The following is a 144179-nucleotide window of genomic DNA, read 5'->3' as shown; positions in this document are numbered from 1 at the left end:
TCAACTGAGAGGGATCCTTAATTTTGATATCCACTCACAAATACTGTGTGTTTTCAGAGTTAAATGCAAATGTATCATGTTGTAGATATGAAGTGTGATTAAAATATACAGTGAATACTGCTGCCAAGTGCCGTCCAATGGAAAGGCAGGGATTTTCAATATGGAAAGCAGTGTGTCGAACCCTAGTGACAGTGTGTGACAAGTTTCAACTTGTTCTATGCAGTCAGTTGGGTGTGAGCCATGGTTGAAAGAAGGTATGTTTTAAAGTGTGCTGTAAACCATCCTCCGTCATGACAATGCTCTGCGTCACACATCACTTCTGGTATACAGCAATTTCTGTCAAATAAAAACATTACAGTATGTCCTCATTCACCTTATTCACTGGATCTGACACCGAGCGACTTCTGGCTCTTCCCCAAAGTCAAAATGATTCAGGACATCAAGAAGGCAGCCACAAGAGAGCAGCTAAAGACACTCATGAAAGAGGACTTCCAGAACTGCTTCAGAACGTGGCAAGAATGATGGGATAAGCATGTTCGAAGCAAAGGGGGGTATTTTGAGGAGAATTAATGTCAATGTGTCTTTTACTGTAATACATTTTTTTTAATTTAAACATTCACCATATTGTTTGATCACCCCTCATATTTCTAGACTCATGGCTTCGGCATCAGTTTTGAAAGATACTCATTCAACAAAAGTTAGTTGAACACCTTCTATATTCCAGGCAGACACATAAAATTCTTTGGTTTAACTTAAATCCTGTTGTTATTATTATGATACCGCAGAATGCAGCTTACAGGCCCTGTTAGGCAAGCCTCTCCAACCCTCGTCTTAGTTTCTGCTGAAGATAGTCAACAAAAGCATCTGGGTATGTCGTTGTGCTGGACTTTGTATCAGATGATCTAGTCAAGAGTATTGTTTTCCATCCCTTTGATAAAATGCAGGTTTCGCATTTAAAAAGCAAATTCTTCACTTAAAAAAAAAAAAACGAAAACGTTTAATAGAATGGAACTTCTTTCCAGCTGGTTAAATTTAGAACACTGGAAAATTTTTCATGCAAGACTCTTCTCCAAGTCTGGACTAGAGCATTTTCATTTGAGAGTGAATTGGATGCATTGGTATTTAACACATATCCATTAAAACATTTGTCTACAGACACTTACACACACACAGTCAGAAGGCAAGCCCTCACTCATAGTTCTCGTTTGCACAACAGTGGGTGAAGGCTGCTGCTGCTGACATCCCCTCCCTCTGAGTGCTGACAGATTTCAGGGAAGGGCCGTGCCACAACGGTTAGTATTTTCCTTTTTAAATCTCAAACTGAGACATTCCTATTCCCCTTGCAGGGCCACCCTTTCTGTTCTTTGAAATGATTTGGAAGTTTACAGTCTATAACTGGCAAGAATGCTGGAGACAGATAGTAAATGCATCCAGCTGCAAAAGGAGTCAATGCATCACATCAAATAGATATTTATCTCCTGAGCATCAGTACTGCAAGAACCCTGAATCAGGAACAAACATGAACTGTGGTCCTTACCTTCAAGGAGCATATATAATTAGGTTACCTTCAAGGAGCATATATAATCTTAGACATATAGGTTACCTTCAAGGAGCATATATAATCTTAGACAGGCTTTTTGGTGTCGAGGAGGAGAAGGCCACTTGGGCTGGTTGATGTAAAGCGAAGTACTTATTATAAGCAAAGGAAGGAAAACAGCTGGGTGTCAATAAGAGACTAAAAGCAAGAAATGGGTGCCAAGAAGAACCAGTGTGGCTGTGGGGACAGAGTCCCAGAGAGCAGTTTCCAGGCTCTCGGCCTCACATGAAAAGGTGCTGGCTCGGTTATTAGATGGCCATCAGCTATAATCAGATGGCCATCAGCTGTAACCAATTAGCCATTGGCCACTGATATAACTGCCATGGCTACACTGGCAGGGGGCTTAGCTGGCAGAGAAGCGGACAGCAGATTGCGACTCCTGCTTCCTGTGTCTCCAACACAGCCGCCAACGAGAATATAATGGTATGACTCCTATGTGTGGCTCCGTTGGTATTCCTTTTTGACCTCACCATATCCTGCGTTCTGGTGCGGGGAGCGGGACCAGAGATGCTGCATGACAGTTGTTCTCCTGTCTTGGAGTTTTTAAGTCTCTCACCTCTGTGTTCTCTCTGAGCCTCTACTTCATGCTGACTCCCTGCTGACTAGCTGTGTGAGCTTGAGACTGGCTAAGACTGCTTGTACCCGCTAGCAGCCCTCCCCTTCTTCTATGAGAACAGAGGTTTAACTGGATATAAGGTTATTCATCTAAAGTCTACCCTTCCAAATCTCCCTTGCTGCTAATGATAGCTACTTATTAGGCGCTGGCTAATGCAATACAGACAAAAGTAATATGCACAACTTCCAGATAATGCCCTTCAACAGAAAAGAGTGAGCTCCTCTTTTCCTTTTCCCTCCTTGCTGCCTAGGTGTGGAAAAAGGTAGCAGGAGCTGAAGCCATCATCTTCAACCTAGAGATAGAAGCTGCGGGCAGAGGATGGCAGAGCCACAAGCCAGGAGGAGCCTGGGTCTCCAGCCCTGTGGAGACATCATATTAGCCCAGGAGTGACGAGGTTCAGACTTTCATAGGAAAAGGAATTAGTCTTCTATGTTGTTTATGCTGGGTCTTGTTTATATTGGGGTTAATTAAAGAAGCCAGAAACTGTAACTTAACTAATATACCTACTTTCTTTGCTTTTCTACATATAACATGGAAAATGACCACCTTATCGCCTCTAAATTTAGAAGACCTCAGTTGAAGTGACCAACCAAGCATCAAATACCCAGGAAAGAGGACTGACTGCCCCATCTTGGTCTTCTAGTCAGCTAAACTGAGAGGGGTGAGTCAAAGAGTATGAGCCCAGCTTCTGGGGCTCACCCTTTGGGGGAATGAAATGGGAAGGGTTCTCAGCTGAGGGCCATCTACTGTATGGAACCAGGCTTCTGGACTGAGACTAACAAGTCCTAGAGGCATATATCTGTGTGGGGACAGAGCCAGGAGTGCAGTTTCCAGGCTCTCGCCCTCACGTGGAAAAGTGCTCACTCGGGTAGTAAATGGCCATCAACTGTGATTGAATGGCCATCAGCTGTGGCTAGTTGGCCGTCAGCTGTAACCAGTGAGCCATTGGTCACTAATATAACTGCCATGGCTACGCTAGCAGAAAATGGGGGCTGCCAAGAAGATGGTGGCTGAGCTAGCAAGAGCAGATTGCAGTTTGCATAGAGGGTTGCAGCTAGCAAGTGAGGTGGATTGGCAGAGAGAAGTGGACGGCAGGTTGCGGATAGTGTGGCTCCTGCTTCCTGTGTCTCCAACCCAGCTGCCAGCGAGAATATAGTGGTGTGATTCCCCTATCTATGGCTCCGTGGGTGTTCCTTTTTGGCCTCACCATGTCCTGTGTTCTTATGCGGGGAGCAGGAAACGAGACCCTGCATGACACCCTGCATGACAATCTGTTATTTTAGAAATAATTGATAACACGTAAAAGCAAAGCACATGCATTAAGTGGATTAGTGAGTGAGAAGGAGGTCTCAGAAATTTGAAAGGAAACCAACATCTCTCTCACAGTTAATCAGGTCTCCTGTGAATGTGAGGGTGGGCTGGCTAGCTTTGTCCCCCATGCAGATCTCCCAAAGCTGCTCGTTCTGCCAAAGAGGATGACATCTCAAATAGAGAAGAAAGACTCTTCAGTCAAGCATATTCAAGGATCTGTGTTCTTCTGTTAGATCCTTGAATCAGATATAATTAATATGAGATGTTTTTTGTAGGTAGGGGAGTTTTAGATGAAAGAAAAAAAAATGTCAGACTGAAGATTAGCACTTTTGGGATATTGTAGGGTCATCCCCAGGAAATGAAATATACTAACTGTGGTGAAGAATGTTTTTCATGTTGAGGGCAGATGATTCTTCACATTCATCAACTCTCCCCTGCTTTTCCCGTGCATCCTGCTCCCAGCAGTAGAGTGGAATTGTTAGTAGAATGGACTCTGGAGATCCCTGAATAACCCTCTCTGGGCCACAGTTTCTTCACTTCCATCTGTAGAAGGAATATAATAGTACCCACCTCACAGAGCTATGAGAAAAGTGCTCAAAACAGTGCCTAGCACAGAGTAAGTTCTATGGATGTTAGCTATCATTATCAATTAGCCTTCTAATAATCAGTATTCTTTCAGTAAGCAAATATATGCTTATTAAGCCCCTGCTGAGCACCAGGAATAAAAGACTCAGCTGAGTTAAGTAACTTGCCTGAAGTCTTACAACTGAGAATTATTAATGCTAGGTTTGGACCAATGGGTCTGAATCCCCTTCTTGACAAAAAAGGGAGGGCTGTGAGAGGAACTCTTGTCAATTTCACCACACACCCTCCCTTTGTTCTTTCTTTCTTTTTCTTTTAATATGATCATTACAGATGTGAAAGAATTCATCTCTAGATTTGAGGAGCACACAGTCTAGCAAAAGAGAACTAGACAATTATAACATAGTACAATAATTTCTATGACAGAGGTTATAAACTAAAAGTCATGGGAGCACAGAGTGGATACTTAACCAGAGGCGGGGAGCGGGAGAAGGGTAGCAGGGAAGGCTTCCTAAAGGAGATGACTAAAGAACCTAGTGACAGAGAGCCAGGTAAAGCAGAATCAGACATATGGGAAAAGGCTTTCTGTTTTACTAAATTACGAAAAGCAGGTCATTACTTAGAACATAGAATGTGAAGATGAAATATACAAGGCTCAGAGAGCTTTTTTTCCTGTCTTTTTGTTTCCCAAGCTAGTTATGTGAGACATTCTTTGTGAAGAGGGCTTTGTAAACTTGAGATGTTTAGAGTTCACCCTGGAAGCACAGGTAGGTCCCACAATAGACGGACAAGACTGGGTATGCTGCTATCCCTGGACACATGTGTTTTCGGTTAAATCAAAGATATAACAGCAAACCTCTTGGCTTTTCTGAATTAGTTTATATAGTAAAACCGAAGCAGGGGAAGCCATGACTTTGAAGGCACAGACTTTTGTCTTGCTCACTGCTATGTTTTTGTAGAGTCTAGGACAGAACCTGGCACACATTGAATGCTCAATAGTTATTTGCTAACTCAATAAAGTAGTTGGATGAAAAGATGTGTATATTTTAAGAGCACCATTCGCCAGCCTTCATTTATCCTTTGTGGATTAATGCTGACTAGAACAGTATTTTTGGCTTACACCTAAAGGAGCTGAGAAGTTATCAAGTTATATATTAACCAATCTTCTGGATGGTTATATAAATGAGAAATGACTCAGCATTCCTCAGGAGGTGATACTGCATTTTAACTCATAAATAATAAGTGGGTTCCTGCTTTGTACTCAGAACTCAAATAGAATCCAGTAAGGAACTGATATAAAACATGACTTCTATCCCATGAATTTAAGATATAATAGAAAGATGGCAATAACACGTGAAGAAGATCAGAATATGCCACTCAAAATATTGCTTTGGCATAAGGATTATTTTGAAGTGAAGGCAATTAAGAAACAGTAGGTACAGGAGGAACCTTTTGGCCTCTCCTTTTCTGACTAAAATCAGGGCATAAATACCCTTTTATGTAGGTGTCGCCCTCCCCTCTCCTGTACCAGGAAGAAGAGGATTCTTAATCACTGGAGACTCTCATCACTGGAGTTTGCTAAACCCTATATCCATTAGTTTCCCCCCATATATCTACTTTCCCACAATTTACCACCACTAGAAGCCCAAATCTCCTTTCTTTGTCTTGTCACCTCTCCACAATTTATTGCCTTATGTTAAAATGGCATATAAGTTCTGAAACCTAACAACTTCTTTGGGTTTTCACTTCTATTGTGTGATGCTCCCAAGTGCATACATAATAAATCTTTTCTCCTGTTAATCTATCTTTTGTCAGTTTAATTTGCAGACACCAGTTACAGAACTAAGATGGTAGAAGAAAAGATTTTTTCCTCCTATACACATGTGTGAAAGAAAGTCATCATTACCAAGGCTAATTGTGTGACAATGATTAGTAGTTTAATTCATACATGCAAAAATAAGAACACATGAGTAAATATAGTGCAAGATAAATAATAATTGAGGGTTAGTTTTCTTTTTTAATTAAAATTTATTAGGGTGACAATGGTTGGTAAAATTACATAGGTTTCAAGTGTACAATACTGTAATACATCATCTATATATCACATTGTGTGTTCACCACCCAGAGTCAGTTCTACTTCCATCACCATATATTTGACCCCCTTTATCCTCTTCTACCACCCTCCTCCCCCTTGCCCTCTGGTAACCACTAACCTATTGTCTGTGTCTATGAGATTTTGTTTAGTTGTTTGTCTTATTCCTTTGTTGCTTTCAGTTTTGTATTCCACATAACTGTGAAGTCATATGGTTCTTGACTGTTTCTGTCTGACTTATTTTGCATAGCATAATAATCTCAAGATCCATCCATGTCACAAATGGCACTATCTCATCTTTTCTTATGGCAGAGTAGTATTCCATTGTATATATACCATATACCACATTGTATTTATCCAATCATCTATCGAAGGAGACTTTGGTTATTTCCATGTCCTGGCCACTTTAAATAAAGCTGCAGTGAGCATTGGAGCACGTATATCTTTACAAATAACTATTTTCAGTTTTTTTGGAGGGTATATACACAGGAGAGGGATTGCTGGGTCACATGGTAATTCTATTCTTAATTTTTTGAGGAACCTTCACACTACCTTCCAAAGCGGCTGCATCAATCTACATTTCCACAAACAATGTATGAGAGTTCCTTTTTCAACACAGCCTCTCCAACACTTATTATTTGTCTTGTTGATGATAGTCATTCTATCAGGTGTTAGGTGATATCTCATTGTGGTTTTGGTTTGCATTTCTCTGATGATTAGTGATGTTAAGCATCTTTTTATATGTCTATTGGCCATCTGTATGTCCTCTTTATTTATTTATTTATTTTTTAATTTATTTTTAATTTATTGGGGTGACAATTGTTAGTAAAATTACATAGATTTCAGGTGTGCAATTCTGTATCACATCATCCATAAATCACACTGTGTGTTCACCACCCAGAGTCAGCTCCCCTTCCATCACCATACATTTGATCCCCCTCACCCTCATCCCCCACCCCCCAACCCCTTTATCTTCTGGTAACCACCAAATTACGTTCCCCAGATTAATTTTCAAACCCGTGGCCATCCTGTAGTCACCGACTGCCCTCCAATCCCCTCACCCTCCCCCCCACCCCCCACCCCTCCCGCCCATCTAGCAACCCTCAAATGTCCTCTTTAAAGAAATGTCTATTCAGGTCCTCCATCCATTTTTTAATTGGATTGTTTGTTTTTTTTATTGTTGAGTTGTATGAGTTCCTTATATATTTTGGATATTAGCCCCTTAGCAGAGAGTTGTTTGCAAATATCTTCTTTCATTAGGTTAGTTGCCTCTTTGTTTTGTCGATGGCTTCTTTTGCTTTGCAGAAGTTTTTTAGTTTGATATAGTCCAATTCATTTATTTTAGCTTTTACTTCCTTTGCCTTTGAGGTCAAATTCATAAAATCTCCTTTGAACCCAAGGTCCATAAGTTTAGTACCTATGTTTTCTTCTATGCAGTTCATTGTTTCAGGTCTTATGTTTAGGTCTTTAATCCATTTTGAGTTAATTTTGGTACATGTTGACAGATAGCAGTCTAGTTTCATTCTTTTGCACATGGCTTTCCAATTCTCCCAGCACCACTTATTGAAGAGGCTTTCTTTTCTCCATTGTGTGTTTTGGCTCCTTTGTTGAATATTATCTGTCATTATTTTTGTGGGTTTATTTCTGGGATTTCAATTCTACTCCATTGGTCTGTGTGTCTGTTTTTCTGCCAATACAATGCTGTTTTGATTATTGTTGCTCTGTAGTACAAGCTGAAGTCAGGGAGTGTGATACCTCCAGCATTATTCTTTTTTTCTTAGGATTGCTTTTGCTATTCAGGGTCTTTTGTGGTTCAATATAAATCTGATTTTTTTTGTTCTATTTCTTTTAAAACTGCCATTGGGATTTTGATGGAGATTGCATTAAATCTCTATATTGCTTTGGGTAATATGGCCATTTTAACTATGTTGATTCTTCCAATCCATGAATGTAGGGTGTCTTTCCATTTCTTTGTGTCTGCTTCAATTTCTTTTAAAAATGTCTTATAGTTTTCAGTGTATTGGTACTTCACATCCTTTGTTCAGTTTATTCCTAGGTATTTTATTCTTTCTATTGCAATTGCAAAAGGAATTCTTTTCTTTGCCTCTTTTTCTGAGATTTCATTGTTTGTATATGGGAATGCAATGGATTTTTGTACATTGATTTTGTAGCCAGCAACTTTACTGTATTTGTTTATTGTTTCTAATCTATTAAGCTTTTTGGTGGAGTATTTAGGGTTTTCTATGTATAGCATCATGTCATCTGCAAAAAGTGACAATTTAATTTCTTCATTCCCAATTCAGATACCTTTTATTTCTTTCTCTTGCCTGATTGCTCTGGCTAGGACTTCCAATACTATGTTGAAGAGAGGTGGTGACAGGTGAAAACCCTGTCTTGTTCCTGAATGTAGAACAAAAGACTTCAGTTTTTCACCATTAATTATGAGATTAGCTGAGGTTTTGTCATATATGGCCTTTATTATGCAAGGGTATTTTCCTTCTATACCCATTTTATTAAGTGTTTTATTCATAAATGTCAAATGCTTTTTCTGCATCTATTGATATAATCATATGATTTTTGTCCTTTATTTTGTTTATGTGGTGTATCACATTGATCAGTTTGCATATGTTGAACCATCCTTGTGTCCCTGGGATGAACGAACCCTATTTGATCACGATGTATAATCTTTTAAATGTATTGTTGTAGTCAGTTTGCTAGAATTTTGTTTAGGATTTTTGTATCTGTATTCATCACATATGTTGGTCTATAATTTTCTTTTTTTGTGTTATCCTTATCAGGTTTTGGTATCAGAGTAATGAGGCCTCATAAAATGAGTTAGGGAGTATTGTCTGTTCTTCAATTTTTGGAAGAGTTTGAGTAGAATTGGTATTAGATCCTCTTTGAAGGTTTGGTAGAGTTCACTAGTGAAGCCATCTGGTCCTGGACTTTTGCTGTTGGGAAGGTTTTGGATGACTGATTCAATTTCCTTACTGTTGATCAGTCTATTTAGATTTTCTAGTTCTTCATGATTCAGCCGAGGAAGGCTAAATGTTTCTAAGAACTTGTTCATTTCTTCTACGTTATTGAATTTGGTGGCATATAGTCCTTCGTAGTATATTTGGATGGTCCTTTGTATTTCTGTGGTCCCGTGGTAACTTTTCCTCTTTCATTTCTGATTTTATTTGTGTCTTTTCTCTTTTTATCTTAGTCTAGCCAAAGGTTTGTCAATTTTATTTATTTTTTCAAAGAACCAGCTCTTTGTCACACTAATTTTTTCTATTGTCTTTTTGTTATCTATTTCATTTAGTTCTGCTCTGATTTTTATTATTTTCTTCCTTCTGCTGACTTTAGGTTTCATTTGTTCTTCTTTTTCTAGTTCTTTAAGGTGTGATGTGAGGTTGTTTATCTGGCATTTTTCTTCTTTATTGAGATAGGCCTGTAATTATACAAATTTCCCTCTTATGACTTCTTTTGCTGCATTGCAATAATTTTGATAGGATGTATTTTCATTCTCATTTGTTTCTATGTAGCTTTTGATCTCTCCTCTTATTTCTTCTTTGACCCAGTTACTCTTTAAAAGCATGTTGTTTAATGTCCACGTATTTGTGGATTTTCCTGCTTTCTTTTTGCAGTTGATATCCCATTTCAAAGCCTTGTGATCAAAGAATATGTTTGGTATGATTTCAATCTTCTTAAATTTGTTGAGGCTAGTTTTATGTCCCAATATATGGTCTATCCTTGAGAATATTCCATGTACACTAGAAAAGAATGTATAGTCAGATGTTCTAGGATGAAGTGCTCTATAAATGTCAATTATGTCCATTTTGTCTAATGTGTCATTTAGGGCTATTTCCTTATTTTCTGTTTGGATGATCTATCCATAACTGTCAATGATGTATTTAGGTCCCCTACTATAATTATGTTTTGGTCAATTTCTCCCTTTAGTTCTGTTAGTAGTTGCTTTGTCAATTTCAGTTCTTCCTGATTGGGGGCATGGGAGGTCTGACAATTAAGATCGGAAACTCATCCTAGAAATTGTGCCTGAATACTTCATTGCTGAATATCACTATGGTCACCTTCAAAGTACTCCCCTTGGGAAACTATGCACCAATGCCAGCACCTAGTCCACCCTTCAAAGCAATATTGGAACTTTTCCTGGAATGGCTATCATAGCTGTTGCCGTATTATCCTTGATGTACTGAATGTAATCAAAATGTCTTCCTTTCAATATTTCCTTTATCTTTGGGTATAGAAAGAAGTCATTGGGGGCCAGATCAGGTGAGTAGGGAGGGTGTTCCAATACAGTTATTTGTTGACTGGCTAAAAACTCCCTCACAGACAGTGCCTCACAGGGAGCTGGTGTATTGTCATAATGCAAGAGCCATGAATTGTTGGGGAAAAGTTCAGGTCATTTTTGTCTAACTATTTCACACAGCCTTTTCAGCACTTCCAAAGAGTAAACTTGGTTAACTGTTTGTCCAGTTGTGTACCAACTTCAATTCATAACGAATAATCCCTTTGATATCAAAAAAAGTTAGCAGCATCGTTTTGACTCTTGATTTGCACTTAAGGAACTTTTTTGGTTGTGGAGAATTGGCTGACTTCCATTCTGCACTTTGACGCTTTGTTTCAGGTTCGTATTAGTACACCCATGTTTTATAACTAGTGATAACACAGCCCAAAACATTGTCTTGCCTCTCCAAATGGCCTTGGCAAACTTCGACTCTCTTTTGCTTTTGTTCATTGGTGAGCTCCTTTGGGAGCAGTTTTGCATACACCTTTCTCATGCCAAGATTTTCAGTTAAGATTTTCCTTACTTTTCTCTATTAATGTTTACTTGGTCTGCTATGCTTCTCACAGTCAGCCAATGATTTTGATGCACAATTCAATGAATTTTTGCAGTGTTTTCATCAGTGCTGCTTGTTACCGGCCATCCTGACCTCTCTTCATCAGTGACATATTCTCTCTCCTCAGAAAAACATTTAATCCATTTGTTCACTGCCATTTTCTTCATGGCATTATCTGCATAAACTTGGACTAACATGTCCCTGCTTTCACTTCCACTCTTGCCAAGTTTAACAAGAAATTTAATATTTGTTTGTTGCTCTAATTCAAGGTCAGACATTCTTGCGACGGCACACAAAAACATGCAACAACAATAATGAACACCACTCAGCGAGACACTGCCACACGTCGAGATGAACACAGCTGTGAGATACTAATATACCAAGGTTATAAAACCTTACCAAGCTATTTGTACAGTGCTGCCAATGTAAGTAGATGGTGGCAAGTTCGCAAACCTAATCGTTAGACCTCGTATGTTGCTCTTTCTGATGAAGTCAGAAAATTCTTGTAGAGTTCTTTCATTTCTTTTAAATCTCAAGTCTCTCTCTTCTTCCATCTGTGTCATCTCCAGATTTCTGTCTTTGACGTCACTGATTCTTTCCTCCATCTGGTCAGCCCTATTACCTAAGCTGGCTATTTCATTCTTCATTTCTTTTAGTAAGCTCTTAATCTCCAGAATTTCTACTTGGTTCTTTTTTAAAATTTCAATCTCTTTGGTAAAATGTCCATTTTGTTCTTTGATTGTGTTTCTGAGTTCAATAAAGTGCCTGTCTGTGTTTTCTTGCATCTCGTTGAGTTCTTTCAGAACTGAAATGTTGAATTTGCTGTAATTTAAGTCACATATTTCCATGTCTTTAAGTTCATTTGCTGGAGAGTTTTCATTTTTTTCTGAGCTGCCTTGTTACCTTAGTTATTCATGGCAATTAATGAATTATTTCTCATCCTGGGCATCTACAGGAGTGGGTTCTGCAACAGGTTGATAGGAAGAGGTCTTTCTTTTGCTTTCCAGTAGGTTTTGGTGGAATGTTTTATTTTCTTTCCTGCTGCAGCCTTTTATTCTCTCTCACGCTGTAGTGTTATATTTTCTCTTGTACTGTTCCAGCTTCTCACATGATGGGGGTGTTCCCTGGAAGGTGGGCTTCTCCTCTGTGTTCAGGTCACCTGGGTCTCAGGGTACAATCTCCATGGGGGATATGGAAAGCAATAGATTCTGAGCTTTGGAAGTCCCAATGCTCCCCCGGCCCCCAATGCAGAGGCTGTGTGTCTCAGTGGCTCTGGTTGCCCCTGCAGGGATCTACACACATAGGTGGTGGTGGGGGCAGGGTAGGTTGTGAGAGGTGGCTCTGAGCAATAGCAACTACCAGCTCACAGTTGTCTTACCCTTACAGTTCTTTCCCTTTCACCAGAATTATTTGTGCTGTGAGTCTGTGGCTGCGGGGCTGCAGTTCTCAGAGCTGTAAATACTCTGTTATTTAATCTGACACTGCTACCATTTCTTCCGGAATCTGCTTCTAGCACTGGGAAGGTGGGGGTGGAGCAAGCTCTGGGAGGGTGTGGGGGGAGTTGGCCAGGCTCTGTGTCTATGTCTTCTGTCCTCTGCTTGGCAGTGAGGGCTTAAACCACCATTCTCACCTTTCCGCACTCAGTCTTTGCTCTGAGTCTCTGCCATGAGCACTGAATTCAGCCGTGTTATATGCTGATCCCTCAGGTGAGACTGTGGATCATCAGGGGAGTTCTAGCAGCCTGAATTCTTCCCTCTCCTAGCACTGAGGTAGCTCTAGAATGCAGGGAGCTGGAAGCTCGGAGGCCCAAGGCCCACGTCTCTGCACTTCCCCCTTCCCTTCTTCCCTGCTCACCCAATTTGCCCATCTTTAGATGATTCAATTTGCGGGTCTCTCAGCCATGCCTGTATGCCACAAAGGGAGCCCTTTGTTGAATTATAGCCGTTCAATTCGTTATAAATTTCCGGGGAGATTTCAAGAAGCACTCCTCACGCTGCCATTTCTGTGACATCAAATGAGAGTTAGTTTTTAATAAAGTAAGTGTAGTTTCATCTTAGGAACATAACTTTAAAATAATATATTATCATTTAAATCTCACAAAACCGTATGAGGTAAGTATCCCTTTTTTTTCCTGTATAAGTTTCAATAAGACAGTAATAAAATCAAGCAATTAAAAGGCAAATTTTAACAGCTGAAATTGATTTTTTATTTGTAATAATGCCTATAAATCATATACACAAAGCAGTTTCCTTGAAAACTTTTTGTAAAAAGACTAAGTAAGACCAAAATATTTTTTTAACCTGTAATCATGATCCAAGCATTTTATAATGCAAAGTTGGAAAAAGAAGTGGACTCTAGTATAGTGGCCAATTCTAAACACAGAAAAGAAGTGGAAAATTTTTTTTGTATTATGTTGACTGTCCCCCAAGTAATAAGCATTTCAGTTGAACAAGCATTATAATATAATAGGTCGTTATTTATCTAGAATGGCTGGAAAATTGGCCCACCTACTTAATTTCAATTTTTTGCATGAATTATCAGATGTATCACTCAATAATTTATATTTTTAAGTCACCTCAACACCTAACTTCTCTAGGCTTATTTTAATCTCTTGTTAATTCAGAAAACAAGCACAGAAGGATTTTTCAGGACCTCAGATCATCACTGTTACTTCTGTAAGGCCAAATTCCTTACAGCCTTTGATACCTTGCTTGACCTGGCCTCTGCCTGGCTGTCCCACTTCCTCCTTCTCTCTCTTGCTCAGTGTCTCCCACTAATTCTCAATACATTTGCTTTGACAACTTTCTTTGCCAAGAATGTATTTCCCTGTTATCTTTTGTACATTCACATCTCTGGTTGAATATCATTTCCTTCCTGACCACCTTCTGTGAAGCAGCACGCACACTCTCCAGCACAATATCCATTTACTGCCTCCATGGTGCTCATGGCTTCCTGAAATTATCTTCCTTATTGTACTACCTTAAGTATGACCTGTGCTCCAACCCCAGTAGATAGAAAGCTCCCAAAGAAAGATCTTAACTGTCCCATTTACCATTGTATCCAGGGCCAACAAGAGCCCCCAGTACAGGGTTGGCATTCAGCAAATAATGAATGAATTGAATGAAATAAGGATTGATCAAATGACATGCCTTCAAAAATGCTTTCTGTAAAGTACGTTCTGTTATCAGCTTGTTGTTTTTCATTCATTAGATAAATATTTATTGAATGTTTACTGTGTATAAAGTGTGGGGGATACAATGTTGAACAGAATAGTTCCTGCTCTCAAGGAATTTATAACCTCCATGAGAAATAAAAGAAAACGAAAAATAAAAAAATGAGAAATAAAAGAAAAAGTCAGCTAGTTTAGTTTTCTGTTTACTATATTAATGCTTTTAATACTATTGCATGAAATGTCTTTTTTCCGGATGTTTTCATTGCCAAAAGATAGACATATTTATTTCAAGAAACACGTGCGAAGCCACTTTTCACATAATCTAGCAGTACTCTCCTTTGTCAGAACAGTGCTATGTGCTGAAATTTAAACCACTGAGAAAATGACTCCTCAAAGAGTGAAAAGGAATTGCATTTCATTAGGGAACTCTGGCCTTTATGTTTTAGAGTAAACAAGTTTACAAAGGAATTAAACTGCATTAGTATTTTGATACCATCTTAAGTTATTTAAAGTTTTTGATAAGCAACAAAGAAGATTGGAATGTGACACTGGAATGTGAGTAATTCTGTACTTCAAAATGAATGCTTAGCTGAGATTCTTGATGTTAACCCTTCGCCTTACCAACAGAAGCTTTTAAACCACATCCTTATAAAATCAAGAACACACATTATTGTAAAGAAGCTACAACTAAGCAACTGTATTTCATAGAGGTGAAAGGCAGTGAGACCCTGAAACTTTTTGACCCTCTTTCCCCTTGAGAATCAATGAAAACAGTGGAATCTTCTCCCCCCAAAATGCAATTGAGCACATTACTCAAAAAAGTTGCTACATAGGGCCGGCCTGGTGGCTCAGGCGGTTAGAGCTCCGTGCTCCTAACTCCGAAGGCTGCCGGTTGGATTCCCACATGGGCCAGTGGGCTCTCAACCACAAGGTTGCCAGTTCGATTTCTCGACTCCCTCAAGGGATGGTGGGCTCCGCCCCCTGCAACTAAGATTGAACATGGCACCTTGAGCTGAGCTGCCACTGAGCTCCCGGATGGCTCAACGGCACCCTCCACAACTAAGATTGAAAGGACAACAACTTGACTTGGAAAAACAGGCCTGGAAGTACACACTGTTCCCCAATAAAGTCCTGTTCCCCTTCCCCAATTAAAAAAAAAAAAGTTGCTACATAAAAATCTTGCAAAAATTATGAACCCCTGATTTGCGGCTTCTCCCCTTTTCCTAAGCTCCTTCTCCAGACTGGTTTTATCTTGAACACCAAACCTCAACAGTCAGCAATTTCTTTGATCCTGAATAGATAGATAAAATTACTGGGATGTTACCCATTCCTTTCAGCAGGAACCAGGCAAGAGAAAGGAGAAGACACAGATAGAAAATGAATGATTAATGAATGAATATGGGAATGAAGAGAGGAAGGAAAGAGATCATGAGAAAGGGAAATAGAGGCAGGAGGTAGGTGGGTGATTGGGGAGAGGTGGCCAGCCCTCCCTCTGGAGTCCAGAAGAAGCACTTTACTCCCTTGCTCCTGCTAGCCCCTCTGACTCTATGAACTCCTCTCTCCAGCTCTCCTGGCCCCTATGGATTCTTCTTTGCTTCTCTCAACCCAGCTGTCTACTTAAGGAGTGTGCCTTAAGTGTACAGTTGCATTAAGTACATTTACATTGTTCTGTAACCACTGCCACTACCCATTTCCAGAACTTTTTCATCAACCCTAAAACTCTGTACCCATTAAACAATAACTCCCATTAAACAAAACTCACGTTTTGTCTGTAAGTTTTTCATGACAAAACTGAATATAATTTTTGAACATTCTGCAAGGAATGACATTTCTGTAGATTAAAATAACTGACCCTATGTTCTCCATCTTCACTGTGGAGTAGCACTCAGTCAGGCTTAGATAGCAGCAGGAGAGCTTTATGTGTGGGACATGTGACAGAACTGTGGTTTGTACTTCAAACCTGGCCATTTCCCACACTCTGTGGTCCCAAAGAAACATGGGTGAGGTCTTGTCATGATGTGTAGCCACTATCACGCTAGCAGAAAAACAGCCCAAACTGCTTGCCACTAACCATGGATTATGTCATTATTGTGTAGGAAGAGTGACCTAATTATCATCACTATCTCCTGACTAAATTAGCAAATCACATAAATAACTTTCCTCCTTATTAGCTTCCTCCACCTTTCCACCCCACAGTCATTCCAAAGTCCTTGAAAAGTTAATAGCAGTTTTATCCATTTTCTTCTAAAGTTGCCTTATTCATTTCTGTTCCAGGATGGCTCAACTATGGTTAGATGTTTGGCTTCTCCTCACAAGCAGGTGGCCACACACCTGGTTCCATGGGATCGTCTCGCACAGTAGCTGGTATTTAGTCAACAAAACCTCATACTAGAATCTCAGGGATTAGAATATGTCCTAGGTGAGCCCCAGGAAGCAATGGCAAGAGGCAAAGCTTTGGATGGGGTCAGACCTAGGCCAGGGAACATAAGTCTCTGATTCAACTTTCTCACCTCCACAACGGATATGGTGTATGCCTACTAGTTGTTTGGGATTATGAGATAATGTTTGGAAGACATCTACCGCTGTGGCAGGCGCTCAGGTGAGTAAAGAAAGTTCTATTCCCTTCCTCCTGTCTATTAAATTACTTCTTTGAGATCAGGGAAGAGTGGTGAGTAGGAAGCTGCTTCTGGCTTTAAGGGTACTAATCTTTATACAAAAGTGTCCTGATTAAAAGACGCCGCCAGATTAAAACTAAAAAAAAGAAAGAAAGAAAGCCGAGCCACCTGGGTTTTGGTCTAGCCGAATTCCTGGTGAAGATGCTTCTAAAAAGCAGTTGGTGCGAATCCAAAAAAGGATTGGAAATCTCCAGCTTTGCCGTAAGCCTCGACTGTTCCCGTGGCGGCAGCAGGGTAGAGATCCGATCAACAGGTGTGGGAGGCCGCGAGGTACCGAGGAGAAAGCAGGTGTCGGAGAAGGGGCCCCCTTTCTCTGGCATCCCGGCTCCAAGGCTGCTCCCCGGGTTTTCCGCAGCGGGTGGAGGGGCCCGGTCCTCCCTCTGGGCTCGCTGGGGACGTGGCAGACGGAGGCTGCAGGTCAACAACCGGCTAGCCCTGGTAGTGCGACCCTTCCCTCCCCTGCCCCGGGCGCGGCGGCGGAGGCCTGGAAGTTGACGGGAATTCCAGGCTACCGGGAAACCCCCAGGCGCTCCCAGTCGGTGCTCCGGCCTGCCCCGCCCGGAGGAGGGGCGCCCGGAGGAGGGGCCACCTCGCCGCAGCCTCGGTGGCGTGAGCGCAGGGCTGGGGCCTGGGCCCCGCGGGGAGGGAGCGCACCGCCCCTAGCCCGCGAGGCGGGAGCAAGCAGCCCTCCATTGGTCGGGCTGGCGGGCCAATCCCCAAAGGCCGCGGGCGGAGGTGGGGGCAGTGCGTGCGGGACTCCGGAGCCGACCCGAGGCTTTGCGGGACCTAGTCGGATCGAGCCTCTTAGGCAACGCCTGCGCTCCTCCGACGCCCAGGGGAGCGACTTTCGAGCCTCTGGCGCTGCGGCCACTCCTCGGGGCCAGGAGCGGGGAAGCCGAGTGGGAGAACCCCCGAGCCAAGCGCAGCCTCTTCCCGCAGCCGATCACCATGACCCACTTCAATAAGGGCCCTTCCTACGGGCTTTCGGCCGAAGTCAAGAATAAGGTGCGCCGGGCTCGGGTGGGGTCCCTACGACTGGGCGGCGCCGGGCCGCGCCACCTCCCGCGCGCCTGGGCTTGCTGGCTTTGCGGAGCGCAGGAGTCGGGGCTGCGGAGAGTGGATGCGCGTCTGTATCCTGTCCTGGGCTGGAGGCGCCGGCCCTGGGCGCTCTCCTGGCTTTGTTCCCGCGCCGGGGGCCGGACGACCTGCGGGCGGGGGGGTTCCCAGCTCCTGGAATCGCGCCGCGCGGGCCTGGGGGCACGGGAGCCGGTCGTGGCTGCAGGACGCGGCCCTCCGGGCAGGGGGCACTCCTGCACTCCTGTACGGTCACTAGCTCTTAGGTGGGGCCGGTCCGAACGGCTGGGGACCCCGAGAGCAGCGCCGGCCGGGGCTACTGCCGACCCAGCGTCCTGTCCCATCCCGATCCCCGAGTCGAATGCAGCCGCAAGCAAAGTTAGGCGGTTACGTGGCCAACGAGGGGGCCCCCATTGTTCCTTGCCTCTTCCCGGGGCCCGTCTCCTCGACCCCGGGGACCCTTCACAGTTTTCCGAATCTCGGTGCCTTGGGGCGAATTGCCGTTTCTGTGGGAAACCGAGACAAAGCCCGAGAGCACCGCTTTGGAGTGATATCATCTAGAGATTAGAGATTTTTTAATTAAACCCTGAGAAATTTGTATACATGAGGCTCTAACGGTATCAAGGGTGCCTTCGTGGATTTCTTTTGTTCAGAGTTAATTTGTGGAGGCGTGTTGTAGTTTAGAGTGATCTGGCTTTGGGTGCGCTCAGTTTTGCCATTTTGCCTAGAAGAATGCGTCGGGTTTATCTTGGGACTTCGGGTCTGGGAAAGAGATGAGAGGCGCCCCCCTCCCCAAATCCTCTCCTTCCTTCCTCCCCCCCCTACATTCCAAGTCCATGACATCAAGGGTTTCTGGGGGGAGAGACCAGCCAATCGGCGCGGAACTGCGCACAGAACGCTCATTGTCTCCTTTCTGCTGTTCTGGTCAAAGCGCCACAAAGGAAGGCCGCTGTGTTTTAATTCCCATTCGCCTCCCGGGAGCCGCTGCCCGTTGGGATGGCCACCGCACTTAGAGTACCCTGGCATTGTGGGAGCTGTAGCATCCCGGTGTTGGGGTGGGGGGGTGCTCGGTCTGTAGTGCCTTATGCAGTGAGGAGGCACACCCTTTTCAAACCCCAAGGGAGAATTGTGGCTCTTCTCATCCCCTGTTACAATCTACGCCTCATATATAATTCAGTTCTTAATAAATTCTGAGCAATCTTTGAAATAAGGAGTTTTAGTCCATATCTCTAAAATTGAAATGTTTAGGTCCTTTATTTTGTCTTGTGCGTGGCCCTTACTCGAAAAGTTTTATGTTGCGTTTTGTTTTTTTATGGTTGACTACAAACCTCACCCACTGAAAAACTTGCAAAATAGTGTTCTTTTCTTTCCAAGATTTACACACGGAGCTTTAAGAATCTTTTCAGAGGAATCTGCATCCCCACACTTTTGAATGTGATACCCTGGCCTGGCTTGTACACATTAATTTTAATTCACTCTTGTGATTCTTGGCTGGCCTCAGTCTACTCTCTACCTTTTGCATTGTAAATGAGGGACTGATAACTTTGGCAGTCCTTCAAGTGACTGGCTTCTCTTAGATGTAAATATCCATATTAATTTCTTTTTGTTGACTAATAAAGCAGCTTCTGCCCTTTTCCTACTTATTTTTGAGCAGACTCTGCCCTTTTCCTACTTATTTTTGAGCAGACTGAAGGGAAGGCATAGACTGAAGCTAGACCACTATTAAGACTTTTTTAAAATAGTAAAACTTCAGTGTTCCGAAACATTGGAAAGTTAGCTATAACTTTGGGTTTATCCCTTTAAGCACCAAACCCCGTTTTTAAATAACCCTTTTCATTTACATGGTCCTTTCAGACAGTGTCCTTTCATAGGAAGTCTTTTGATCTCAACAGCCCTGTGAGGTAAGGAGGACTATCCAATATCATTTACAAATCAGGAAGGGTATGATTTGCCCAAGATTGTAGAAGAAACTTGGAATATTATAAGAATTTTAATTCTAAGAGTGTGTCTTAGATTAGTGAAGTACTCAAGGATCACTATTGTCTGCCACCCACACCCATTTTTGCTGCCCACCTGTCACCTCTTGACATCATGATTACTCCTGTAATTCTGTTTTAATCTGTTCTGGGCTTGGGAATCACATATCCATGCTTGCTGGGCCTTTGTATGAGCTCTTGCATTTCCATTCAGGGCTCAGAACCACCTGATGAGTGAGTGTATGGAACAGGATCCTTGCTTGGTTTGGACACCTTTCAAGTCCTTCCTGCTTTTTCTTTATGTATTACATAACAGATTAAGTCACTTAAATGTAAGAATATTTGTTTTTCCTTGAAACCTCATTTGACAGAGTGGAAAAAGCATAAGTATCCTGAGGAGGCAATGTGGAATGGACCTTGGAGTCAAGCAGACATGGGTTACTGCCCATGGGTTTACTCTGCTACTTACTGCCTTGTATGGTGTTGGGCAAGGTATTTAATATCTCTGTTCTAGTTTCCTAATCAGTAAAATGGGGGGGGGGGGTGGATAATAATTACTACCCCTAAACTCTATGTTGTTGAGATGTGTCTGGCTTGTAGTAAGTCCTCAATGAACTTATGTTGTAGCTTGTTGGTATTTCTTAGACTTGTATATCATTGCCTCTTAAGTAATTCTATTTTCTATTAAATAAACCTTTGGTCTTTCATTTTTGATCTGTGAAAGCAGTTCATCAATGAATTGAGAAAGCCTTTGATCTTAGGTACTTTTAGTAAAATTTCAGGGAAATATCTATAAATGTAAGATACTTGTTTGACAAGATGATAATGCTTGGTAGAATATACTCTTTTTTTTTTTTTTAATGGGCAAGGAAGTATTTGAAACCGCCTTAAAAAGTAGAATCCTTCAGCCTGGAATATGAACGATGTCTCTTTCATAACAAAAGGATCAATAACTTACAATCTACAAAGATCATAATAGAGGAGAGAGTCAGGGAAAATACAGACGCTGATACAGGTTGTTTGGTGAGGAATGGAAACCTAAAGTAATAAAGTCCAACATGTATATACAGAGCCTTGACTGCATCTTGTATGCAGACCCTTGACTGCATTTTGGAGATGAGAATGTAAGGGGAAACATCTCTGTGCCTTATAAGCGGCGAGAAAACGAGAGGTCCTGAGGGGAAGCACGGGCTTTCCTGATACTTGGCTCTGAACACGATACTGGAGACGGGGTAGTTTCCTGTAAAGCTGAGGACGCAGTGAAGCATGTCCTAGAGCAGATGCTTCAGGGAGCTTTTCTTATAGGTCTCTAGGAAACTAGAAGTGCGTTGTTAGGGAGCAGTGGGTGGAGCTGAGATGACCTGACCTTGGTATGTTTTCTGGGAGGGAATACTAAGCATGGAATCGGCATGCACAATCTAACAGTTTTCTGCTCCCGTGGAATGTCTAATTGGAGCAAAGTAGCTCTGAGCTCACAGAATCTGCTTGGTTACAAAATGGTATCACTCAACAACTAAAAACCTTTTTGGGCCCAGTGTCCCATGAGGCCTCGCTGGCCTTCCTGCTCAGTTCCATTTAATCAAGCAGTTGCTCCTAGGGTGCCCCCAATCAGAGTAACCCCAGGATGACTGTGGACTCCAGCTGTAAATCGTACGCTAAGGTGATCTGCCTTGTTTTGCAGCTAGAACACCAGAATCATGGTAAAAATGTATAGATTGGTTTAGCTTATCTTTTTTTTTTTTCACTTTGCAGTTCAGAAATAGGTTTTGAATTCAAAACTTTTTGTTTATTGTCTTTTTGCACCAGGATCAAGCTCTGTTTCACTGATGAGATACATAAGATCTATATTTTGGAATAGAACTTAACACATAGTAGATGCTCAATAAATATTTGTGGATTTAATTAATTGATCCATCAGCAATAGATTTTACTATCTTTAGAAATTAACCCTGTTTGTGCAGTCTATGTAAAGGAATTCTGTAGTGCAAGTGAGATGTTTTTGAAGGATGAGGTGATTTTTTTAGCTTTTTTTTTCCCAGCAGTTTCTCTTATTAGTAATATTACATTGAAAAGTTATTACTAACATGATTCTTTCTTTGTTGCTGAGATTCTTTCTTAGACTCCCAAATTAGGGAGGAACAGTAGAGGTCCCCCCTTGACCAAAAAGGATAGAGAAGATAAAGAAAATACATTTTACTGAATTGAGAAGAGGTGCCATGCTGTTTCTTTAAAATGCTCATATTTATCTACTCTGGAGTATTAGTAAGTATTATTATCAAGCTCTCTATCCTGTGACCTACAGCTACATACTGTTTGTGGAAATTGTACTGTTTGCCTCTATTCATTCTTTCAGATTTCAAAAATAATCTTAACAATGAAGACCTTTCTAAGACTATCCAACCAGAGGTATATTTTTTCCTCCTATGCCTTTTTCCCTTCCAGATGGAATCATGAGGGTTAATGAGTGTTTTTACTTAACAATGTATCGTGAAGCACAATTAATATTATCTGTGACATTAAAACACACACTCAATTGTATGGTTTTGGTTTTTCAGTCGTTATCATTGTATCTAGTGGAGTGAGAGCATGCTTTATTTCCCTTCTCAGTATGACTAGGTCGTGGAAGGGAGCTTGTCCTTCAAACTTTTTGGTGCGTTTCCTTTTATTCTAGGCATTAGGCTCCTACAACATATATACTACGTGCTCTGGTTCTTTTTAACTCTAAATTCATAGCCATCGTGGACTCTTTAACTGTTACTCATATGTACTGTGCTCAGGTTTTTAAGGATTTCTTGAGCCTGGGTAGATCAGCGTTATTTGTAGGCCCTGAAATTTATACAATTTTGGGGTCATCATTACAAAACATACAAAAATGTCTTGCAAATTTTATAAAAACATGACCATGGGAATCATTGTGAACATGAAGATGTTTGGTAGGTCTCCTCCAGGTTCTTCTCAGTGAGAAGGTAGAGCCTAATGGCTAAGAACATGAACCGCGGAGACTGGGTTGGAATTTTGGTTATGGCTCTTAATCTGATTTTGGGCAAGTAACCTGTGTATGTCTCATCTGTAAAATGAGGCTATGGTCATACCCACCATTATAGTGTTGTTGGGAGACGTAAATAAGACAGACAATCCATGTGAAGTGTTTAAAATAATGCCTGAAACTAAGAGTACACACACATTATGTAGTTTTATTTGTTGGCTGGTTCTCTGCTGGTTAGGTTCAGTCCTGTGTTCTCCTAAACTTCCTTTATCTTCTAGATGTTGAGATTATCTCCAGGAATTGGACATTCATGTGTGAATCTGTTTCTATCTGAATGAGGCTTTGGCAGACAAGGAACCATGATGCCCAAGCTGTACCTCTCTATTTCACTTCTGTCAGGGCTGTGATCTGCCCCCAGAGTCCCTATCCACAACTCTTCCCCAGCAGCCTGTGAGGTTTTCCCTCAGTGAAATCCCAGGGTGTTTAACCCTGTTCTCATTCTGCTCCACACTGCCCTCGGGGCCAGGACTTCTGTGTAGAGCTAGAGGCCTTTATTTCTGGTCATGGTATTATTTGGCTTTTTCTTCCTAAAAGATCGATTTCTGTTAAACAAGATACAGCTTTCATTTCTTGGTTTCAGAGAGGGCTCGTATTTCTCCACAGTGACTGATAAACATATTTACCTTCTAGTGCTTAAGCCTTACTTGTTACTGGAGGCTTCTGTGTGAAGCGAGTCCATGAGTTGACAGGACTAATTCCTAGTTTTCCCCATGTGGTAAGAAGGGAACTTCTTCAACATTTTCCTTCTGCCCCCAGGACCAGGAAGCTTCAGGATATGAGGGGACTGACTGTTGGGTGGGTACATCGGCAGTGGGAAGGCCATGGCGTTGGGGATACGACTGTGGGGAAAAGAGGAGGTCCTTTGGGCTTAGAAGTACTCTTCTGGCTAAGTCAAAACCTAAGGATTCATGGTTATTTTCCTTTCTTCCTCATCAAATTTTCCAAGGAATCCTAGATGCTGAGTGGCTAGATGGGGCTGGCTGTGATATAATTGTTGTTTCTTCTCCTCCCCTTCTCAGATGTTTGCATGCTGATCTTTCTTCTTTACCCCAAGCATCTCAGCCTGCTTAGTGCTGCAGAAAGCTCCACAGATGGATAGAGTGTGTGCCTTATTATTGCAGCATTCCCTCCCTCCTTTTGTTTCACGTGGGAGGAAATAGGAGAGGAAATAATCAATACCATGTGTTGTAAGTCTCTTATAATTCAAACATGTGAGTCTACTTTGAATGCAAAAATAGCAACAACAAACATACTTCTAATATAAAGATTATACTTATATTAATCATACTTTGAGCTTGTCAGGCCCTTGGTGCTTCTTAGCAACTGAGCTGGGACCCTAGGGCTGCTTTTCAGAGTCCATAGGTGGACAGATCCTTCCCCTGATGGGCCCATTCTCTGCTTCAAAGACTAACGTGCATTTATCTCTGCTTTTTCCTTACCTTTCTTCAAAGACTTGGATGTTGCATGATTCCCTGCCCATCCACCCCCACCCCAAGGCCACACACACACACACACAGGCATGTGCTTTGCCTGCCAGGCTTTCATGTCCCATTTTCTTCCTCTGGGCTTGATTTTGAAATTTTCTTTTTCTTCTTCAGTGACAGCTCTGCCGTTGACACCCTTTCCTGCCGCCTGTCTTATAGCACCTTCTAAAACATGCATGAGGCAGGCAGCTACTTTTTATAGGGGCGAGTGGAAGAGTTAAAGTGTTTTAATTGAGACATCTCTGCCAAGTGTCTTAGGAACTTCTGAACCATGCTGGTAGTGCCCTTTGAGGCTGCAGATTCCCGGGGGGCTGGATTGAATCCATACTCTTTCCAACTCCACAGCTTACTCACAGTGCATCAGTGATACAGTGATGGTGGTGGTGGTTGCTTCTGTACGCACTGGCACTTCTCCATGAGTTGAAAGGACTTTGTGTTAAGGCAGAGTCTATGCCACCACCCTGCTCTGTTGTTAGTCCTTTTCCTACTCACAGTTCCAAGCATAGTTACCTGTGCCCTAGACTGTGGTCCTCATAGAGTTTCTCTCAGCTGGGTCAGGAGGGCGGGTGTGGGAGAACGTCCAGTGGTGAGGAACACTTAGGCTCTGACGCCAGACCTCGGTCCAAATCCCTGCCGAGCCCTTTGGACAAGTCATCTCTGCATGAAGACAGTACATCTACCTTGGGGTGCCATCTTCCTTACCTCTGAGAACCTCTTCTCTTTTTTATCCTTATTTTGTGAGTGAAATATTTGTTGTGAATATGCATACAGTACCAAGACATAAAAGTAAAGAAGCGAAAATATCCTGTAACCCTTATCTCAACCACTTGTACAACTTTGAACTCCTACATTTTAGAAAATGAATTATAGTCTATTGTATGGATTTCCATTATTTGTTCATTACTGTCCTACTGGTGGATATTTCCTTAAAAAGTACTTGTGTGGAAAAGTGTATAACTTTTGACCTAACATTTACATGTGTTATAGGTATTACCAAATAGCTCTCTAAAAAAATCAGTTTATACTTCCCACCAATGGTACAAAAGAGAAGGAAGATCTCTTGATGTTAAGACAAGACTATATCAGAACAGCCTTGTCAAAATTCAAGTCAATTGCTTTAGCTCTTTATTATCAAGTCTTGAGTCACTGACACATGTGACCCTTCCTCTGTCCGCTCTCCCACCAGACTCCAGTGGGAGTTGCCAGTGAGATAAGGCTAAGGAATGAGAGGGCATCTCTTTTGCAAATTATTTGATAATATAAATCATTTTTTAAATAGAAAGCTTAAATGGCATCAAAATGATCTCTTATCAAAATGGCTATTAAATAGTGTCAAGTAATTGGTTTTTATGATATATTGAATTCAAGAGTATTTAGTATCTGGACAAGAATGGCCAACAAAGCATAGGTAGAAGGACAAGGATTGACATTTGTTGAGCTCTTAAGATTTGTATCAATTAGGTTATTGATTCTTCCAAACAACCCTCTAATGTAAGTGCTATTAATGATCTCTGACTTAAAGGAAACTGAAAGGTGATAGAGATGGGATTCCATTTCCAGAGCCCCTGCTCCTAAACATTTTAATTTGAGGCCAGAACTCAGGAGGATTGGTGTCTTTCAAGAGGAAGTGGAGAAGGCAGACCAAAGAGGAAAGCTCTAGGCTGGTATTGTTGAACAAAAAGCCAGAGGAAGAGAGACTGAAGGGGCCTCCAAGAGTGCTGCAGAGAGGACAGCAGGAGGACTGGGAACAGACCACTGCATTTGGCTATTGAGAAGTTTCTGGTATACTTTGAATGATCATATTCAGAAATTTCCCAGGGGGTGGGGGGTGGTAAGAAGGAGCACTAAGTGAGGAAATGGAGAGGTTTGTCATTGAAATCAAAGAGAAACAGGACAGTGTTTGAGGCTGGCCACATGTTCGATCAATCAAAGATGCCCTTGTTTCAGACAAGACAGGGGTGGTTTGTGCCCATCAATGAACCAAATAAAGGGAAGGTCTTGATATGCATGGTGGGTGGGGGCAAAGTAGCAGGGGGACGAGGGTTCCCAAAGCAAGCTAGAAAGGGGAAAGGAAGAGAGCCAGGATAACACAGAACCTGATGGATAAGACATCTCCTGTTCCATTGCTATTGTTGTATTCCTCTTGCCACGGAGCCACTGGTGTCTGATGGTGTAGGCAGCGGGGACTGGAGGAGATGGTCCAGGCAAGGCCTGCGTGTGGAGCACACGGTTGATTGGCTGCTTCTCTCTGCTGAGTCCCCTCCTCTGCAGCCTGCTTGCTTCTCTGTCCTCACCCCTTGGCACTTGATCTAGAAGGGATGCCAAGTTGCATTTATTTTGCTCCTTTTGCTGGGGGTCTTTAACCAGCCTTCATACCAGTTTCCAGGAGACCTTTGTGTTGGGGTGCAGCACCCTGCTGGAGGACGCAGCGCTCTTTCTCCCTCCTTTTCTGTGCTAGGGTTGCATTACAGTCAGGGAAGTGTTTACTGTCAAGGTGTGGAGGGTGCCATGTGCAGGCTTTTTTTTTTCCTGTTTTAGGACATCTGTCAATCTGTAACTTGATTATTTCCTTCTTTGTCTTGATGTGTAAGAACCTTTGTATAAAGCATGTCTTTGGTGGTATTTGTGTAGGACTTGGTGGATTGCAGGTGTTTGAACCTTACTCCTGACTTTACCTTTTTTCACACTCTCCGTTAAAACCGAATAAACCAAAACTGTTTTTTACCTAATTAAGGTCTCAAAAAGTGAGTATCATATATCTTTGTATGTATATGAGGTAGAATATAATTTTTTTTGAAAAACAGCAAATGGGAAATTACATCTTAATTTAATGGAATGTCATACCTAATTTTCACTGGGGAGTAAAAGTCAGTTGTACCTTGCACAGTGAATATATCTGTGAGACTCCTGTGAAATCTCCGCAGCCAGCATCTGTCCTATGTTTAAAACAATGTGTTTCCACTCTGTGCTTCACTGGTTGTGTAAAGCCACCTCTCAAATGGCAGACTCCACAGTAGTGAGCCGGAAAAGCATTCACGATCTGGATCCAGACCTGGGTCCCCAAGAGGAACTCCCACTTTACTGAAAGCTGACTGAAATGCTGGGATCTGTTTCTCCTTGGCCTCCTCTCTGCCCTTGTCCCATCAGGAGCTCAGAGTAAGGGAGCGGAGTGTGATTTGACTCAGTTTTGGGGTAGGTAGCTGGGAGCACTCAGATGAATGTGGTCAGTGGACGGGTTTCCCAAGTTGATAGAGATGAGCTACAATTTATACTTGGGACAGTGCAGGTGGATTTCATGCCTCAGGTCATAATGGACTGAGACTCATCCTAAGAGGCGAACTTGCTAAACAGTTGACAAAGAGTGAGTGAGTACACATTCCAAAGCTACAGAAAAGTTACTGCCATGATATCCCTTGTAACTATGGGAAAAGACAGAACCCCTTTTTACTATTCATGTGTCCAACTCAAGGTTATTTAGGAGGCACCTAGGGAGCTGCTGAGGAGGTGCAGATGCTTGAACATTTGGAGAACAGCAAAAACTTGATACCTGCAAATACTGTGATGATTAAGGAACAGGCCCTTCAGAATTCTAGAGGTGAGAGCTCTGTTTTCATTCATTTTACCTGGGGCTTCAGTTAAGATCCTCTTTCAGCAAGCTCTCTACAGTGACATAAAGTTCAAGACCCAGCGGACTCCTCTGGAGTAAGAGCATGTTGTCTAGCCAGCCTTCTTGTGGGCCTCTTTCCCAGCTGTGCTTCATTGACACTCACGTGCTGGCTTTCCATTCCTCCATGTCTCTCGTCCATGTCCTCAGAATTTACGGATTTATCTTGGTCTCTCCTTTGACATTCAGAATCAGTCAACTCCCTCGCCTGTATGGCTACATGGAAATAGTTAGATGGTATTTCTCCTGCCCCCAAAGTCCCTTCTAGGTCGTATATAGCCACTACTGGCTAACTGAGTCTCTCCCAGTAGGCTGTCTGATTTTTCTAATCTTTTCCCTACCCAGTTGCTCCTTCTAGAAACTGATTTCAGTGCCCTCTTTCAAAGAGTGGCACCCAGAATTGATCATGGTAATGCCATAGATGTGGTGTAACCTACCAGGGTACAGTGGGGTTATTAACTGCCTCCTGTGTTTGACTACAAAGCCCTAACTCATTGTTTTGATCAACGCAGTCACTTGGTCAGGCAGACAAGGCACCTCCCCATCAAAGGAGGATTCTAAGCATTGTTTTGGCAAGTTGATTTTCCCTGTCTGTAGTAGGGGTGATATTTTATTTAAATAATCCTTTTCTTGGTTACCTCATGAGGCTGTTGCGATCAAACAAATATGACAAGCAATAGTATTTTATAAAGAATTGTACGCCTGTGCAGACCATGGTAGCATTAGCTCTTTTAGGCTCACTGAATAAACAATACAATTTAGCTCTAGAACTTTGGGGCAGGGTTTTGCATGTATGTTGAATAATTTGTTTATTAGGCTGTTGTCTTTCTGAATTCAAATTTTTAAACTATCTGAATTTTACTTTCTGTAAGTTTAAGGAGTATGCCAAGTATTTTCCAAATCGTAAGTTTACCCAAACAGAAGAGAACAGATCTAAATCTCAGCCTTCAGGTACATCACCAGGGGCTCCTCCTGCCTTGACGTCGGTCAGCACAGTGGGCATGGTTGTTCCTTCTGACCAGGCCCCACTTCTAGGGTTACTCAGCTGGACTTAAGGAGGCCCGTGGACATAAGGGACCTTTATCACAAAGTAAAACAAAACGTCCCTAGTGATCCATCTAAGATTACTAGATGGGTAGATCAAGGAGATGTGATGCCTGTGAAAGTCAACAGCATTCAAATGCAGATGCCTCCCTAACAAGGGAGATCTGTAAATCTGGTGTTTTCCTCATCTAGTAATGCTGTCAGTGGATGAAAAATCATTTGAGTCCCCACTGTGTGTCAAGCATGGGCTCTAGGGGTACAAAGACCAATGAAGCCTGTCCTGCCCTCAAGAAGACATAGGCAGGTGTTCTTAGATATGCCCTGCGTACATATGCTGCCTCCTGGTGACGACTGCCCTGCCCCCCCAAGTGCCTGCACACCCTCTAAGGCCCTGTTACTACTGTTTGTCAAGATTTCTCACAGTGAGCTGTTAAATATGCACATCTTTGTTAATCATTATTCTGAGTCTAGATTCTTCTGGGAATTCAGTGTCTATCCTTATTCCCTCCTTGTTTTAAATTAGAACTTTCAAAATCCACTTTTAACTATGTATATCTAAATTTTGTTGTCCGAAGGTCATTTTCTAGGTAGAGAAGACAAAATTGACATTCTGTTGGTTCCACATGTTTCTGTTTGTTAGTTGTACTATTTACTTTGGGCACTGGACCAACTCCTCCTAAGTTATTTTCAAAGCTTTGATTTTTCTGAGTTTCACAGTATTCGTATATTGAGTCATAATGTCTTTGTATTTATTTGAATATATATATATATTTGGAGGGGAAAAAATTGTGCTGGTGCCACATGCTGGTCCCTTGATCGGAAGATCTGCCTGTACCTCTGAAAGAAGGGCTCAACTTGGGCCTAAAATGCTCTTATCTGGCATACCTATTTACCTGAGGCAAATGTGATTTTTCATAGTTTTGAGTGTATCGTGTTGGGGGGGGTCAAGAAACTTTTTCCTTCCACCTTCTAAGTTCTGTCTGGGCTATAAATTAACATGAGACAGAGTAACAGGAGAAAATGCCCAAAATTAATTACATATGTACATATGGGGGTTCCATAAGAATATGAGACCTAAGTAGGCATTGGGCAGTTGAGACTAATATGCCATATTAAGCTAAGGACAAGGGCAGAAGGCAAAGCAAATGTTTGGTAAATGAAGTTTGCTGGGCCAGCTTTAACAGTGGGACACAGAGAGGACTTTGATAAAATGGGCCTTGCTAGGTTCCTCCCTGTCTATCACACTTAGTTCACATTAAACTAGTTATCTAAGATGATAACTCCCCTCCTGGAGAAGGTTCTCTATCTAAATTCTTTTAGGCAGTTAGGGGGAGGGTCAAAGGTTTTTTTCCTGAATCTTGTTTCTTAAAAATAACCAGCTTAAAATATTATGTCAAAAGGCATATTTTGGGGTGGGAAAAGTCTGCTTCCCCTCCGTAGTTATTCCCCATCAAATTTTTAGCAAGTTTATGCCATAGAGGGAGTCTCAGATTCTATAATTATTTTGAGGAAGGCATGCAATCTATGATGACATCGTTGTCACAAATAGAAACTGATTGTTTCTAGAATTCCCATCCCCCTGCCCCCCGTAAGATACAAACCTGCTTTTTCAAAAGTTCTTCATCTTTTTCACTAGCAATAATGTGGGGAGGGGGAAGAATTTGGGGGTGCAAATACAGTCCAAGTAGAGAGAAGAGCAGAGACAGAGTAGGAACAAGTATGGAGATGACGGTGATGGGAGGGACATGTGTCAGGTATTTAGACTGGCCCCTTTGCCTATGGCATGGGTTTCATGTCACAGTGACCCTGGAAGAAAGGAGACTGACTACCTGCGAGAAATGGGGTCACTAGGGTTAAGTTACTTAGGTCACAGTTACTTGAGAACACAGTTTTTGGAAGTTTTTGAAAGTTTGATTTCAAAGCATGTGATCACTAGTCTGTTGTATTCCCAACATGAAAACTTAAACACTTGCAAAGGTATTGACATGCTTGGAGGCTCCATTGTGGGGTTTAAGGTGGGTAAAAAATGCCTGTTCCTTGTCTGGCACAAGGAATCAAAGTGGCAAGTGATAAAGAGAAGGAGGGGAAGAGGCATCTTGATATTTCAGATGGAAATTTCCTATTTTTCTATTTCCTATCTTTCTATTCTCCCTTCATTTTCAATACCCTACTTTATTTTTTTGGCAAATGTCTTAACATAGCTTATTTAATCTTTGTGTCTTTCCACTGGAATGTAAGCTTTCAGGGCAGAGATTTTGCGCTTGAACCCTGCGTGGTACAGAGTAGCCATTTGAAGGACAGAAAGAAGGAGTGATGGAAAAAGCAACTGAAGGAAGAGTCCAGGACACATAGGAACATTTCAGAGAGGGAAGCTGATGTTGAATGTGATTTTACATGGAGAGTAAAATCTCCATGGAGAGACCACCAGAGATTGTCCTGGTGGTCAAAACAGGGAGACTGGTGAGAGTTGAGAGTTCAGGCATGACTGAAATTTGGAGAACACTGTTGTAACCACCAGAGATGGAACCTGGAATTGTCTGCTTGCAGGTTTTATCAAGTGTTGTGATGAGAATATATTGTAAGAAGGAATATATGGGAAAGACATGTCTCCACTGTTTAGTAGATTCTCAAATATCCCTGGGTGTAAGCAGGCCCATGAGACAGTTCTTGGGCACATATATTACCACTCTGCCTCATGTCAGGTACACCCTGTGTTTTTACTAAATTGCACGTTGGCTGATGCTCCCTGCTTATTGCCGAGAAGCCCTGTAAAACAGTGCAGGGGCCGCACTTCAATCAGTTGTTGGGATGGTTTTGGAAGCTTGGTTTCCCTCATTACTCTGTACCCCTTGTAGGGATTGAGAGGGAGACTTCACAGACCTCAGTGCCTGGGAAGGGCTTAGGCCCTGGGACTTGTGTTTTGAAGGGGATTGAATTCTAGTGCTGCTTCAGACATGATTCACTGTTAGCAGGTAGGAGCTTACGTCTTAGAGGGGAATAGGACTTGGGGAGCGCTGTGAAGAGAGACCTGTTCTTTTTACTTTGTCTCAGTGTTTCTCGACTGTTTTCATCATTTTCCCAGAGTCTTTGTAGATGTTTTTCCTAATTACTTCCCAACCTCCATGAAATTAAATACAAAGAGTCAAGTTTGTTGGAGAGGGTCACATATTATTGTAGTATCTAAGGTTGTCCCCTCCTTGGGGGACAGTATCACCCCCATGAGAATGCATGCTCTACATACCATTTACCTTTTTTTTTTTTTTTTTTATTAATAAGTGTTATTTAGAAATCCAAAAGAAGGTCACTAGCTTGAGAGGACTGAGCTGCCTTTGAACCTGAGGGTGACTCCAGACTGGTGCTCTAAGCTGTTCTGCGGAGAGAACTGTAGAAGAGCAGAAGGCTGAAGCCACCCTGGGCATGAGCTCAAGAGAAGGAAGACAGGAGCTTCTAAGGACGCCAGGGATGGGAGCAGAACAGGAGCACAGAAAGGGAGGATGATCAACTGGACTGAATGTCCCAGAGGCTTTTTTTCATCTTTATTTTTATTTGCCCTTTTTATTAATTAAATTTATTAGTTAGTAACATTATGTAAGTTTCAGGTGTATAATTCTATAATATATCATCTGTGTATTGCATTGTATCCTCACCAACCAAAGTCTAGTCTCCTTCCGTTACCATATATTTGACCCCCTTTACCCTGTTCAGCCGCCCCCCTCCCCCTTTCCCCTTTGGTAACCACCATACTGTTTGTGTGTGTCTGAGTTGTTCGTTTATTGCTTTCTGTTTTATATCCCTCATGTGAGTGAAATCATATGGTTCTTGCCCTTTTCCATCTGACTTATTTCACTTAGAATGATATTTTCAAGATCCATCCTTGGTTGTTGCAAATGGCAGTATTCTTTGCCTTTGCTTTTTGATTTTGTATTTGGCAAGGGGGATGCTGGTGAGCTTTAGTGCGAAGCCTCCAGCAGGTGTTCTCCTCTGTACAGAAGTCTTTTGCAAGTGTACCTTGACGTGAGAAGGGTGGAGAGGCACTGCTTTAGGGCATCTGGGTGTTTAGGAAAGGAGGCACGGGCATTGAGGAAAGGGGCTGCTGTGGACTGGAGAGAACAAGGCGGGAACTCTGAAAGTCGCTGGGGAAGGTCAAATAAATCTTGAAGAAGAGTAAAGAAAATGATGTTTATAAACAACTTGGAAGAGTGATTTCTAAACAAATTAGAGTAAAATTTCCATGAGGTATTAATGAGAAGATTAATTTAAGCTAACTTTCTTGTTGCAAGAAAGAAAATGTCAGCATTTTCTGCTTGACATTCAGAAATTAAAGGTTTTTAGATGAAAACAGTGAATAAACTTTGTGTCAAAGCTTACTTTTTATTTTTATATTTAATTGCTCTCAGTCCCTGGATTTTAAGATACATATATCAAACCGTTCAAAAATAACCTCTGTAGTTAGAGATATTATGTATCATATTTGCTTGGGTTGTGTCTGATATATTATACTTTTAAAAGAAACACTTAAGATTTCTGTGTCCTGTGGAACCCAGCTAAGAGGCAATTTGGAATTGATTTTTTTTCCCCTAGACAATTTTTTTTCATTTTAAACTTTTTTAAAAAGAAGTACATATTTGTAAAGCTTGAGTTTTAGTTAGCTGGCTTGACTGCAGAAAGCTCACTTATTTAAAAATATTAGCAGTATTTGGGTAGGAAAACCCTAAGGCAAAACCAACAGTGACATCACGTGGATGCATACCTAGTTTTCATTTTAGTTTACCACTTGGGACCTTGAGCTTTGCATGTGTGTGTTTATGAATTTTTTCTGTCCATGTGCTATTACATTAAATCTCAGAGACAAAGTCAGCTGTGCAGAGCCTCACCCTGTAAACTAACTAGTCAGTGGTAGAGTCATGTTTGAGCCCAGGTTCATCTGACTTCAGTCCTTGATTTTTCTCTCATCACTCCCTTGATGAGAACAGTCAACAGAGAAGATGAAATTTCCTCTCTGGTGTTCCTACTGGGATAGTTCAAGTTTGATCTGTAGCCACTTTGTGGTTCGGGCATGGTGTTGGATCTTTCAGACACTTTTTGAACAAAGGAAACATAAATATGCTTTTATAGTTTTTGTTTAAATACTTGGTCTCATTGGTTAAACAATTATCACCACCACCCCACAAAACACCCAAAAGCCCTCCAACATAACTTCCATCTCTACATTGGAAAAAGTGAAGAGATAGAGTTTTATTACAATTTTTGCTGATTGACTAAATTGTTTAGACAGCTTAGAATGAGAAGAGACTTAGTGTACTCATTGAATTCAGCTTTCCCTTTTTTTTTTTTTTTTTACAATGTCCACTATATTTATTCCATACTTGGTTGTCCGACATCTACACACCATTTTTCACTTTCATTTATTTAAAAATTCCACTTGCCAAACAACAATGTCCACTTAATTAAATCCATATTTACCTCCTACCTACAGAGGCATAATTCTCTGTTCTATTTAGTGCATTGTTGGATGTGTGGATAGTGCTTTTCCCCTCTCGTATAATGACTTTGTCCTCTACTGAGATAAACTCAATGGAAAATTCATATGAACCTCTGTATAAAATGGTGTGGATGAAAATAAAAAAAAGAAAATGTATGCACATGCTTAGATACACATACATACACATTTACTATAAAGATGGGGATATAAGTATAGGCATGGTTTTCGTGTATTTATATACCATCTGAGAATGGTTTTCATGAACTACACTCTGATAACCCACTCCATATTTTCTGTGGTTTTAGCCAGTGTATCAGATGGTTCTGTAGGATCTTCACTTAGTAACAAGGAAGACCCAAACTTTGATTTCAAGGACTTTGTTGTTTCGATCGGTATTGTTTTTGATGGTCTTCCATAACAGTACTGTTGACATGACAGGAGGCACATCAGCAGTCCCTGGGTATAGTCAGGACTCATATGATGCTATCTTGTAGCTTTAACTTTGTTTTTTCTTAAAATACAGAGCCAATAATCCCAAGTTAAAAACCTAACTTATTACCTCTTTACCTAAAAACATTTAGATAATGCTCAGCTTCCACTCAGTGGCCTTATTCATTTTCCCCATGTGCAAATATTGTTATTTGGAGAATATAAATTTCTAACAAAGAACAGGAAACAATTTTTTAGAAGAAATTGAAAACTATTATTAGAGCATAATTAAATCAGCAACATTTCTCATTATGTGCTTATTATATGCTCCAATACCTACGAGTATGTATGCCTCTCATTTTTCTCTACTTTTTTTAACATTTTTAAAACTAGTTTCAAGTATACAAAACAACATAATGATTAGACATTTATACCCCTCAGAAAGTGATAACCCCACTAAATCTGCTACCGATCTGACACTGTACATAGCTATTACATACCATTGACGTATTCCCTATGCTGTACTTCACATCCCATGACTATATATATATATTACATATATATAATTATAGTTAACATTCAATATTTTATATTAGTTTCAGGTGGCTAGGCATTTATATAATTTATGAAGTGATCCCCCCCAGTAAGTCCAGTACCCATCTGGCACCCTACATAGTCTTTACAACATTAATTATATTCCTCATAATGTGTTTCACATCCCTGTAAACTATTTTGTAACTACCACTGTATACTTCCTAATCCCTACACCTTTCTCATCCATCCCCAAACCCCCTCGCATCTAGCAACCATCATTTTTTCTCTGTATCTATCTGTTGTTTGCTCGTTTATTCTGTTCTTTAGATTCCACATATAAGTGAGATCATATCGTATTTGGTCTTTCTCAGTCTGACTTATTTCATGTAGCATAATGTCCTCTACGTCCATCCATGTTGTTGCAGCAGCTTTCTTTTTATATAGACAGTAAATGGATCAGAAGTCAGATGAATTAACAAATGGCCCCATAACGAGATGGGTGGAGCTAGGCTCAGAGCCAAGGCAGACACTACACGCACATACCCTAGCACATCAATTTGTTTTTAGGTTTATTGAAATGCATCTCATAGTTGCAAGTGCTTCACTTTGAAAACAATTCAACTTAGAGGTTGCCTTCCATAGTTCATGCTGAGGGAGTACTAATTTCTCCTTTCTCTTTTTTGCTTGTTCTCTTTCTGTCCATTACCCTCCCCCCCCCAAATTTTTTTTATATAGAATTTCTTCTAGCCACTTATAATAAGACTCAAGTGTGAAAATATAGTCAAGCATTAAATCCTTTTCCACCAACTTATTCCATTTTCTAAAGGTGCCATATGTGAATACATGTGTTTGATATGTTGGGAGATGTATTATCTAAGAATACTTATTGCAGGTGTAATAGGAATAGTAGCTCCTTCTGCTCCAGAGGCCGGTGTGTCCCTGTGGCAAAACCTTCCAGCACCACTATGTCCTCCATCCCTGTTCCCGTGTCCAGATGCCCTTGGAACCCAGGCTGGCAGGAAACCAGAATAGATGTGTGATTTTTAGGGGATGGAGATACCAGGGGCAGAAAATCACCAGACATTAGGTACTAGCTTATTTACATTGTGCCTAAACTTATGTTTTATAAGCTAACCTCCAGGCCAAAATTGGTCTAGGAAACGTTGCACAGTGTTAGTTAATAATATAAGTTCAGTGAATTTCATTTGTAATCCTGGTTAAGTAAATCTACAATGTAAACAAATTATCCTATTCTGTCAAAGGGGTAGAGCCATTTTTCTAACTTGGGAGGAAAATGCCCATGATGAAGAACTGCTGTCTCCCTAAATGACACAGTCATTGGTGAAATCATTCTCCCTCCAGGGGGAGAGGGTTCCTCTGACTGGTGTAGACTAGAACCTGAAGGACTTCTTCATGCATGACAAAAAGGTCATCATCCCATTTTGTTTCTTTTCAGTAATTAAAACTGAATCATGTTTTGTGAAAGTAAACCTTTCTACATTATTTCCATTTCCAAGAGTGTTGTAACTGCCAAGCTCATCATAATCTCCACTGGCTGCGTGATGTTGGCATTTTCACCTGTGCTAATGGGAAGGAAAATGACACACAAACTCCTTTTACCCAGCTGTGTTCTTCTCCTTAATAACTCTGATGGACCTGCCTCTTTAAGGACCCTAGTACAAGAACAAGCTTAAGAACTTGAATACATGATTTTTAACCATCTTTTGTATAAATTTTATTGCCTTTTTTAAAAAACTGAGGTTTATGGTCTTATGAAGGGATCTTTCAAAACCTGTGGTAGTTTTAGCATGTACAGTAATAGTATAGCATCAGTGTCAGTAAATTGCTTTCATTGTAGAATTTGTTGTAAGTAAAGAATTAAATTTTCTTTTAGTTTTATTAAATGTTTGGATGTCAGGTACTAAGGGTCCAAAAGTAACTCTGAGTAGTCTAATTGGATATAGACAACATAAACAGAGTCGTAGAATAATTAGTAGTGAGGGGGAGGAGGAGAGAGGAGAGAGAGAGAGAGAGAGAGAAAAAAGAGAGAGAGGCCCTATAGAAGGCATAGAAACACCAGAGTTTTCCAGACAACAAAAACTGTTGATGATAACGCTTTGGCCACTTGCAATACTATATAAAATGGTTGAATGCGTCAGAACCCTATAATCCTTGGTGTGGTGCCATATTGTAATATGCTATGAACCCTTTTCACTTCCTTTATCTCAATCCATATTATTTTCTCAGTCCCCAGCTTCTCTCCACATGCTGTTCAAATTTTATGTAACACTTGACTTAACCAAAAAACATTTTTATTAGTTACTGAAGCTTTACTAGTGGGTTAGATTAGCTAATGTACTCCAGTGAGTGTAATTTACTGCGTGTCACAGCTGTGGTCTTAATGGATCACAGAGCAAGTCATAAGTCAGCAGTTTCTGATGATTTAGTGAAAATTCTCAAAAGTAACTTGCGTTTCAGATTGCTTCCAAGTATGATCACAAGCAGAAGAAGATCTTCGCAATGGATAGAAGAAGTGACCGGCATGAGCATTGCACCAACTTTCAGCTGGGCTTAAAAGATGGCATAATCCTCTGCGAGTAAGTTTTGACTGATTTGGCCATTTCTGTTCTTCTAGTGCTTTCCATAAGCTGCTTTCTTGCCCTGCTTCCCAGTCCAGGGTGTGAAACCTTGATATTCTACAAATGTACATCCTTTACTGATATTAAAGGAACCGACTTTACATACCAATCCTCTATTGTATGACCAGTAAGTAAGGTGTTACACTTTTCTTTTCAGACTCATAAACAAGCTACAGCCAGGCTCTGTGAAGAAGGTTCAATGAGTCCTCATTAAACTGGCCTCAGGTAACAGCCAAACAAGCAACCTCTTGTTTTAGTTGGTTAATCTTTATGCAGCGAAAACTTGATTACCATTTAAAATAGACAGTTTAGCAGAAATTTGTGCACATGGCTATGTTTTTACCATGTATTCTTAATGTTTCCATAATTACTTAGAATTAGTTCTATGATTATTAGATGTTAACCTAGAATTTTTCTTACATTTAGTGTTTGTCATCTCAGGGGATTTGACAGCTTATACAGAGAAATACAGTCTAGAACATAAGAAGGACAAAAGAAGGAAAAAGCAAGGAATTTAACATAACTAATGGCTAACTGTAGAACACGGTATTAAGCATAGTCTTAGTTTATGAATATGTATAATTAAAGTAAAATTGCATAATTTAGTCTTGAGTATGTATTTTGAGATAGAATAAGCATTTAGTAACCACAAATTTACTTTTAATTAAATTAAACATAATAAATTATTTTTTTAATACTAAAATAAAGCTTTTTTTATTAAGCATTGTGAGTTGCCCTTGCAGCAATTCATTCTTGCACAATCCATGAGTTAGGGCAAACTCCCTATCAATTTACGTAAGATCCTACTCAAATCTTTCAGGGAGGGATTGGGGAATTATATCTCGTTTCTGATTACTATGTGACACAGAATTCTTAAAAGCATGTAAGGAAGAACTTGCCTTTGAGGAAATGAAAAAATTTTACTGCTTAAAAATACTATTAAGACCATTATGTGACCCAATATGAAGTACTCTTTTTACTGTTTTCCTTTTCCAGAGTGAGCTGTACTTAGTATGTATGGTCAAGAGTCCTTGCCCGGTGCCTTTCTGCCTAGAGTCTTGTATTGAACCGTGAGGACGTAGAAGTCTTAGATAATATGAATGTCATTATTTACCTCCAAAAATTATGACTCTTTTTCTTTATAGTTGGAGAACATTGGCAACTTTATTAAAGCTATTCAGGCTTATGGTATGAAGCCACATGACATATTTGAAGCAAATGATCTTTTTGAGAATGGAAACATGACGCAGGTTCAGACTACACTGGTGGCTCTAGCAGGTCTGGTACGTATATGCCTTTAATGGCTCGTTAAAAAATTCCCACCATGTTGATGAATTACCTCTTTGCTCTCCCATGGGAGTTCAGACTAGGCAGGAAGGAGCCCATCTCTTTCATAATTATTAGCTTTGTGGAAAGGCTACTGACATCAGCTGCCTCATACAAGAGAGCTTAATTAGAATACTCACATTTTAGAGGTACAGTGTATTACTGAATGGTCTTAAATAAGTTTTTAACCCCTAGTTTGGATCATATCTACATGCATGGACTATATCATTTCTTTGTTGTTACTTCTGTAAAATTCTGTTGGCAAAATCTTCATTTAATTGTTTCTTTTCAGTAAGTATGCATATTTCTGTCTAGGCTAAAACAAAAGGCTTCCACACAACCATTGACATTGGAGTTAAGTATGCAGAAAAACAAACAAGACGTTTTGATGAAGGAAAATTAAAAGCTGGCCAAAGTGTAATTGGTTTGCAGGTAAATAATGTGGTATTGCTTAATCAGTTATTCTATATCATTAATTCTCACCATGCAAAGTGTCTCTTACAAGTAAGGAATAGATAAGACTATAATGTAGGTTTTTGGAGATAAATATGTGGTTTATACAATGTATGTCCAATTAAAGCTCATGAGACAATGATGATTTTAGGAGAAACTTAGGCATGCCATCTGACTTGACAGTTTTTCTCCAGGAAATGATTTCCCCCCTACTTACATACTTACTTTTTAAGAAAATGCACTTTATAAATTCCTAAATGTTATTGACTAAATGAGGCAGTTTTTACAAAACCTCAATGCCAAAGTCATTTATTTAAACTAAGAAAGCACTATACACGCACTATTAGAATTTGTCCATTTAATTTCTCAGAAATACTTAGTTTAGGTATTTTCTTTCCTTTCACGTTGTTCCCCAGAAAAGTGTCACAAAAACACCATTGCTAAATGCCCAATATGCTATGGGCTTTACTATCTGACACCTGCTTGATACAGTGCCTCTCTGTCTTTGCTGAGTCTGTGTGAGATGGATTTATTTTTATACAGTACAAAATTGTATCAGTGTTAAGAAATTGGAAACTTGAATTTCCAGATAGTAGTCAGTTGGTTAAATTATGATAACTCTGTAAAAAGAACTAGTAATATAAAAATTATAGACAAGAATTCAAAGATTAAGGAAAATAAATCAGGTAATAAAATTCTATGGTCAGTGTTACCACAATTTTATTTAGAAGATGCATGCGCATTTTTTTATGTATATGTATATATTTATATGCATGTGTATTTATAGCTACATACACAGACACATAAGGTAAAACTAGAAGGATACATATAAATGCTTATCATGAATATCTGGGTGGTGGGATTATAGTGATTCCCCCTCGTTTTTTGCCTATATATTTTCTGAATCTTCTCCAATGAACATGTTTTACTTTTAGTAATAAATTTTTCCTGTAGTAAATCTTTTTAAGGAAAAAAGACCAACAGTAGAAACGTGTCCCCAACCTGTAGAACAAAGTGTACTGATTGGTTGGTTCTGAAGCCGTATTACCCTCAGTGAGGAAGGGAAGTTAATTATTGTTCCTCTGAACTTGGTTGAGTTCACATTCTTCATTCTGTGTCTGACTCCGAGTTGGAAGAATAAAATGGGACATGAGTTGGAAGAATAAAATGGGATTCTTTTCCCATGAAAATGTGGATGATTTTGATGAAGCTTAAAGAAGCTCCTGTTAAGTTGCCCGAGAAGACATCTAGCATTTGCTACCATATTTTAAGCAAAACATACCTAGAGTAGAAAAGCATGTTGCCTGGCTTCTGTCCTTTTAAGTGGTTGAAGCAGGTACCCCTTAACTTGGTTGTCTATGCTACGGAGAATAAGGGGGAAGAGTAACAGAGGAAATTAATTATCCATAATTCAGCCACTGTAATAACTTTTTGTGTCTGTCCATCCCTTCCTGTTGTGCATGTTGTTATACTGTTAATTACGAAATTTTTATATCCAATGAATTGTTTGAAATTCTTCTTTTTAAGATGAGCACCTTGAACTTTGTGCAAGCATGAAGGAGACTTTGTATCTAGTTGACCACAGCTTCAGCACAGGAAGGGACTTAATCGTGCCACTTCCATCTTTTGAGAAGAACAAAGTTTTCTATCTCGTATATCTTGCTAACTTCTGGTAATAGTGCTAATTTTATTTTTTAACTTAAAAGATGGGAACCAACAAATGCGCCAGCCAGGCAGGTATGACAGCCTATGGGACCAGGAGGCATCTTTATGATCCTAAAATGCAAACCGACAAACCTTTTGACCAGACCACGATTAGTCTGCAGATGGGCACCAACAAAGGAGCCAGCCAGGTAAGCAATCCCTTTTTATACTTGCAGCAAAACATACAAAAGGGCTATTTCAGTGAGCAATTACGTTACTCTTATTAATTAAGTTCAAAGTAGGTGTATTTTATGTGGTATATTTAGAGTATATTCCTTTAGGAAAGGAGGTTTTGCTGAGAAAGCAAAAGAATGAAAGGATCTTTTCTGTAGCAGCACAAGTATGGTGTGTGTGCATGGCTTTTGTTGGCAGTTAGAACAGCTGGCCTTTCTACCCAACCAGAAGAAAAAAAAGTTTGTTACAGTGTTCTTGCTCCAAATCCAAGTAAATTGTTCATTCTGATGCTTCTGACTTTTATTTTTAAAGGCGCTCTTAATTAACTTGGTAGGTAAAATTATTATCTGGTGTCCTACTAAGAAGTGTTTTTGGATAGCATTCCTATTAAATGTGTGGATGTGAGTACAATAGATGGAAATGCAGGTGGTGAGAATGCCAATATTCGAACACCACACAAGATGGAATTATTTCCTTGTTGACTGACCACCATAAGGGAATCTCATAAGGAGGTTCCCAGACCCATTGGTGAACAGACAGGTCTCATGTCTAACCAGAGTGTGCTTGTTTTTAATGACCCCAAGAGGAGATTTGGTGTTGTTCACCCTTTATGGGACACATCCTGCCACGTGTGGCATTGTATCTCTCATAGCTGCCACTCAAGTTTGCTTTTTTACTGACTTAAATGCGGAAGTGTGTGCCTGACACCAATGGAGAAATGATGTATGAATTACTGTACTCTGAAAAGGAGGTGAATGGCTGTTCTGAAGAAATGGCTCTTCTGTGTCTCAGCCTTTTGAAGTTGGTAACCCAGCTCCTGTATATGATCATAATAGACATTCAAAGGTAACTTTCAGGTGTGCCAGCATGATGCTTTGTTTTTATATTTTTTATGTTTAATCCTCCACTAAATCCAAAGTAGGTGGTATTGCCTCCATTTTACCTATGCAAAAACCTAAAACTAAAAGTAACTTGCTTGAGGCACATAGCAGTTCTATAGCAGAGCAAGGATTTCAAGGCAGGGCGACCTAATTCAAAAGCCAATGAATATTGCTTTGTAAGAGAGATTCACCATCAGGATATTTTGGTAAGCTAGCTTTACGCCTGAACCAAAGGAAAGTTATTATATTAGTATTCACATTCAATGTAATTTCATCATTTATAAAATATTCACAAGAGTAGATTTTAGCTGCTCTTTTCATTTTTATACTCTGATTGTAGGCGGGGATGTTAGCACCCGGTACCAGAAGAGACATCTACGATCAGAAGCTAACCTTACAACCAGTGGACAACTCGACAATTTCTCTACAAATGGGTACCAACAAAGTCGCTTCACAGAAAGGAATGAGTGTGTATGGGCTCGGGCGGCAAGTATATGATCCCAAATACTGTGCTGCTCCAACAGAACCTGTCATTCACAATGGAAGCCAAGGAACAGGAACAAATGGGTCAGAAATCAGTGATAGCGATTATCAGGCAGAATACCCAGATGAGTATCATGGCGAGTACCAAGATGACTACCCCAGAGATTACCAATATGGTGACCAAGGCATTGATTATTAGATTCACAGAGAGGAGCTCAGTATTTAGCCCATTGTTTTTATTCAGTGAGAACCAAGCTAGCCTTGAGTAATTTTTATCTTGTCTTCCTAAAACACTATTATGCTTATTGTACCTAAAACAAATATTGCCTTACATACATTCCTTTTTCCTTTTTCTGCCTCTTCCCTAAATAGTTGCCTTTTAGTGCTGTAATGGTTAATTCCTACAGCATAACCAATAACTCGCATATGAAGTAAAAAGGAATACTGTGAAAGGGGAGTACTCTTGTACAGCCAATTCTTTTATTACAGATCTATGCATTTTTACAATCTTCTACTTAAATTGGTGTTTTCAAATAATAGGAAGCTTTTTTTTTTTTTTTTTACAGTTTAGTGTCTGGTTTCTATGTGGAAGACTAAACTCATGCTTATAGCTAAGGTGGTGTTTGCCAGCTAAATTTAAGATGCAGCATTTTAGAAATTTACATATCAATGTTTCTACAGTATTGTTTGCTTTTTAAATAAAATCATGATCGTGTGCATTTGTGATTATATGTGTACTCATTCTCTCACCTGAGCTGACAGTATCTTTTCAGAGGTGTTTTCTAAAGGAGCGTGTACAAAATCAGCCTTCAAACACATAGGTCTGGGTGGTGCATGTGTTCTTCCTGTTTGTGCCAATGTATCAATGTAGAGTTGCTGTTTTCTTCAACTGTATTTATTGCTGCATTTCTCAGCATAAACTATCTCATTGTATTTTTTATAAATAAATATTTTTTTGAACATTCATATAAGACGGGCTGATTATTTTAAAAAGCACTCTTTCTTAGTTACTGTTATAAATAGGCACTGCAACATTTCTTTATTTAATCCACATAACAGTGTATTCTGCTTGAGACAGAGACCTAGAAGAATGAAGGGACCTGCCTATTGCACACAGTAAATGGGAGCTAGGATTCAAACTATTAGTGGACCCTTATTTATTCTGGTTGTGATTTGGCTGCCCCAAGTTTATCTTAAATCCAGCTTGGGATAATCATCTTCAAGAACATTGGTGGAAATAGGGCAAGGGATGCATTTTATATTCATCTCTTTGGGTGAATAAATGTTAATAAGAAACCCATGGGGTGGAGTCAAGATGGCAAAGTACTCTTGAGTTTGCCTCCTCCCATGACCACATCAAAATTACAAGAAATTATAGAACAACCATCACTGGAAACCACCAGAATACTAGCTAAACAGAATTCCTATAACCAAGGATATAAAGAAGCTGTGTCAAAACTGGTAGGAGGGGTGGAGACAGAACCAGCAGGTCCCACAATTCTTAGTGGCAACTAAGAATTGGGAGGAATGTCTCAGCTTTGGAGGGGACCCCCTGAGGAGCAAGGAATCACAGCCCAATACCAGGCTCCCCAGCCCAATGCACCAGTTCCAGGAAGAGAAGTCCCCACATCTGGCTGTGAAAACCAGTGGGGATTATATCTCAGAGAAAGGGCCGTGGAACAAACTCATTCACTGTCAGGTCCAGCATAGGAGCAGCAGCTTGAGAAGCACCAGGGGCATACATGAGAATCTAAAATGACTAACTTCAGGGTGAGGGCTGGAGGATGGGGTCAGGGGAACTTACCCCAGGGATGGAAGTGCTGGTAGGCACCATTGTTACTTTGTGAGCTCTCCTCCCACCCAGCTGGCCTACTGCAGGCAGGTGCCAAACCTATGCTTTCCATCAACTTGGATAACATGGTTTGCCCTGCCTGGTGACTTCTTGAGACCCAGCCCCAACCAATGCACACACCAGGCCTGAGACTGTTCATCAGCTCCACACAAGTGCCTTTCTCAGCTTGTGCTGCAGTCTCAAAGGACCAAAAATACCACACAAGTAAAAGCTTGCCTCAGTAAGTATTATATAGATCCTGTCAAGCAGTCCTATGCCCAGCACAAGCAGCAAATGGCCTCAACTTGCATTGTAAAACCGCCAACTGGGGGGCATCCCGGTGGCTCAGAAAGTTAGAGCTCCGTGTTCCTAATGCCAAAGGCCACCAGTTTGATTCCCACATGGGCCAGTGAGCTGCGCCCTCTACAGCTAACACTGAACAACGGCTCTCCCTGGAGCTGGGCTGCCGTGAACAGCCGGAGGTCGGTATGAGCTGCTGTGTGCTGACGTGGGCTGCCAAGAGTGGCCAGCAGCCACACCGGCAGTCGGTGTGAGTGGCCAGCAGCCAATGAAAGCTGCCGTGAGCTGCTGTGAGCGGCCGGCGACCAACGACTGACTGCCTCAGCCATGGAGCGCAAGGCTCATAATACCAGCATGGAATAGGGAGCTGTGTCCTACAACTAGACAAGAGAGAATGGCTTAAAAACCGGGGCGGGGTGGGGGGACCAAAAAAAAAAAGAAAAAACACCAACTGGCCCCAAGTCTGGCCTGGCATAAGTAGCAGCTGGCCTCAGCTCACATCATGGCCTCTCCCAAGCACCTCCAAGCCTGACACAAGCACCAACTGACCACAGATCACTTCGTAGCTCCTACCAGTCAGCCCCAAGACCAGTATAAGAGTCTCCAAACCCAACACACCCAGTGGCTGCCTTCAGACCACACCAAATCCCCTCCCAATCAGTTACAAAACTGACACAGCCAATGGATAGCCTTGGTTGGCATCAGACCCCTTCTAAAATGACTTTAAGTTCCAAGGGGTCAGGCCCCAAACAATAGCTTACGTGCTGTAGTAGCAGCCAGCCAGTCAGACTGAAGGTAAGCCTCACCCACTGATGTGCCCGCAGCAACCAAAGCCCTACTTAATAGGAGGGCACATGCAACCTACACAGGAAACACCCCTAGAGAATCAGGCTCAGGTGACTGGGGGGACTACAGTACTAGGTCCCAAAGGACACCTTCTACATAAGACCAGTCTTTCAAGACTGGGACACACAGTGGACCTACCTAATACATAGACAGAGAGTCAGCCAAAATGAGGAGACAAATGTCCCAAATGAAAGAACAGCACAAAATTCCAGAAAAAGAACTAAACGAAATGGGTATGAGCAATCTACCAGATAAAGAATTCAAAACACTAGTTATAAGGATGTTCATTGAATATAGGAGAAAAATAGATGAATTCAGGGAGAACATCAATAAAGAGATTGAAAGTATAAAAAGAACCAATCAGAACTGAAGAATGCAATAACTGAAATGAAAAATACACTAGAGAGAATTAACAGCAGATTAGATGAAGCAGAGGATCAAATGGGTGATCATGAAGACAAGGTAGAGGAAAACACCCAATCAGAACAGCAAAAAGAAAAGAATCCAAAAAAAATGAGGATAGTTTAAGGGGCCTCTGGGACATCAAGCATACCAATATTCGTGTCATAGGGGTCCAGAAGGAGAAAGAGAAAAGAATTGAAAACCTATTTGAAGAAATAATGACTGAAAACTTCCCTAACCTGGCAAATGAAATAGACATACAAGTCCAGCAATGGCAGAGAGTCCCAAACAAGATGAACCCAAGGAGGCCCACAACAAGACACATAATTCAAATGCTTAATTAAATGGTTAAACAGAGAATCTTAAATCAGCAAGAGAAAAGCAGTTATGTACAAGGAAGCTCCCATAAGACTGTCAGCTGATTTCTCAACAGAAACTTTGCAGGCCAGAAGGGCTTGGCAGGAAATATTCAAAGTTATGAAAATGAAACACCTACAACTAACATTACCCAGCAAGGGTATCATTTGAAATCAAAGGAGAGATAAAGAGTTTCTCAGACAAGCAGAAGCTAAAAGAGTTCACCAAAAAACAGTACAAAAATGTTAAAGGGTTTTCTTTAAGTAGAAAAGAAAAGGCCAAAATAAGAAAATATAGGAAAGAAAAAAAACTCACTGACAAAGGTAAACAGTAAAAGTAATGGATCAACGAATTATAAAACTTGTATGAAGGTTAAAAGACAAATATAGGAAGATTATATATAAATACAATAAACAATTTGAAAACCTAAAAGATCAGTGAAACCAAGAGCTTGTCCTATGAAAGGATAAACAAAATTCATAAACCTTTAGCTAGACTCATTAAGAAAAGGTGAGGAGCCAAATAAAGAATATCAGAAATAAGAGAAGTGACAATGAACACCACAGAAATACAAAGGATTGTAAGAAAATTCTACAAACAACTATGTCGGACAACATGGAAAAAATGGATAAATTCCTAGAAAAATACACTCTTCTAAGACTGAATCAAGAAGACACAGAAAACTGAACAGACTACTAGTAATGAAATTGAATCAGTAATCAAAACACAGCCGATAAACAGATGTGTTCACAGGTGAATGCTACCAAACATTCAAAGAAGAATTAATACCTATCCTTCTCAAACTATCTCAAAAAATTGAAGAGGAGGGAAAGCTCACAAACTCTTTATGAGGCAACATTACCCTTATACCCAAACCAAACAAAGACACTATAAAAAAAGGAAATAGGCCAATATATCTGATGAATATAGATGCAAAACTCCTCAACGAAATATTAGCAAATGAAATTCAGCAATACATTAAAAGGATCATACACCATCATCAAGTGTGATTTAGTCCCAGGATACAAGGTTGGTTCGATATCTGCAGCTCAATTAACATGATATACCATATAAAAAAAATGAAGGATAAAAATCATATGATTGTATTAATAGATGCAGAAAAAGCATCTGACAAAATCCAACATCCACTTATGATAAAAAAAATTCTCAGCAAAATGGGCTACAGGGAACGTATCAACATAATAAAGGTCATATATGACAAACCACAGCTAACATCATACTCAATGGTGAAAAGGTGAAAGCTTTTCATTAAGATCAGGAACAAGACAAGGATGACTACCACTTTTATTCCATATAGTATTAGAAGTCCTAGACACAGCAATAAGACAAGAAAAAAGAAATAAAAGGCATCCAAATTGCAAAGGACGAAGTAAAACTCATTATTTGCAGATAACATGATAATAGAGAGAATCTTAAAGAATCCACCAAAAGACTAATAACTGAATTCAGTAAAGTTGCAAGGGATAAAATTAATGCACACCAATAATGAACTATCAGGAAGAGAGTTAGAAAACAATCCCGTTTACAGTTGTATCAAAAAGAGCAAAATACCTAGCAAAAAATTCAACCAAGGAGGCAAATACTTGTACTTGGAAAAATGTAAGACATTGAAGAAAGAAACTGAAGAAGACACAAATAAATGGAACGATGTACCATGCTTATGGATTGGAAGAATTAACATTGTTAAAATGTCTTTCTTACCTAAAAGCAACCTACAGATTCAATGCAATCCTGATCAAATACCAATGGCATTTTTCACAGAACTAGAACAAATAAGCCTAAAATTTATATGGAAACACAAAAGACTCCAAATAGCCAAAGCAATCTTGCGAAAGAAGAACAAAGTTGGAGGTATCACACTACTTGATATCAAACTACTACAAGGCTATAGTAATCAAAACAGTGTGGTACTGGCATAAAAACAGACACATAGCTCAATGGAACAGAATAGAGAGCCCAGAAATTAACCCACTTTGTCAACTAATCTATGACAAAGGAGGCAAGAATATACAGTGGGATAAAGATAGTCTCTTCAATAAATAAGTGTTGGGAAAACTGGAGAGATACATGCAAAAAAAATGAAATTAGACCACTTCCTTACACCATATGCAAGAATAAACTCAGTGGATTAAAGACTTAAATGTAAGACCCAAAACCATAAAAAATCCTAGAAGAAAACACAGGCAATAAACTCTTTGACACTGCTCTAGAAAGTTTTTTGATATATCTCCTAAGGGCAAAGACAACAACAAAAAAATTAACAAATGGGACTACATCACACTAAAAAGCTTTTGCACTACAAAAGAAACCATCAACAACACATAAAGATAGCTACAGAATGAATAACTCATATAGCTCAACATCAAAAAAAAACAATTCCAAAATTAAAAAATGGAAGAGGACATGAATAGACATTTCTTCAAAGAAGACATACAAGTAGCCAATAGACATATGAAAAGATATTCAATATCACTAAATATAAGGGAAATACAAATCAAAACCACAATGAGATATTACCTCTCACCTGTGAGAATGGCTATCATCAATAAATCAATAAACAAGTGTTGGCGAGGATATGAAGAAAAGGGAACCCTTGTGCACTATTGGTGGGAATGTAAGTTGGTACAGCCACTGTGGAAAACAGTATGGAGGTTCCTCAAAAAGTTAAAATAGAACTACCTTATGACTCAGCAGTTCTACTTCTGGGTACTATCTGAGGAAATCCAAAACATTAATTCAAAAAGATAAATGCACCCCTACGTTCATTGCAGCATCATTTTCAATAGCCAAGGTATGGAAGCAATCTAAGTGTCTATCGATGGATGAATGGATAACGATTGGGTGTACAAATATATACAATGGAATATTACCATAAAAAATAATGAAATCTTGCCATTTGCGATGGATCTGAAGGGTAGTATGCAAAGTGAAATAAGTCAGAGAAAGACAAATACTGTATGATTTCACTTATATGTGGAATCTGAAAACATTCATAGATACAGAAAACTGATAGTTGTCAGATGGGAGGGGACTTGGGGAATGGGTGAAAAAGATGAAGGGATTAAGGAGTACAAATTGTCAGTTATAAAAACAGTCACAGGGATATAAAGAACAGCATAGGGAATATTGTCAATAATACTGTAAATAACTGAATGGTTTCTGATGAGTACTAGATTTACCAGGATGATCACTTCATAAGGTATACACATGTCTAATCAGTATGTTGTACACCTGAAACTATATAATACTGTATGTCAACTGTAATTGAAAAATAATTGAAAAAAAGAATGCATTACATGGAAATATAGCACACAAAATGTGTAGATGAATAAAATTTAAAAATCACTTATAATGCCATTACTTTAAAACAATTATTCATCTATTCATTTATACTTTCTAAGAAACACATACTTTTAAAAAAGAAAGAAACATACTGGATCAGAAATAGGATATGCCATTTGATAGTAAAACTAGGGTTACAGTATGAAGTATTAGTAAAACCTAACCTTCAGTCATGACGTAGAGAAGGTCAAACAGCTAAGTGGGTTGTAATGAGAAAAAAAAATCCATTCATTAAAAGAAAATTGGTAACTCACGCTTTCTGACATTTTCTTAGCCCTGTGATTTCTTCTGATAGGATTGGCTCTCTTAGGGCTGCGGGTGAAACGTGCCTGCTTGTGTTCTGCTGAGGCAGATAGTGAGGACATGCACTGGGTGTGCTGCACCCATAAAATGAAGTCTACTTGCTTATCATGCCACAGTGACTAATGTTTCCAGAAACTGCTCTGTAAATCCCTTTCCTAAAGGAGACTTTGGAGCTCAACTAATTCAGCGGTGCTGTTTAAGAAAAAAGTGGTAATTTGCATTTGTTTAAGTAGACTAAGGTGACAAGCTCTTTCTTGCCATCTTGGAAAAGGGATTTAGGGAAGCCTTCAATGCACTGCCTGTTAGGAGAGTAATTCTGTTACCTGCTCATCTACCTGAAACGCACCTGCCAGTCAATATGTTAAATGTTCCTATTTGTTTAAAGCTGTAAAAAGAAAAGGCATCTGGGGGGTGGGGGGTGGGAGATGAGGGTGAGGGGGATCAAATATATGGTGATGGAAGGAGAACTGACTTCCGGGTGTGAACACACAATGGGATTTATAGATGATGTAATACAGAATTGTACACCTCAAATCTATGTAATTTTACTAACAATTGTCACCCCAATAAAAAAAAATAAAATAAAAATAAAAAAAAAGGCATCTCCCACCTTTCTCCCCTCCCCCCCACCCCACACATACAACCCCTCTTCTGCCATTGAATCTAAATCTCTGGGGATGGAATCCAGGCAGAGTATATAAACCTTCCTCCAGGTGATTTTTGGGTGGGGTAGTGGTTGAAATCACTTCTCAAGAATGTTTGTTAATTTTTAAGAGGTAGCCTTGTACTTTTAACAAACTTGAGGCAGTCAGTCGCGGGTCGTCAGCCGTTCACTGACCCAGGTGGGAATCGAACTGGTGACCTCGGTGTTAGGAGCATGGCACTCAAACCACCTGAGCCACCGTGCCAGCCGACAGTTCTGGTTTAATTGTCACAAAAACTAAGAATTGTTACAACATATTAGCACGTTCCCAGAATTGGATGAGTCAGGAAAAGTCGTGCTCTGTACTAGGGCAGCATTCCAGAGATTTCTTCTAGGGTTTATTTACTAGTTGTCAGTGAGGGGTGTGCTTTTCACCAGTGCCCTGAAATGAGTGTTTACACAGTGTGCTTTTTTGTTTTTCTTCTTTCTTTGTTTTTTTTAAGGAGGGTGCAGCTCACAGTGGCCCATGCAGGGATCAAACCAGCAACCTTGGTGTTTATCAGCCCCTTGCTCTAACCAACTGAGCTAACCGGCCACCCTTATACAGTGTGCTTTTTAACTGATGCATATAAACAAGGTCGTAAAAGGCTTTTCTGTCCCAGTAGGTACAAAAACTTTGATGGTTCTAGTATTGTAACATGGCCAAACAATAAGGACCAAAAGAATGAAGAAGAATAGGGTCTATTGGGCTTTATCATTTATTCTGTGACTGTCTCTCTTAGAAGAAGGAAACTTTTTCCAGGTACAAATTCTAACAGGTGCTTATCTCACAATGGGTCGGAGTTCTCTTCCTTCTTCATTCCTTAAATTCTCTTCTCTCTGTGCCCTTGCATTATTTAATTTGTTCATCCTTTTAACAAAACTCTGAAAAACAAAGAATGAGTTAGACTATATGTGTCTACATTGTTGACAACAATTTACTTGGCCTTATCATTTTGGAGACTTGAACCCTAAAAAAAGTTTCCCCTGTCGAATCCAGATTTTATACTGGATTTTTAATCAGAAAAGTGTAAATCAGAAAAAGAAGACCTGGTTCGCTTCCTACCACCACCAGAAATATTTCTTGAGAGTATGTACAAACAAGGAAAGTGTTATTACATTTTTATGTTTTATGTGGAGAAGGATGAGGACACATTACTTATAAAACTATAGAAGTGCTTGTTGAACTTCAGTGCCTGGCTGAACGGAAGAGTGCTTTGAATGTTTTATTCAAAAGCAAAAGAGCTTTAATACCTGTTTTATTACAACAGAATGTAAGAAAATTATTAAAATGTCACTTGATCCAGACAAAGGAAAGGGAAGAGAGACTTTATACAGTTGTTAAAATATCCCTGTCTACATAGGATAATGCAAATTAACAATTGTGTCACAAAAGCTGTTGGAAACAGCTGCCTGCTATTTCCAGACAGAGGCAGCATGGGGCTCCACTAAGGGTGTGTCTTTTCTTGTGGTAGTGTGCCTGGGTTACTAAAGGGCTTGCGATCACAGATCTGCCCATACTGGCACAGATAGAGATTAGTCTTCACTGAAGTGTGTGCCCCCTAACAGACAATGAGTATGACATGACACTTGGGGATGCAAAAATGCTTTAGAAAAAGATAGACTGTTAAACCTCCAGACCACCTGAAAGGCCAGACCAAGCCCTTGGCACTAAAGGGACTTGGACTGCTACTGTGTCCACAACATCTCCTACCCAACGTCATTTAGTCAGTGTTAATTGTCAGCTTCACTTGTCTCAGAACACAGCTCCTATCTGACTCTCAGAACATTCAGGCCATGTGAGAGAGCTCAGAGAGCCCCAGGAAGAGAAAATGAGGCTCTGCAACACTTTCGTGAGGATGGAGACTGCCACAGAAAATGAAACGCTTGCTTACCAAAAACTCTTGGTCCATAAAGTAGGGCTTTTCTGGTGATCCATCATTTGTTTCCAGATCAACAGCAAAAACATAGGAAAAGTGAATCCAGCACAGTTTCAAACACAGATAAAAAGCTATGGGCCACTAGGTAGGCAAAAAAAGTTACCAATAGCAGTGGGATTGCCCACAATTGGAGCACTCGGTGATAGTTAAATGCCATCAGTCCTCCAAAAACAGTGAAACACACCACTAACACCTGTCAAAACAAGAGTTTGTTGCAAATCTTTATAAACAGGTTGGTTAGAAATTGTAGACAAGACTGTCAGTTACCATAGTTTCATATACATATGTGTGTGTGTGAGTGTTTGCGGGTCCCCCATTATACAGAATGCTTGTCAGAAAATTTGGTGCAATGAAATAGAAAGAAGAAAAAACTGAAAAGCTCTGATACCAAAAAAACCTAATTAATTTGGAGGGTGGGAAGAGTATATGTACTTTCATTCTATCTGTGCCTAGTTTTTGTATTTATGTAGATGTAATGATACCTCACAAACTTGTTATTGTTTTTTCCCTTACCACCAGAATAAGCATCTTCATTTAAAAACTTTTTTACAAATGCCATTTTTACAATGTGCAACAAATCCATTGAGTGGATATACCGTGTTTCCCCAAAAATAATACCTAGCCCGACCATCAGCTCTACTGCACCTTTTGGAGCAAAAATTAATATAAGACCCAGTCTTATTTTAATTAAGACTGGGTATAATATATCATATCATATCATATATAATACTGGTCTTATTTTAATATAAGACTGGGTTTAATGTAATACAATATAATATAATATAATGTAATGTAATATAATGTAATGTAATATAATATAATGTAATATAATGTAATACCGGGTCTTATGTTAATTTTTTCTCCAAAAGACGCATTAGAGCTCATGGTCCGGCGAGGTATTATTTTCGGAGAAACACAGTAGTGTAGTTTAATATGTGATTTTTTTACCCTGGGGATTAAACAGAAGGGCTTTCCAATGCTGGTGTGGGGAGATAATAGGATTATTCCAGGCTTTGGCTATATGCAATTATTATATTTCCAGGAACAGGATTACAGGCCAGGATGTACCTAATTCCTTATCAGACAAAATGGAGCCCATCTGGAGTCCACATTGCCCTTGGATATCTAAAAGATGGACATGACTTTCTGAATGCTACTTTATTCAAACAAAGACTCACTGGTTTCACATGCTCATTAGAAGCTCATTAGCAATTATGTGTTCCTTATGGGGCATATAAGAAAATGGATTATTGCCTAAAATAAAAGACAAATCTGTTACAAAGATGAAATGCCATACCAAAAATGTTTGGAACTAGTTATTAGAAGATGCATCACCTATAATCCTACCAAACTAATGTAAACAATGTTATCCACTTAAATACAATTAAAACTTAGATTATTTTGGCTATTTTGAAAGGCATAATCAGTTTGTGCTTCCAGAGCTACTGTCACATGGAAAGTCTCTAGGACCCAGCTGAACCTCAAAATATTTGCGCAATTAATACACATCTGTGAAATCCAAGTATGTTATAACTTGCTACTAACAACAGATAACTATGATATTCCCCAGAGACACACCAAATGCCACAGAAGCCAAAAATGTTAAATAAGAAGCCAAGAGTCCCCATATTTGGCATAGGCCAGGTCACAACTGGAGACTGAGATCTTGTTTTCTCTGGGGCACCAGCAAAGACCCCATATTCATGTCCTATTTGGAGAAATGGTTGGAAGAAGCAAGGATATCTAGTTTGGAACAGCAAAGATGGGGCAGGAGGGGCAGGATTTTCATAGTCAAGAATCTAAAGGGCAGTCAAGTGGAAGTGGGATCAATTGAGGCATCCAGAATTAGGCCCAGTGGGTGACAATCACATGGAAAGGCACATTGTGGCATAGTATAAAGAACCTTCAACTTAAAGCTTGGGCAAGGTGGGGCTGGAGCACCACTTTCATCAATATTCCAGTTCCTCTTTCCTACAAGCTAGAAAGGGCATGTGTTATCTTTAGTTTATAGATAGGAAGACTGAGGTTTGGTGTTAAAGATCGCAACTTCAGGGTTTGCCCTTCACACCATGAGATGTTGAAGCTCCAAGATGCTCCTTTGCTCTGCCAGACTACAGACAGTTCCTTGAAGAAAACTATTCAGAGGACAACAGGAATGTAACCTTGGCTCCATTTGGAAAAATCAACAATTCTGTCTACTTATGGACTTAATGACATCACATAATGCAAACATTCTATCAGGTTTCAATACTATTTCCATATATTTTATGACATCCCCCCCAAAAAATTATCCATTTTCTGAGGCTGGTATTATTTTCATTTTAGATACGAAACAGTGGGACTCAGAATGGTAGAGAGAATAGATCATAGATAAGAGAGTGAGACTAGAATTCAAAGTCTAGCTCTACCTATTGTGGACACATGGACGACTTACTAAAACTCAGTTTCCTCAGCTGCAAAACAGGAATAGCTCACAGCGTTGAGGATTAAACGAGACAAGTAAGCACAGCATCTACCGTAGAGTAAGCACTCAAAAAACATTCATTTTCATTCCAAGCCTTATTGTATGACTTCATTTTAGGGTCCCAAGTTCCTTCATTTATTATTTTAGTGACGACTTCTCACCTTCCCTAGAAAAATTATGAAGTCTCCAAAGCAGTTAACAGATGTGAAATGACTTGAATTCTTCGATAAGAGTTTGAGTGCATCTTTTGCTGATGTACAAAAGTCTGTCCCATTAATGGCCGTGGCAGTATATGCATTCTGAAACCAAAGACAATAGATTAAAAGATGATGATTCTTATATTGTTTTAAAGACAATGACAATATTTGTAAAAGAAAAATGATTACTATAAACCCCTAATAAATCATTTCATTTTATAGTCCCTTCCAGTCTGATTATATACATATATATTTCATAGTTGGAGTAAACGGAAAAGAGAAATTAGTACTTTTGGTCAGTATGGTGGATTGAACATCCCACTACAAACACATGGAAAATGAGGAGTAAAGTATAAATTATTTTTTAACACACAGCAGAGTTTGAGGACAGAAAAGGAAGTTTAGGTGCTAGAAACAAAGCAGACCCTAGTGGCTGGTGAAAGAACTGAACCCAAGGGCTCAATAAGCATGGAATCACTAAAGGCTCTCTGGATGGGGGCTGGGGACTTAATTCCCTCTGGGTAAGAGACGATGCTCAAGCCCTGCACAAATTCAGGATTTGTACTCAGTTCAAACTCAAGCAACCATCCCAGGAAAATGGTAAAGAAGTACACCACCTGCCTGGGACCACTATGGTCCAGAGGGGCAAAGAAAACCATACCTCGGAGCGGCCAAATGGCTCAGTTGGTTAGAGCATGGGCTCTGAACAACAGGGTTGCTGGTTTGATTCCCACAATGGTCCAGTGAGCTGCGCCCTCCACAAGTAGATTGAAGGACAACAACTTGACTTGGACCCGATGGGCCCTGGAGTAACACATTTTTCCCCAATATTCCCCAATTTAAAAAAAAAAAAAAAAAAAAGACATCACTGTGAAACTCCATCTTAAAAAAAGAAAAAAAGAAAACCATACCTCCCTTCCCAAGCCTCCCCCACATCAGGCCAGGGAAGGGTAGAGTCCCACAGACAACCACCCTTGAAGAAGAGGAAGAAAAATTTACAGATGACCCAAGGAAATAAACAGCACAACACCCAAGAAAATCTGAGAACAATCTAAGATATAGTATTCCAGGGACTATGTTAAAGATGCCAAGAAGATAATGGAAGGAATAGTGACCATAGGAATGAACGGCATGCTGTGAAAATGAAGAGGCAGAGTAGAAAATAAACTGAATAGAAATCCTAGAAATGAAAAAATAGAGACTTTAAATGGTACAGTGTCCCTGTAGACTTTTTCCTTCATATAATAAACATTTCGTGTTGCTCCATGGCTTTTATAATTTTAATTTTTAATAAATATATATTTTATCAGCATTGTGTGTGTACACAGCTTGGGCATGCATATTAGACTATTTCAAATATTTTACTATCATAAAAACTACACACTGAACATCTTAATTTCCTGATTTTGGATAATTTCTTAAGGATAAATTTCCATAAATGGGATTACTAAATCAAAGAGGGTATATAGGGTGTGTGTGTGTGTGTGTGTGTGTGTGTGTGTGTGTGTTTATGTTCACATGACACAATTTCTTGGGTCATTTTTCCAAAATATCTTCCCCTTATGATCATTAAAAAACAAATCTATTATTTCCCTTTAAATCTTTAAAAATACTACTTGTACTGAAGTTTACAACAAAGAATTTATAGCTTTCTTGGGAAAAATACACTCAATACTACCTGCTTGGTTTTGTCATTCCTTTTGCCTGGGATAAAGGATTAAAGTTTTCATCTCGTGATATACAAATTAATCCTTTCACACACCCACTCAAAAACGTAAGGAAACCAGTTTGGAGTCTGTTGCAGTAATTCAGCCCCTAACAACACAAGTGTTAATTAGAGTAAGTGATGGAGGAGGTGGAGAGGAGTAAGAAGCATGGGAGTAAAACAGTAGAATGAACTCACCACTTTACCAAACTCCCTTTTCATCAAGCCAACTGGAGAGGAACATTCAGTTTTTAAAAGACAAAAGGGTGGGTACACACCTTCCCTGCTTGCCTCAGAGAGGTTTTTCTTAGTCAGATGAAGTCCCTCAGGAATGCCTTAATCCCCAAACAACTTTTGGTTTCTGATTTAGAACTGAGTGAATGCAAAACGGCTGTTATTGAAAGCTGCCCCCAGTTTGGGGACTTAAGTCTTGAGGAAAGATGTGGAAACTCATTTGCTCATTGTTTAAGCATCTTCAACCATCTAAGGTTTTCAGAGCCCTGATGACTTTCATTAATCCTGAAAAAAACATCTGTAGGGTGGGTGGTGGGGGTGATGAATGGCATTATCATTCTTTTACAAACTGGAAACCAAGACCACAGTCAAGGGGCCGGCCCAGTGGTTCAGGCAGTTAGAGCTCCATGCTCTTAACTCCGAAGGCTGCCGGTTCGATTCCCACGTGGGCCAGTGGGCTCTCAACCACAAGGTTGCCAGTTCAATTCCTCGAGTCCCACAAGGGATGGTGGGCTCCGCCCCCTGCAACTAAGATTGAACAGGACAGCTTGAGCTGTGCTGCCGCTGAGCTCCCAGATGGCTCAGTTGGTTGGAGCGCATCCTCTCAACCACAAGGTTGCTGGCTGGACTCCCGCAAGGGATGGTGGGCTGCGACCCCTGCAACTAGCAATGGCAACTGGACCTGGAGCTGAGCTGCGCCCTCCACAACTAAGGATTGAAAGGACAACAACTTGACTTGGAAAAAAGGCCTGGAAGTACACACTGTTCCTCAATAAAGTCCTTTTCCTCTTCCCCAATAAAATCTTCAAAAAAAAAAAAAAAAAGATCACGGTTGATTCCCCAGTCTCCTGGTAAATCAGAGTTTTTTTTTGTTTGTTTGTTTGTTTTCTCTAATCTTCTGGACATTACACTATCAATTTTCATTAGAACAAAATACTATTTAAAAGCGTGGTGGTTAAGGTAAGTATAGGCTCTGTAGCCAGATAATCTCTGGGTTCAAATCCCAGTTTACCATTGGCTGTCAGTCATGGGCAAATGATTTCACCTCTCCAGACCTCAACTTCCTTATCTATACAGTGAGTTATAGCACCTACTGCCAAGGGATGTTGGAAGGATTAAAGACCGTGTTCCCTATAAAGCCCTTAGTAAAGCTCTTGGCACATGGAAAGCATATAATAAAGGGTTGTTATTATCATCCAGACCTCACCAAAAATGATTTAGAACTGGGAAACACAAGCAACTCTGTAAGCACTGAGGAGGTGTGGAAAGGAGCCTTGCTTTCTTTATCCTTAGACTTAAATCCCTCCCACTCGCAGGGACCCAAGAAGGGCAGGACTTGCTCTCCAGACCACATTCCAGGCCCCAACATGGTCTTTCTTTGCTGCTGCAGTTCCACCACATGCCAACTGATCTTTTCCTTTGCATTTAGGCTCTGTCCTCAGTCCACCACTCTATCACTTCCCCTTCTAAGTGTCCTTCAGGTTCTTAGTGTCCTTCCTGATTCACACTGGAGAAGACAGTTTTTATGGGGACTTCTTTACCTATAGACCATGGCCTTGTAATCAATTTAGCACCACTACTCATATCAATAAAAATAGATTTTGGTCCTTGGTTACAATGATTAATAGTTAAAATAGTACTTTCTCATGCATGTGTTGACTCCACAGATTTTTTGGGCCCATAACCGTTTATCTTCTCTTTCATGTATGTGTCACTGAAAGAGGGCATTCAAACCATTTTCTGATTGGGCAATTATGCATGCCGTACTGCAGTTACTATCCCATTAGCATTTTACCACAGGTTCAACTCTGAGTGTGACAAAGGCCTAGAATTAATGTCTGAACGAATAGCTGGAGGAGGGAAGAATCACTCAAGACAGGATAAGGATTGAAAATTTCTGCAGTTTCGGCATTAGCTCATTTTCACTTATTCTGAGTAGAAGCTGCTTCCTTGTCAGGCAGCTGGAAGATGGACTGCACTAAAGGTTCAGTGTTGTAAGTCCTTACTCAGAGCATCTGTATTTGCCTGCACTGACAGGACTCAGGATGAACATGCTAAGGTAACCTGCAGACCTCAACAATATGTGGAAGGGACTGGATATAATAAAGATTAGACGACATGTTTTGTTAGCTGCAAAAATTAATCAGGATATCCTGAAGGCTTATCTTTAAGCAAGAAAAAAAGAGATAGTGTTATCAAACTATTAATTTATTACCAGCCACAATTCGGTGTGCACGTTTCTTTATCATCACCAAATAGTGGATATTTCTGCATCTTAAAATTGAAGCTATAAAAATACAAAGTAGATACAAGAAAGGGTTCCCAACCTGACAATGGAACTTCAACGTTAGGTCCTCATTCTTACTCCCTCACCTGGGATTTAAGACTCCCTTTAGGTATAGGCTGACTAGTTTTCAGACTTTCATGGACTGTCCACCAAGGTCTGTCACAAGTGGCAGGAGATTGTGGGTGGAATGACACAAAGGAGGAAGGTCCTGTGCGGCTGTGAAAACTTGTGAACAATGAACAATTACTAAAGTATGAATGTGAGAGCAACACGGAATAGAAACACTGGCTGGGGGTGACCGGGAGGAAGAGGCCTGGCGGAGGGCAGTGGTTAGGAAGACTTCTTCTCAGAAGTGGCACTTAGTTGGTCTCCAAAGTTTGCTGTCCCCTGCAGGGAATGGGGTGGGTGAGAGCTGAGGCAGCAGCAGGAAAAGGCAGTGAAGTGAGACTCTGGGCCAAGCAAAGTGTGGTGGGAAACAGGTCTGGAGGAGTCATGAGCCAGACCTTGGTGGGGCTGAAATACTGCGTGTAGAGCAAGGGAAGCAATAGGAAGTTTCAAAACTTGTGTGATTTTCAGCCTGTGCTTCTGGGAGCTCTCCCAGGCTGCCTTGTGAAGGTTCAGGGCAGGTCTCCCCTCATCACCATCTTCTCTGGAGCTACAAAGCCCTGCACCTCCCAATACTCACTCACAGTGCCAACACAGTTGTGGGGAGCCATGATTTCTTGTTATTCTGAAGCCTTGCAGACTGGCTCAGTTTTAGTTCCTGAGGCATTGTCTCTGCCTGCAATTGGAGGGTGCTTGCAAGCTGCTAAGGAATGAGGTGGGAACGGCCAGTTCCCGGACACAGATCACTGATGATTATCAGGGTAATTGGTGGGCTTTGTCATTGAGATAATGACTTTGGGAAAGTTTCAGTGAGTCTGTAGTTCATATGTAAAAGTTGAAAATTTTACTTTCAACGAGGTAATGCACACTCGTGATTGTTAAGCTGCACGTACACAGGTGGTATAAATTGGTAAAGGAAAGTAAACTCCGCGCTTCAGGATCACTGAAGACTGGCCGCATCATCATTTGTGTGAGTGTCTCTTTTCATTCCCACTCCCCCATTCAGGTACTGTTCGATTTGTGGCGGCTGGCCCGCCACACACAGTACCTTTGCAATGCCTACCGGGCTCTGCCTGAGTTCCACATAAATGCTGTTTGACTGTCCACCCACTGAGCACATTGGCTCCATTAGCAATCATAAGCCTGGGGCCAGGCCCAAAGAAAATGAGCTCTTCTCTGGGGAGAAAATCAGAGTCTTAGGAATTGTCACTGTTTCCAGGTATTCTGCTTTCCTCCAACCCTCTTCAAGAGATGCCTTAGTGATATGTCCCAAATGGCTTTTGCCATAGACCTGACAGTAGCTTCCTAATTTGTTTCTGGTTTTTGTTGTTTTGTTTTCTTGCTCTTAGTAAGCAGGTGTGCATCTTCTGTGTGTGAATAAATAATAATAATGGCAAGCATTAAGGAGTGCATGCCATGTGCCAGGCTGTATTCTATATTCCCCTGAATGCGTTGACTAATTTAATCCTTTACAACCCCAACAGGGTGATGAGGTTGGTGAGGAAACTAAGGCACAGAGATGTCAGGTAGCATTCCCCCTTGTGCACACACACGCGACCCATGTGGCATCACTTTCCAGAAATGGCTCTCTGACTCATTCAGGTGCATCAGAAAACATTTAGTTTGAGCTGTACTTTGTGCTTCTCCTTCCCAAGGGTTTAAAATCATAAAGTGTCCACTCATGAGATGTGTCATTAAAAAGAGCAAAGGACGTAGCAGGATGGCTTAGTGGAAAGAGATTGGGTTCTGACTACGTTGCCTCCAAAAACTGGTGAGTGGCGTCCACTAAGTAATGTCACCTCGCAGGTGCCTTGTTCTGTTGCTGGTCAAGGTGCCTGCCAGCCCTACAGTTACTTGTACATAAAGATGCTCGATGTCCATGCATACTTCTTAATGGACCAGGCACCCTCCTGTTATGATCTTATTTGATCTCATATGTTTCTCACAACTCAGAGAAATAATCACCATGGATATTAGTATTCCCATTTCACAGAAAATTTTTATTTTTTAAAGAAAAATGTAAGAGATTTAAGAATACTTTTAGGGAATGGAAAAGTTGGATTACCTCTTTAATTTACTTTGAGAGTTATCCAAGAATGCTAATCGCAGCTTTTACACAGAAAGAACATTTTTGCTCCTTAAGTCAAAACTGAAGCCAGCACAGTTCAGCTCTGTGTCCTTCCTCAGCTAAGGGCAGCCATTTGTCCTCCCTGTAAACTGAAGCCATTCTTCTCTGGGTGGAGGAACTATGAACCCCAGTCTCTGTTGACTCTTCAGAAAAGTAAACAGTGCTTTCCTCCGTATAGGAGGGAAGGTATTTCCAAAAACTCATACCATGAATAGCCAGCTTTTTTTCTGGAAGGCCATCCTAACAAAGTTCCGATATTTATCAACTCAAAATAAAACAAGAACTACTAAAACAAACTCAAGAAAATGGACAATGAATACACAACATGGTATTCATCCTTTCCTCAGAACTGAAAGAAATACAGCGAAGTCTGAACCCAGATAGATCCCCATACATCCAAGGGACCTACAGTAAAACTTGCAGGAATCATCCCAAGCTGTGTTTTTATTACAAACACATGCTGAAGGAGATCATGTGCAAACAGCCCTTGGGCCTGGCAGGGCCTGGCATTCACCCTTCAGGTCAGTTCAAGAGTTCACTGGTCACCAGTTGCCAAAATCCAATGAGATATGAATGGGGAAACCTGCCAGTCCCGTCCAGGGTTGGGATGAGGTGGAGACCGAATGGAAGAAGAATCATGCCTTTGCTGAGACCTGCTGCTGCCTGTAAAGCCAGGCACATGGCAGTGCTGTTTTGTGTGCTCTTTTAAAATTTACTTATATTTTGCTTATTTTTTGGAATAATGACTTTATTATTTTCATGTCCATCATTAAAAAAATCAAGCAATATAGAAAAAGACAAAGAAGACAGCAAGAAAATCACTCCGATTCCACTCCTCAGAAATTACTATCACATGACTTCACCTAACCTTTCTCTGCAAGTATCCACAGACAAAAGGAAGGAGGGACAGTGGGTGAACATAAATTATAAAAATGCAACCATGCTCTGCATGGTATTTTAAATACAAAATTCTAATGGTAATTTGACTTCAACAAAAGAAAATGAAACTAAACTGACACTGAATGAATATTTGAATTTCAGGCAAATGTATCTTCACACACAAGACTTAAGTTTCTAAAAAATCTTTCTAAAAGCATTATGAAAATTGTTAAGAGGTTAGAGGACTTATTTTTTCTTAACACTGTGTCTTAAGTTTAGGCAGCATGAATAGTAAAGGATGAGTCCTCTCACACTTTCTCCCACCTCCTGATTTTAGTGCGTTTCATTGTTATTCTGACTTTGTCGGGGTTTTAAACATTTATAGCCTCTTGGACAATGACAGTCTCATTTCCTTTACGAAGTGTACCTAGCACTGCCACCATCATTATCATCACACACACCTGCTCTATACCAGCGGCACCTCATACTGCCCCGCAGGATGCTGTTTCTTCTGCCAAGAAGCTGTTCCAGACCCCAGCTCTCTCTGCAAGGCTAATGTTTGTTGAATAGATAAAGGAGGGTGCTTTTGGCAAATCAAGGTTGTCTTCCAAAACATATTTCTTCATACAAAATCCAAACTGATTGACAGTCAGTTTGTTCCTTCAGTAGAATGTTAGGATTAAAAGGTACTGCAACCTCATGAAACAAAATGCTCTCATTTTAGTGACAAGGAAGTGGAAATCTCAACAGGCTAAGTCATGAGGCAAAAGCGATGGAAATGGGACATGAATTAGGGAGTTCATAGCCAGTGCCCCCTCCTCCCACAAATCCAGAAAAAGCCAAATCAGGCAACTGCATCTTGCTGAACTTGGCCCGTCGCTGACGTGCTAGAAAGCTCTGCACTCTGCAGTGAAAATACCAACACAACGATATGATTCTTAACGAGGCAGGTGGTGCAGGGCCCAGGGCTGCAAAGGGCTGCGTCAGTGCAGTGAGCCCGTCACAGTTACAGGGCTCTGCCACTGCGAACGTCATGGGACCTAGGCATAATTAGTGGAGGAATGAGCGAGGCAGAAGGGAGGCTTGGTCCTCTGCAAGGCAAAATTAAACTTGTGGACCTGTGAAATAGGAAATGCAAGGGATGGGAAAGGCTCACACTGTTTTTTGACTTTAGGCCTTATAAAGAAGATAAACTAGATGGGTTGTCTGGCCCTAGTTAGCGAAGACCATTGGTTTCCTCCTATGTACCCTTATCCTTGACAAGGAACTCCAGGCAGCACAATGAAGCCATGAAGGCCACAGTTGGTGGAGTCCTATGAATAACCGCATAGTAGGGCTAGAACTAGTAATCCTAGATCAGCTCTTTGGGCTCTGGACCTCAGCCTCATTTGGACAGTGGCATAATAGTTAACAACCGCATAACAGTAGCATCCTTGAGAGGATAATCTTAGACTGTGTCAGTAAAATGTTTCCCATGGTGCTGGGATACTATAAGAACTGAATAATGGCTGTATTATTTATAGACTTTAGGAGGTTGGTTCTTGAGTTTAGAGGATATCAAAGATCTCTGATTTGAAGCTGAGGACCGAGAAAATGGGAAAGAGAAGATGAAGAGCAGAAATGGGAATGTTTACATGTTTTCATATATTGCGTGTTTGGGGAAATAATTTTAAGTCAGGTGTCTGTTCCTCCATGGGCACACTGTTGGTGGGCGTGGGGTGTTAGGCCCACTGATCGGATCTTACAACTGAAAGGCCACTGGTTGTCAGGAGTCATTATTTAGCTTTGTACCATAGCTTGGTCCAGCATGCAGTTAAAAACTTTGATAAGAAAATGCATTTGCTTAAAGACACTCATTATAATAACAGAACTTTCTGAAGCTTCCATGTCAGCCTCCTCTGTCCACTGGCACTTCTGCACGGAAAACAGTTTCTCTTCCATCAGTCCCAGATGCTGTTAGGGCAGCACCAACAGGAAAGGGCAGCTCTTTTGAGCATGTATTTCCTCTTTCCTTGTTGCCTCCTTGCTACTCTTAACAGATGCTAAAGGCTGCGTGAAGGCAGCATGAACCAGGGTAGGTGCTGAGAAAGTGTGGGCTCTCATATTCCATCATTCGTCCATCCACAGACATGTATGACAGCTGTGCTTCTGCCAAGCTCAGGGCTGAGTGCAGGGCACTGAGCCAGGTCAGTAGCACTTTGTTCTTGGAACCCCACTGAGTTTCTTTGTTGCCTGCTGATGGAGGCACGACAAGGGCATGGCAAACAGGCCCAGAGCGCCCTTCTCACCCACACTGAGATGCATCCTAACGAAGTCATTTGGCCTCAGCTGTCTCCTCCTTGGAGGAATGCAAGTCTAGCAAATGCCTCTCCCCTCCATACTTCTATGAAACTGAGGCATTCTATATAAGGCAAAAGGAAGGGGAAGATAAAACCACTTGAAGGACCGTCAAAGCCTGGATCCACCTGCCAAAACTTTTAGGAACTTTCTAGCCCCACCTAGATAAGCAAGCTAACTGAACCAAAATTCTCATAATCATTTCCTCTCCTACTTTTCACAGACTTTGTTTCTCAAACATCCATACAAATGAGACTAAATGGCAGAAAGACTGTCCAGCTCTTCCCAATATCTGTTTGATGGTTTACTTTGCTCTCCTGACTTTTGTTTCTTTTCCTTTTTGCCTTTCCGTCCCTCCTCTCCAAATTCCCCACTCAAGCAGGACTCAGGCTCTGTGCTCATTCCCCAAGATGAGGTTAGGGGGCTAGTAATGCGTGGGGGCAGGAAGACACCCAGTCACAATTCTTATAGGCTTTTGCTTTTCAAAATATTAAGCTCTTTAAGCCCTTATCTACCAGTAGAGAAGCTGAAGAAAGGGGACTCCCAATGTGAACCAAACATTGGGGAGCAGCAGGTGAGCATGCAGGTCTCCTTCACTCCCAGATGAGAAAATGAGATACCCCTCGGCTGGGGAAGGAGGGAGAGGAGATGCGTGGATCTTGACCAGGGATACAGGTTGCTTTTTTTTTTTTTTAGCAGAGCATGGAGAAATGTCAAAACTCTAAAGGGAAGTGCCCTCTCCGAGGGTCCAGGTGTGCCAGGAGTGAGGGCGTTCCAGAAACTGGGGGCTTCAGTGCTAGAGCCAGAACAGTCCCAGGCAAAGCAGGAGGGTTGGCTACCCTACCACTAGCATGTCTAGGCAGACAGGACGGTGGGGGTCTTAGAGAAGATTCCTGTTCCCCAAGCAGGGCCTCAAGGAGACAAGGAGATAGGAAGATGGATGTCTCAAGGGCCACCTGTATGTACTAATGCCTGGGGACACCTGATACCTCCTATAACCCCGTGGAGGAATATAGTCCCCCAAGAACTTTTTATTAAAATTTCTACCAGTTCAGTGAAATGAGAGCTCCTAGTCAGAAATTAGTTTGAGACATGGGACAGTATTTCTTGCACAACTGAATTTGTGGCTGAGACTCACACCTATGTGGAAGTCACTCAAAGACGAGACTCAGGCGCTGGGAGCCCAGAGCATTGTTAGATTCTAACTTATACAGAACATGAGTTACTGACTGCTGCATCAAAGCAGCTTTTACTCCCTTATGAGTTTATGAGCTGTGACTCATAGCTCCTTTCCTTCTTCTTACCTTTTTATGAATGCATTCTCTAGTCCCTGGCCAACAATCACTTCCTTCTCCCGACATGTCTAATGTCTAGGACAAAGACAGCTGGGGAAGGACAGGGCAGAAATGTCCTCACAGCCAGCACCTTGTCTGGCAAGGTATAATGGTAGGGTGTGGGATTCAGAGGTAGGCAGTTGGAGCCCTCTGAAAAAACTCAGTTCCAGAAGCAGACAATGAGAAATCACATGAAGAAACCTGCTGTCTGTCACAAGGAAGAATTAGATTTGGAGTAGGAGGTACTTATGATTTAATTTCATTTCCACACTAAATGAATTTGGGAAATGTCAAAATGAATCTATAATCTTTACATTTCTTAAGCCCTTAGGGTAATGTTGAGAACCTACCTCCCCCATCTGGCCCCCACCAGCCCCCACCCTGGCTGTGATCATAGACGATGGTACCCACAGCCGACACTAGCCTGTGATGGAAAGAACACACGAGGGCATCTGTCCACACTGCCACGGCCCCACAGCAAACACTGATCATCAGAGCCAATGTTTTCATGTATCACCTGCTTCCTTATTTGAGGTAATCAGATTTTGCTGACTCCAGAGATAGTATTCATAGATGGAAGTTAAAAACACAGGCAATCTCCCTCAGAATGTTTCCAGCGTACCTGGAGCATGTCATGATGAAAGGTACAAAAAACAATAGGGATTGTGAAAGGAGCCTTAGAGTTAAGCAAGTGGCGATTCCTTGGATCAGATGCCCTTTGAACCAGTGTTGTTAAAAATAGTCCCAGTTGCCCTTGCTGGGCACAGACACAACTGCCATTACCTGCTGAAAAATTAGAGTGAAGAGAGAAAGAAAATGAGATGCAGAAAAAAGGGGCCAAATGGGTATGCTGTGCAGGGCATGATTCCTTAGCCTCGGACCACAGTCATTATCTGTCTCCTGGTCACAGGTTTGGATTTGAGGGCTGGCTTTCCCTCACCACCACCCTTTGCAAGGGGACAACTTGGGCATTACTCTGGACTGTAAGGACCAGGAGGGCCACTCTTAGCAATTCGACTCCCCCACAAATCATTATTGCAGGGATTCTGTCCAGGGTGGGGCTGGGGAAGAGAAAGGAGTATTTTGAGATGTTTCTTATGGATGCTGATATGCCCCTAATGAAACAGACGTCATGAGTAACCTGAGGAAATCAGTCCTCAATGCATGTGATAAAATCAGAGCTCCTACACTTCATGGGTTGATAATAATAACTTCCATTGATTAATTATCTACCTCTACATGCCAGGCACAAAACTAAGAGCTTTGCAAATATGATCTCTTTAATTATTTATAATAACCCTGGGAGATAGGCATTATTATGTCCACTTTGTCTGGCACAGGGTAGATCTCCAATATGTGGTGAATGAATAAAGTAAAGGACCTAAACCCTCTCCTTCCCCTTACAAAAGAAACTAACATGTACAGAGCATGTACTGAGAGCCAGACACTATGCTATTATGTTTATATGTATTAGCTTAGTTAACCCTCTCAAAAGCCTGTGATGTAGGTGTTAAGAATTTTGCTTTATGTATGGGAAAACTGAGCCTAAAAGAGGTGAAGTCACCTGTCCCAGTCATAAGTGGAGGAGCTATGATTCAAACCCAGACCTGTCTGCCTCAAAGTATGCCTTCTTCCCACTCTATCACACTTCTGGGAAAAATAGATATATGGTCCAGGTCCAAGGAGGGGAAGGAGTGAGGAAGAGGGAGCTCTCATAAGCTGTGGACAAATGTCTCCTGGAAGAAGGAGAGGGCTGAAGGAAGAAGAGAGGACACTTGGAGAAGGAAACTCAGGGTGTGGTGCCATTAATAACAGGTAAGACACCAACCTTCTCAGAAACCAAATGTTCCCCACACTTCTGCCCCTATGAGCATGGGCTTGACTTCCATGTTGCCTGAGGGATCGGGGAGATGCACAGAGTTCTGCTTAAAACGTAGGCCATGGTGGCTCATAGCAACATACTGTGTCATCTGACATAGCTGTCTGTCCCCAGATGTCTCAGTGAAGCTCAAAGGGGGAGAGAAGATACAAGGTAGAAAGGAGAAGAATCAGAACAAGCTCTACCCACTATGTGACCCTGGTTGAGGTCCTCAATCCTTCTGGACCCAAGGTTCTGCTGTAAGGAAGGGAGGTTGCTCCACGACCTCTCTTAGTGTGGGATAACCTTGTATTTATATTTCCATGGCCAAGGACCTCCTTTAGGGTAATACATCTTATTCGTTCCCAGAGGAGGAGGTAAACTTAAGGGGCTGGGTAAGTTTGGAGGGAGTAGCAGAGCACAGCCTGTCACCAAGAATGTACCTTCTCAGCTCCTTAGTTTACAGGGAGGACCCAGGGCTGATCTTTCTGATTCAGGGGTAAAACATCAATAAGCTGCTCCTACAATGCATTTTCCCACCTGCTGATTAGACATCAAGAATATACTTTTAATCTTCATCTGCCTGACTCGTGTCACATAATTGTTCAGAACTTGGATAAGGAAGAAGGAATGACTCACTGGGTCTCTAAAACCTCAGCACTTAGCTCTGTTACTGTCCTCCTGTCTAACCTAGAGCAGGTTGCTACTTAACCTCTCTGAACCTACATGTCAACATCTATTTTAAAAAAGAAAAAGGATAATAACAGTATTTCCCTCACAGGATCATTGTGAAGACGAAGGCATGTAAAGTAGTTAGCACAGTGCTTGGTACGTGTAGGTGCCCATAAGTGGTTCTTGTCTTCAGGAACTGCACACCTTAGAGGAAGTCAAAGTAATTAATGCCTAACACTCAGGTGCCTACCCCAGGAGGGTTTCCTAATCGGCTGAGGGCCCATTGCATAACTTACCCTCCCTTCCCTCTAGTGAGGTAATCACTTATTCAACAAATATTAGTTGCCTCTCTGACAAGGTAGAAGAATTTCAAGTCAGGAAGGACCTCAGAGTCCAACCTAAGATGGCAGCTGCTCACTGGGTCCTACCCCAAAAGGAGGAGAGGGTGCTAAAGCCCACTTGGGGAAGAGGCTTTAGGGTCTCACTCTTCTGAGCCCTGACCATTGCAACATGCCCACAGCAGGTGGGAGCTAGGCTCCAGAGAGGCTGCTCCCAGGAAAGCCACATGAAGCCACGGCCCTAAGCACAACAGGTTCTGAGCCAGGCACCAGGAAACATGAGGATATAGTTAGTCTTCTCCCAGACAGTCTGGGGCCTCTGACAAATAGGTGTCTCAATTCCTTTCTATCTAAAGCCAGGGTAGCAGCATTTGCCACAAAACAGCTGAGCTGTGGGGATTACGATTCTCTTTAAATGGGCCTTGATGCAAACTATCATATTGACACACATGCGAGTTCCTTTCTAAGACACGCACACATGGAGGCATCTGTCTGGGGCTCTCATCATCAGCTGGCTGCCCTAGAATAGCTCTAAACCAGTTGGTGGGGGCGACAGGATTCAGAACCGCTGCTGTCATTGAAAACATGGCTCTCTGGATGCTCTGTGATGAGGGTACCTATTGTGGCACGTCGTTTACCAAAAGAACTGTGTCCTCTTAAGAACTTTCATATCATTGCCATAATCTAGTTAGATAAATTGCATTAGTTAGATAAATTGCACAATATTCATTTTTTTTTTTTCCCCTGAGAGGCACATGTTGCTCCAGGGAGAGGAAAGAAGAGGAGTCACTGGAGATCTGCCAGTTGGCTTGGGATGAATCAAAACCCGACAAGGAAAAGTCACCGAGTGCCTTTACTATTGATGAACCGCAAGAAAGGGAATCATTGAAACCAAGCTAACTGCAAGGAAGGTGGGGAGAGGGGAGGAAGGCTTTGAGATATTACAAAGTCATGTCTGACACAAAGGCTTAGAAGACAGAGACCAACATTATGTGCACTGTACAAACAAAGTATTGGCAGGCAGCATGGGCTGGGGAGGGGCTATGAAGTAGGGAAGGGAGAGATGTGTGTATTTTCCAAGTAGCAGCAAGTTTTTCTCTGCACTGGACTCAACCAGATTATCTGGGGCCTTTCTGACCAGTCTATTTGTTTGTCAGGAAAACGGAAAGCTGCAGCATTTCCGATCAAATGGCAGGAGGCAGTAATCTGTGCATTGGCTTATATCATATCTAGTTGGATGCCAAAGTCGAGGAGGTTGGCAGCTTTATGGACTGCATTCACGTACATCTGAGTCATCTCATCCTCTACTCAAATCACTGACTGGGAGACAGCAAAGATTCACCAGGCACCCAACTACCCTGCATAATGACATACAGCAGAAATGGGATGAGAAAGCTATTGGACATTACAGTGTCCTCCACTGTTGAGAAGGACAAAGGTGACTGGCATTTTACCAGAATCTCATCCCCAGTTATTTTATTTATTGATTGTCATCACCCTGTAGCAGCAATATTGGGAGAATCACTATAAGGGGATGCAGATAGATGGCTCCTGTTTGTTCACTCACATTCTCAGTCCACTCACCAAGATTCTGGTGCCTTGAGACCAGGCTTCCTGAAACCTTACTCATCTTTGTGATCCCAGGATAAGTCCTCGCCATGAATAAGTACAGCATGAAAAAAACAATCATGTTCCACATGACAGGAAAACACACAATTCACGTTTTTCCCCATTCTGCCCCACATCCCACACAAACCATGTCACAGTGGCAATGCAGCAGGGTGACCACATGCCCCAGCTCTTGACTGGGCACCTCAGGAAGGTTCGGTTGAGAAAGCCGCATGAGGCCCTCAGGTTCATTTAAACTGACCTCCTCATTCTGCAGAGGTTCAGCAAGGTGGAAGAATTCACGGAAGTTCCACAAAGAAGCCCACAATTGTTACACCTTACTGGGAGCTCCTCCCAGGAGGCTGGCATGGAAATAGTCCTCAAACTTGTTTGACCTCAGCCCACAGCTCACTTCCTACCCCATTTCCACTTCTGCTCAAAGAACAAAGGATTAAAGAGGAATGAAATGCTCAATATGATAAAAAGAAATATAATGAATTAAACAAGAGCCAAATGAACAACTAAAGTAAAATGTCAATTAAGACAAGAATAACGGCACTTGAACAACAAAAGGCAATGCTGGTGGAATACCCATAGCAAAGTGTTCTTTCCCCAATTTGCAAAATTCACAAGCTTTGCAGGGTTGCCAGCCATCACCATAGCAGCCAGAGGTCTTAACAGAATAATGAATTTGAGTCCTCAGAAAACTAAGTAAAACACCAATTTTAGTTCCTAAATAACACATTTTAGTAAGCTTTAGTAACAAACTATCTACTTTACTGATGGGTAAATAGACCTTCGTTGTATGTGAAAATGAAAATGAAAATCCATGAAATTCTGCCATTTGCCTGTAAGAATTGAAGAAAGGACATTCTGCAACATCCAGATCAGTTTGGAACCACCAGGAAGAATCCTGTGGTCCACCAATGGGTTTCAAACTCAGAGGAACACTAATCTAAAACCACCATCAGAGCTGGGATAGAGGTCTGTATCCTCAATGGATGAGATGTACACTTAGGGAGACATTTCCATGAGGAACTGTGTGTGGACACATAAGGAACAGTAAGAAATGTGCCATTCTTGCTGATGGGTTAGCTTGCAGAGACCCATAAGGGAACATCTCAGTCAGGCTCCTGGAAATGCTGGAAGGGAAGGAGAAGTCGCAGGATCTCCATGCCTGAAAATCTGAGAAGCCAACCTGGCCTCCCAGAAGCTTTGATACTGACTTGCCTGAGGGGAGGAGGTGAAGCCTGACCTCTTGACAAGCCTTTTCTGGATTTATAATTGCATGATTTAGTCTTCACCCCCATCAATATCCTTATACCTTTCCTGTCCTCCTTCACAAAAATCTGCCTTTAACAAGCCTTGCTCAACTTCCAACAAGCTGACTTCTCTGGACCATGGCTTGGACTGAAGAGATCCACCCCAGACAGTGGTTGTGACTCCCTCTTTGGCTGTTTAAAAATGTATAGTAGTTAAGGGCTTGGATGTCACAGGCAAAACAGATATGAATTCAAATCCTAGTTCTGCCACTAACTATGTGCCCTCTCTAAACCTCAGTTTCCTCATCTGTAAATCGGAGATGCTATCTCAAAGGGCTGTGTTGAAAACTAACAAATGATGTAATGCAGGAAAAGTGCTTACACCACTGGCAATGTAGTGAGTGCCAAGAATCCTCAGCTATTGCTATTGTTATTAGCTGGTGACCCCCTGTTATGCTTTATGCTCAGGTCTGACAAATCCAACCTCCTCTAAGAAGCATCTCCTAATTACCAAGTCAAAGTACCTCCCGAATTACCAAGATTTCCTTTTTGAATTTCCACAGCCCTCATTCTAGCACTTAAAACATGTACCTCTCTGTACTGTTATATAAATGTCTCATGCAAATGCCTCCGACTGTTACCCTACTCCTCAGACTACCTTGTCAGCTCCTTTAAGGACTGACTTTGCTTCACTTGTAATTAATTCTGTTTCACCACAGTCCCCTTCCCCATTATGCCTGAGTTCAAATGTTCAAATACAGCATAAATAAACAAATGAGTGTTGGATAATAAAATGTGTGGGGGGTACACATATAATTTTTTTCAGGTTTACACACATCTGGTATGTATGATGCAGACATATAAGTAATGAGAGATGATGAGATGTGGGGTTGCATCCCCCACTCTGAAAGGGAATTATGCAGAGCCTTAAGCTAGGTGTCTACAAAATGTAGCAACTGCCACCCACCTCCCTTCCAGGACTAGTGAAGACAGACTAGGCTTTTAAGCAGCAATGATGAAACACAACCAATCTCCTTGCTGTTAAGAACATCTGGGTTCTGGTGGTAACAAATGGATATCACTCTCTTTTAGCATTTCCCAGCTCCTATTGCACAAAACAAGGAAAATGAAATAGGCGTCAGCTCTTTTAAATCTGATTTCCAGATAAATATTCCCCAAGTAATTCATTCCAGTGCCAGGAAATTTTTCAAAAGGCTAATCTAAATTCCTTCTCTCACTTTCAGCTCACTTTCCTTTGTCCACCACCAAATGAGGTTGACAATAGCTCTGACTGCCATTATACAATAATTATATTTATTCTTAAAAATCTTTTTTTCATTCTGCTTTCCAGAAATTGATTTAGACTAGAGGTGACCTTTCTCTACCGATCAATATTCAAACCAATTCTTTCTCTTTCTTTTCCATTCTTCCTCCTCTGCTTTCTCAATCTTTTAAATCTTAGACCTCCCGGCAGTGCCTATATCAGCTGTATGAACCACTCCAAGTTAAAGCTGTTCTGACAGCTGGTTTAGTTTGTTGACCCCAAAAAGGAATATACCTGTCAAGAAGGACTTCTTGTGGTTAACTGGGCCCAAATTCATAATGGGTCTAACAGCCATTGTTTAAAGGGGGCCTCTCATACATGCTGCATTTTAAGGAAAAGACACAAACGGGGTTGCCAAGCCTCCTGTACTGCATTCCTGCAGCTGAGCTGACCCTTATAAAGGAGTTTGTGGAATCATATTTGGACCCATGAGCTGAAACCTGCCTTGTCCAATCGGGGCTGCTCAGCTATCTCTTTATCTGCATCTTTACTGACCAATCAGAACACGCGATTCTGACCAATCAGGACAGTGAAGTTTGGACCAATCAAACTGTGCAAATTTGGATCCTTCATTTGCATAAAAATGGACCAATCATGGACCAAGGTGGGTACTTTCTCTACATAAGAGGGCCTCCCCTTTGTCTTGGGGGAGAAAACTTTCGGTTTCCTTTGGAGGTTGTTCCCCAGTTTGGAAACTATTCTCCTGAATAAAATCTCTCATTTTATTGCATCCCAGATTGGGGACTCCTGTTGGCATTGAATTGGTGGCAGCTACCTTTCCATCAACAAGGTCAAGGCCTAGTGCACCAGCACCATAATCAGAATCCAAAGGACTGATCCCTGTTTGCAACACTGATTCACTATGAACTGGATGAAGGCTAGCTGAGCTTTTTTGTGATTCAAGGACAGTCACTCCCATTGTACATCAATTATAAAGATTCCTCACCTTTACAATGGCAATTATAGTGTGGTTAATACTAAGCTACTTATGACCTTGGAAACATTTTGAACTCCCAAGGTAAAAGTTATTAGATTAATATAAGGTGATGAAATTTCAGAATGCAGGTAATATGTCCCTCAGGATGACAGGGCAGAGAAAACAAACATGAACATGGCATGAGACAGTGGTTTTCAAATGTGTTATAGCATCTGAGTCTTGTGTTCGAATGAAACCTTCTGTGGAATCCCACTCCTAAACCAGATAAAAGTGGAGCTGCTCTGGTGGGAAGGCAGGGTCGGGTGGTGGTACGGGGCAGAGCCCACCCTTCCTCCTCCTCACCCATCTATCTTCCTTACTGAAGTGGTGGACCCTGCATCCACAAGGATTCCATGGGGCAGTTTGAAAGCTATAAGTGAAAGAGGGACACGGAAAGAAACTCAATTTACACAACGAAGTGAGAAGGGATGGCAACTTGCAGGACCATGTGGTCAACATATTTGTCTATACTTTTGTCTTTCGAGTCTATTTATATGTTTTTTTATCCTTGATGTTCATGTTATTATAGTACATTTTTGTAATGTATCTCAAAATCTTTGTGGAATAAATTGGTACCTGGATATGCGCACACAGTTCTAGGAAGAGAGAGAGGCTGGCATATTATAACATGACAAGACAGTCATAGGGTCTGGCTCGACTTGCTATAGGAACCGCCATTCTGAAAGGTGGTATTTTACTCTGTTTTATACATTCTGGTTTGAAGTAATCCAAATGAAAACTAAATACATTCTAAAATACACTCCAAGATTCTTTAGAAGAGCCTTAAAAATAGAGCTTTACTATAAGAAGACTACACTTTCTGAATAATGAAAGGTATTTTTAATACCACTTAAATATTACTTTGTGTAAATTTGACTAAGGGCTATTAAAATCTCCTAAATTATCTACAGAAATATAAAATATATATTTAAATTTCCATCAATTTGAAAGACTCAGGAGAGAAAAAAAAATCGAAATCCAAACAATCACAGTATGTAATTTTTTAAAGGAATATTTATAGCATGAATGAGAAAGACTAGTGAAATATATAAAAATTAGGGAAGTGATTCTTTTCCTTTTCAGGAAAATTACAGTTCTTGGAGAAGACACTGAAAATTAGCTCTCAGTTGCTATACTATATTCATTATGGTCGGGTTTTTAAAGCCTCCTCCACTCTTTATTTTTGAAAAGGAACACATTTCTTTTAGAATTTGAAGAATGGCTTCAACAACATAAGGTTCTAATGTAAACTCCAGCCCAGGAGCCAGATCCAGCAGACAGCCTGCTTTCCTCTGGCCAGAGCTAAGAATAATTTTCACATTTTTTTAAATGGTTGGGAAAAAAATCAAAAGAAGATTGACCCATGCGGGGATCGAACCGGCAACATTGGTGTCATCAGCACCACGCTCCAACCAACTGAGCTAACTGGCCACCCTGAAGATTTTTGACACATGAAAATTATATGAAATTCAAATCTCAGTGTCTATAAATAAAGTTTTATTGTCACACAGTCACATCCAATCATTTACATTTTGTCTATGGCTGCTTTCCTACTACCATGGCAGAGTTGAGTAGTTTTGACCAAGGCTGAATGTCCCAAAAGCCTAAAATATTTACCAATCTCTGCTTTTACAGAAAGAATTTGCCAATCCCTGACCTAAGAGACAGAGTCCACCAGTGGCCCCTCTGTGTGTCCCTGAGGCACGTGGGAGGAGACTTACCTGGTTGAGATGGTGCAGGCATTTGTCAAGACAGCAGACACAGCAGAAGCAACATCTGAACATGCTCCTTGCCCATGCACTCCACTGCTGGGATCAGATTCAGAACCAAAGCAACAGAGTCAGAAACAACACAGGAAGGAAGAAAAGGAACAGTTTCTGTGAACACACACTGTTTCCACCTAGAGAGTTATACCTGGGGAAGCACTGTAGCAGTGCTCATTTAGTATCGGAGAAATTCTTCTACTGTTCACATGCTACTGCTATTACTAATTACTATTGTTATTACTGATGAGCAAAATTTCTCCCAGCTGTTATGACTGCTGTTGACCTCAGAGGAAAGGGAAAGAGTTCGTCCACACGTTAGTGAAGATAAAAAGTAGGCCTTCTGGTTCTAGTGAAAAAAAATCTCTTTTCCCTCATCTCCTATTCAGTGTCTTCAACGATAAACTTTGCTTTTTCAAACAGCTTATATTCATGAAAACTTCACATCCCAAGACAAAAACAAAAACAAAAATTAAAAAACCCAAATAATGCTTTGTATATGCTAGTTATGTGCCCACATTAAAAAAGAATCAAATTTAACATTTTTGGAAATAAATCCTATAGTGAAACTTTCAGGGCTAAATTTCAAGGAATAAATTAGTCCTTTGAAATATACCTTGGACTTGTGTATAACTCAAGAGTAAATGAGGAAACTTTTGGAGGAGGGGGTGACTGAATGCATCTTACCCACAGCCCAAAGTAAAAAGCCTGAAAACAATCCTGAAATAGTCCTATATGAGGACCCCAGGAATAACTCAGCCTCAGCCTTATATGGACATTTTCTTGTCCCAGCGTTAATTCAATTGGATGAAACTTCGTCTGGATACTTTTTAGCATGGCTGTGGTTGTGAATGAGCCATTTAACATAGGAAAGATCACACGATCACTGTGTGAAATGTTTAAATTGTAGACACAGTACAAAGCTGCCAGGCTGCTGAGAAATACCATTTCTTTTTAACCTAAGAAAGGACACATTTCTCCAACAGTGACATCACTAAAAGGGAGTCTGGCCCCTTGGTCCTTATGAAATCTGGGGAGTGATGAATAACCTTTCAGACCTCTGCCAGAGAGGCCAACACAACGACTTCTCTTTTACATTTATGGAAGGCTGGTTTCCCAGAGTTTAAGACCTAGTTTGGGGGTGGGTAGAGGGGAGATGGCAAGGTCTCCTACTGTTCGTTAATTTATGATTATCTATTACTAATGCCTATATATATCTCTATATCTCTGTCTCTATATTTGTACACACACACATGCACACACACACACACAGTATATCTCTCCCCATAATGTGCCACTTTGGCATGTGAATTATTTGGAGCTGAAGGCAATCGAGACCCTTGGGTTCACAAAAAACCTTTACCTCTCCCTTAAAGAATTTAAATTAGGGGCCTTGCCAATAACAAGAGTTATCACCAGAAATAATATTTTGTGATTTATTTGTACTTATTTGTAGGGCACATCAAACTTGTAATTACTGAAAACCTGTTCTCTTTATTGTCCTGTGAATTGTCCTCTTCCCCTCTGAAGTCCCAAGGTGCTGTGCCTCATCCTTAGCACAGAATGTCATATATTCCCTCATTTTCCCTCTCTGTCTCTGACATTTCATGTATGTGGAGTTTTCATATATACCATGTTTCCCAGAAAAATAAGACCAAACCAGAAAATAGGCCCTAGCATGATTTTTCAGGATGACATCTCCTGAACATAAGCCCTAATCTGTCTTTTGGAGCAAAACTTAATATAAGACCCAGTCTTATTTTCGGGTCTTATTTTCGGGGAAACATGGTATGTATGTAGTTAAATTTGGTCATTTTCTCTCATTAATCTGTCTCATGTCTATTTTAATTATTAAATCAGCTGCAAGAGGTAGGAGGGCATACACACACACATAGACACACACACACAAACACACACACGCACACACAAAATAAAAAGCTGTTCTGTTCTTCAAGAAATCCTTCTCCAAGTTTGCTAAAATTGAAGGATCAATTTCAAAATGCAGGAGCCAGAGCGGCTAGATTTGGCCCGGAGGTGGAAATGCCTCTTCAAGTCACCAAAATGAATGTACTTTTTTCGTCCCTTGAAATTCAGCCCTAAAAAGGATAAGTTTAGACTAATTTATCCCTGAAGTTTAGCCCTGAAAGCCTCACTACAGAATTTATTTCCAAAAAAGTTAAATTTGGTTCTTTTTTTATTGCGGCACACAACTAGTATCTAAATATTTCAACAGAAATACAAGAAAACACTGTATGATTAAGGAAACTGCTCCACATGCACTTCAAGATAAAAAACCTGGACAACTTTATGTGAAATTCAATCAACTGTTCTTAAATAATATACTAATCTCAAATCTTGATTATGGACTTTAAAATATCAACAATTCAGATGTCTGCTTTAAATAGCAAATAAAAACAATTCTAAAATATAATAAGGAATCCACACGTAAAATTTCCCCAATTTACCAAGGACAAGTTTGTAAAACTGACCAAGTGAAGCCGAGGTGGGGTTGGGGAAAAGATTAGAGTTGTGTGAGAACAGAGAAGTTGGGAAAAGTCCAGCCCTCCCTTGTTTGGCGGGCCGGGCCAGAAACACCCTGAGAACAGCTGTTTTCCTGGTGTGTTGGTTTCCACTGGCATTCATAACCAAATGTGCATGGAAATAAAAACCAAGGAGGAGAAAAACCCCAGGCACAAAAGCCCTACAGTTTTCTATCTTTTGAGCAGAGATTTAGGTCATCTTGCCCATTCATTTCTCATCGTTAAGACTGTTCTCTCTCACTCATGGTCTCTCTCTCTCTTATTCTCTCTCTCTCTCTCTCTCTCTCTCTCTGTGTCTCTCTCTCTCTCTCTCTCTCTCTCTCTCTATACACACACACACACACACACACACACACACACACACACACACACACACCAGTAACTTCCCATGGCACCTCTAGGAAATCCAAAAGGCAGAGAATATTTTAGCATTAAAATACAAATATTATTATCTTATAGTGTATTTTCTTACTTTAAAAAAAGCATCTAACTGTTCACAAAAACTTGTTTAAATTTCCTCTGAAGAATTCCTACCATTTGCTCAGCATTTAAATAAGAAGGAAACCACCTAATGACCTAACTCAGAACTGCTCCTTCCCCACCTTCACTACCTTCTGGGTGGAAAAGCAAACACATAAAACCATAAACAAAACTGACGGGACAAAAAGTTTGCGAGGGGTGGGGTGGGGTGGGGGATGGGACCTGAAGAACACTGGAGCCTTCAGAGTAGCCACTGTCCCAGGTCACATTCTTCTGTCCTGGGACCTGCTGGAGTTTTCCAGTGATTAACTTTGTAGTAAGGTGCTGCCTTACCTTGTCTTTCAGAGTATTGTAAATGTACATGAGAATGGTTCTTGGAATCCTCACCATGGTGATTAAAAATGACCCTTTTACAACTGTTCCTTGGTGGTAGCAGAAGAGAATGGAGAGAGATGAAAGGATTGGGCCATCAGAAGGGTCATTTTTATTTCTTGGATGGTGGGGGGAAGACAGCATTTTAAAAACACTATTTAAAAAGAAACAAAAATCTTCTCTCTGGTTCAAATCAGCAATGGTACTAATAATTTCAAAGTAGTGATGTAGTAAGCATTTGGCAAAAATTTTATACTCCTTGGTAGCTAGGTTAAATCATTTCTTGGGCTAAGTTAATTCCTTTTGGTGGCACTAAATGCTACAATCAAACACAGAACAGGAAATAGTAATTAAAAAAAAAACACTAATGAGTTAAAATAAACTAGGTTCCCTCTTTACAACACCTACCCCTTCCACCAATCCTTTAAATTGCCTATTAATCTCATTTATTTTCAGGAGATTATATAATAATCCCCAAGGTTTAATTTACACTAGCATATGTAAATATTGCCAGCATTGGCTTGCTGATTAAAATCACCACCAAATCACATGATCAGGATTGCAGCCAGAGAGGTAATAGTGAGCTCCAGCTGAAAGCAAGCGGACAGGAAGTTTTGGCTTCAGGACAGCTCTGGGCTCCTGAAATCCAGCTGATTTCTACCCTGCTCTTTAAAGGTCATTTCAGTGCAAATCATTTACGGGACTTGTCATGACACAGCTCCCAAGAATGCGAAATTCAGTTTCACAGGCAGAGAAAGAAATAAAATAGGAAATGGGTACACCAAACCTGGAGGATAAAACAAAAGAGGGAGGGCTGAGACAACTCCTCCCCTGACCCTCTGAATTCCGCTGATGCGTGTTCTAGAAAATGAGGCCCTTTCCGAGAAGCTACTTCTCAGATTCCAAGTGAAGCTTGGTTTCTTCATAATGGATTTCATTCTACAACTTGGTTTGGTTGCTAATAACTCACCATGAATTAAGGTTTTGACAAGAGCCTAGGTTTTGAGGGAGGAAAAGGAATGCAGCCAGAAATATTTCCAGAGTTGGCAACGTCTGTATTTTGCTGTTACTTAAATCATCCAGGAAGGAAAAGAGAGCATGAAAGTAAGATCAGGAGCAGAATAACTATAATCCATTTGTCCCATAGAAAGGGTGAAGTGTGTTTCAACCCATATTATTGAAAATAGGAAATACCAGGGAGGCTATTGCTGATATGAATTTATTTTGATCTGATAAACTAGAAGAGAAGTACAGGCCAGGAAAATCTGACACATATTTTTCCCCCTTTCCTCATTTTTTTAAAAGGAAGAATGTTTACTTTTCCATTTAGGAGATTTATGTGCCTTAGAAGTTATTATGGTGCTCAAGAAGGGATGCAAGGAGAAGAGGACAACACCTGCTTTCCATCTGGTAGGGAAACAAAAGATTCACAGGCCTTTGTGAATGGGAGCCTAGGGAGCTGGTCCTCAAGATATTGAAGTTTGGGGTTAGGCATCAACTTTCTAAGATTTCGCTTGGATGGTATTAATCATTTCAGGCAGAGGAGTTTCTACAGTCTCAACTGCCCTAGTCCATAATGCATCCTGCTGATGACTGCAGGCTCTCCATGGCTTGCTTGGAAGAAGATTTCAGAAACTGGGTTATCACATGACAAGAGACGATTTAAAAAGAAGGCTCTTTAAACCCAGGCCAACTCACGGAGCCAGCAGTCATTCAATACCTGCCCTGAAAAGTAAGTGGAGTGTCTTTGAGGCCCCTACCTTTTCTTACACCCCTTTCCCCATTCCTAGGTAACAGCATGTGTCATTCCTCCCCTGCTGTGTATACAGCTAGTGCCTTCCGCTCTGTCTTGCTCATAGCCAGCAAAACCTGCCTTTAGGAAGAGGATCTGATTATACCTGGTGAGGCTTACAATAATACTCTGGACTTAAAAATAATTTAACCAATTTAAAATTATCTCTAAACTTAACTATATTTTGAGACTTGGCTTATGGGATGGCATTGCACTGAGGGTATATTAGGAGACTCAGGGATGTGCTTATAAGGAGGCTGGGGCCTCCAGTCAGGCATATGCATCTGTCTCCCAGGAGTACTGAGTGTTGAGCACTTTCGACTCCATTCTGTGGGTAGTGGCAGTAAGGGAGACCCAGGCAGTGTGAGAGAGGATGTGCCCCATGAGACCAGCCTCCTCCTTCTTTTAAACTTGTGGTTGCCCTGAGTGCTCCATGAAGTAGAGTCAGAGCCCCAGGACACTGCATTGATTCAAGTTGCTAGGCGAAGGGCTTAATGATCCCATCCATCTTAGGTCATGATACATAAGTGCTGTTTTGCAACTACTAGCCCCTCAGACAACACAGAATAAAGCCAAGCAAGCAACTTCAAGGTTCTAGAAACAAGTTTTAGTTCTAGTTAGTTCCAGCCTAGTGCTCACTAAGAACTCTTTGGAGAGATCCAAGATGGTAGAGTAGATAAACGCTGTGATTGCTTCATCCCATGAACACATCAAAATTGTGTTCTAAAGTATAGAACAACCAATCTGGAGAACCATCTGAACTCTAGCTGAACAGATTTTATAACTAAGGATATAAAGAAGTTACATAGAGACTGGTAGGAGGTGCAAAGATGCGAAACGGGCTGGCCCCAAACCTCCATGTGGAGGATGAAAATTGGGAGGGATATCTCGGCCACAGAGGTTCCCCATGGAGGAGCAAGGTACCCAGCCCCACACCAGGCTCCCAGCATAGAGTACTGGTGTCAAAAAGAGGAGACCCACAACATCTGGCTGTGAAAAAGAGTGGGGATCCTGACTGTGTGGGTGGGACAGAAGGCTGCAGGAAACGCAGAGGTCCTCTTAAAAGGCCCACACAGACTCACTTGCAGGCAATCACCCTAGGCTTCAGCAGAAGGACAGTGACTTGGGGGATGTCGGAGACATATGGGGGACAAAATGAGGTGTGTGGCTTTGGGTAAGAGCTGGAATATAGTCTCCATTTTCTCTGTGAGAGGTCCTTCTCCTGTGCAGCCTGCAGATGGATGCCATCTTACCTGAGCCCTCCCCCACACTCATGGCCAAATCTGAATCTGAATTGGTCTGGTGAGCTTTGCTTGCTCAACCCTAATGACTCACTGAGACCCTGCCACATCCAACTCTGAAGGAGGTTTCATCAGTGGCTGAAACTTATGGCAGCTGGCAACCAGCAGCAGGCCTCAGTGTGTCCTGGCTCTTTGTGGAACTACCCCAGACCCGGTACTGGTGGCTGCCATCCTCAGTTCATAGCGTGGTCTCTCCCACGTGCCTCCAGGTTTAGCAGAGGCAGCGACCAAATGTAGATTGCACTATGGCTCCTACCAGGTAGTCGTGGACCAGTCATAGGCAGTGGCTGACATGGGCCTCCACTGGAGCCCCTCCCAAGAGGCCCCAGCACCAACATACTTGAAGGTTGGCTTCAGACCACAGCAGAGCACCCCCCCCCCATTAGCCCCATAAGTGGCACACTCAAAGGGTGTCTCCACAGGAACCAGAGCCTGCTGGGGCGCATCCTGCTCCATGTGGTAAGCCCCCCACACAGCATCCTGTAAGCTGTGGACAGGACCAAACCCCACAGTCAGTCAGCCTGAGGGTCAATCCCAACCACTGATGTGCCAATAGCAATCAGGGCTCAGCTAATAGGAGGGCACACACAACCCACAAAAGAGACACTCCTGGAACACCCAGTGCAGGTGACCAAGGAGATTGCGCCATGGGGCCCCACAAGACACCTACATAAGGCCACCCTGCCAAGACTGGGCGATGTAACAGATCTACCTAATGCACAGAAGCAAACACAGAGAGGTAGCAAAAATGAGGAAACAAAGAAGTGTGTCCCAAATAAAAGAACAGGGAAACACTCCAGAAAAAGAACTAAACAAAATGGAGGCAACAAACCTACCAGAGACGGAGTTCAAAACACTGGTTATAAAGATGCTCAGTGATCTCAGAGAGAACGTCAACAAAGAGATACTAAGCATTAAAAAGGACATAGAAACCATGAAAAAGAATCATTCAGAAATAAAGACTACAACAACTGAAATGAAAGCTATATTAGAGGGCAACACAGCAGGTTAGATGAAGCAGAGGACTAAATCACCTATTTGGAGGACAAAGTAGAAGAAAACACCCAATCAGAACAGCAAAAAGAAAAAAGAATTTTAAAAAAATTAGGATAGTTTAAGGGACCTCTGGGACAACACAAAGTGTACCATTTGTATCATAAAGGTACCAGAAAAAGAAGAGAGAGAGAGCAACGGATTAAGAACTTATTTGAAAAAGTAATGATGGAAAACTTCCCTAACCTGGTGAAGGAAATAGACATATAAGTCTAGAGGTACAGACAGTCCCAAACAAGATGAACTCAAGGAGGACCACACCAAAATATATCATAATTAAAATGTGAAAGGTTAAAGACAAAGAGAATCTTAAAAAGCAGCAAGAGAAAGGCAGTTAGTTACCTATAAGGGAGCTCCCATAAGACTATCAGCTGATTTCTCAACATGCAGGCCAGAAGGGATTGGCACAAAATATTTAAAGTGATGAAAAGCAAAGATCTACAACCAAGATTACTATACCCAGCAAAGTTATCATTTAGAGTCAAAGGACAGATAAAGAGCTTCTCAGACAAGAAAAAGCTAAAGGAATTCATGACCACCAAACCAGTATTACAAGAAATGTTAAAGGGACTTCTTGAAGGAGGAGGAAGAGGAAGAGGAGGAGGAGGAGAAGGAGGAGATGAAGAACAAGAAGAAGAAGGAGGAGGAGGAGGAGGATGAGGAGAAATAAAAAGTATGAATAATAAAATGACAATAACTACACATATATCAACAATTAAATGTAAGTGGATTAAATGCTCTCATCAAAAGACACAGAGTGGCTGAATGGATAAGAAAATGAAACCCTTACAATATGCTGCCTACAAGAGACTCACTTCAGATTGAAAGACACACACAGACTGAAAGTAAAGGCACAGAAGAAGATATTTCATGCAAATAGAAACAAACAAACAAACAAACAAAAATCTGGAGTAGCAATACTTATATCAGACAAAACAGACTTTAAAACTAAGCTATAATAAAAAGAAGGATATTTCATGATGATAAAGGGATCAATCCAACAAGAAGATATAAGCCTTTTGAACATTTGTACACCCAACATAGGAGCATCTAAATATATAAAGCAATACATTAACTACATAAAGGGAAAGATTGACAGTAATACACTCGTAGTAGGAGACTCTAACACCCCATTGATAGATCTTCCAGAGAGAAAATCAACAAGGAAACTGCAGCCTTCAATAACACATTACATCAGATGGATTTTATTGATATTTTTATACCATTTCACCCCAAAACAGCAGAACACATATTCTTTTAAAGTGCACATGGAATATTTTCCAAGATAGACCACAAAACAAGTCTCAATAAAGTTAAGAAAACTGAAATCATATCAAGCATCTTCTCTGACAACAATAAAACTAAAAATCAATTACAAAAAAAAAAACCACACACACGAAAAACACACAAACACATGGAGGCTAAATAGAATGCTAGTAAACAATGAATTAACAATGAGATCAAGGAAGAAATCAAAAGATGTCTTGAGCCAAATGAAAATGAAAACACAATGACCCAAAATATGTAGGACACAGTGAAAGCAATCCTAAGAAGGAAATTCATAACAATACAGGCTTACATCAAGAAACAAGAAAAACCTCAAATAAATAATCTAACCTTACACTTAAAGGAACCAGAAAAAGAACAGCAAACAAGGCCCAAAGTTATGAGAAGGAAGAAAATAAAGAGCAGAGTGGAAATAAATGAAATAGAGTCCATAAAACCAATACAAAAGATCAGTGAAACCAAGAGCAGGTTATTTGAAAAGATAAACAAAATTGATAAACCTTTAGCCAGACTCATCAAGAAAAATCGAGGACCCAAATAAAGATATCAGAAATGAAAGAGAAGTGACAACGAACACTACAGAAATACAAAGAATTATAAGAAAATTATACAAACAGCTATATGCCAACAAATTAGACAACCTAGAACAAATGGATAAATTCCTAGAAACATCTCATCTTCCAAAACTGAGTCAAGAAAAAACAGAAAATCTGAACAAACTGATTACTAGTAATGAAATCTGTTTTCAAAAAACTCCCAACAAACCAGATGTCTTTACAGGTGAATGCTACTACCAAACATTCAAAGCAGAATTAATACCTATCCTTCTCAAACTAATCTAAAATAAATTGAAGAGGAGGGAAAGCTCACAACTCATTTTATGAAGCCAGCATTACTCTGATAACCAAACCAAAGATACTGCAAAAAAAAAAAGGTTATTATAGGCCAATATCCCTGATGAACATAGATGCAAAAATCCTCAACAAAGTATTAGCAAACCAAATTCAGCAAGACATTAAAAGGAAAATGATCAACTACGATTTATTCCCATGATACTAGGCTGGTTCAATATCTGCAAATTAATTAAAGTGATATACCACATAAACAAAATGATGGATAAAAATGATATGATCATATCAGTAGATGCAGAAAAAATAACCTGACAAAATCCAACATCTATTTATGATAAAAAAAAAAAAACCACCTCTCAGTAAAGTGGGGATAGAGTGAACATACCTCAACATAATAAAGGCCATGTGTGACATATCCACAGCTAACATCATACTCAATAGTGAAAAACTAAAAGCTTTTTCTTTAAGAGCAGGACAAGACAAGCTGTTCACTCTTACCACTTTTATTCCACATAGTATTGGAAGACCTAGACACAGCAATCACACAAGAAAAATGAACAAAAGTCATCCAAATTGGAAAGGAAGAGGTAAAACTGTCAATATTTGCAGATGACACGATACTATGTAGAGAACCCTAATGATTCCATCCTAGAAAACTATTGGAACTAATTAATGAATTCAGCAAAGTAGCACAATACCAAATTCATATTCAGAAATCAGGTGCATTTTATACTCTAATAGCAAACTATCAGAAAAGAAATTAAGAAAAAATCCCATTTACAATTGCACCCCCCACCCCCCAAAAAATACCAAGAAATAAATTTAACCAAGGAGGTAAAAGACCTGTACTTGGAGAATTGTAAGACATTGACAAAAGAAACTGAAGAAGATACAAATAAATGGAAGCATATACCGCATTTCCCCGAAAATAAGACCTAGCCAGACAATTAGCTCTAATGCGTCTTTTGGAGCAAAAATTAATATAAGAGCTGGTATATATTATATTATATTATATTATATTATATTATATTATATTATACCTTGTCTTATATGATAGTAAAATAAGACCGGGTATTATACTATATTATATTATATTATATTATATTATATTATATTATATTATATTATATTATATTATATTATACCTGGTCTTATAGTAAAATAAGACTGGGTCTTATATTAATTTTTGCTCCAAAAGATGCATTAGAGCTGATTGTCTGGCTAGGTCTTATTTTCGGGAAAACACGGTACCATGCTCCTGGATTGGAAGAATTAACATCATTATAATGTCCATACTACCCAAAGCAATCTATGGATTCAATGCAATACCTATCAAAATACCAATGGCATTTTTCACAGAACTAGAAAAAAATAATCCTATAATTTATATGGAACCACAAAAGACTTTGAATAGCCACAGCAGACTTGAGAAAAAAGAACAGAGTTAAAGGTATCACATTACCTGATATCAAACCATATTAAAAGGCCATAGTAATTAAAACAGCATGATACTGGTATAAAAACAGACACATAGGTCAATGGAACAGAATAGAGAGCCCAGAAATAAACCCACATCTATATGGTAATTAATCTATGACAAAGGAGGTAAGAATATACAATGGAGTAAAGGCAGTCTATTCAATAAATGGTATTGGGAAAATTGGACAGATACACACAAAAAAATGAAACTAGACCACCTCTTACACCATATACAAGAATAAACTCAAAATGGATTAAAGACTTAAATGTAAGTCCCGAAACCATAAAACTACTATAAGAAAACATAGGCAGGAAACTCTCTAACATTGTTCTTGGTAATATTTTTTTTGATACATGTCTTCAAGCAAGGGAAACAAAAGGAAAAATAAACAAATGGGACTATATCAAACTAAGAAGTTTTTGCACAGCAAAGGAAACCATCAACAAAACAAAAAGACAACCTACTGAATGGGAGAAGATATTTTTCAATGATACATCTGATAAGGGATTAATATCCAAAATTTATAAAAAACTCATGCAACTCAACACCAAAAAAACTAACAATCCCATTTAAAAAAATGGGCAAAGGACCTGAAAAGACATTTCTCCAAAGAGGACATACAGATGGTCAATGGACATATGGAAAGATGCTCAATATCACTAATCATCAGAGAAATGCAAATTAAAACACAATGAGATATCACCTCACACCTGCCATAGGGGCCATCATCAATAAATTAACATATGACAAGGGCTGGTAAGAATGTGGAGAAAAGGGAACCCTCTTGCACTGTTGGTGGGATTACGAATTGGTGCAGCCACTGTGGAAAGCAGTGTGGAGATTCCTCAGAAAATTAAAAATAGAACTACCTTATGAACTTAAAATTCCAGTTCTGGATATTTGTCTGAAGAAATTCAAAACAGTAATTCAAAAAGATATATACACCCCTATGTTCACTGCAGCATTATTTATAATAGCCAAGATATGGAAGCAACCTAAGTGTCCATCAATAGATGAATGGATAAAGTAATGGTACATATATACAATGGAATATTACTCAGCTACAAAAACGAATAAAATCTTACAATTTGCGACAACATGGATGGACCTGGAATGTATGCTGAGTGAAATAAGTCAAACAGAGAAGGACAAATACCATATGGTTTCACTTACATGTGTAATCTAAAGAACAAAATAAACGAACAAACAAAACAGAAATAGACTAATAGAGAACAAACTGATGGTTGCCAGATGGGAAGGGGGCTGGGGAGATGGCCGAAAAAGGTGAAGGAATCAAAAAGTACAAATTGGTAGTCACAAAATAGTCAAGGGGATGTAAAATATAGTATGGAAAATGTAGTCAATAATATGGTAATAACTATGTATAGAGCCCGCTGGGTACGAGACTAGTCAGGGGAATCACTTCGTAAATTATATAAATATCTAACCACTATGCTGTACACGTGAAACTAACATAAAATAATATTGTGAATGTCAAATGTAAACAAAAGTAAATAAATAATTAAGTAAATAAATAAATAATGTTGGGGGGAAGTATCTGAACCTTGAGATAAGGAAAAAACCATAAAGATTCAAAATTAGGCATAAAATCAAAAAAGAAAGAAGAACTCTTTAATAAATGAAATAATTTATTTAATAAAAATAAATGAAATAATTTATTTAATAAAAATAAATTATCCCACGTTTTATTTTAAATTAATTTGTTTATATTATCAAACTAATATGTGAAATATCTTAAAAAGTCAAATAATACTGCTAGGTTTCATAGGAAAGACAGCAGTTTTCTTCCCCTACTCCTAATTTTCTCTCCCTAGAGATAATATCTTAGCTTCTTCTTCATGGAACTTACCTCCACATGTCTAAATTACATGTTCTTACTGCTATTTCTTGACTTTTCAGCGTTGCATATTGTCTACTTACTTCCCACTCTGAAGATACTGGTTTAGTTCTCTACACAGCTTAAACTCCCCAACCCACTTATTTTCCCATCTCCCCTTCTACTCAATAATTATATTGAAATTTTTAGTTAATGTCTTTTTTAAGCTTTGAGATCTAATTGAGATATAGCACTGTGTAAGTTTAAGATGTACATGTGTTCATTTGGTACACTTATATATTGCAAAATGATTACCACCATAGTGTTTGCTAACACCTCCATCACCTCACTTAATTAGTATTTCTTTTTTGTGGTGAGAACATTTAAGATTTACTTTCTTTGCAACTTTCAAGTATATAATACAGTCTTATTAACTATAATCACCAAGCTATACATTAAATCCCCAGAACTTATTTATCTTATAAGTTTATACACTTTCACTAACATCTACCCACTTCTCCCTCCACCCCACACCCCAGCCCTTGGTAATCTACTCTCTGTTTCTATGAGTTTAGCTTTTTAGATTCCACATATAAGTGAGACAACACAGTATTTGTTTTTCTCTGTCTTATTTCACTTAGCAAAATGCCCTTAAGGTCTGTCCATGTTGCCACAAATGGCAGGATTTCCTTCTTTCTCATGGCTGAATAGTGTGCCATTGTGTGTGTGTGTGTGTGTGTGTGTGTGTGTGTGTGTGTATCTCGTATCTTCTTTATCCATTCATCCAGTGACAGACAGGTTTTTTGCTTCCATATCATGGCTATTGTGAATAATACTGCAATGAACATGGGAGTGCATATATCTCAATAACCTGTTTTCACTTCCTTTGGATATACACCCAGCAGTGGGACTGCTAAATCATATGGCAGTTCTATTTTTAATTTTTTGAGGAATCTTCATAATATTTTCCATAGTGGTTGTACCAATTTACATTCCCACCAGCGGTGCCCCATGAGTTCCCTTTTCTCCACATCCTTTTCAAACTTATCTCTTGTCTTTTCCCCCCCATTTCTTGGTTTCATTGATTTTTTTTTTTTTTTTTTTTTTAAAGGAGGGCGCAGCCCACAGTGATCGAACTGGCAACCTTGGTGCTACCAGCACCACACTCTAACCAACTGAGCTAACTGGCCACAGTCTCTTGTCTTTTTGATGACAGACATTCTAAAAGGTGTGAGGTGATACCTCATTGTGGTTTTGAATTGCATTTCCCTGATGATTAGTGATGTTGAACACCTTTTTATGTACCTGTTGGCCATCATATGTCTTTTCTAGAAAGATGTCTACTCAGTTCCTCTGTCCATTTTTTAACTGGGCTTTTTTTTTTTTCTATTGAGGTGTGAGTTCTTTATGTATTTTGGGTATTAACTCCTTATCAGACATCTGATTTGCAAATAATTTTCTCCCATTCTATAGGTTACCTTTTCATTTTGTTGTTTCTTTTGCTGTGCAGAAGCTTTTTAATTTGATGTAGTCTCACTTATTAATTTTTTGCTTTTGTTGCTTTTGATTTTGGTGTCGTGCAAAAACTCATTGCCAAGACCAACCCTTGGGATTTTTTTCCCCTATGTTTTCTTTTAGGAGTTTTACAGTTTGGTTTCCTATGTGTAAGTCTTTAATCAATTTCTAATTAATTCTTGTGAGTGAAGACAGGGGTCTAATTTCATTCTTCTGCATGTAGTTATCCAGTTTTCCCAGCACCATTTATTGAGGAGACTATACTTTTCCCATTGAGTATTCCTGGCTCCCCTGTCATATATTAGTTGACCATATATGCAAAGGTTGATTTCTCTGCTCTTGATTGTGTTCCATTGGTCCATGTGTACATTTTTATGTCAATACCATACTGTTTTGATTGCTATACTTTTGTGATATAGTTTGAAATCAGGAAGTGTGATGCCTCCAGTTTTGTTCTTCTTTCTCAGGATTGCTTTGGCTATTCGGGGTCTTTTGTAATTCCACACAAATTTTAGGGCTGTTTTTTCTACTTCTGTGAAAAATGCCATTGGAATTTTGATAGAGATTGCACTGAATCTATAGATAACTTTGGGCAGTATGAACATTTTAACAAAATTAATTCTTCTGATCCAGGGTATCTTTCCATTTGTCTGTATTTTCTTCAATTTCTTTGATCAAAATCTTCTAGTTTTCAGTATACATGTCTTTTACCTCGTTGGTTAAACTTATTCCTAGGTATTTTATTGTTTTTGATGCTATCATGAATGGGATTGCTTTCTTGATTTCTCTTTTAGATACGTCCTTGTTAGTGTATAGAAAATGCAACAGTTTTCTGTACGTTAATTTTGTATCCTGAAACTTTATTGAATTCATTGACTAGTTCTATCCATTTTTTTTGGTGGAGTCTTTAGAGTTTTCTATACATATATAGGATCATATCATCTCCAACAAAGACAATTTTACTTATTCCTTTCCAATTTGGATGGCTTTTATTTCTTTTTCACATCTGATTGCTCTGCTAGAACTTCTAGTATTATGTTAAATAGGAGTCATGAGAGTCTGCACCCATGAGTCTGCACCCTTGTTCCTGATCTTAGAGGAAATGCTTTGAATCTTTTGCCACTGAGTATGTTTTAGTTAATGTTTAGTGTTTACACTATCAGTATATAAATAACATTAACAACTGATCCAGGTAGTAGTGTATTTTTTTTTTTTAAGGCAGGCACAGCTCACAGTGGCCCATGTGGAGATTGAACCAGCAAACTTGGTGTTACCAGCACCACGCTCTAACCTCTTGTAGTAGTGTATTCTGATTACATTTCCTTTCCTGTACAACTTTTGGGTTTTCCTGAAGTAATAATAATTTCACATTTCTCATTTGCTTGATTTTCTATAGGCTTCATCAAAGTGTAAATCTTTTCTCCACATGTTCAAATACATCTGGTATTCCCTCGGTTTCCTTTTTTCTTCTTGGAGACCTCCCTCCTGGAGCCCACTGCCCTCCTGCTCTACATTGGACTGGATGTTCTCTATACCTGCTGCATAGCTACCCTCATGGGAAGTCCCTTCTCTTCTTCTCTGGATTGGAGCCCATTTCTTGAAACTCATATTTCCCTCTCTGGCTTTCTCATTCGTTAAATAGAGAACATCTTTCCCCAAAAATAACGTAGGGAGGGAAATCTTTTGAAATGATCCATGCCTGAACATGACTTAATTCTCCTTTCTGATAGTATGAGTAAGTCTAGAATTCTACATTGGAAGTCATCTTGCCTTAAAATTTTGACAGTCTTGAGAGTTCTGGTCAAGATGGCGCAGTAGGTAAACACTGTGCTTACCTTCTCTCATGACTACATCAAAATTTCAACTAAACTACAAAACTACCATCATTGAGATTCGCCTAAAATCTTGCTGAACTGAAACCCTACAACTAAGGACTTGCACAAGAAGCCATCTCGAGACTGGTAGGAAAGGCAGAGACGCAGAATGAGCTGGTCCCACGCCCGCATGTGACCATTAAAAATTGGGAGGGATATTTGGCTGTGGAGGTCTCCCCCAGAGGAGCAAGAGGTCCCAGCCCCATCCCAGCCCAGGGTTCCAGTGCTCGGGAGAGAAGTCCCCATAATTTCTGGTTGTGAAAAACAGCGGAGATTGTGACTCAGTGAGACAGAGGGTGGCTGGAGTCCTAGACTCTCCTCTTAAATGTACCATGCAAGGACTTACTCACTGACAGAATCAGTGGCTCTGACCTCCAGTGCTAGGGCAGCAGCTGGAAAGGTGGCAGGGACATATGGTTGGGAACTGAGTTGTCTGGCATGGGACGGGGGCTGGAGGGGCAGCTTTCTCCTGGATGCAAGAGCTGGCAAAAGCTATTGTTTTTTGTTGAGCCGTCCTCTTTCCCAGCATGCAGATGCAGGCACTGTAATATCTTGACTCTCCATCAAGCTGGCTAACGCTGTTCATTCACCACACCTTGGTGATTCAAGACCGTGCCCCACCCAACTTTTGTGCACACTCAAAGTGCTCCCAGTAGCTTTTTCCTACAAATTGCCTGCCTTATCTCAGGCTGCAGACTTTCCTAGGGTCTCTCAAAGGTTCATGGAACCCAGACAAGCAGCATCTGGCTTGAATATGTCCTGTATCTCTGGCTGAGCAGCCCTAAGCTCAGCACTAGCGGCAGCTGGCCTTGGTATACAGTTTGGCCTCTCGAGGCACATTCAAGCACAGCATAGGTGGCAGCCAACTGTGGATTTCTTTGTGGCTCCTGCCGAGTGGCCCTGGGTGGGGCATGGGCTGTGGCAGAACTTAACCTACAGTGGATCCCCTCCCAGGTGTCCGTGGGGCTGATGCACCCAGTGTCCAGCTTTGAAAAATCTGGAGTATCACCTGGCCTCCTCCAATACACACAAGGTGCAGATTGGGCAGGCACCAGAGCCCTGCTGAAGCAGATCCTGCTCTGTAGGGTCGGCCCTGCACAACAATTCCTCCACTGTAGCCACAGCCAGTCCTCACAGCCAGTGAGCAGGAGGGTATATCCTTCCCATTGATCCATTGATATGCAAATAGCGACCAAGGCTCAACTACAAGAGGAGGGCACACACAACCCACAGAAGGGACACAACTGGAGTGCATGGCTCAAGTGACCAGAAAGACTGTGCCACTGAGCCCCACAGCACACCTGCTACATAAGGCCACTCACTAAGACCAAAAGACATAGCAGCCCTACCTAATACACAGAAACAAACACAGAGAGGCAGCCAAAATGGGAAGACAAAGAAACATGTCCAAAATAAAAGAACAGAACAAAGCTCCAAGAAAAGAACTACACAAAATGGAGACAATCAATATACCAGATGCAGAGTTCCAAACACTGGTTATAAGAATGCTCAATTTTCTCAGCAAGAATTTCAGCAAAGAAATAGGAAGACATAAAAATGGAGATAGAAAACATGAAAAAGAACCAGTCAGAAATAAAGACTACAATAACAAAAATGAAGAATACATTACAGGAAATCAACAGTAGATTAGTTGAAGCAGAGGATTGAAACAGTGATGTAGAAGATAAAGTAGCAGAAAACACCCAATCAGAACAGCAAAAACAAAAAAGAATCCAAAACATTGAGAACTTAAGGGGTCTCTGGGACAACCTCATGCATACCAATATTCGCATTATAGGGATACCAGAAGGATAAGAGAGAGAGCAATAATTGAAAACCTATTTGAAGAAATAATGACAGAAAATTTCCTTAACCTGGCGAAGCAAATAGATGTACAAGCCCAGGCAGTGCAGAGAGTCCAAACAAGATGAACCCAAAGAGGCCAGCACCAAGACACATCATAATTAAAATGCCAAAGGTTAAAGACTAACAGAGAATCTTCAAAGCAGCAAGAGAAAAGCAGATAGTTATCTATAAGGGAGCTCCCATAAGACTGTCAGCTGATTTCTCAACAGAAACTTTGCAAGTCAGAAGGGATTGGCAGGAAATATTCAAAGTGATGAAAAGCGAGGACCTACAACCAAGATTACTCTACCCAGCAAAGTTATCATTTATAATCGAAGGACATATAAAGAGCTTCCCAGACAAGAAAAAGCTAAGGGAGTTCATCACCACCAAATCAGTATTACAAGGAATCTTAGAGGGACTTCTTTACGATGAAAAAATAAAATATATGAACAAAATGGCAATAACTACAAACCTATCGACAATTACTTTCAATGTAAATGGATTAAATGCTCCCATCAAAAGATGGGGAGCTGAATGGATAAGAAAACAAGAAAGACCTTTACCTATGCTGCCTACAAGAGACATACTTCAGATTGTAAGACACACACTGCCTGAAAGTAAGGGGATGGAAAAGATATTTCAGGAAAATGGAAACAAACAAACAAAAATCTGGAGTAGCAATACTTATACCAGACAGAATAGACTTTAAAACAAAGACTATAACAAGAGACAACGAAGGATCTAGTAATCTCACTTCTGGGTATTTATCCAAACAAACCCAAAATGCTACTTTGAGGGGATGTGCTCATCCATACGTTCATTGCAGCATTATTTACATAAGCCAAGATATGAAGGCAACTTGGGTGTCCCTGAATGGATGAATGGATAAAGAAGAGGTGGTACATATATACAATGGAATATTACTCAGCTGTTAAAAAAAAAAAAAGGAAATCTTGCCATCTGTGACAACATGGATGGACCTGGAGGGTACTGTGCTGAGTGTAATAAGTCAGACAGCCAAAGACAAATGTCATATGATTTCACTTATGAGTGGAATCTAAAGAACAAAATAAACAAACAAACCAGAAACAAACTCATAGATACGGAGAACATTTTGATGGCTGCCAGATAGGAGGCAGGATGAGGATAGGTGAAAAGAGGAAGGGATTAAGAAATACAAATTGGTTGTTACACAGTAGTCATGGGGATGTAGGGTATAATATAAGGAAAATACGTGTAGTCAGTAATATTGTAATAACTACATATGGTGCAGATGGATACTAGATTTGTTGGGGTGATAGATAAGAGGGGGTTAGGGGCAAGGTGAAAAAGGTGAAGGGATTAAGAAGTACAAATTGGTAGTTACAAAATAGTCATGGGGATGTAAAATATAGGTAATATAATCAATAACATGGTAATAACTATGTATAGTGCCAGGTAGTACTAGTCAAGGGGATCACTTCCTAAATTATATAAATGTCTAACACACTTGAAACTAATATAAAATAATATTGAATGTCAACACTAATTGAAAACTTTAAAAAGGGGGGAAGATCAATAATATTGTGATAGTGTGGTACAGTGTTAGAAGGTTGCTGGACTTACCACTTCTTTAACAAAGGAAATATAATCAATAATGTAGTAACAAGTCTGTATAATGCTAGATGGGTACTGTTGAATAACTATGATGTACACCTGAAACTAATACAATATTGTATGTTAGCTATATTTTAATACAAATCTTAAAAAAAATATTTTGACAGCCTTGCTCCACTGTCTTCTTGGTTCAGAGTTGCTATTGAACATCAGATCCTACTCTAGTTCTTGATCCTTTGCCTGTGATCTGTTTTTCCCTCTAGACACTTCTAGGATCTCCTCTTTACTCAAGTCCTACAGCTCTGGGAAGTGTTCTTTGATAATTTCCTCCCTTCTTTTTTGTTTGTCCTCTATTTCTGGAACTCATATTAGTCAGATTAGTTGGCTCTCCTAAATTTAGCCTCTAACTTTTTATCCTTCTTCTCCTATTTTCCATCTCTTTGTGTTTTTGGTTCTATGTCCAAGAAGAGTTCTTCAATTTTATATTTTAATCCTTTAGTAGAAAATTTTCACTTGTACAATCATGTTTTTAATTACTAAAAGGTCTTTTTCATTCCTTTGCTATTCCTTTTTTCTTGTTGCTGTTCTTATTTTATGGATACAGTATGTCTTTACTTTCACTGAGGATATTATGGTGGTTTTATTTTTTATGTGTGTAGTTTTCTTCTGCTGCCTGCATTGTATCTGTTTTCCCTAAATTCCTTTTCTTTTGTTCATTTGATTTTTCTTTCACTAGAGGTTCTCTTCAAATGTTTAATAATCACTGGTTATCCGTCCACATTTAAGAATGAGGCACTAATGAGTGAACTGGAAGCTCTGTAGGATGGTTGACTGTTGACTAGTTGGGTTTCACTGTCTGGTTCTGAGTAAGGAATCAGGCCATTTCATTGGGGGACCCCATATGGCACTATCTGGAGGTCTTCACTTTGGATTAGACAATTTCTTCAAAGAAGAATCCTCTGATCTCCTGCCTTGGGGATATCAACCTGGTTGTCAACATCCTGGGAGCTGAGCTGTGGAATGTGGGTTGGTGAAGGTGGTAGTGAGGTGTCCTCACTATTTGGTATTTAGACTCTCATTTATTCCCCCTTCTTTCATTACAGAGCCTCACCCCAGCCTCAGCTGTGCTCGATATCCCAAGTCCAGACCGTCTCTGGTTTCTCTCTCTAGAAAGCAAAGCTCTTATCTCCTAGTGGTGTGGAGGGGACCTAGGGCCTAAATGCTCCTCAGGAAGACTTAACTAATCTTCAGAAATTCATTTTACGTGTGAATTCTTGAGCCTATGGTTTTGTGGCTCAAAGCAGCCTGCATCTTATTTTCACCTCCTTTTCCACTCAACATATATAGGCCTTTGTTGTTGTTGTTTTTAGCTTTCTCCAGTCTGTTCAGAGTCATCACTTACCCTCACCCATCCTCTCTTCAGTTTTCAACATTTGGTTGATGTTTCTTATTTGTTGTCATTCTCTCTGTTTTTCACTGTCTTTGTGTGTTTATACCTTTTTCGTTCTTTCATGTTTTTGGTGGGGAGTTGGAGTAAAAGGGAGGGGTTATGAGATACATGCATATGCTTCCTTGGAAGTCCAAACCAAAAGCCCTATTGAAAATGCTTTGGTTTTGTGATTCTAAGGTAATACCAAATCACTGCTGTCAGACAGCTGTTACCTGTTGGCCACTTTGGTTAGAATAATCTTTGCATCCCTACTCAGGAGCAGGCAGCACACACCACCCACCTCCGACCCCTCAGAGGTTCTCAATGCCAAGGGCTACAGCCCCTCCTGTGGAGTCTTTAATAACAGAGGCTCCAAACAGCACCACTGTATTAAAACCCAGTGCCCTTTATAAGCAGGCGGTAACTGCTTGATGGTATGAATCATCCCTGGTTGACTTTCTTACCCCCAGGAACACTCTGAGTTTATCTACTCATTTGGTCTCAGAGATTAGAGGAGGATCAGCCCTATGGGGAATAAACTTTCTGTTCTGAGTCCAACCCTGTCATTGTCCTGGCCATGCTCTTCTTGCCTGAGGCTTTATCACTGCCAGGTGGAGAGTCACAGGCACACAAAAGAGTAAAGGGTTAAGGGTGTGTGTGTGTCCTCAATTATTTTGTGAGGTAATGGGGTATAAACACTGAAATAAGTATCATGGTGAACAAAGACGTAATTAATTCACTAGAACTTAACTATTATATGAACATGAATTATATTTTACAGTTATATACACTTCCCTTAGGATTTAAAGTTATTTTCCAAGCAAACCTTCCCTCATTTTATAGGACAAAATGAAGTTCACAGAACTTGCTGAAGTGTGTTCCAAATAGAAGATTACTTTTTTTTAAGTTTGAAGTCAGTAAGAAAGAATATTTACAGGAGAAGTCAACCCTTCCTTTCCATCTTTCAATTCTAAGCAGTGTGGTTATTTCCCCATTTGGCTTCTTTTTAATTATCTAGCTTAAACCAAAGGAGCTTGGAAATGTGACAAATTTAAGGTATGACATTGCTTTTCACCACCAAACGACCATCCAGCCAAATTTTCAGCTTAATCTTTTATACTTGCCAACCTCTTTTAAAGGGTCATGTCAAAACTCCAAAATACCTTTAGAGATGCACAGCATGACACACACAGACAAACCAACAGGAGTAACATGCTAGACCTGTTGAAATAAGAAGTAACTGCTGCCCCCGCTACAGTCATTTGCTGGCATGTAAGGATGAATTCGCTAGCCCAGATGAGGCCAATTAAATGGTACCACCACATATACCAAATGCCAGAAAGAGGTTTATATTCCACTTGGCCACCTTCGATAACCTGGGCAGCTCCTAAAGTTTAAAACACAAACATGCTTTACACCAATGTTTTCCTAACCATGGAAGTTGGTTCAACAGGGCACACTTCCTCATGCCAGGCCTTTGGCATAACATGAAACACGAATGCCAAAGAAAAATTTGAAGCACCCACCATAATTTAACATCTCCATAGCAAAAACTAAAAATTCTAAACACATATTTGACTTATGAATATTATCAATAATGATAATTACAGTGACTGATTGGTATGCAATTTGCAAGACCCTTGACATATACTCTAATATTCATTCTACTTCGTAAATGTGAAAACTGAGGTTTAGAAGAGTCATGTAACTTTTGTAACGTCTCACTGCTCACGACTATTGGAAGGAGAATATAAAACCAGACTCATTGGAGTGTAAAACCTATGGTTTTTCCACATCACTTTCTGATACAATAAAAAATTATGTGGATGAAACCACACAAAGCTGTTAGGACCGTGTGATAGAACCCCACTTCACCAAAAATTTAGTCTTTTTAAAAGAGACAAGGGATCTTCTTTTTCTTTTTTAAACAGTTTTGCAATGCGTTAAAATTTCTAGATGTCTTCCGCTTCTTATTTTAAATAAACTACTGTAAGAAGGTGGGCACTTTGATCTTTGGTGAAACCTACAACCTGAACAACATTTAAACATAGTTCATGTTTCCTTTCATACCTAGCTTCATAATGCATGTATCTTTAGACATTCACAATAGTCTTTGTGAAGGAAGTGGAAGAAGATAATCCTGCTGTAGAGCAAACTGGCCTCACAGATGAAGGCTGGTGTTAGTTCCTTACACTCTATGTTCTGCTGAACAAGAGTCACATTGTGAGAAAGAGTGACACAGCTTGATTTACAGAGAGATGTTCAAATTTTATCAAACACTGGGCTCATTCTGGCTTGGAGGCAATCTCTGTTTCAGGTAAGGCACTGATAAATGCTTATGATTTTCCAAAAATGGGTGTGTTTCAGAAAAGCATCCCTAATTCCAAAGGAGGTGACCTGACAGGCATGTTTAGGTGGATCAGGTCAATGAAGCCTTGGAAAAGCACCCCCTGGAATATCAGAAGCGACAGGGCAGCCAACAAGCTCACTGCTGCTCCTGCAAGGTCCACAGGCTTCGGGCACAGACTATAGTTTTGCAAGAACAGGTCTACAACATCACAAATGGTTTGGGGGTGGAGAATTTTTCCACGGAACAGGAGGGATGATTTCCCTAATAGAGAAAAGGTCCTGGATTCCAGGGGGCAGTGGGGGACGTGGGGTGTCTTTCCTTGTGGCTGCCTTGTGCTATCCACAGCACAATCACACACATCCCAGCTTGGCACATGGATGGCGACAGTCAGCAAGTGGAGAGCAGCTAACGTGATAAGTCAAGTTCCGTGCAGGCTTTCAAACTCTTGGCACTCCCCAAGGTAGCAGAACCCTTAAGTTATTCTTAACTGGTCACTTGTTTTTGAACATCTTTGTTGAAGCCATCTTCTACTTGTTCACCTGGTTCAGTTATACCAGACTGTTTACAGATTTTCCTTTAGGACAGGGTTTCTCAAGCTCTCAGCATATCGATTGGTGTTTTAGACCAGATAATTCTTTGTTGGGGATGGGGACAGGCTATCCTGTGCATTGTAGGGTGTTTAGCAGCTTCCTGGGGCTCTACCCTATGGATTCCAGGAGCACCCTCTCTCCCCTCCATCCCCTCCTGCAATTATGACAACCCAAACACTGCCTCCAGACATTGCCAAATGCCACCTGGGGAAGAAAATTGCTGCTTGAGAACCATTACTTTAAACAAGCATTCTCTGCAGAGTCAGGCTCTCTGGCTTCATTCAAGATGAAAGCCAGGAACAAGTTTCTGGGCGGGGCAGGCATGTTTACATGCACATGTTTGCCCTCTCCTGGATGGCTGGGTCAGTGCAGTCAAGAGCCCCATAAACAACTAAATAGCTAACTGCTATGGGTAGCTAAATTAAAGGGAACTAGACTACAGGTAGATCCCAAGATATGGTGGGTCTTGGTGATGGTGATGGAAAGGGCACTGAACTAGGAGAGTACTTGGCTCCAGTCTCAGCTTTGACATGTTATAAGCAACCTGGGCCTCAGTTCTCTCAGTGTAAAGATGAAGAGGGCAGATAAGATGAACTATGGGGCAGTGGTTACAGGCTTGGGTTAAAAGTCACACAGGCTGACTTTCACATCTTTGCACTGTCCCCTAATGGCTGACCAAGCTTGGGCAGGTTATGAGACTTTTTAAATCTGTTTCATCATCACCTGTAATCTGAAGACACTAATACCTACTTCTCATTCCCTTGGTGATCCCATCCAATCTCATGATTCTAAATGCCATATATGGAGCTGTTATGAGGATTAAATGGGGAAGACGCTTAGAATAGTAAGTACAATATAGGGTTCGCTATAACTGAGATAGATAGATCTGGCTCCAGTTCTGAAATTCACAAATATTTATTAAGCATCTATTGCACACTGGAATTATGCTAGACATTAGCTATTAGGGGGAAAAATTAAAAAGGCAAACAAAAATCAGAAATAAGATACCATCTGAATGACTGCCAGGAATTCACATGTTGTTATGTTAGTCTATTCAACTCCCCTTCTTCTGGAATGTTTATAATTTCTCCTCCAACCTCTAAGAGTTCTTCCCCCACCCCTACCCCCTCATCCTCATTGAGAACCCCCGCCATCCTCATTCTCAGTCAGTAACCTTACTTCTGGTTTCTCTGAGAAAATTTAAGCAATCAGAAAATTTCTGCTAGCGCATACCCCTCCATCTACCCATTATCAGTATGTGGCCATAATCCAACAACCCTTAATATGATAAACTGTCCAGGATCCCAAGGCCAACCCCCACCCAAGATCCTCTTTCTCACTTGTTTAAAGATACCTCTTCAGAAATTCTCTCCTTCTTTCTTGCTTCATCAAAATACTCCTCTCTATGGAATCATTTTTAATTATCTCACATCTTTAAACAAAAAAAATCTGTTCTTGACTCCCTTTCCTCCTCCATCTTCCTTGCCACTTCTTTGTTCCTTTTAACAAATTCCTCAAGATTGTCTCCACTTCTTCTTTCCAATTCTTCTCTCCCACTTTTTCTTAAACCCACTTCAGTTACAATCCTGAAACTGTTTTGTTTTACCTCCATGTTGCTCAATTAAATGGTCAGTCCTTAGTCCTTGCTTACTCATCAGCAGCATGTGTCACACTGGACCATTCACATCTCCTTGCAATCTTCCACCAAGTTCCAGGACAACACACCTTCTCTCCCCTGCCCACTGGTTGCTCCCGTTCAGTCTCCTTTCCTTGTTCTTCCTCATCTCTAGGACCTTTTAACATTGAAGCGACCAATGCACAGTCCTTGGATTTCCTATCTTCTCTCTCTACACTCATTCTAATATCATGGTTTCAGTACTATTTATATGCTCCCAAATTCCCAAATGTAGATCTCTAGCTGGGACCTCTCCAGAAACTTCAGACTCAAAGAGCTAACTGCCTACCTGACATCTCCTGGCTGCCTAAAAGATATCTCAATTAATACAACCAAAATGATGTGATCTTCTCTAAAACACTCCATTCAAGTCTTACCCCATTTCAGCTGATGGCAATCACATGCTCCAGTTGCTCAGAAAACCTCAGTGTTGTCCCCAACTCCTCTTTTCTTCACATGCCTCAACTAATATATCATGAAACCTCATAGATGCAGAATCCAATATGTCACACCATGTCCACCATTATGACCCTGTTCTAAGCCACCATCATCTCCTCCCTGGATCACTGCTATTCATATGTAACTCAGATTATGTCACCATTCTGCTTTAAACTCTGTAATGACTTCCCAAAGATTAGAACCAATCTTCCTATAATTGCCTCAGGATCTGACCCATGCTCTCCTCAAGTATTCCACTCTGGCTGCATGGGTCCCTTTGCTTTGTCCCTAGTATCCTGGCCTCTTGCTGTCCCCTTTGCCAACAACACTGTCTTAGAGCTTCATGATTCTGCCCTCACCCTCTTCGAATCTTTGCTGACATAACACCTCAATGAAGCTCTGCTCAATCACTAAATTTAAAATTATACCGACTTAAGTATTTCCCATTTCTTTTTTCTGTTTTATTTCTCTCCATACCACTTGTCAACATTTAATGTACTATACAATTCATTTATTTATCTTATTTAATCTCTCTCTAGCTTCCAAATTGGAAGGAAAGTTCTATCTCCAGCATCTGTAACAGGGTCTAATATAGTAAATGTTCAATAAATATTTGTTAAATAGATGAATGAATGAACCAACCTTCTTACAGTAATAGATCTTATTATAGAGATTTGAGATGAGTTTCTGGAGATCTTCCTAGAGATCGTCAATATAACCTGGAGGAAATTCCTCCTGCAGGTGGCTATAAATCTGGGTATCATAAGCAAGCTTTAAAGCATTTCAAAAGACTTTAAATGGCAGTTTCTCAAGAAAGGCAGTCCAGCTGGTTGTGCTTTCTAAGCACGGTCCTTTGCCTGTCTTAAGCGTGCCAAGTACATCCCTGTGTTACTTCTTCTAACTGAAGCACATACTGGAAGGAAATCACCCGACCCCCACCTCCACCAAATGGGCCTTTTCCATTGTTCAGACTCTGGGGCTTCCAGACCACCTTAGTGACAACTGGGGGCAATCAGATTACATGAGCTCTTTCCAACCTGCCAATTGCACCTGCTAGATTCTCAAGGTTATTAGGGTTTTCACATGTTCCCACTGGATTTTAGTAGTTCCTGTCATGTTGCTGGTAGCAGACAAGGACTAATAAATCTCATTGTTGGGGGCCGTAAAATGCTTTACTTAAAAAGTTCCCAGATAAGCCAGGATTTCTCAACTAGTTCAAAGACTGATTTACAGTCATTAAACAAATAGATCATCTGGACCAAAGTCATCAATCTAAGTTCACTTTTTCTGTATTTTTTTCTTTTTACACATTAAAATACTAATTCATTCAACCATCTGACACAATAAAAAATTCACAGCTGTTTATCCACTGAGGACACCCTCACACGACATTGGGCATAGGCTAAAGAGGGAGCCTGTCTTCACTGTAACTGCCTGGGGGGATATGAAATGAGACAATCAGGTGCTCTGCCCATGTCTCTCACCATCCAGATCACCTGCATCTTTTCCTGAGCCTTGAGAGTGGCTCACAGGCTCTCTAAGCATCGCTGGAGCATCTCCTGAGATAAAATGATGTGAAACAAAGGGATGCAGCTGCCGACCTGCCCTGGCCCAAGCTGTTGCTCTGACACTGGGTAAAAAGGCCTTCGAAGACAAAAGGAGTTTTCTGCACCAGGGTCAGCCCACAAGTAAATGGAAAGGAGACTCAGGTGACCTGAATGGATGCCACTCTGGTTTTTGTAAACCCCAACCCCAGGGAGGCAGAAAGGTGGTCACTGTGTGAAATGTAAAATCAGCTTGCTCATTGATACTGCTGTTAGTCCTGGTAGCCACTCTGCCCCGCTATTCTGCCCCTCTATTCCTCTCGCTCTTGCTCATTTTGCTCCTTCCACTGACAGAGAACTACTATATTTTAATACATGACCCCTGAGGTGGCTCTAGAAAGACGTGCTACCTTCAGCCCACATAGTAGCCTACCGTCTCCCTACCCCCCTTGCTCTCAGTCCCGGAGGGAAGCTATTTAATGCACCCTAGGCCCTGCGTCCAGCTTGAACCTAAGAGGGAGACCTAGAGGAACACCATGCTGGAAACTCACCCCTAAGTCCGCCTTGAGGCCTGTTCCTCTCTGACTGCACCCTCAACTCTCAGGACTGGCCCTCTCCTTTTCCTCTGTGTTTGGTCGTGAACTTTCTGAATCCCCTTTTGCCTCTCTCTGTGTTTTCTGATCTGGCAATTTCCAGCCCAACCTCTGAGAAGCCTTCTCCAACTTGTTCTGGCACTCTCGTGGCTCCCCAAATTTCTCCTATCCTGATGTTCATCAACCTTTGCCATGAGCACATTTTTAACTGTCAGTCTGTTCTGCTCAACTCTATGTGCTGTGGTGAGGGATAGCCACTGTTCTCCAGTGTCTTGCTCAGGACCTCATCCCCACAGTGCTCACCTAACTTTTGTGAATTAAAGAATGAATGAAGGACTGTGCCCTGCTCCGAAGCATGGAGGTTTATCCACAGAGACAACTTCCTTCATCCCATAGGGACAGTGGGTGGGAGCCATGCCCTGCCACCTGCTGCCACACCTCACTCCCAGCCACTCTGGTTTCAACCCCTGGCCCTGCAGTCACAGGCCCCAAACACCCCATTGTGGATACGGCCCTGTCCACCAGCCAGGTCACAGTACTGCTTCCTCTTGAACATACAAACCTGAGGAGGCCTAATGTTGACTTCCTAGCTTTGTATCCCCGACACAGGAAAATGTGCAGTGGGGGAAAGATTACAGGCTCTATTCTAGAGCTCTGGAGTCAGAGAGCCATCACGCTTCCTAGCTGGATGACCCTCAGCAAATGACGCTCACAACCTCAATTTTCTTGCCTATACCTTGAGCATAGCAACACACACACTGAAAGGGGGTTGTGATGCTTATAACACCTTGTAACTAGGGTTTGGCCAATGGGGTGTAAGTGGAAGTGCTGTTACGACTGCTAGGTGGGGGTGAGGGAGGGAGGAACGTGCTCATCTTCCTCCCTGCCACCTTCCTAAAGGCTAGATAGGGCCTGCTTCTTGGAGCCCGAGTGTCCATTTCAGCTACGAGGTGGAAGAAAGTGGTAGAGGCTGTAGAACAAGAGAGAAGGTAACTGGGACCTTGACCTCTGGAGGACTATGCTGGCATGGGGTCTCCTTGTGGATTTCATTTATGTGAGAGAGAAATTACCTTATATTTTGTTTAAGCCACTGTTTTGAGTTTTCTTTCATTTAGACAAGCCTCATCCTGATTGATTACAGTCCTGTACCTGTTTGACCAGGGTTCCTTCCTGGATAGTTATCAGAAGTTCACTGCAGGCCTTCAGCAAGCTTCCAGAGAACCCCCAAAAGAAGAGACTGCCCCTATAGCATCTCTGAAGCTGGAAATATGGGCTTCTAAAGGCTGTGTCTTGCAGAGAGCCTGCTGACCATCTTGAAGTATCTCTGAGAGGTCACTCCAGAGAAGAGGGAAGAGAACCCAGTTCACTAAGAACCTACTACAAAGCAGTTGTTCTAACATACATGACTGGAACTAAACTTGATAAATCACTAAGGAATCACATTAGCCTTGTTGATTTGACATCTGCTGTGGTTCTTAACGGCCTGGTGACAGTCTCAAACAGCACCTTACACTTTGTACTCACATCAGGGTGTGAATCTGGGCCTTAACCAAATCAAATGAAGGAGTTAGAGAAGACCTAGAGTAGTGCCACTCAAAGTGTGGTCCACAGACTGGCCGCCGGTCCTCATACCATGGTTCCCAGCCTGTAGTGAGATAAGGAGCTTGTACTGGAATGTACATCAACTGTATCACTAAGCCCACTGTTTCTTTCTGCTGACGTTGTTTCTGCATAGTAAGACTTTCTCGATGAAGGAAGCAATGAGTGATATACATTCTGGCCTAAGCTCCTTCTCTGGTTTGCAACAGCACTTTGAATAGCACAGCTCTAGAATGTCACCTAGAAAACATGGAGATACTTAGTCCTACCTCAAACCAAATGAATCAGAATCTCTGAGGGTGGGGCCCAAGCACCTGTATTTTAGTAAAGCACCATAGCCGATTCTGAGGAATGTCTGGTAGAAGCCCACGGTACAGATATGACAGGAGGATGGAGGATACAGTGCCATCTTCTCAGCACCAAACGAACTTCAGTCTGGGCTTGCTTTAACTTAAGCTGGCTCTGTTGTGCACAACAACAGTTTATTAGGGCCTTTCCAGGGTTCTTCTTTATCACCTACTAATTTGATAGGAATTGGTAAATTACCTTGGGTAAAGCTTAAATCCAAAAGAGACATTTGATAAGATTCTTTCTATAGGCTCTTTAAAAATATTGTCATTTTTTTTTCCTAAAGCTCTTTCAGTTCTTGCTGAATTTATTCTCTCATGAAACACAAATCCAGCTTTTTTAAAGCCAACACAAAAGAGAAAAAAGAATTTTCCCGACTTCCATTATAACAGAGACCCAAGCACCGTCACTGTTGTCATCAGACACCTCTAGTCCACAAGAGGTTTGGTCCCTATAAAAAATGGCTGATGGTTCCAAAATGGTGAGGGTTTCTGTTCCTGACTCCAAGGTGAAGCCCACTGCCCTTACCTGCAGTCCCCAGGCTCAGGAGCACAGCCACCCAGAGGACCCAGAAGATGATGAGGATTGCAAATGTCCACAGTGGCTGGAACAGCAGGAAAGGAGAGCTGCTAATGGCTTTATTTGTGACCCAGAGAAGTTCAACTGCCGATTCCTTTTTCTTTCTCAGGACAAAAATCAAGACAAGCAGAACTGCCTGGTGAGAAAGGGATAAAATAGTGAAGAACTGAGAAGAGCATAAAACAGACCCTAATATTGTACTGATATCTCAACAAACAGTTCTTTTAAGATAGCTACTCACTGCTTTTATTATCACTGAACAGATAAATTCTCAAACACAAATTGAGCATCTACTACATGCTGGTTCCTAGGCTGGATTCTGCAGCTGTAGTAACAGTGAACAGGATGTAATCCCTGCCCTAGAGGAGCCTGCAATCTGGTTAGAGAGCAAGAGAAAATGCAAAGAAAATGAGAATAGGTCCTCCAGGGTCAGGGAACAGTCTTCTATCCATCCTCCCACCTCAACACCTGAGCTACTCAAGGAATGCTGAAGGACTGCAAAAGGCAGGGAACACAAGCATGAAGGAGAAGGACAGTGATTATGCCTTAAAGAAACTTCTGTGACTTCGTCCCTCCTGGCCTTAGCTCCCTGCATATAAATATCATATTAAAGAAACAGACCACCTTTGTCCCCACATTCTGGCCCAGCCACTGCCATCTCTCTCATTCTGTACACTGGCGAGTTTCTTCAAGGAGAGGCGTTGCCACAGGGGCCAAGCCTCAACTTCACTCTTCTGGGCTCAAAGCTGCAAAAGTGCTGCATTTCAGCCTGTGATCCTAGGCTGATGCTCTGAGCAAAGCTTTACTGCCATTTACCCAGTTTTCTTCATTATCACTAACAGTTATATTGAAGCTATTTCAATACTATTCACAGCAGCTTCCATCTTCCCAGAACAACATTTTCAAGTTGATTTACAAGGCATCTGCTAGGAACTCAGAAGGCAGGAACATATCCCCACCCAAGTGGTCTTGGTAGCAGATGAGGATCTTCCCAGGATTCAGGACACTAGGTGAGACTCTCGGGGTCTCTGCTGGGCTCCAACACGTGGGGAGGGCATGGGGAGAGGAGAAATGGGACTCCAAGGTGAGAATGAAGGGATGAGTGTTAGGGAGGTGACGTTCCTTCTGCTTCTATTTCTCTCTTGCTAATGTGGGTTTTCTCCTCTTTTTCCCTTGCCTGGGAAAGCAGGAGCAAGGAGCGGGGAATAAAGGAAGAAGAGGAGCAGCTGACATCTCCTCTTTCCCCTTGGAGACCAGCGAGTGCTAGGGGACATAACCTGGCTTTCTCTCCCTGTCCTCCTTCCCTCACTTTGTGCAGGGGTTTGCAGAGCCAAGACTGGGCTAGCAGGGGGAAGCTGGCAGGCAGTAGTTTCCCTGGGCATGGCCATCCTCTTGCTCCATAGCCTGCCCAGCTCCTCAGCCTCTGGTCTCAAGCCAGTGAGCACTGGGGGCGGTGGGGGAGGTGGGCGCTCTCTGGTGGGAATTCAAGCTTCCCACCAGATGCCCCCTTAAGAAGAGGGAACGCCACACCCTTGTGGGCAAGCTTATAGTACTATTCCCATTTGACAGATGAGGAGACTGAGGCCTAAGACGCCAAGTCATTTCTCCAAGGTCACAGATTGGGGTGTGGATTTGAATGTAGATCCGAGATTGCAAAGGCTGGGATCTTCCGCAGTGCACCATGTCATGGTATTCCTTGCTTTGTAATTCACCTTATCATGGGACATGTGTTATCTGTGTGTTGTGTCTTGCTGGCTCCATTGCGTAGTGCAGAGCTCTGTTCACAGTAGTAGGGCTCAGTAAATGGTAATGACGATGAAGAGTCTAGGGCTTTTATGAGAATAAGCTCATCCAGCGACATATGTGCCAAATAAGTGTGTGTGAGCTCTGGTTCAGTTCTATCCTCTGTACCAGCCAGGGGTTGGTCCTCACAGACACAGGTGAAAACAGCCCCTCTCTGCCCTCACAGCCTTCCCTTTCACTCACCTGACACATGGTGAGGAGGAAAATTCACCTCGGACCCTGGCATTTGGGTGGCCATTTAAAGGTTCAGTGTGTGAAGACAAAGGAAGCACTATGGAGGGCTCAGGGAGTAAAGGGGCTCTCTCCACAACTCCCAGCCCTACTCATCCCCTGATGCCCAGCAGCCCCAGCACCTGGCCTGGGGTACAGGGGCCCTTTTTCCCCAGCCTCCTTCACAGGACCTGGCTCAGCTATGGGCCGGTCCTTGCCTGAGGCTGGACAAATCCGGTGCTTTACCTCATCACACACTTGCTCCCTGAGCACAGTTTTTGTGAAGAACACAGACCTAAACTCACTAGAAAGGAGGAAATGTGAAGAATGTACTACACATGGGAGCTGAAGGGTTTCCTTAGGAGAGAACTGAGTTGTGAGAGAATCTATTTGCTGAAAGAATGAATGGGCTTCTGGAAACTCCTGATGAGTGCTCCTCCACAAAACAGTAAGCAACGCTAGCAAAGGTGATCACGGGTCCCCTGAATTCACCTCCAGACCCTCTCCAGGGTCCTCGTGATTCCAGCACTTCTGATACTACCTGGGGCGTGATGAACCACCCTCCCCCCACAACCATATCTGCTGCTTCAACAACACTCTGTTGGCCTGTTTTCAACCAGAGAGTTCACCGGGAGATGGCAGGTTCTTGGAACATCAAAATAACCCAGCAGCCTGCAGGTTTGGAAACAAAGGGCTCTCTGTGCTCCAGGGCAGTGCGAGCTGTCACACCATGAGAGAACAGAGCATCCATCCTCACAAACAGGAAACAGGAACTGTTTTAAGTCTGCCCCCTCTCCACCTTACAGTGTCCACCTTACAGCCACTTGGGGTAAAAATGGTTCTTCTATCTTCAAGGACAATAAATCAGCACAAGTAACAAAATCAAACTCTGAGAGACGGTAGAAATGACTTGGAAAGAAGGAAGACACCTTTTTCTTATTTTTTGAATGTTTTTATGTATCCCCATGAAGGAATCTCAAATAAAACCTGAACTATGTGTGTCCATTCCCTACATGAATATGGATGCACACTCTGAGGTGAAATAAAATCACATTCGAGCTGTTTCTGTTTAAAATCCAATTATTTGGATTTCAGAGTTCTGCCTGGTTACTTGACCTCTTACTGGCAGCACGTTTCTTACCGTGAGAACTGTAGATACAACAGCAAACCCCAGCAAGCACGTCATACTTTCCCTTTTTGTGTCCAATGCTATGCTGAGGTCATTGGTATAGTCATAATACAGCCACCATAAGACACCGCAGACAACTGGAAAGCAAAGCACTGTGGGGCTCAGCACCTGCCATCAGGTAACCACTCCCTCCACCCCCCATCCCAATATGTGGGACCATATACCGGGTTGCCAGGCTCAGGCAGTAGGTCCCAAATCCCTAGGCTTTACAGCAAGACGAGCTCTCTGAAGGAGCTAGACAGAGCCAGTGCAGCCCCTAACTCCCACCCCCCACTCCAGATCTGGAGTAGATTCTTATCTTTGGGACATGCAGTGCGTTGACCCCAGAATACAAGTGTGTCCCATCAGCCCAGCCCACAGGTTGGGTCTGGGTGTGAGCAGGGAGGAAACTGCACCAACAGGATGGTGATAGGAACAACATTAGAGTCCAAAGTCTAAAACTTCCAAACGAGCTCTGCTGGTGACAACTCCTACAAGAGACTAGAAATGGCACCTATAAAAACGGGCAGACACCTTAAATTGCAAATGCTCTGCATTCAGGCACTGCCACCTACACCATATACAGCGACTGGGAAAGTCACAGTTGTCTTTACTAGTTGTAGATGGGAAAGCATCCCTCACCAGCTGCAGTGCAGGTACTCCAGCCCAGGCGCACTGTGTACCTGTGAGCAGTGAGGCTTGAAATGGCTGAGGGCACAGGTGATTAATGGGGGAATGAAACACTATGGCTGTACCAATGACTAAAAACTCAAATACCCCACACCAGTTAGTAAATAGCTGCTGCCTTGAGCCTCCTCCATGCCCCTGCCTCTTGGACTCCCTCTCCCCACATTTCTTGGATGGGCCCCAAATCCAGCAATGAATAGGGAAACAGTGGGTACAGGAGAGGGTTTCCAGGGACCCAGCTCAGGGCCTACATGTCTTCAGATGGGTCATAGCCTTTGCATGACAATGTGGGCACCCACATGTCAGTGGGTGATGTGCAAATTCAGAAGAAATCCTTTAAGAGGCTTCCAACAGGCATTGGAATTGTCTTTTAATTGTATGGATAGCAGGTCACTCAAATGGCAGGCTCGTCTCAGAGGGCATAGTGTAGAAGACACAACAGACTGGGCGTTAACTCTGCCATCACCTGTGAGATATAAGCTACTCACCTTGCCCTCCCTGGGCCTGTCTTCTCATATGTAACCTGGCGGGGTTGGATGAAAGACTCTAAGATCCCTTTTAGCTCAAAAATGGCAATTTTTAAGTTCTATACTTAACAGAAAGGCTTTTCTATTAATCAAAAAGAAATAAATCAAGTGGAAATACTTATACAACAGTCCAAAAATATCCAATGCAATGAAAGTGTGAACCAGAAGGGTGGTGATGAATCGGAAGGTGAACACCATGGCCAAAGACAAGCCTGAAAAGTTAAGCAAAACAGAAACTACAGCAACCAAGGTGTGAGGGAGATAATGACTAAACTCTCCAGAAGAGTGAGGGCTGAAGCATAGATGAGTTCAGTCACTACTATAAGCCAGCTTCTGAAAGTGCAAGCATTCTTCTTGAATTAAAAACAAAACAAAACAAAACAAAAAACTTAAGCAGGTTTTATTCCCAAATACTCAAAACATTTTTTTCTTTCAAGTCCTAATGAACCATTTAAAATTTTTAATCATACTTAACTCTTTTAACTTCTTACTGGGCTTATGAAAAGCTCTCACTTTTGGGTGGCCAGATGGCTCAGTTGGTTGGAGAGCCTGCTCTTAACAAGTTTGCCGGTTCAACTCCTGCATGGAATGGTGGGCTGTGCCCCCCCCACCCCCCGCAACTAGAATGGCCACTGGACTTGGAGCTGACCTGTGCCCTCCACAACTAGATTGAAGGACAACAATTTGACTTGGAGCTGATGGTTCCTGGGTAGGGTTTCCGGGTGGGAATTCCCACCTGTTCTCAGGAATTTTTCTCACTTTCCTGTTCCCGAATCCTGAGATATAAACTGTTTTCTGTTCTCCACGATGAATCATTTCCACAAAGTGATGGCCAATACTACCAACCACCTGGGTTCAAGGAGCCAATTTTCCCGATTTCCCGACCAACTTTTCTCAGGATTCGGGAACGGGAAAGCAAAAAAAATCACGAGAATAGGCGGGAATTCCCTCCTGGAAACTCTAGTCCTGGGAAAAACACACGGTTCCCCAATAAAGTCCTGGAAATACACACTGTTCCCCTTCCCCAATACAATCTTTAAAAAATACCAAAAACCAAAAAACCTCTCACTTTAAGTGTTTTCAGATAGCATTCCGGTGTTTGAGGGATGCATCGATTAAACAAGGGAAAAGACTTGCTAAAAATAAAAGATGGAATGGTAAAGAGGTTTAATTACTTATCTTTAAAAAACATGTTTATTTATTCTTATTAAATATGAAAGATTAATGCCTTTAAAAATGAAAAAATTAAGATTCCAATTATATGGCAAGCTATGTAAAAAATCTGCATATTATTGTCCAATACTTGGGTTTTTAAGTTTATAAATTTATTCTAAGTATTATAGTGAATTTATAAATACTAGTTTACTTCATTTTTCTGAGGAAGAAATCAGGATTAAATATAGCTGTTTCAGTGCAGTAGTTAAGAACATGGGTTTGGAATCAGATCTGAGTTCAGTCTCACCTCTGCCCCCTACTCTACAAGGTGTGTGACCTTGGCCAAGTCACTTAGCCTCTCCAAGCCTCAGGTTTCCTTTCCTGCAAAAGGCAATAGGATTCTGCTTAGGTATGAATGACTTAAGAGTATGGGCGGCCAGTTAGCTCAGTTGGTTAGGGCGTGGTGCTCTTCACAAGGTTGCTGGTTCGAACCCCACATGGGCCACTGTGAGCTGCGCCCTCCACAACTAGATTGAAACAACTACTTGACTTGGAGCTGATGGGTCCTGGAAAAACACACTTAAAAAAAAAAAAGTAAGAACAATGCCTAGCCCATTTGAGTCATAAGAACTCTGGTGACCAGTTAAGCATCCCAAGCATTCAGGAATTAGTAATATTTTGGTACTGAAATTATGGAAAACTCAATTTGTAAACTGGCAAAATCATGTTCATATCTGACGAAAGAGTTTCTTTCAATCCAGAGGTTGGGAGGCAGCCAGTGTAGAAAGAGGTAGATAATGGGCTAGTATTATTGCTCACAGCGGCAGAGTGTATCAACTTATTCAAAGAGAAAGTCAACTCTTAAAGGGGCTCATCAAGCTGAAACATAGAAAATGGGAAGTCAAAGGGTTAAGAAGTCTGTAGCTGTTTCCACAAAGGCCCGGAAGAGGCGTATCCTGGCTCAAGGCCTTGACCTGCCCACAACCCAAAGCAGAGATGCTCCTTGGAAGAGTTGGACACATCATGCCATTGCTGTCTGATGCTATTTGACCTGGATGGGCAACTCGTTCCACTGTTCACTAAGCGGCCTTCTGATCTGGCTTGCCTATGGAAAGGTCGGAAGACATGTGTTTCTGGTCCCTCTGAAAGCTGTACTTTTCATGGCCAGTTCATAAACTGGCATTCTGCTTTGCACATCCATCTTTATGCAGAGCTTAGGACCAGGCACTAGAACATGGTCACTATATTATGGCATCCCCACCTCGTGAGGCCTCTTGGCAGAGAACCAGCTGGTCTTCCCCCAATTATATTGTCCCCTCTCCCACTTGAACCTGAAACATTGAAAATACATCTATAAAGAAAATATACACAGTGAAGTTTTATATTTAAGAAGTTAATTTACATTGTACAATATACATAAGTGCAAGGAACTTTGGCAATTCATAAATCATCACGAAATAAAATTAACTGAAACTTACTTAATGAGAGGATACACAGGCCAAGGATTGTGTCTCTTCCTGATATTATTCCACTTAGAATTCGATGGAGGGTGTCAACATCATTTACCAAAACAGATGCAAACAGAGAATAGCATTCCAGTGTTTGAGGAATGCATCGATTGAACAAGGGAAAAGACTTGCTAAAAATAAAAGACGGACTGCTAAAGAGGTTTAATTACTTATCTTTAAAAAACATGTTTATTTAAAATTCTCAACAACCAAGAAAGCATAAGATACGCAGTAACAAAAAAAGGTTTATCACCCTGTGTGCAAAGTACCTCTTAGAAAGCCAGGCAACTGCTGCTACAGTGACTAGCTGATGCTCCGTTTGGGAAATGATTACGGGCACTCCTAGACAACAGACACCTGAATTTGGAGAGCAACCTGCTGATGCTCATGTCGAGGGTCCTTCTTTTTTTTTTTTTTTTTTTTAAATTTATTGGGGTGACAATTGTTAGTAAAATTACATAGATTTCAGGTGTGCAATTCTGTATCACATCATCTATAAATGACATTGTGTGTTCACCACCCAGAGTCAGTTCTCCTTCCATCACCATATATTTGATCTCCCTTACCCTCATCTCCCACCCCCCAACCCCCTTACCCTCTGGTAACCACTAAATTACATTCCCCAGATTAATTTTCAAACCCCGTGGCCATCCTGTGGTCATCGACTGCCCTCCAATCCCTTCAACCTCCCCCCCACCCCCACCCCCCCGCCTATCTAGCAACCCTCAGTTTTTCCTCTTTGTCTCCAAAACTGTTTCTGATTAGTTCATTCACTTATTCTTTTCTTTAGATTCCGCATATAAGTGAGATCATATGGTACTTATCTTTCTCTGTCTGACTTATTTCACTTAACATAATGTTCTCTAGGTCCATCCATGTTGTTGCAAATGGTAAGATTTCTTTCTTCTTTATGGCTGCGTAATACTCCATTGTATAAATGTACCACTGTTTCTTAATCCAGTCATCTACCGATGGGCATTTTGGTTGTTTCCATGTCTTAGCTATTGTGTATAGTGCTGCAATAAACATAGGAGTGCATAAAGATTTTTGAATTGGAGTTTTGGATTTCTCCGGATAGATACCTAGGAGTGGAATTACTGGATCATAGGGTAGTTCCATTTTCAGATTTTTGAGATACCTCCATACTGTTTTCCATAGTGGCTGCACCAATCTGCAATCCCACCAACAGTGCACAAGCGTTCCCTTTTCTCCACATCCGCGCCAGCACTTGTTGTTTGTTGATTTATTGATGATAGCCATTTTGACTGGGGTGAGGTGGTATCTCATTGTGGTTTTTATCTGCATTTCTCTGATGGTTAGTGAGGTTGAGCATTTCGTCATATGTCTGTTTGCCATCTGTATGTCCTTTTTAGAAAAATGTCTCTTCAAGTCCTCTGCCCATTTTTTAATTGGGTCGTTTGTTTTTTTGGAGTTGAGTTGAATGAGTTTTTCATAGATTTGTGATATTAATCCCTTATCAGATATATCATTGGCAAATATCTTTTCCCATTCAGTAGGATCCCTTTTTGTTTTATTGATGGTTTCCTTTGCTGTGAAAAAACTTTTTAGTTTGATATAATCCCACATGTTTATTTTTTCTCTTACTTCCCTCGAGCGAGGGGATATATCAGTAAAAATCTTACTCCGGGTAATGTCTGAGAAGTTTCTTCCTATATCTTCTTCTAGGTATTTTATGGTTTCAGATCTTACATTTAAGTCTTTAAGCCATTTTGAATTTATTTTTGTATATGGTGTAAGGAGGTGGTCCAGCTTCATTTTTTTGCATGTGTCTGTCCAGATTTCCCAGCACCATTTATTGAATAGACTGTCTTTATTCCATCGTACATTCTTGCTTCCATTGTCATAGATTAAATGGCCATATAGGCGTGGATTTATTTCTGGACTCTCTATTCTGTTCCATTGATCTATGTGTCTGTTTTTATGCCAGTACCATGCTGTTTTGATTACTGTAGCCTTGTAGTATAATTTGAAGTCAGGTATTGTTATACCTCCCACTTTGTTCTTATTTCTCAAGATTGCCTTTGCTATTCGGGGTCTTTTATGGTCCCATATAAATTTTAGGATTATATGTTCTATTTCTGTGAAAAACGACGTTGGTAGTTTGATAGGAATTGCGTTGAATATGTATATTGCCTTAGGCAGTATGGACATTTTAACTATATTAATTCTTCCTATCCATGAACATGATATGTGTTTCCATCTATTTATATCTTCTTTCATTCCTTTCTTCAGTGTCTTATAATTTTCTGAGTACAGATCTTTTACTTCTTTGGTTAAATTTATTCCCAGGTATTTTATAGTCTTTGGAGCAATTGTAAATGGGATTGCTTTTTTAATTTCTCCTTCTGATGTTTTATTATTGGTATATACAAATGCAACTGATTTCTGAATATTAATTTTGTATCCTGCTACTTTACTAAATTCATCTATCAGTTCTAATAGCTTCTTGGTGGAGTCTTTAGGGTTCTCTATATATAGTATCATATCATCTGCATACTATGATAATTTTACTTCCTCCTTACCAATTTGGATGCCTTTTATTTCTTTTTCTTGTCTGATTGCTGTGGCTAGAACTTCCAGCACTATGTTGAATAGAAGCAGAGATAGTGGGCAACCTTGCCTTGTTCCTCCTGATCTTAGGGGGAATGGTTTTAGCTTTTCCCCATTGAGTATGATGTTAGCTGTGGGTTTGTCATATATGGCCTTTATTATGTTGAGATATGATCCCTCTATTCCCACTTTCTTAAGGGTTTTTATCATAAATGGCTGTTGGATTTTATCAAATGCTTTTTCTGCATCTATTGATATGATCATGTGATTTTTATTTTTCATTTTGTTAATGTGGCGTATCACATTAATTGATTTGCGGATGTTGAACCACCCTTGCATACCAGGGATGAATCCCACTTGATCATGGTGTATGATCTTTTTAATGTATTGCTGAATTCTGTTCGCTAAAATTTTGTTGAGGATTTTTGCATCTATGTTCATTAGAGATATCGGCCTGTAGTTTTCTTTTTTTGTGGTGTCTTTGTCTGATTTTGGGATCAGGGTGATAGTGGCTTCGTAAAAAGTGTTTGGGAGTCTTCCCTCCTTCTGGATTTTTTGGAAGAGCTTGAGGAGAATAGGTGATAATTCTTTTTTGAACGTTTTGTAAAATTCACTTGTAAAGCCATCTGGTCCAGGGCTTTTGTTTGTTGGGAGGTTATTGATTACTGATTCAATTTCCGTGGTGGTAATCAGTCTATTCAGGTTTTCTGTTTCTTCTTGAGTTAACCTTGGAAGGTTGTACGCCTCTAGAAAATTGTCCATTTCTTCCAGATTGTCAAATTTGTTGGCATATAGTGGCTCATAGTAACTTCTTAAAACTTTTTGTATTTCTGTGGTGTCCGTTGTCACTTCTCCTCTTTCATTTCTGATTTTATTAATTTGGGTCCTCTCTCTCTTTTTTTTAATGAGTCTGGGTAAAGGTTTGTCGATTTTGTTTATCTTCTCTAAGAACCAACTCTTGGATTCATTGATCTTTTGTATTGTTTTTCTGGTTTCTATTTCATTTATTTCTGCTCTGATCTTTATTATCTCCTTCCTTGTGCTCCCTTTGGGCTTATTTTGCTGTTCTTTTTCCAAATCCCTTAAGTGTGAAGATAAACTGTTGATTAGTGACGTTTCTTGTTTCTTTAGGTAGGCCTGCAAAGCTATGAATTTCCCTCTTAGGACTGCTTTCGCGGAATCCCACAGATTTTGGGTCGTGGTGTTTTCATTTTCGTTTGTCTCGAGATATCTTTTGATTTCTTCCTTGATCTCCTGCTTGACCCATTCATTATTTAGTAATAAGTTATTCAGCCTCCATGAATTGGTGTGTCTTCCAGTTTTTTTCCTGTAGTTCATTTCTAATTTCATAGCATTGTGATCAGAGGAGACAATTGGTATGATTTCAATTTTCTTAAATTTATCAAGACTTGTTTTGTGGCCTAACATATGGTCTATGTTGGAAAATGTTCCATGTGCGCTTGAGAAAAACGTGTATTTTGCAGCATTGGGGTGAAATGTTCTGAAAATATCGATTAAATCCAAGTGGTCCAATGTATCATTTAAGGCTGTTGTTTCCATATTGATTTTCTGTCTGGAAGACCTGTCCCTTGGTGTCAGAGGTGTGTTGAAGTCCCCTACTATGATAGTGTTACTGTTGATCTCTGTCTTTATGTCAGTCAGTACCTGTTTTATATATTTAGGTGCTCCTATGTTGGGTGCATAGATGTTTACTAGGGTTATGTCCTCTTGTCGGATCGATCCCTTTATTATTATATAGTGCTCATCTTTATCTTTTAATATGTTCTCCATTTTAAAGTCTATTTTGTCAGATATAAGTATTGCAACTCCAGCTTTTTTCTCGTTTCCATTTGCATGAAATATCTTACTCCAACCCTTCACTTTCAGCCTGTGTGTGTCTTTTGTTCTGAGGTGAGTCTCTTGTATACAGCATATACAAGGGTCTTCCTTTCTTATCCAGTCAGCCACCCTATGTCTCTTGATTGGAGCATGTAATCCATTTACATTTAAAGTGATTATTGATAGGTACATAGTTATTGCCATTTTTAAATTTGTAGTTAGGTTGTTTTGATCTTTCTTCTGTTTACAGAAGTCCTTTTAGTATTTCTTGCAATGCTGGCTTGGTGGTAATAAATTCCTTTAGCTTATTTTTTCTGGAAAGCTCTTTATCTCTCCATCAACTTTAAATGATAGCCTTGCTGGATAAAGCAATCTAGGTTGTAGGCCTTTGTTTTCCATCACTTTGAGTATCTCCTGCCACTCCCTCCTGGCCTTCAATGTTTCTGTAGAAAAATCATTTGATAGTCTTATGGGAGTTCCCTTGTATGTAACCCTCTGTCTTTCTCTTGCTGCTTTTAGGATTCTCTCTTTGTCTTTAAGCTTTGCCATTTTAACTATAATGTGTCTTGGTGTGGACCTGTTTGGGTTTATCCTGGTTGGAACTCTCTGTATTTCCTGGGCTTGTATGTTGGTTTCCTTCATCAGGTCGGGGAAGTTTTCAGACATTATTACTTCAAATATGTTCTCAATCCCTTGCTTACTCTCTTCACCTTCTGGTATTGCTATGATGCGCATGTTGTTGCGCTTGATGTTATCCCAGAGGTCTCTTAAGCCATCCTCATTGTTTTTTATTCTTTTTTCTTTCTCTTGTTTCGTTTAGGTGATCTCTGCTACCTTGTCTTCTGAGTCGCTGATTCGATCCTCTGCTTCATCTAACCTGCTGTTAATTCCTTTAAGTGAGTTCTTAATTTCGGTAATTGTGTTCTTTAGTTCTAACTGGTTGTTCGTTATGATTTCTACATCCTTTTTTATGTCTTCTCTAAGCTCCTTAAACATTATTATCACCAGTGTTCTGAACTCTGTCTCTGTAAGGTTGGTTACGTCTGCTTCATTTAGTTCCAGTTGTGGAGGTTTCTTCTGTTCTTTTATTTGGGACGTGTATCTTTGTTCCCCCATTCTGGCTGACTCTCTGTGTTTATTTTGATATATTAGGTAGATCCCCTAGAGTTCTTAGTTCTTGTTAGGTTATCTTATGTAGTATGTGTCCTTTATATTTGACTCGCACAGCGTCGTCCTCCTCTGCGTGTGCTCCAAAGGTGACTCTTGTGTTGTGCACACTGTCCCGTTCAAGAAGATCTTTAATTGCTTTTTGCTTGTGAGTAGGTGGCGTTAACTCCTGGGCTGACCCATTGTGAGACTTGGCTCTGCCCCCCGCAGGGGGCTCTGCTGTGTGAGGGTTGACCACCCAAATGTGGTTTGGCTCTATGGGCTCCAGTGCCTGCAGAGAACCCCCTCTGGGTGTGTGACCTACAGGTCAAACCCGGCAGCACTCCGGTTTGGTCTGGAGTTGGCCCCTGGATATGCTGAATCCCGTGCCTCTCAAGCTGGGCCCCGGCAGGGCAGTTTCAGAACAAAGCAAATCACCAAGCACAACAGCAACAACAACAACAAAGAAAAATATCAAATACATTCACATGCAAAAACACCCGATAACCCCCACTCGACACAGGCAAAGATAGTAAAGATATAAAGACAAAGCAAAACAAAACAAAACAAAGCAAAACAAAAAGCAGCGACAGTCTCGGCCTAAGCCCACCAAGCAATGTCCAGGTTGTCCTCTGCTGTACCAAAGAGCCCCCTGCTTATTGCGCAGGCAGAGCCTGTCACCTGGTGCCCAGAGTGACTTTGGGACTGCAGACTTAAATGCGTGGGCCTGTGGGGTCTGGATGATAGTTTTTACAAAGTCAGTGCAGTTTCTGCCCTTGCCTGCACATATGCACACTGAGAGTAGCACCACCAGCCCCGTGTCCAGTACTCCTGAGTCTTAGGGCACTTCTTCAGTGTGTGTGTGTATGGGGGGGTGCAGGCGGGAGATTTCTGATCTGCTGAAAGCCCAGAGCTGGGCCTACCTTACTGCTGATCTCTGGGTGTGTCTCTGCAGTTGCACTTGCCCCGCCCTAGGCAGGCCAGAAAGGGTGGGGGCTGGGGATGGAGGAGTCTCTTCTCTCCTAGCACAGCCAAAATCACACACTTCCCAGTCTCCCTGGGTCAGGGCTGTCTGTCAGGCTTCCCAGAGCCTGAGCACTACTACGGCTCCTCTGTAATCTGACACTACTCCTCAGTTCAGGGGCCAGTTTAAGTCTCTGGAAGGGCGGGGGTAGGATTGTACCAGCGGGGGGGGGGGGGGGGCCCAGGTATGGAGTCTGTGTTCTTTGTCCGCCCCAGGGCCCACTAGCCGCCCTCCCGGCAGGAAAAATCAGCCGTGGGACGCAGGGAAAGAGCCCACCTCCTGGTCTCTGTGCTCTCCGTTCCGCCCTGGGATCCCGTGCGTGCCCGGGACTGTGGGTGCCACCGCGGTTTTCGCCGCCGCCGGCTGAGACTCCGCTGCGGGCTGGGATTTCGCCGCCGCTGCTCGTTTTCACTCCGCTCCCTTCCTTCCTTCCCGTGCTCGCCCAATTAGCGCACCTTCAAGTAATCCTTAGCTTCAAGTAATCCACGAGTCTCTTAGCTGTTCTGTGTGATGAGCAAAGAGTTCTTTGATGGGTTATAGGTCCTGCTTGTAATAAGATCCGGAGGAGAACTCAGAAAGTGCGCCCTGCTGCCGCCATTCCTATCAAAAATGCAAGGGTCCTTCTTAAACACACACTAGGAACTCCAACATAAGACTCCCATTTCTTATGTTTAGGTCTAAGATTTACTCAAATTAATTTTTGTTCCTCATACAAAGTCATTTTTTCCTGTATCTTTCCACTTATTTCTGCATGATATGTTGAAAATACTTATTTTCCCCATGAAATTGCTTTGGTACTTTCACTACAAATCATTGATCACATATATGTGGTTCCATTTCTGGGCTCTCTATCCTGATCCACTTACTTATTAGTCCCTCCTTATTCCAACACCAAACTGTCTTAATCACTGTAACTTTATAATAAGTCTTGAAATCAGATGATGTGAGCCCTCTAACTTTGTTCTTCTTCAAGAATCTTTGTGGCCCTAGGTCTTAGCTTTTCTGTATTTTTGAGAATAAACTTTTCAATTTCTACAGAAATTATATTGGAAGGATTGTGTTGAACCTGTAGAGCAATTCGGAAAGAAGTGACATTCTAACAATATTAAAAACTTCCAATTCGTGAATAAGGAATATTTCTCTACCTATTGAGGTATCAGTGTCTCTCAGCAATGGCTTTAAGTTTTCAGCTGAGGTTGCCCATTCTTTCTGTTAAATTTATTCCTAAGTATTCTATATTTTGATGCTGCTTAAGCTAGACTTAAAAAATTTATTTCCTAATTGTTTGTTGCTAGTATATAGAAATTCATTTTGACTTCATATCTTGCAATTTCGCTAAGTGCACTTAGTTATTTTTAAAATTCCTTTGCATTGTCTTGTTTTCAAAAACAATTTTATTGCAGCCAAAACAGTGGAATTAACTGTACATAGTAATACACACACACACACACACACACACACACACTTTAAATTATAGGGAATAAAGCTTATTTTGGCACCTAGTGTTAAACAAAATTAAAGTTGTACAAATTAGTATCATAAGTCAACATCCTTAATTTGGTATAAATATGACACATTTTCTTGCTTTCCTGTGTTCCACTAAATCACCATAACCTAAACTGCTGTATAAAAATGATATATTGAAATTTAGCTTTACTGTTTTCCCCAGAGAGGTTAAGTAACCTTTTGATTATCTATGTAAATAATTAGGACACCTGTAAATAAAGATGGTTTCATTTCTTCTTTTTTCTTTTCCTTACTTTATTGCAATTCTTAGGACCTCCTTTACAATGTTGAGTGAAAGTGGTAAGAGCAGATATCCTTGCCTTATTTCTAATCTTAGGTGGATCAATAAATAGTTCACCATTAAGTATAGATTAATTGTAGATTTCTCATAGATGACCTTTATCCAACTGAGAAAATTCTGAGTTATTCCCAGCTTGCTAGTCTCTTATTAAAACAAGAGCGAAACAGTGTTACATTAAATGATATACCATAGTTTACTTAAGCAGCCCTCCACTGACATCCATTGTTTTCAGTCTTTTGCTATTACAAACACTGCAGTGAATAAGCTAGCACAAATGTCCTTTCATACTGGTATAAGGATACCTGTAGATTAAATTCCAGATGTAGAAATGCTTGATTAAAGGATGTGCACATTCATCATGATGAATACTGATGAATTGCCCTCCCTGCTTATTTCCCCATACCCTTGCCAATACAGTGCATTATCAAATCTTCGAGAGATGTTGCCAGTCTGCAAGGTAAAAGAGCCTTAAATGGAATCTCCCCTGCATGAGGGAAGTATAGCCTCTTTTTGTATGTTTTAATAATATTATTTTGTTTCTTTGAAGCATCAGTGTATATCCTTATCTAATTTCTATATTGAGAAATTTGGTCTATTAAAAGCTGATTAGTAAGACCTCTTATAAATTAGAGAAATCAATCTCTTTTTTATATAAATTGCAACTTATTTGCCTGTTAATTTTGTCTCTAGTGTTTTTGTCATGCAGAAATATTTGTTTTTAATGCAGCCAAATTTTTCAATGTTTTATTTTATGTCTTCTGAGTTTTATGTCATAGTTAGACGCCTGCCTTACTTTCAGATTATAAAATAATTCTCCCATGGTTTCCAGTACTATAGTATGTTGTTTTAAAAAACTGGGAGGGCTAGTCCCCTTCATTGTTTTTTTTTTTTTTCAGATTTTTCTTGGCCATTCTTGTTTTTCATTTTCATTATAAAATTTCAAATCAGCTTATCCAGTTTCTGAAAAAAATCCTGTTGTTATTTTTACTGCAATCATGATAAATTTACAGCTCAACTTCAGGAGAAATGACATCTTTATAATGCTGAATTGTACTATCAAGAACGCAGTCTGTCTTTCCATTTGTTCAACTTTTCTTTGTACCTCAGAAGTCTACTTAAGTTTTCTTTCTGTGGTTCGTATTCATTTGTTATGAAATTTCTTTCCAGGGACTTGTGTTTTTGTACGTATTTTTTTCTTCCTGTGGTAAAAGGAGTCTTTTCAAAAATATAAATGCTGCAGATTTCAGTATATTTATCTTGTTCCCTGCCACCTAAATAAGTTCTCTTATTATTTGTAGTTTTTTAGTTAATTTTCTTGCCACCTGCAGAGCATTTTACCTCTTGCCTTCCAATTTTTAAAACTTTAATTTCTTTTTATTTTCTATTACTAAGTAGTCTTACCACCAACAAATATGAATTGTTTGAAAGCAAATGTTTTCTGAAATTTCATTTAGTATTTCTGAAAAATAAAGTCTGATATAGATTTAATGCCTGATATAGATTTAATGTCATTTTATTTGTTTTTCCCCAGACACAATTCTCCCTAAGACCTTAATTTTATCAACATGGTTTGTTAACTATTTAGGCACTTAATAACCCTGTGCTAGTAAAGAATGACCCACCTTAGCCTTGAGGGTGAAGAGAGGCATATAAAGTGCAGCTCACCCATGGTGGGTGGCTGACCAGTTTACCACAAAGTGCTTCATTAGCTAGGATGGGGCTGTGTCTTTTGGCCACAGACTGTGGTTTCTTCTCCACTTCTGCTTTTCCTTTCCTTACCAGCAAGGCCACTCAAATTTGCAGGAAGTAATTTGAAAAACTAATTATATATTTAGATTACCCTGTTGGAATTCATCCGAGCAAACAATGCAGTGACATTCATGGGCACCTGAGTGGGAGGCTAGAACTTGATTTACTAGAGGGAAAAACCCAAGCCTTTCAGATGTTAAATACACAGGGGACTCAAAATACAATATTACATTGAACATCAGAGGAAAAAGATCTACTTGCATGCTATCTTCTGCAGTAATTTTTCACTGCCCTTAAAAGCTCATAGCTACTTAGTACAAACCTTGATATTCAGCCATTGTTCTAAAAGGGTATGTTACACCTCGTGTGATCAACAGAGGAAGAAGAAACAATTGGTTTAGTCAAAAAGAGGTATTTAGAAAATGCACTTTGGCCCTATAGCCACACTTCTCATGTTTTCAAGCTTTTTGCTTTTGGCCCGGCTCTTCCATGATAAATATGATCATTTCTATCTTAAAACAAACACTTGCTTGTGTAGGAAAAGGAAATGGAGCCCTCAAGGTTATTTCTATCTGCCTAAATCCATCCAAGAAAAGCTGGTCAATAAGCTGTTTTGTCTTCACTTGAAAAGTTAGAAAGGTCTACATTTAAGCAATGAAAAGACGAGGACTGGCTTGAGAGGTAGAGAGATGGTGACCCTAGGACACATGGTATGGGACCCCCCACACACACTTTGGTGTGTGCCCAAGGAGGCCACTTGCCAGGCAAAATAAAACCAATGTAGCCTTGACTGTTTGTTTTGGGTTATAGAAATAAATGTGGATGCTGTTTGAGTTTGAACACCAGCAATTCCACAGCCTTAACCCATCTCTGCATCGCTTTTCTCAGCTATAAAACAGGGATGAAAACAATACCTACAGCACAAAGGCTTTGTGAGGTCCAAATAAATTAATACACGTCAAGAGCTTAGAAAAGTACCTGACAAATATCACAAGGTCACTAGGTGCTTGCTGTTATCATCATCAATATCAAGCTTCTGTGGAGTTGCAGTTACCATCCCATTTATAGGAAGAGGAGAATCGATCCAACTCCGGTTAAGTTACAACCTCAAAAATTCCATTCTCTTTCAATTCCTTCTGCAGGCACAATTACAAAGAGTGTTCTTTAAAAAACCCTTCTCAAACACAAATACTACATGATCTCACTTATATGGGAAATGGAACATAGTCAATCTCATAGAAGCAGAGAATAGAACGGTGGTTGTACCAGTTTAGATGATAATGTGCAGTCACTATCATAGGTCAGAGCCTAAGGGACTCTCGTTTAAGTGATTCTTGTTTAAGTGATTCAGGGGTACAGTGTTCTTAGGAGGAAAGGAATGAGAAAGAAAAGGGTGAAGAAAGATAAGGATAAGTGAGGAGGGGGGTCTCAGCCGGAGACTCGCTTTAGCCTGACCCCAAGGGGTGCTCTGGGGCACTTGTACCCCTATATCTGTCAGTCACTGGCCACATCCTGGGGGCAGGGGTAGCAGGGAGAGGTAAGTCTTCCTGGCTAATTGGCTTCTGTTTGACCAAGGGCAGTTCTTCAGTGAAGGTGGTGTCTGTGAGTGGCTTTCAGCCAATACATACAACAGCTGGGAGTCAGGTCACTATATCTGGAAAAGCAGGTCTGAGCAGGGCACTGACTGCATCCCTCATAATCCCCCTAACCTTCATTCACATAAACAGATCTATAAAATATAGAGCATTAAGAAAAACGTGCAATATGATTTATGCATATTAAAATACATATCACACAGGAACATTGCAAAACCAATATGGATATTTATGTATTAAAAAAATACATACCAAGAAAAAAATAAATCAAGTTGTGAATTAGAATTAAAATATGGTTAGTCTGCTCAAAGGTGCTTGGCTTCTATTTTCCCCATGATTTATTTGCCATATATGAAACGGGTGTCTCTAATACTGATTAGTGAGAGAAGGGACAGACAAAATGACTGTGGTGTGAGGCCTGGCCATGCACTAAACAGCTGAGCCCTGGGTGGCCTGAGTCTCCTTCACGGGTATGAGCTAGTTATTGGCAGAGCTGGGACCACAGTCTACCTGCAAAATGAGGATGATGGTAATACCGTACCCTGGGCTGTGGGAGTTACCATATGAGAGCATTTTGTAAGGTATACACAAAAGGTTAACGGATTTATTCATTTCTTTAATGTACTATATTTCCCATGGGCCTTCATCTCTTGTTTGGGTTTGTTGTGCATTAAATTCCTAGTATATGTCCACAAATGCCTCTTTATCCCCTGCAACTGAAACCATTTAGTTTATCTTGGTATCATAAGGAGTAAGTTAGCTCTGATGGTAATGGAAAATTCTGGAATATTGGTTTTCCCAGATATCAAGGAAATTTGACCTGTTTTATAGGGACTGCCTCAATAAATGTAATTGGAAAAAAAATAAAATAGTCTCATAGAAGCAGAAACTAGAATGGTGGTAGCCAGGGGCTGGGGGGAGGGGGACATGGGGAGTTGAGAGTCAAAGGGTATAAAGTTAAAAAAAAAATCCTTCTCTCCTTAAACAATTTCCATTCAAACTATTAAAATATTGTAGTTTATTTTCCTGGGTTCAGTTATGTTTCACTGAGACATTTTTATAATATCTGACATGACCCAGAATTTTCAAAATATTATAGAAAAATGCAATGGGTATTCACCTCTGCAAATAATTCTCTCCTCTTTCAACTGCTTATAGCACAAAGTATTTATTTTAGAAAAGAATGTCACAAGGATAGTCAACTATCTTCTTCCTCCTACTTATTTACAACCTACTCAAGTACTTTTTTAGCACATGCTAGATCAGTATTTTCAAGCTTCATTTGCAACCCATTAGAAGATTACGAAATAAATTACTTTTTTAAAAAAGTAAAATAGAATAGGAACTATTAGAGTGAGTCATATGTAGTAAGGGGAAATCTTGTTTTTTGAGACTTCTATTTCTGTTCCATATACATACGAGGTCAGACAATTAAGTTCATGAACTCATCCTAGAAAAAGTGCTACATACCTCATTCCTGAATATCACTATGGTCACCTTTGAAGTACTTCCCTTGGGAAGCTATGCACCAATGCCAGCACCTAGTCCACCCTTCAAAGAAATTTTGGAACTCTTTTTCTGGAATGGCCATCAGAGCTGTCGTCATAGTACTTTTGATGTCCTGAATGTCATCAAAATGTCTTCCTTTCAATATTTCCTTTATTTTCAGGTAAAGAAAGAAGTCAATGGGGGGCAGATCAGGTGAGTAGACAGGGTGTTCCAAGACAGTTATTTGTTTACTGGCTACAAACTCCCTCACAGACAGTGCAGTGTGAGCTGGTGCATTGTCATGATGCAAGAGCCATGAATTGTTGGCGACAAGTTCAGGTCATGTAACTTTTCCACGCAGCCTTTTCAGCACTTCCAAATAGTAAACTTGGTTAACTGTTTGTCCAGTTGGTACAAATTCATAACGAACAATCCCTCTGATAACAAAAAAGGTTAGCAACAGCGTTGCAACAAGTTTGCGAACTTAACTGTCAGACCTCATAAGTATGTGTGAAGGGATGTATATATTGGGGTTCTGACGTAATAAATTTCTTACTGTGGGTTCCAACCAAGAGTTTGCAAAACACTGTACTAGACAGTTGGCACAATGCCTTGTACTACTTAAATTATTATTTCTCGTGGATTTTGCACAGAAGTCTCATTCATTTAAACATATTTATAATTTTGAAAAGAATGGTAACACAAAATAAACCCAAGTCGTCCTTCAGTACATCTCAGCATCCTGACAGTGGAAATGATCATTAATTGCATTTTTCCTTAGCCTTCTCAATGGCCCAAACATGAGCCATTTACCATGGCAATGCAACCACTTCTTCATCATCATAGCTTTCTTTATCTATGAATATAAGACGCCTCCTGTATGCCAGATCCTGCCCTAGTTGATAGGGATGAATAAGACCCTGAAAGGAGTTCACTGAGTGGTCTTCTTGAGAAGGACCTGTTTTCTGTTCTCATTGAGAAGAAAGGTGTGGTGGCCCCTTGGCCTTGCACATCTAGGTTTGTTTCTCATGGAGAAATCTAGAGCTTTAAAAACGAACAATGTCTGGTTGCAATAAAAAAAGCAAAAGTTAACAATTTCTACTTTGTAACAAATTGCTGGAGTAGAAAAAATACACACAAACTATAAAACCACTCAGTAACAATCCATATATTTTACTTTTGCTAGCTCTAGTGTTGTCTAGGATTACTTTATCTTTATTGTTTGTTCAGTTTTCTTCTTAGTTAGCCTGGTTCATAATCCTCTGTTGTATGTTGCAAATAATCCTTCTTTGTTTATCCCTGGTTCTCTGTAGACTGTAAGATCCCTGAAGGCAGGATCTTTACCCACTATCTGCTTTGTGCTTCCCACAATACCTAGAAGAGTAACAGACATTCCCCAAGTACCCCGTCACTTTTGTTGATAGATAAGGAAAAAGTATGGAAGCTTTTACCTTGGAGGAACTGGTAGCCTGGGGCACAATGAGTCTGCATGTGCATTCTGAGTGTAGTTGGAAGAATTCAAACTATAAACACACAGGAAGGACCCTGGAACCAGAAGATACACAGACGGTACCATTTTCCTATATTGTGCCCATGTTTCCAGGAGATCCAGTAAGGAATCCATTTTATAGTAAGGAAAGTCATTTTACAAAAGTGGTAAGTAGACAGAATACAGAACTCAGACCTAGAAAATAGGTCTATGGGTGACTTAAAGACAAAAAGGATAAGCATACCATGTGAGGTCAAGTTAGGTCCTCTCTTTTTCACTTTCTCTTTAAAACCTCAAATTCACAATTAAAATTATACTACCATTATATGATTGGTACTAAAATAATTAAAGGTTACTTATTGTACATGCTTGATATTTTCAACCCAGCCTTGTAAACAAGTTTTTAAAATCTGGTACACTATTTCACAGGCAGATAAAATTGGCAGTAGGTTGCCTTCAATTTCTTTTATTTTCCTTTGGTTGTTTAATCCTTTTAACATAATTCTGAAAGGTGGCCTCAGAGCGAGGTACTTCAGTTACACAAATGTTTGGTACAACTTACAACTACCCCTCTGGTAACCATGGGCCCCAACATTTTAATGAAAGAATATACTTATTGGCAATTCAACAGGAAGCCTGGGCGTGCTCTCTAGGACTGGATGTGCCTATGTGCACAGAGCTCTCTGACCCATCTGACCCTGCCTTCAGGCCCTAAATGTTTGCTGTCTACTCTATATTCCCTAGCAGTGAGCAGAGAATAGCTAGCGTTTCAGGTAAATCCAGATAAACTTGAATGAAACTGAACAAGCTCAAGAGATAATGTTTATGGCGTTTTTCACACAAGAAGAGGCCTCCAAAGAAAGACAATTTTCACCTTTCCAGAGAAAACAGTGTCAGGGTAAGTTGTCTCTTATATCTTATAGGTCTGCACAGGTTACCCCAACGTGGTCCCTAGCCTCAGGAGTAAGAATTGGTCCCTCAGTGCCTACCACTGTTCTTTGCAAAGAGCTGGATCTCTTCCAGGGTATCGAGCTTCTCTTCAGGACAGTTGGATACACAGAGGGCAGTGGAAACAAGCCTGCCATCCTTGACTTGCAGGAATTCATAAAGAACACATGTCTAGGAAACAAAAGAAACAGCAGGAGAATGTCTTAGAGCATGTCTTCTCGTTGGGGTTAATTGTGGAACTTAAAAAATATCCACATGTTATCAAATGTGGGAATAACTATGCTTTTATAATCAAAAGCTTTTATAATCAAAAGCCTCAGCATTATTCAATATGTATTATAACTACTGGGGGTCATCTAGAAAGTCATGCAGCTTGGGAACCACACTCAAATGTTAACAAAACTTCCCTTTTCCAGATTCAGCCTTTCCTGGGGGATAATACTAGGGAGTTATCTGAGGAAGTCACTAAGGATGGGAAGGGACTGACTGAACTGCCACGGACTGCTAGATCAGGGCAGTGAATAGACTGTTCAATGAAATCCACAGAAAGCATATTTGCACCTGAGAGTGTTCAACTATACTTCAGAGACTAGCTGAACCTGGGGAAGTGAAAAGGGAAAAAGGAGGCCAAGGCTATCTCTCCCTCTGCCTCCCAATTTAAAAGCCAGGACACTCATAAGAACCCTCTTGCTGCAGCTGCTCAGACACTGGGCGGGTGGGACATGAAAACAAAACTGGTGTGTCATTAACGGGTCATGTATGGGGCTAACAGAGGCAGCTCCCAGACCCATGCCCAGTACCTGTCCAGGTTGCTGGGATCGGAGGAATGTCAGAGGAAGAGCCCTATAAAGTGACCCTCCAGGGGAGGGGTCAGCAGAGGGGTCCCAGAAGCTTTTTTCCCTTCACCTTCAGGGGGATGGGAGAAAGGGAGGTGGTACGACAATAGATGAGAGGACAGATTTCCTGGGTATATGATAAACATATATTTTACTTAAAGGTTTTTAATTGTGGTAAAATACATATAATTTACCATCTTAATCATTTTAAGTGTTACTAAGTACTTTCCTATTATTGTGCAGCCATCACCACCACCCACTCACAGAACCCTTTTCATCTTGCAAAACTGAAACTCCATACCCATTAAACAATAACTTCCCACTGTACCCCCTCCCCAGCTCCTAGCAACCACCCTTCTCCTTTCTGTCTCTATGAATGTGACTACTCTAGGGACCTCATGTAAGCGGGATCACAAAATGTTTTTCTTTTTGCAACTGGCTTATTCCACTTAGCCTAATATCCTCCAGGTTCACCCATGTTGTAGCACGTGTCAGAATCTCCATTCTTTTCAAGGCTGAATAATACCTCATAATATGTATACACCACATTTTGTTTATCCATGCATATGTTGATAGACACTTGGGTTGCTTCTATTTTTTGGCTATTGAGATTAATGAATTAGAGACTTTTCAGAGCAGGATGATTATGTCTCAGCACTGCACTAGGAATATGATGTGACACAGGAGCATGGGTGCATCTGGGCAGCCCTTTCCTCCTCCTGTTCTCTGCAAGTGCCATCACAAGTGCAGCGGAAGTGCCCCAGGTAATCTATACCCAGAGTACAAATCACCCGCCCTCAACCCCACCTCAGTAGCAACACTCTGGGGTAGAAGAGGCCTGGTCCGAGATTCATATTTGGTGACGCCAAACTTACACTTGGTACCTATTCAGACCCTCAAGATTTCTCTCCTAGGAGCTGCTTTTGCTCATCAAGTCACAAAAATTATTACAAGCAGTCAGTCTACCTATAGAAAATCATGGCCAGGGATTTCTCTCCCCTCAGGGGACTCTTATCTCTTCCCTTCCTGTTCCTGTGTTGGAGTTGAAGGGGGAAAATGCGATCCCACAGTTCCATGGTTGAGAGTGGAGACTGGGTACGGTGAGACACAGTCCCCAGCATTCCCAGTTAGGATGGAGGTATTTCCACGTGGACACAATACTAGGGAGGGTGTACACTTGGTAACATACAATTGGTAACATGATTCCAATACTTTATGATAATAAGAGTAACAACTAACATTTAGTAAGCCTTAGCTCATGGTGTGTCTCAGGGGAGGCTTAAAACAATCAGCAGAGGCTTAAAACAACCTTGGGAGGTGGGTATAACGAGCCATGCTTAAAAGGATGAAAACTCAGCTCACAAAGGGTAAGTACTCTGCCCAAGGTCAAACAGCTGAAAAGTAGCAGAGGCTGAATTTGATTTTAGGACTGGCTGATTCTAAAACCTGTGTCCTTATTACTACACACATGCCTCTCTTTTTATGAGATGGACTCACAGAATTTTGAATGGGAAAACAGGTTCCAGGCTCGGATGACTTAATTTACACAAAGTTTGAAATATGATATAATGCCTCTATTGGTTGGGGACTTACTTGAACACTTACTTTTTTAGGGTCATGTCCTGCCCTGAAAGAGGAGCCCCTTCTACTGGGTAGCTCTTCTTGGCACACACATTGCCAAAGCTGTCATAGCCAAAGAGAAGTCTTCCTGTGGCTCCAGCGACCACCGAGTAACCTGTGATGAACATCTGGCAAAATCCAGGTGGCACATGAGAGCCTGGCCAAAGGGCTGCGAACCTGTGCCCCATCCCTAAATGCTGACATAAAATGGAACTGGGTACAAAATGAACTCCCTAGCATCACTGCACTTCTCTCCTTCAGCAATACTGTCAGTTAGGACACTGCTGCTACTCTAACACTTATTTTAACAGGTTAGGTAGGAAAACATTCTATAATGTTGACACAGATTCCGGTCCATCTTCTCATCTCTTCTCAAGAGTCTGTCATTTTTTTCTTTTTGGCCTAAGTTCACCAGGACAGCTCAATTTTCTTCCCCTTGAGGTTCTTGTTTTATCTAAGTACACCAGCACTATGCTGCTTCTTTCCATCCATCCATTCTCCCTTCCTACTTTCCTCCCCTTCCCTCCTCCTTTCTGTCTTCTCTCCCTGAATTTCCTTCCTTTCCTTCCTTTCTCCTCCTCCTTCCACCTCCCCTTCTCTCTTCCTTTTTCTCTTAGTCTTAGTAGAAGACTCTGACCCTCAAGTGTTGAGGCAACATGGTTGATATGTACCAAAATACTGTGTGTAATGAGTGTGAAGATAGTGTTTTGAAATATGCTTAAAATACACAAAATAAAGAACCTCAAGTATTCTGAGGGACAATAACATCTTACAATTTATTAATTACTTTTATCCAATTTCATAATGAGTTTGGAATATTTGAAATGTCAGCTCAAAATTTCAGTTCCATTAATATGCTTGATAGTCCTTCTATCAAGATTGAGTATGTATTTTCCTCTAAAACAAACAGTGTTGTAAGTTTCTCAATATATGATGCATAGCATACCATTTAATACTCTCGGTATCAATAGTGTCATTCCAGGAGAGAGGATATAATACACCATTTAATGTAGTATTGATACCATATGTTCCAAAGGTACATTGTTCCAAAGTCAAATATGTTTCAGATATTCTGCATTCATTATTAATTTAGAAATCAAAATAACAGTCTTCAAGTGTGCAGTGTGTGTCAGAGACTCTGTCACTAGGAGACAGAAAGATGAACAAAAGAGAGTTCCTGTCCTCAAAAAACACGGCTTAGGAGACAAGCAGGATGTATAAGCTGCAGATGTCCTGGAAGTAAGCTCCCAGTCCCCCAGCATCTCCTCAGGTAGACTCCAGGAGGAGAGAGAGTCACCTTTGTTGGTAGACAGATCCCTCACCCCTTACTCCCAGGCTGTGGGTGTAACTGAGCACTCACGCAGCCTCAACAGTCTTCTACTGCTCTTCCAACTTGGACTGTGGGGATCCTGACTGGGTTAGGACTGAGGGGCAAGAAAGGGGTCCTGTGCTTGTGCCCAGCTCACCATAGATTTAATAATGAAGTGATATTATCCATTTATCAGTATTCTTTATATTAATATCTCTCTTGGGAAACTCATAGGGAGCAGTGGAAGGTTTTATGGGGGCAGAGGGAGAGGATTTGGATGATCCTGAGTCCCTACCATACTACTACTACTTTAACCATCAAAACTTTGTTTTAATTTCTTTCTTTTTTTTAATTAAAGTTTATTGGGGAGACAATTGTTAGTAAAGTTACATAGATTTCAGGTGAACAATTCTGTATTACATCATCTATAAATCCCATTGTGTGTTCACCACCCAGAGTCAGTTCTCCTTCCATCACCATATATTGGATCCCCCTTACCCTCATCTCCCACCCCTCTCCCCCCTTGCCCTCTGGTAACCACTAAACTATTGTCTGTGTTTATGAGTTTTTATTTTTCATTTGTTTGTCTTGTTCTTTTGTTGTTTTTGGTTTATATACCACATATCAGTGAAATCACATGGTTCTCTGCTTTTTCTGTCTTACTTACTTCGCTAGCATTATAATCTCAAGATCCACCCATGTTGTCACAAATGGTCCTATTTCATCTTTTCTTACCGCCGAATAGTATTCTATTGTGTATATATACCACAACTTCTTTATCCATTCATCTATCGAAGGACATTTTGGTTGTTTCCATGTCTTGGCCACCATAAATAAAGCTGCAGTGAACATTGGAGCACACGTGTCTTTATGTATAAATGTTTTCAGAGTTTTTGGGTAGATACCCAGGAGAGGGATTGCTGGGTCATATGGTAATTCTATTCATAATTTTTTGAGGAACCTCCACACTGGCTGCACCAGTCTGCATTCCCACCAACAGTGTATGAGGGTTCATTTTTCTCCACAGCCTCTCCAACACTTGCTACTATTTGTCTTGTTGATGATAGCCATTCTGACTGGGGTGAGGTGATATCTCACTGTGGTTTTTATTTGCATTTCTCTGATGATTAGTGATGTTGAGCATTTTTTCATATGTCTATTTGCCATTTAAATGTCTTCTTTGGAGAAATGTCTCTTCAGGTCCTCTGCCCATTTTTCAATTGGGTTGTTTGTTTTTTTGTTGTTGAGTTGCATGAGTTCCTTGTATATTTTGGATATTAGCCCCTTATCGGAGGCACTGTTTGCGAAAATCTTCTCCCATTCAGTTGGTTGCCTCTTTATTTTGTCAATGGTTTCTTTTGCTGTGCAGAAGCTTTTAAGTTTGATATAGTTCCATTAATTTATTTTAGCTTTTACTTCCCTTGCCTTTGGAGTCAAATTCATAAAATGCTCTTTGAACCCAAGGTCCATAAGTTTACTACCTATGTTTTCTTTAATGCTGTTTATTGTTTTAGGTCTTATGCTTAAGTCTTTGATCCATTTTGAATTAATTTTGGTGCATGGTGACAGATAGCAGTCCAGTTTCATTCTTGTACACGTGGCTCTCCAATTCTGCCAACACAATTTATTGAAGAGGCTTTCTTTTCTCCATTGTATGGTTTTTGCTTCTTTGTCAAAAATTACCTGTGCATATTTATGTGGTTTTAATTTCAAACACACAATCAGAATTCCATATGATAGGTGATTCAGTAGGTGTGTGTACCAGGTACGGTGTGGTTGCTAAGGAGTTCACCATCAATGGTGATATCAGAAAATGGCACTTTGAAAGACAAGTAGGAAAGCGTGAGGTGGGAGAGGACACTGGAGAGGTAAGTAGAGGTAGAGATGGTATAGACTTTGAGAAATTCTGTCCTACATGTCTTATGAAAATATTTTAAAAGCTGGTACTCTATCTGCAACAAAATGTCCCTGTTTATAATTCTGGATCCTCGTCCCAAACCTTCGTTGTCCAGCTCTCACAGCAGGCAGCACCACCAATAATAACCCTGTCCAGCACATCACCAAGGTCAGGATGTCACAAGACTAGAAAGACTGCACAGCAGAAGCATTAGAAAATACTACCTTGTTCTAGTTTTAAATGTCTGTGGCTTAAAAAATGTTCCCGAAGATACTAAAAGCCAGTCAACTAAGTACTCTCATTATTCAAATTTAATGTAGTAAAGAGAACACGGGCATATTGAAGCCTTCAGGTTTATTTTGCAAATGGCATGTAATTTTAGAGCAATTTCTAGTTCTGTGCCACCTCACAGATGGTTCATAACTGTTCAGGCTATGATGCCCCCAGACAGCTGTTGGACTGAGAGTTTGGCAGTGATGTACTAGGTTTGAAGTACTAGGGGCTAGTGAAGACCTTTAAATAACATAACAGCCCAAGGTCAAAGCTGCCAGGCACAGGCAGAACAGCTGCTCCATGCATTTATACAACGGCAGACCCAGATAGAAACACCAGCCTTCTGTGGGGAGTTAAGGAAGAGCTGCTGTAGGTGCACAATTTTTCTCCACTCCAAGGGCCATGAAATAGACAACTGAACATATGGTTACACCTTTCAGGTCCAACATTTCACTGTGCCTGTAACCATGTCTGTCCATATGAAATCAGTCGGGAAAGCCAACAAGTGAATAAATGCTTTCCTAAAGAAAGAGGAACAAATATGGTATTTTAGGGTCTATTCCAATTTTAACGTTTTCAACAAAGGAAATTACTCTCTGGTAGCTATTATCAGGCTTTATAAATTAATCATTTACCAGACAGCAAACGCATGCCTCAATCTGAAATGGATGATTTCATGAACATGGTCTTGGAAAAAGCTGAGTGAGGCTTTTCCTGCTGTTACCTACAACTGTAAAATAAGTATCAAAGCCTCAAGATTCAGCTTCTGAGAGACTCTCCCAGGACTAAAATAGCACAGCCTGATGAGGTCTACCAGCAATTCTACATACCTGGAAACTAGAAGAAAAAACTTGGGGAAAAAATCGTTACCTATCTAACTAGAGGGTTTATACCAAAGACCTGTTTCCCTTTGGCTGCTAAACACAACCAAGTGTGTGTGTTCTGCTTAGCTAAACTAACAGTAATTTATTTCTACCGTGTTTTCCCGAAAATAAGACCTAGCCGGACTATCAGCTCTAATGCATCTTTTGGAGCAAAAATTAATATAAGACCCGGTATTATATTATATTAGACCCAGTATTATTATATTATATTATATTATATTATATTATATTATATTATATTATATTATATTATATTATATTATATTATATTACATAAGACCTGGTCTTACATTATAGTAAAATAAGACCGAGTCTTATATTAATTTTTGCTCCAAAAGATGCATTAGAGCTGATGGTCTGGCTAGGTCTTATTTTCGGGGAAACACGATAGGCTCACCCTGGATTTTCCTGTTAGAAGAACAGCAAACATTTGAGGAACATTTTAATTTGGGGGGCGGAGATGGTAAAAGAACTTCCACACAGTGAGCTCAGATAAGAGACCACACACTGGCCTATTAAACAATTCCCATTGCATTGCAAAGGGAGATTCTTATTTCCTAATGGGGCCTTCTGTTAGAAGGAGGCCTGCAGCAACAAGACAGCCTTTCTAACTGAGCGAGCCTAGGATGTTGAGACCTGAATTCCCCAGGACTGATCTTTATTTTGTTATCATGGCAGGTGTCTCTCATTGTAGCACCAACTTTCACTGGATACCCCCAGAAGCCCTGGCTTCCACAAGATAGGCCCTGGGCATGTGATTTACATTTGGGGCACAGTTATTTGGGGACACACAACTCTGGTGTCTTTCCCATCAGGCACTCACACTTACCAAACCCGTCCAAAAAAGAAAGAACAAGAACAACCACGTCGTATCTGTGCATTTCCTATAAATCTGCGGTCTCCACTGTCGTTGCCTGGGGGTTCTCTCTGCAGAAACCTTCCAGAAAAAGAGGGGAGAAAGTTGACGAAAAGGGGATAAAGCACCAAACGGGTCCCAACCTGGAAACGGAACCCAAACTGACTTTAAGACTGCTCAAAGTAACTTTTTTTGTTTGTTTGTTTGCATTGTACCATGGCCACCTGGAGCTTTCGTAGCGCTTGGAAACACCTCGCGCGGAACGGATGTGAAGTCCCCAGTCGCCAAGTCCCTACCTGGCAGTGCACCTGGAGACGGCCCCACGGTCGTGCCCCAGCACCGCAGTGGGATCCCAGGTCCCCCTCCAGAGGTGCCCAGGGCTCGGAGCGCCGGGCTTTATCAGCGCGGATCGGGAACGGCAGAATTGTCCTGGTGGGGCAGGTGCGTGTAGGAGGAGCCTGAACCCATTTCTCCCGGTAACCTACCCCTGGGTCCCTTCCCCCGGGGCGGACACTCAACAGGTGCTTGGCGCTGAGGCAACGCATCCTGTGCCTCCTGCCGGGACTGGGGGCCAACACTGATCCAGCGACCGCCCACTTCCCCTCCCAGTCCTAGCCCCAGCGACAGGAAGGGGCGCAGCGCCCCCTTGCGGCCGCCCCCGAGTGCCGTCAACTCTGCCCTCTGCGCGCACCCGCCCCGCGGAGTCTGCCGCCTTCCCTGCGGTGTTCCGGAGAGGCCCGGCCTCCCCAGTACTCCAGACACTCACCTCTTCGACGTCAGCACTGGGGCCTCGGGCCGGGTCCGGGATGCCTCCTAGTTAGCGGGTCCCCCACGGCCATGAGCAGAAAGTGGGAAGTCTCAGCCAATCCATACCAAGGGGTGAGGACAGACGTGGTGTTGTATGATCCGCAGTGAACAGGTGAGTAGCGCTCACCTGTGCCAGATTTTGTTGTATTGCGTTATAAGCATTATTAAATAATCCACACGGCATAAACTCTCGTTATCCCTAATCTGCAGGTGAGGGAAACTGAGGCACAGGACAGCAGCGATGTCACTCGCGGAAGAGACACAGCCAGCAAACTGTAAGGCAAGGAGTTGAACCCAGACACTCCAGGAGACGCTCTCAAGGTGGGTCTCTGCAAACACCATTGTGACTCGCATGCCGCTGCTGTTTCTACCAGGACGGTGGACTCTGATGGCTCCCACAGTCTGCCCTGGAGAAACACAAGTCCCCGGAGAAACCGCCGGTGCTAGGAAGTACAAGAAGAATAGAAACCCAGGGGGTCCCGAAGACGGCCTTCATCTGTGAGAATGGGAGTGTGGAGGGAAGAAATGCTGAGGAGGGAGGTGGAATAAAAGAATTTGAGGTTCTGAGATTCTGCCTCTCTCCCACTTTGCTTTGGGACAATCATTGCCCGACCCTTCACAGTTGAAATGCTAGTGAAATTAAAACAGCTGCAGACTGATCCTCCATCCCATTGACTCTCCTCCAACCCCACTGACTCTCCTCCCCGCTCCCCGCGCGCGTACACACACACACACACACACACACACACACACACACACGACGAAGGCTGCTGGGTGACTGTTTGCTTCCATACTGCTTCTCCCCTGATGGTAGAAACCTGGCCAGAGGAATATTTATCAGGGTAGCTGAAACGCCAGGGAACATGAATTCACATGCCAAATGCATAACTAGACATCTGAGGAATACAACTACTATAAAAAGACCACAATTGAACAACATTTACCATCTGAAACTGAGTTATTAGAGCTTATGGACCAAGGTTTTAAATAAGCATGTAAATATAGTGAAGATGAGGGGTGACAATAGCAATCTGAATCAGGAAAAATATTATGAAACTAAAACGAACAGAAAGATTAGGCATGAAAAATAGAATAATTGGAATGAATATTCATTGATGCTATTTATAAATAACATGGGTTAAATAGTAGAATAGATGAAGCTGAAGAGGAATTCATAATTGGAAGAGGAGTTTCCACTCTCCAGAGACAGCAGGAAAAGATTTTTAAAAATAAAATAAGGCAGCTTATTTTTAAATTTTCTAATTAACATCAAGGCTAGAACTAGAATAGAAAAGGAATGATATACAAATGGAGAGGAGGAAATATTTGACATATACTGGAAATAAATTTTAAGGTTGAAAGAACCTTAAGATGGAAAGGGCAAGTCTCAAGACATACCTTTATTATTTATTTTATATACATATTATTTTATATACATATTATTTTACATACACATTTTATTTTATATACATATTATATATATATATATATATATATATATATATATATATATATATATATAATACCTTTATTATTTGTTTTAGGAATTTCCTAAAAATCCATTTACTGGAGCAGTAGACCCAACTAGCTCTCATCAAGAGAACAGCTCTTCATCAGAACCATAGATCACTCTTCTAGATTATCACATGACTGTACCCTTCAAGGCTCTCTTCAAACCCTCCCTTACTGCATCCACCAATCCTCAACTATTATATGAAAAACTTACCTAATCTAATTAGCCTCACTGCATCGAAAGACCCATCTTGTACCAGACCCTAAAAAAAACTATAAATATCCTATCTTGAAACACATCGAATATGTTAATATTCATACATTCACACTAATACTAAGTAAAAATGAAGCCTCATTGATTGCCTTGAGAAGATTCTAGAGGGCAGACTCATTATTTCCAAAACTGGTAAATAAAGGGAAAGAATCAAGCACATCCTGCCTCTTCTATACAAATCATACTTCAGGATAATCCCATAACTGATGAAAGAGGTTTCTTTTTATAGAAGTATTCTGGCTTATAAGAGTGGAAGGAAAGATAGAATTTAGGATATCACAGTTTTCCAAACATCACAAAAAGGGACCATCAGACATCAGTGTCCTCACAGTGAAGACTACATTGTGAAGAGGTCATGCCAGAAAAGTCCACCTGAATCTGACTACCAAATTATAATACAGAGAATAGAGGAACAAGTGAAATGACACCACTGGGATGCCACCAGTAAGACAAAGAGTGGGAAAGTCTTCAAATACATCAACATCAACAATAACAATAACAGCAAAAATATTATAAGAAAAAAAGACAGAGAGTAAACCTATAAATTAAAAGAGACTTGGGAGATAGTTTAACTAATTACAATGTATGGACATTGTTTAGATCCAAATTAAACCAACTGTAAAAATAAGAAGAGGAGGATTAGGAAATGTGAATCCTGATTGAATATTTATTGATTTTAAGTACTAATTTCTACTAATGAATTTGGGGATCTGATTATGTCATCAGGGTTAAATTTAAAAAGGAGAGTCCTTATCTTTTAGATTTACGTACTGAAACTTTTATAAAATGATAGGTTGTCTGGGATTTGCTTTTAAAAATCCAGGGCAAAGGGAAGTGGGTGGAGGTGTTAGGGAAATTGACCATCAATTGATAATTGCTAAAGTTGGGGGAAGTGTACATGGAGATTAATTAAATTGTTTTCTCTACTTTCGTGTGCATGAATACAAGGACAGTATAGCCACCAGGCTCCCTTCCTAAATGTAATCCTTGGAACTTTCAGTTTGGTTAAAAATAATTTTTTATTACAAAAGGTTATATACATTAAATTACATCATTTATGTTATATATTCTTTTGTATATATCAAATATTGCCTAATAAAGTTGTATGTAGCATATATATGTTACATGTACAATATATCTAAATTATAAGGCATACCCTGAAGCCACCTCCCAATTTAAGAACTGGAGCATTACCATAACGTTCCTCCTGAACACCATCCCTTGCCAAACCTTCAATTTCACAGGTAACCTTGGTTCTGAATTTTGTTTATCAACTCCTTGCTGAAACACACTTACCTCACAATATTTTATTCCTTAAATGACATAATTTTTTGCTTTTTAGGGAATGTTATTAAAAATGGTGGTATATGGTATGAAGCTTGTCTGGAACTTTCTTCACTCATTATTTTTTCATGCTTGGTTTGAAAATTGAGATTAGTCTTTCATAGACTTAACCAATTTAACCACAGACTTTCTAACTGGAATATGGAAGCACAGACAATCAGATTCTAGAGTCCTCAAATTCTTTTGAAGATAGATGCTTGCACTGCTAGGGGCTGGCTGCAGAATCTAATTTGTTGGCTTTCCTTTGTCCATTTCCATTCAGTCTGATTGTAATGTTATTTGTGTAGTAATCAGATCTCTTATCCCCTAGGTTTCTACTTTGCACAGAGCAAAGCCCTCCTGTGAATGACCTCAAGACATTTCCTACTTCACTTCACCAAGTTTTGTACCTATATAATTGAATTTTGAGAATTTGTTATGTAGTCTGGTTATAAGTCCTTTATCACTTATGTGATTGGCAAATATTTTCTCCTAGTCCACCTTAGCCCCAACCATCATCACCATCCCTCTGCTTCCACACTTGCCTTTCTGTAATCTCTCCCCCACATAGACAAAACAGTCCATTCAAACACAAATCAGGCAAAAAATAAATAAACATAAATCAGGTCATTATCTCTCTGTTCAAATTCCCCCGACCCCCATGGCTCCCACACTTCTCACATTAAATTCCAAATCCTTAACATGAATTACAAAATCATGTGTCTGGCTACATCCCAGAGTTTCTCTAAGGCTTTGCAAGGGTCATCTTAAATAGAGCTGTCTCATTGTGTTGGGGGCCACGTTTTAAAAGAGAGTTATCGCATACTGTCTCAAAGAAATGTCTCTGAAGGCATACGTTTTTGAAATATGTATTTCATCATTGAAGCCTTTAGTAAAATAAAAAATATATCAACCATGTTCTCTATACTCAGGGCTCTTTTCAGTCTACAATCTCCCAGGAAATAGTGCTTGAAGTCCTCTTTTGCCCTCAATGCGCAAATCAAACATCCCCTCTTTTATGAAGCCTTCTCTGTCTACTGCCCTCTTAATCCACCCTCAGTCCCAACACCCCACAGACAAAATGGTTCTCTGTTATGTTTTCTTAGCTGTGTGTTCACACATAATGATTGAATGGAAATCCGTGAAACTCGTGTCTGCCTTACATTACTATGGCGGGGGGGCACAAGTTTATTAATTCATTTTTTAAATATGCATATATACTGCATCTAATCAATTTAAAGGCTCACTTTTTCATATTTTAAAGACTGAAATTGGGATATCTTCAGTAATATAATTAGAAAGCATAACTTCTCAGCATTTTTTTCTTTCTTGGTATCATGTAAAATAATGGTACCTTGAAACTGACACTGATAGGTCGGCCGGTAAAGGAATGCGTATGGTCAGGCAAGTTAAGAAAGTTTTTATTGTAAGAGAGAAAAGTATATTGGACTGAGCAAAGACCACTATTGTCCGGGCTGCACACCTAAAGGAAACTTGCAGCCCCGAAGGAGGAGGTGAGGAGGTTTTTATAGGGGCTGTGCTGACAGGGTAGCATTGTTTGAACAGAAAATGTTGGCTGCCTGCAAGCCAGTAGCTGTTTTGTGGTGTTTTCTGTTATCGCAAGTTTGGCTCTGTCTGCAGGGGCAGGCCAACAGACATTTTGTTGTTTTCTTGCAGTCATAGCTCTGTCTGTAAGTCAAGGTCTCTGAGAGCTAACATTCAGAGACCTAACATTAAGTCAAGGTCTCTAACATTCAGAGACCTACCATTCCAGCCTTGTTTGTTATTATAAAGGAGAGGGGCCATCGTGTCTCTCTTCTGTAGCTGCTTCAGGTTGAACGGGGGCAGCGAGAGGAGGGGGACATTGTGGAAGGGACTGGTAATGTTGTAGGAGAAGCATTTTACGGACAGCTCCATTTGCGAACACCTGGAGTCTGCTGTACAGGAATTAGATGAAAAGGTGGAGGAAGCAGGGACCAAAGGCTAGGACCAAAAAAGATAATGATTAGAGGCCCTACAAGGGGAAGAAGACAAGGGCGCCAGCTACCCATAAACCAGGAACTCCACTGGTTTCTGTGGCCGTCTCTGTTTTTCTGGGCCTGGACGAGGTCCTGTGATAGAGC

The 144179-nt window shown here is 40.8% G+C and overlaps 2 protein-coding genes and 1 long non-coding RNA gene across 5 annotated transcripts; 2 read left to right on the top strand and 1 right to left on the bottom strand.

Annotated features, from left to right (window-relative positions):
• Positions 1-17525: 17525 nt before the first annotated feature.
• On the top strand, positions 17526-43971 carry CNN3 (calponin 3). The gene is given in 8 exon segments (XM_033093491.1): positions 17526-17897; positions 38104-38222; positions 38422-38461; positions 38463-38489; positions 39410-39547; positions 39906-40022; positions 41750-41896; positions 43143-43971. Coding segments are annotated over 8 exon segments (987 nt in total). The 5' UTR covers positions 17526-17840; the 3' UTR covers positions 43485-43971.
• Positions 43972-52152: 8181 nt separating this feature from the next.
• Positions 52153-138753, bottom strand: SLC44A3 (solute carrier family 44 member 3). The gene is given in 18 exon segments (XM_033092098.1): positions 52153-52254; positions 53265-53333; positions 53335-53502; positions 55935-56072; positions 76739-76825; positions 80134-80290; positions 99257-99422; positions 107701-107887; positions 110906-111030; positions 111465-111466; positions 112271-112358; positions 114780-114940; positions 129480-129573; positions 130507-130611; positions 130614-130636; positions 132907-133049; positions 138114-138221; positions 138437-138753. Coding segments are annotated over 18 exon segments (2172 nt in total). The 5' UTR covers positions 138686-138753.
• On the top strand, positions 138412-142955 carry LOC117014349 (uncharacterized). Of its 3 annotated transcripts, none has more exons than XR_004421496.1 (4): positions 138412-138581; positions 138750-139059; positions 139158-139445; positions 142388-142955. It is a non-coding gene; the product is annotated as an uncharacterized LOC117014349 (long non-coding RNA). The 3 variants fall into 3 exon arrangements; XR_004421495.1 differs by lacking the exon at positions 142388-142955 and adding an exon at positions 140492-142013; XR_004421494.1 differs by lacking the exon at positions 142388-142955 and having other exon boundaries at positions 139158-139641.
• Positions 142956-144179: the final 1224 nt, after the last annotated feature.

This window comes from Rhinolophus ferrumequinum, chromosome 22 (genome assembly GCF_004115265.2).
Source record: "Rhinolophus ferrumequinum isolate MPI-CBG mRhiFer1 chromosome 22, mRhiFer1_v1.p, whole genome shotgun sequence".
Lineage (NCBI taxonomy): Eukaryota > Metazoa > Chordata > Mammalia > Chiroptera > Rhinolophidae > Rhinolophus > Rhinolophus ferrumequinum.
Note: the sequence above shows the minus strand (reverse complement) of the source record. Positions and strands in the feature narration are given on the sequence as shown.